Below are 144,179 nucleotides of genomic sequence, written 5' to 3'. Positions count from 1 at the left end.
AAAATCAGAAAGAAGCATCAGTACATCCTCTATCTTACAAACAAGCAATGCTTTCAAAAATATGGGCTGCATTCAGTTCTTCATTGCTGCCTGTCCCTTCTTAGGTAATAAAGCTCTACACGTTTAGCGAGGATTTACTGTGACATATCTATATTTTTTGTTGTTATAGAGACTTCTGTAAAATACTCCCCCAAAATTATTTTTAGCTTGCTATCAGCATGTTCATTACAAGCAAATTGGAACATGGCCACATACTTCATAAACAAATCAAAACAAAAAAAGGGGGGGTGGAAAACAAACCCTGAGTCATACCCTTGTCCTCCTGACAACATTGAATCGAATGTTGCACACTACTACCTTAGTAAGGGGTAAAAGTAGTTGATCTGTCTTTGGACTAGGTAGCATGACATTGAATTGCTGGACAGTTTATTCACATCCCGGCAGAGAATCAGTTGCAGATAAAAGTAATAGACCCCTCACCTCCCTAATAAACTCAAATGTCTGCTCTCTATTCCAGATAATTCATCTTTGTCTGCTGTAAAGTACACGTCACCTGTACCCCACTCAGGAACAGTAAACACTTAGTCATTGAGATGAAGAGGATTGCCTCTGGCAGATTAATTGCTCTGACTTTCCTCCTCCATAAGTAAAACACAGTTTCTCATTTTTTTCTGGATATGTTATTTCAGTACTTCACAAAGACTTGGCAGAGGGGCAAGTGCCCTAGACACTCCTTGAAACTCCAAGACCAAGCTCCTCTTTTTATTTAGTATTTTTGTAGGCTTTGGTTAAATAGAGTTCTCTACAGTGCTATGGTTTCAAGGAATCTTCTCTGTGGGTTTTTTTTTTTTTAATTATTTTGCTTAATTTCCTCTTCTTTTTTTTTTTTTTTTTGTTTTGTTAAACCAGTTAAGTAACACAAACCCTTCACGCAGATATTCCTGGTTTTGGCTGCTGTATTTCTGCAAAGTCCTCCCAGCGGAGGCAACTTGAGTTACTTATGTTCATATCACTGACCTTGAGTGAGCCTGGCACCCGTGACAGCAGAAACACTGCGTGGTCCGTACCAACCCTGCGCTTACTTTTGTGCGATACCAGGACTAGCACGAGTCGCAGCCATGTAATAGGCTGAAATGCACAATAAGGGCTTTTCACAGCACTGTGGGAGAACTTGCTTATCCTTTCTGGACACTTGGCAGGGAATTCTGGGGAGGCCATGGAGGACCATGGGTGGTCTACGGCAGTAGCCTGCAGCCACTCTGAAGCAGTGTGGTATGCCCACTTGACCATCTAAGCCAACTGATCCAAGCTACAGAAGGGGTTTGTGTGCAGATGGCAGCTAAAGTAGGGCAACACCTGTGCTCTAGCTCAAGTTAACATTGCAAAGAGACACGCTTTTGAAGTAATAGCTAAAGGAAGTTTAAGAAGCCATATGGTCAAATGATGAGAAAGGAACTGGGTGGTGGCATTGGGATTATCTATCATCAGCCCCAAATGGGATGAGCTTCAGTGAGTTACAGGTGAGCATCCGTGTAGCTTGCTTTAGTGATCTGCGGAATGGTGCTATCACGTTTGCTTGTCTTGCAGAGGAATTAGTGAAGGCTAATTCAGCAATACAGGATTTGCAAACCTTTTTGAAACCTTCGGGTGGAAGGTGCACTGTTTTATGTGCAACATTTGTTTGCTGTTCTCAATATTGCCAGCACATATGCATGGGCAGCCTCAATTGATGGTGCTTCCTGCTTTCTCTGCAGTGACAAACATCAGTTCTGCTTCATCAGTGCAGGATGCTGGCATTGCCTGTAATACAAATCCTCTTCCTAGCCCAAAGAGCTCAGCGTGGCATGGCAGGATCCAACATGAGAGGCAAAAGAACCCTTTGCCTCTGGTCCCTCACACCAGCACAGCCATGGAGTTGATTGCCTAAGCGGTGGGAGTCTGAAAGATGGAACTGCGCCCCAGGACACCATTCTTCCATGGGACGTGAGATCAGAACGAGAAGCTGAGGTCTTTCCTGGTTGTACAGACAACCTCAGGAGCTGGGGTGATGCTTATCTCTACCCTACTCTCTTATGCAACAGAATAATACTAATTTTGCTACAAGGTTCTTTGCTACTTGCCTTTTTATTTTCATGATGTAGCCTCTGAACTCCATGTAATTCAGCAGAGCAGTTCTATGTTCCTTCTCAGGACAGCAGAAATGGTCACTGGTCCAGCAAGCCGGACCCCTTTCTGGCAGAAGGCACCAGCCTGCCATATACGGTGCAGAAAGCTGGGTCTGCCCAGGGAGCATGTCTTGTTGTAGGGAAGGATGCCTCATACATCTCTCTAGAAGGCACCTCCTGCATAGTCCAACAGCAGTATACTTTTTGCTGGTGATGTGAAACATCACTATACAGTGACCAAAGGAATTGGTAAGGATGATTCCTGTGTCTTAAAGGGTGCAAGGAAATCAGCACGTGCTATAGGAAAATGTTAAACAAAGAGACTGTTGGCTGTGTAGGATGACAGGATTCAACTGGCCTGGTTGCTCTGTACGTAGCCCTGTACCGCCCGTCAGTGCGGACATTCCTCTCCTCCTGACAAAGAAACAGGCATGGCTGCCAAAACAGTTGAGGAAAAAGAAAAATGGGTTTTTTTAAATATTAATTTCAGGTCTGAGGACCACAGGATCATTTTGAGAAGATTCTGTCCAAAGAGTGGTTGGTCTCTGTGGGGTTTCCTGCCAGTTGTCCCCAGGACCACTCATAGCGCAGACAGTGCAGCCCACTGCACTAATGATGCTGCTGTCTGGGTGACTCAACTTCAAAATCTTAGCAGCAGCACAATGGCTGGCAGCATTAGCTCACAAATGCTGAATCCAACACCAGTTGGAGCTTCTATGCCATGGACAATGACACCTTCTGGAAGCAGGCAAGCTTCCTATGAACTTCTGAATGTTAAAATCCTCTTATAAAAACAAATAGGCTTCGGAGAAAGCCCAAGGGCATATTTTAGAGCACTTTGGATTTTAGCCGGTTTCAGCTTCTACTGCCAGCTATCCATCTGTTCTGCTAATGTACTTCATTATGCAGCTAGGTAATGAGCCTATAGCTCCTTTACTGGTGGGATTATAATTGTGAGGGGACAAGGAGACAAACTTGTTATGTGGGACTCTGGGGGGGAAGGACCATAGGGGGATTTTCTCATTTTTCATTCAAACACAATTAGAGTACACATCCTTCCAGTGAAGTTATCCCCATTAGTAAGAAATACGTCCCTTTCCTTGCCATAGGGAAGCTGAACTCTGGTTCAAAGGACTCGCCACAGGGGCTCTCAAAAGTGATGTTTCACTGACATGAAGTGGTGTCTCTGGAGCTGGGTATGTTCCCTCAACAGAGCATGGGAATGGGCAGACCGATCCAGGTAAGAGGAAAATGCTTTTTCTATTACACTTTCCCTGCACATTAAAAAGCAGACATTTTAGATACAGAGCTCAGAAATGCTCCAACTCCAGCAGTCACAGCTTGCATTTTGTTCATACCTGGAAACTACTCAGCTGGCACAGGTGGCTTCTTAAGGTCCAGCCAGCACGGATGGCATACAGCAGGTTCAAGCTCTGGCCAAGCGCCTGCTCCTCCACAGCTCCCCTCGCCTTCCAGTGCTCACCTTGCTGCCTGAAGGGAACCCTGCGGGTCCCTTTTTTACAAGGGTCAGCCTCTTTTGAGCTGCTTTGAGAATTGCCCCTTTTGCAAAGGAATGATAGCAGAAGGCACATACACCCATTGTCACCCTTTACAATCCTCTACAATGGGTAGAAACTGATCTTTGTAGTGGTTTATTGTTTTAAAAGCTATTGTGCTTTCAGTTAATTTCTTGATTTTAGCTGCCTGAGTCACCGATGACTTAACTGTTTTGATTTTAGTGGCTTTTACTGTGTCTTCCTTGGAAGGACATTGCCCAGTGTGGGCAGTTTACCATCTAAATGGGCTAAATATAAAAGAGTCATTATATCCTGCAGTCATGGTGGGGAAAGAGGATTTGTTTTATTTTGATGAGTAGTCTAAATATTTTCATATCAGATTTTGTCATTTCGAATGCAGAAAGGGATGCCTTTGAACTCCATTTAGCAACTGAGAAATAGCACTTCTGCTTTATGTCACTGAGGCGTCATCTTCTATAGATTTCTAATAAGGTTTGGATCCGACCTACTGTGAAATCGCAATGTCAGAGTAAGTTGACTGTTTTCAAGTACATTTCTCATGTAAATGGTTGGCTTAGTTTAAAAATAAGAGCTAGGCTGATATTTTAGTAATTTTACATTTATCTTTGATTATGAGCTTCTCATGATTATAAAAGTCAACTGTAACATAGTCATGGGAGCACAATTCTACAAAGCTAGTGTAGCCAAATATTAAAAAAAGGATTATACGCATGCTATATTTCTGGAAGCAGACAAGAATAATAGAAGCTGAAAATTGTCAGCGACTTCAACAATAGAAATCAGAGCCTTCAGGAGAGGCACGCAAATACTAAGACTTCCAAAATGAGAGTTTACTCGGAAAAGAGCTTGATCCCAGTGCTTTTCTCCAGCGCACATGCAGGCTGACCCCACCAGCAGCTCAGGTCTCCTGACAGCCAGCAGCGCTCCAGTTTCAAGGTAAGAATCTCTTTCTTTTACACTGTGGTGCTTCAAATGGAATTGAGTTTCCTCTGAGCTTTATGCTTGATGGAGCGAAATAATGTCCTAATTGTTAAAAGATTGGCTATTGGCCATAGTAACTTTAAAAAAAAAATAAAGAGTCTGAATTATAAAATAGACAAAAAAAGCTTATACTCAGGCTGGCTTTAATGCCACCAGACTTAGTGTTAGCTGTGGCTCTGCCTTTAAATATCAGGCTGTACCCAGCTCCATCAAAGAAATACCCCCCTCTGAGAGCCCAATTCTCCAGCAGGACCACTCTGCTGGGGGGAAAGTTGAAGAACAATGCTTGGGCAGAAATAAAAGGCCAAACTGCTGCGGCTGTTTCGCTTGAAAAAGGGAAGCCTACGCTGAAAGAACAAGGGAGCCTTGGACTGTTTGGACAGCCAATACCATACTGATAGCAGGAGGCAAAGGCAAGGTGTAATTCTGCCATCGGCTACCAGATTACAGTGGTGATCACGTTACAGAAGACCCTTTTACACTGTATTCTGTTTTTCCATCAGGATAAATACCTATTTTTGTCAAAAATGAACTAAATTAATCACATTTATTGGTTAATTGGGTTAATAAATAGTTGTTGCACACCATGTGTATGCATACTGAATGTTTTATCTCATGAACTCATCATAAGCCCTTTGAACCTAGTTATCTCCTCCTCCTTCGTACACAGTAAGTCTTACGTCTAATGACCATCACTCTTCAGACAGATGTTAAATATGAAATGCCTAGGCCATAATGACAGGAACACAGGCACCCACGTACCCTGCATTTATACCCAGAAAGTTCCACCACTCATTCACCCCGGCTTGTCAAGGCTCAGAAACCAGAGGCAGGTTGTTGACACCCCTGGGAGGTACCTCACATATGGCAGCAATTCTGCTTTGCCAGGCTGGCCTAGTATGATGGAGGGCTTGGGATGCCCTACCCAGCAGGGCAGCAGCTCACGGGCACACTCGCTCAACCCCTTTTGCAATTGCTGTGCCAATTTTTTTCTCCCCTCACCAGGGCTTTGTGTATGTTTTTTACAAACGTCTCACAGCTTTGGTAGTCTTTGCACATTAAGGGAGAACTATCTTCACCTGGAAAGATGAAGCCTGGGACTCCAGGCTTTTGCATTTTCTTTTACATTTTCAGGCTCATATTTCATAGAAAGACTGAATGACCCCCACACTCATTTTCCCCTTGTTTTTCCCTCAGCTCAGGTTGTCCTTTGTCCTGTCTAGGCTAGAAACAGAATCAGCAAACATGCCGGAGCAAGTTCCACCACCACTTCCTTAATCCAACCCAGCAGAGTTTAGTCCTACTGAGAATTACTCTAGCCAAACCGCTTTAGACCTGTGCCAAAGGCACCAGTTGCTCTCAAAGCGGGAAGCTCCTCAGTGCCAGTGCTGCTGAAGTCCAATCTACCACAGATTTGCATCCTATATCCTTTAGCCTACCCTGCAAGTTCCCCCGTGCCCCATCCCTGACCCTTCCTGGTCTTTTCCAGGCCCTCCCCCTCACAGCTGCGAGGGCAAACCCCAGCAAGGGCAGGCTGGAGAGGACAAATCCCATGCCAGCAGGCTGGCTGGGAGCTGCCCTTGGCAAGGACCGAGGCTGAGCTATTGCTGCCTACCTCGCGAGTGGGGGTGTGTGTCTCATCTACCCACGTGCCGGTGTCATGAGTTACCCTTCACAGCTCGGAGACCTCTGCTCCCTCTCAAATTTGTTTAAAATTAGCATATAGATGTAAATGCTATAACTGCTTGCATGTGAGGGGCACAGAGGGTAGGGCTGCAGAGACATAGTTGTGTAAGCATAATTCACTTAGGAAAATAGGCTAAAAATAATAAAGCTACATCATCACATTCTTTCACAATGCTTCAGAAGAACTGGAGCGGTGCTTACAGCTGCAATGAATCCCTCTTAAAGCCAAAGGGAAGTAGGTGAGAAAAGCAACCTCTGTGTCCTGCTCACTCTACCAGGCAACACTGGACCAGGGTGCCAGAGCTCCTCACTCCATCCCACTCCACACATCCCCATTTACGCGCAGGCTGCAGCACGGGTGCTGAGCAAAGTCCTTGCCATGCTGCTCTGCTCCAGGTTAGCATGCAGAGACCCCATCAAAACCTCCTCTGAGCTGAAGGGCCCCCCTGCTTCCTAAAGAGGTTTTTGAAGACAGCTCATCAGCAGGGATGAATGAAGCCAGGTGTTAATCTGTGTTCCCCCCAAGCACACTGACTAATTAACTAAGTTCACAGGCTGGCTCTCTGGGAGCTCTGCTTGCATTTGTACGAAGGAGGAATATGACCGTTCGGGAAAGGAAAGACTGTAGGAATAGTAGGACTGTTCAGACCAAAGCTTTGCTAAAGTTTAGGGTAGCTGAATACAAAATTGTGTGCATATTCACCCCTAGTTCTGGCTTTTTAAAACATTGCTGCCCTAAGATGACTATTCCCGTTATTGCTAACTTTTAGTATTTTGTGGTTCGGGAGCCTTTGCCGATGGAGGTGGTTGGCATGTAGAAGGAAGGCTCCTGCTGCAAACAGCTGACACACTGAGGATAAGACAGGAAGAAAAGAAAGATACAGATAAGAAAAAGACCACAATGAACTGCTGAGACTGTATCTGTCAGTACGGCAGGCGGTGGTCTCAGCACACCAGGAGGTGAATCACTGCAAACCACTGTGTAGTAGGGTGTAGGTATGGGCTAAGCAGCATCTTCTTCAGCAGAGCCTGCAGAAAGAGAAGAGAGAGGCTTTGGCCACGGGTACCTGGCACAGCTTTATAGGAGAAAGTGCTTGGCTGAAAATAAACCTAGAGGGCAATGGCCAATGGCACTGTGGGCAGTTCAGAGGTGGGAATTGAGCTCTCAATGAGTGACGAGCAGGAAAGAAAGGCCACTTGTTTCTCTGCTGCCGTTTTCTGCCCCCTTCCCGCGTGTGGAACTGCACTGGCAGTGCCGAAGGGGATGGGAGCGGGGCCGTGGCTGAGCTGCTCCAGCGCCCGCTGTGGCATTTGTGCTTTGGCACTTTGTTTTCCCTGTTGAACATCTGCTGAATCTAAGATGGCTAGGCAATTTTAGGACCGGTTAATTCCTTTTCTGAAGCTATGGAGACACTCAGTTGGTCCTGTCCCCTAAGCAGTAAGGGGGGATACTGCTGCAGCGGAGGCACTCACGTCCCTCATTCATATCCATCTCCTGGGGGTGTCTTTACGGCAGGTTGGTTGGTGTGAAGGCATTGAACACCACGCTGGGTGTCTGTGCTACACGGGACCTCAAGGAAAACGGGACAGATGCTTTCTGGTAAAGAGAGGACGAAAAGGCTGACAATTCATGTGGTGCAATGCTGTGAGGGCTGCAATAAAAAAAGGGAATCAACATTTCTTTTTGACAGAGCCACGTTCCAATGGCTAAACAGGCTTTATAGTCAAGAAAAAGCCACATTTACACTGCAGTAGCAAATAGTGAGCGTACACTTTTATTATCTCATTAACACCCTCTCCCACCATCCCCAGGATCATTTAGCTCCAAGTCTGGCAACGCGGTACAATAACGTTCCCAGCAGAAACAGCTGGTACGGAGACGGGATATTGTTTGAAATGGCCTGAGAGACATCGTCACCGGGTGGCATTTATCAGCTGTATGCAAACCCCGCGCTTGAGTAAGGCGGTCTAAGAAATAAAATAAAAGAGAAGAACAACTTAGCAAAGAGAGGATTTGTAGCTGAAACCTCCTTTTCAGTATAGATGGAAGGGGAGGGAGTAATAAACAGTCCTGTTAAGCTAGTCTGTTGGCTTTAAACCAAGGTAATGAGGCATGCGGGTGCTTTGACAAGGAGCCAGAAACTGCATTTTGCCACCGATTTGACTTCTACCTTTTTTGTCTCTCTTACGCTGACAGTAAATTCCTCACAGTCCACTGAGCATATCGAAATGCGGCTCAGGCTAGGTCTGATGCACTGTTAATTGGGGATCTAACCTTTTAAAGTACTACTAGGAAAATAATTCACTTAATTAAATATTTCCAGTTGTAGAAACCACCCTCTAGGCAAATCACACCACCTCTTCCCCCTTTGCACACACAAAACGTAGAATAAAAATTCCTGCACACAGCGTTTCCCACACCCGTTCCTTCTCAGCGGTCCTTGCTAGGGCTACCTCCGCAGCAGGGAACATCACTCTCACTTTTGGGTCAGAGAAGTGGGAGGGTGAGCTCCTGGCTCTGCTGCCCGCTTGTTTTGCAGCCCCGGACAAATTTCTTTATCTCTCTTCGCAACAGTTTCTGCATCTATTCGGCCTGGAGATAAGCAGCGTCCTTCCACCTCATCACTCTGCTCATTGGTTGAGTGTCCACAGAGCAGCTTAGACCTCCTTTGGTAGGAGGTGTTAGACAGAAGAGGGTTAGGGGTTTGTTCAGCCGGAGCACTGCTGGTCTGTTCCTTGGGTAGGATACTGTTCAGCTCCAGGCACAACAGGCAAACCCTGCCTTTGGGGAACTGCAAGCAGCGTGACCCCCACTACCTGATCCAGGGTGCATGACCATACCAGGGAGCCACTGGTGGCCTGCATTGGCAGAGTCCATGTAGGAGGACAGAAGTACACAGGAAAATAGGTCCAGTTATTTTGTACAAATCTGCCTGACACTTTAGAGGATCTCATCATGAAAGAAAACTTGGGTTTTATACAGAGAGAAGCCTCCTGAAAGGAGAGCATCAAATCTTAAACCCTCTTGCAGGAGTACTTTTTTTTCTCCAGATGCAGTACCATCACAGCCAGAATGAAAATGTCACCACTGGGCTTCTGGATCCCTTTCATGAGATGAACACCAAGTTTCTACTAGAGAACAAAGCGTGTTAGTGATCTTTTAACAACCACCTCGAACTAACGTGCAGTACTTGCCCTGCAGTAGATAGGCTCCTTATATCTAAAAGGTGCCCTGCAGTGAAAAGATGGAATCAAAACATACCTGCGTCTTTGTGCGCAGTGGCTGTGCAGTGTACAACCCGTGCCAGGCCCCCAAGCGGTTCCTACCGCCTGTATTTTGTCCAAGGGCACATCTAGGCTACCACTGGTATCTGCTACTGTTTCTTCTTCGCAGCTGAAAAAATTTCCCCATCCCTGTGCATTTTGCCTGCCTCCTGCTAGGTACCACCACAAATATTTACAAATGTTGGCTTGTAAGCGAGGAAGGCACAGCAAGTCGCACGTTAAATTTGCTTGTACCCCTCACAGGGTTGTTAACTCGCTCTCTCCTGCAAACCCTTCAAAGGCTGGGAGACGCTTTCGCCAGCGTCCCCCATCGCAGCAGCGCAGGAGGCAGGTGATGGGAGCCCAGCTTGGGCTCGGCACACCAAGTGCACAGCGCGGCTCCGGGGGCTGCTGCGCACGCCAGGTTTGAAGGCAGCGCCAACAGCACTTTGGGGCATCCCGAGCTGTCAAAGGGTGGTGTTCCTCGGCTGGCAGGAGACGCTCGCCTTAGAGGTTGCTGACTCCTTGCAACGAGAGAGCTGGCCAGCTGCAACACAGAAACCGCGTTTCAAACTGCTTCCGCAAAACCGAGGAAGAAAGGGATTCTTTTTTTTTTTGGCCTGTAATGAAAACAAAGGGGAAGTGGGGAAGCCACATTTATGATCTGGGTAGAAATTTTACTATCCACTCCAACAGGAAGGGTGTTTTCTGACAGGCTCTTCAGGACACCTGGTTTTTGCTGCAGCGCACCTCCCAGCCGTGCCGGCTCTATCGCTCGCTGGTGTGTTTTGACAAGGAGCTGCATTCCTTCCGACGTTATAAACTCAGAAGAGGACAGAGTAATCTCCTCGCCTGACCTCCTGCCTCATGCAGGTCACGGAAGAGCCCGAGTTCATTAATATCTGAATTTATTCTATGTGAAAATTAGTCTGGAATAACCACTGCAAAATCTATCTCTAACAGCCCTCAGAAATAATAAGCCCTCAGGAAGACAACGTTCTTCTGCCTGAGTGTAGCAGTAAATATTTGATTATACGGGACATTTCAGACCCTTTTGTATGCGGCTGTTACGAGTTGTCCTACCTGTGCCTGTTTCTGAGTGGGTTTTAAGAACAGAAATTGATGCCACACGCTGCCTGCAGGAGGAAAGCGTGAGTCGTTTGGCAGATCACATGCAGCCAGCCCGTGGGTCTCAGCCCAGGTGGCCGTGGAGAGATGTCAACATCACAGGGTGCTCCCAAGCGTCCGTCCTGCAGCCTAAATGGCTGGGCACACCCCCCCCCCCGCCCCCGCTTTGAAGACAACCCTCGTTACAGAGGTTTAAGTAACATCTGGATAGATGGCCCCAGTCTCTGGCCTTGTCAGCATGATACCTTTCACTGGCAATGAGCTGGAGCTATTTTTAGGATTCAATGGGGAAACAAACCTTCCAGTGGTCTCATTGCTTAATTGCTCTCCATTGCTTTAAGTACAATGGCTAACAGCTAAAATGGACTTTGGGGTGTTGTCTACAGAGCTCTGTAATGGTTTCCTGCCTTTTCTTTCTATTTGCAAGCTATTTTAATTTGCTCTACCTTTCCTGGACTGCCCAAGAGGAGCTGTGTTGTGCACTTTCATCAGCTGATTCTGGGAAATGTCAGTTATGCTGTTCTTCTCTTAGTAATACGTTTCTTGAACGATTTAAAAATAGCACAGTATGAAACATTTCCATCTTGTCTCTTCTGGAGGAGAACTGAGAGGGAGTTAACTCTTTTCTGCTTCGCCGGAGCAAGAAGTTGTACAGCGTTCAGGTGCTCAGGGGCTGGAACCAGCTGCGGGTGCCAGCAGAGGCAACGCAACGAGGGCACCTGCTTGGAGCCTGAGCTGAACAGGGCCCTGCCGTTGTCGGAGCCGCCGGCAGCCCCGGCACGCGTGGCAGCTGTGTCAGCACAGGGCACGGCAGGACCGGGCATCCCAATGCTGACCTGCCTCTCTGCTGCTTTTACAGCTTGCTCAGAGGGCTTCCCAGCCAGCGCCCACCCGGCCAGCTGATGCTGATCCCGTTAAAGCCCCTCTCTGTGAACTGCTCCGACAGACGCTAACGGCTAAACCTAAGCTGGGAACTACATCTCCCAGGCATCCACATCGGTCCTATAGTACCATCCCATTTTTAACCCTTTTTGGAAGAGCTTATCACTGGATGCTTGGTCTGTGCCTTGTTTTCATTGGTGTCTTCTTCCTCAGCTGTTTAGTTTCTTATTAACCTCTCCTCCCATTTTGTTTTGAACTTCCAGCATCTTTTTCCTTTCTTTTTTGCTCCTCCCACCCAGCTTGTGCCTTTTCACTTCTCCATCTCTGATGTTTCCTCCAGGGGCACCTTCTCCTACACTTCCCATCTGAAGGCAGCTTGAAAGACAGTCGTGTACGGTGCCGTACCAGGGAGCTGCTTGGCAGGAGCCTGCTGTGATAAACCTGTATCTACGTATGTTAGAGGCAGCCATAACGCAGAGGGAGAAAAAAGATCAGCAGAAGCACGTTCTCATCAGACACATCTTCCCCTATCTGCCTGCACTTGCCATGCACTTTTCCTCTGGTCTGTGGCCCCTTTGGGACTACTCTGGTAACCACAAGGTTGGGAAATACTGTTTCAACCACAAAATGCAGCTTCCTCTTTCAGATGACAATTAACTTTTCCCCAGTGCCTGTGGACAGCCTAGAAACATTTAAACAACAACTAGTCTTGGGCTGCTCGTGTAAGCACCTCCAACATGCTCACGCAGTCGCTCAGATTTTTTCCCTGGTGACTTTCTCTGGGCACTTGCCTCCTCCAAACCTCCCCTGATGAGTGCAGCCCCTTCCAGCTTTGCCTCCCCCTCGGTGTGACCCAGGTTTTCTAGGTGCAAGCAGTCAGTGCAACCACACAAACACAGATTGCCCACGTCACCTGGAGTTGGAGGAACAGTAGAGGCCACTAAGAATTTACTGGCATATGGTGGTGGTGGTGGGGTGAAGAGGAGAGACAGCGATGCAGTTAACTACAGATGACTTGTCCCGGTTCTGGCTGAGGTTCTGTGCCGACTTCGCTCTGTGCCGTAGGAAGGGCTACACAGGAGAGCGTTTGCTTTGAAGCCCACCCTGTTGAAATGAATACAGATATCATAGAATCATAGAATCATTAAGGTTGGAAAAGACCTCTGAGATCATCAAGTCCAACCATCAACCCAACACCACCATGTCCCAAAGTGCCACATCTACACGCCTCATGAGTCTGGGGCTATGGGGCATCTCTTTTCAGACAAGTATCTAGAGGCACATCAGGCCTTCAGACTGCTTCCCGAATGGTGCTATCTCATTTTGTTTTCTTTCTTTTCTCACAGGCAGGTATTACTTGTGGTAGGTCACCCTTGCTTTCTCTGCCTGCCCATAACTGCTTTAGAGCACTGATTAGATGGTTATAAATCACAAGGGATCTATGGTATTTTGAATCACTCTGAACTTTGGCATTATAACTGAGGTCTTGAATGCACTCTCCAGCAAATCCACTCGATATTGGTTTCTGTTTATTCAGCAGTGATGTCGTATCAAACCTTCTGGAGCACATTGACGGAGACTTAAGTTTATTAAAAGAAGTCTGCATAGCAGAGCCAAGTTTAGCTGCAGCCAAGTTATGCAGTAAGACAGCAAGTTGGGTAGCAAAGCAGAAGGATAACTCTCGCCTCTATGCTGATGTCTGGCTTGAGAGCCTGCATCTGCTCCGTCTGCAAATGCTGCCATGTGCAGGGGTCCATCCTGAACGGGAATTATCTGCATCCACAGCAACCCGGGGTTTCAACCTCAGCTCATGTGAAGAAGTCACCTGCGTGCTTTATTTGTCTGCACTTGAAAATAACACTGGCCAAGATGCATTTTCCAGCAAATAAAGGCCCTACAGGCATGAGGAGAAACAGCAGTAAATTTTGCAAGAAAATGTTTCCCAGTGGGAAAATCCTAAGTTGCTAATATCTCTCAGAAACAAATTATTTTCAATGAATTTTCAAACAACATGAAGGAAGGTTTCCAAAGTTGCTTGACAAGCAGCATTGCATCAGTACCACGCATGGATTTTCCTGCAAGTTTCGTTGCTCCTCAGGAACCCACCAATAGTTGCCACACTTCCCCCCGCCCTTCCCTGAAAGAGATGCAATAGCTGGGAATGCAGGGCTTTTACACTCCCTGATAAAGTGTTTCCTGGGAGATATGGACTCGGGGAACCCTTAACAACTGCTGACTAAAACTGGCATGGTCCTTGTCATCTCCACCACTCTTTATAGCTGAATATCTGCACTCAAGCCTCTCTGCTGTAACAGCAGAGATCGTGTCACTTTGAAGCAGCAGCTACCCCAGGTCTGTGAAGTGTGTTTCACCAAAGGAAAAAAAAAAAAAAAAGTAGCTACGTCTGCAGTATGAATTTCCTGTGATTTCTGTTTCCTTGGCAATTCTGAAAAAAGTATTTTCATTTAAGCATTGGAACAAAATCAAGAATGAGGGCTTCACACAAACAGTAAACCCCAGGTTTCGAACAACCCTTTGCACAGGCATGTTCCCTGCCATGCTTGATGCCCCCTGCACAGCCACGCTGGGGGGGGTCTTCTCAATCCAGCTGAAACACTGCCGCTTCTTGAGGGGTGTGGGAGGTAGACAGAAAGGGTAAAAATTGAATATTTTTAATGGCTTTTTGTGATGCACCTAAAACAAAGCTGCCAGGACTAGCCGCAGCCGTGGCTGTCCACGAGCACAGCTTTGCTTCCCCAGTAGCAGCGAGTTGTGCTGCTTTAGCGGGTTGAAGTATGTTGTAACGTGCTCCATACCTGTTGAAAATCCCCTGGGAATGCCGTGCGCTGGGGGCCTGTCTGAGCAGCCAGGAGAGGACCGGTGGCTGCTGCAGGGCCAGGGCACAGCCCCGGTGCTGGGGGCCCTTCTGCCGGAGGGTTGCTGCCCAGCCTTACCCAAAGCACTTTGATGCTGCCCTGCCAGGCTCTCGGGCAGTGTATTAGCAATAGCACAAGCTGCCTCGCACAGGGAAGTTGGGTGAAATTCAATGTTTGTAAAGTACAAGCAGAACGTCCCAGGGCAGCATAAAATATTATCTTTTTTTCCTTTATTGGCACTCACAGGAACAGTTAATGCTTGGTTTGGATAGAGCTGCCGACTCTGCTGTTGTTCATCATTTATCATCTCTAGATTACTGTGGTTGCAAATCATTTGGCTGATTTCTCTTTTTTTGCTGTTTGGCAGATGGCAGTGTCCGTGAAGCATGACACCCTTGCAGGCATCCGACTTACTGCAAGGCAGGAGGTTCGAGCACCTTTGGGGATAAAACAGCCCTCGATATTAATTGACCTCTGATGTTCACAGACTGATGTGCTGTGATTTTCATGGTCCTCCCCGATGGCAACTCTCTCTGCCTGGGTCTCTGCTTGAAGACTGTGCTGCTTCCAAGAGGAGCCTGTGCCACCGATGGGCTAGCAACACATAAGAGTGTAATTTTATCGCTGTGCTACCTAATGTTCATGCTTCAGCTCCAGTTCAACCTCTTCCAGGATGAGGCTCTAATGCACTTAAGCTGTAGGTAGACTAAGGCAGCATGGAGTCAGCCCACTACTGTAATTTTATGTGAAAGGAAATGTGCAGAAGCTGCAGTTCTCCAGCTGCTGTCCTGTTTTTTCCGGGGTGGATGGCTAACAGAGCTGAGCAGCTCCTGCAGCTGCAAACGGAGGGTGTTTCCAGTCCCAAGACACACTGAATCAGTCAATGTGCTGTTCTCCTCCGCTGCCTTATTAGCAGTTAAAAACTAAGAAAACACAATGTCTTCCCCAAACATCTGCCTCATTTGCCTTCCTCTCAGCATAGCAACAGCCCCCCGCCGCAGAGGAGCCCTCATTACGGCAGCTTGGGGGGAAGCGTAGGTCAAATTCTTCTCACATAACGAGCTGCAACCCTGTGATCTTTAATAGGATTATACTGGGGGAAAAGGACAGGACTCGGCCTTGTGATTGCAGAGCAGCGTATGATTCATGGACATCAGTGTACTGTCTGGGGACATCCTGGACACTGCCGCCGCCTCCTCCTCCTCCCCCCGTTAAGATCTCTTTGTGCCGAGACACGGGGTTTGTTCAGCTGTTCCCGACCTCGGTCCCTGACCCTGCGCAGCCAGCACCGTCCAGCTGCCGGGGGCTCGGCCGAGTCCAGAGCAGGATGGAGCAGCCCGGTGAGCAACAGAAATGACCAGGCGTGCTCTCTTGGGGTTTGTGCCTCTGGCTTTTGAACTGAATCATAGTACAGTTCGGTCTTATCTCCTCCCATCCCCATAAAATACGCCTGCTTTTTGCCTTACAGCTCTGCCCTGGAAGAGTACTTCGGTGAGAACGTGCAGGCTGGCATGTGCTGTGGCACTGGGGACTCTGGAAGGCAAACCTGGGAAGGATGCCTCCTCTCTCCTGCACGCAACACTTTTCTGGCAAAACTTACAGGACCCTTGCTATTTTTGAGGCTCCCTTAGTCAAATTTGGTTGAAATTGGCTAACAGGCTCGAACATAAAGGACAACATGGGTAGCCCGTGAGATCACATGAAACTTCCTTCCATAGGAAACAGGTCTAAACCACACCTAAAACTAGGTGAAGGACTGTGATGTGTTAGGAAGAGGGGCAGATTTACAGGACAGAGCCCTCTGCCAGGAGCATCCTTCTGGACCTCCCTCACAGCCAAATAGCCCATTCCCACCCTCAGTTAAAAGATCTTTTCTCCATGCATGATGGGCCTGTACTGAAGGGTAAAGACCTAGGCAGCGCTGAATCACGCATTTGCCACCTCCCACCGTCGCTAATGCACCGTACGCCACTTAAGAATGAAGGTTTGGGGTTTCTAGAAATAGAGTGAAATAAAATATCATGTCATCTGCCTGAAGATTCAGGCGCCCACGTGTTTTCCCACACACGCCGCTGTGAAGGCACCCCGCCGGTGCTCTGGGCAGTCCTCTGGCTGGTCCTTCGGTGGCAGATTAGTTTCAGGCTCTGGCTCCTGACCGGGAGCGGGCTTCAGAGACAAGTGCTCACATCAGCAGCCTTTACCGGGGGCAGTGGTCCTCTCTGCGCCAGGGTGAAGCCTGCGTGAGTTCAGGACAAAGGAGCGCTACCAGCCATGCTGTCGGTACGGCCTTCGCTTTTCTTTGGCAGGAATGGGATGATCTTACTGTAACCAAGCCTGAATACGAGTCCCTGTCTTCTCAATTTAGCCCACCCCTTCACTGCAAAATACAAAAGCTGGTAAATGAAATTACTAACACATCCTAGTAGGGAGAAGAGTTTCTCTGGAAAATGTCTATTTATATAACCTCTGCAGCACTCGGATACCATGGAAATCAGTAAAGAATATTATCTTGGTGAGCCTGTTGCATTGCAGCTTTACGTATTATTCACTGTTACCAAGCTTAAACCTCTTTCAGGGTTTCTGCCCCCTGGCTTGCCCCGGTGAGTAGCTATATTTTGGGATCACGTTGCATTTTCCACAACTTTCACCATATCATTTCCAGCCATTTTTCCTTTCACTGAGCCCACAGCTCCTCCCTGTCCAGGACTCTCCAGGAACAGCAGCCAGGTAATGCTTATTCCTCCACCTGGCTCCTGCACGGGGGTATCTCTGGCTATAGATTGCAGACTAGTTAACGTTGCGTATCTCAGCACCACCCCACGATTCTCTTGTGCTCTCCACCGATACCTTGCCGCCAGCTGTCCTTTATTAGCAGCACTTTGGGCAGTTCTTAAAATTGCCAAGTCTTTGTCAGAGCCAAGGCAATTTGAATTATTTTTGAGGAACTCTTTTTAAATGTTTTACCAAGACCCAAATATATTCCACCTTATCACATGCCCCCTGAATCTACTAAGCTTGCAATTCTAGCTGGTAGATTCATTTAAAATTCATTTTGCTGGGACATATGTAGATTTGTTAGACTGCTTATCCCATATTCTGAGGAAACCGCCTTTTAGGCAAGCATTTATTGCTGGGAAGTCTAAAGACCAAAGTCCAAAAGGGTTTAGTTCCCATACAGCCCCTGCAGCGGTTCACTCATTAAAAGAGTTTTCATCTGGCTGCAAACTTCATGCTGCCTTCTGATGGGTCACAAGCTTGTTAGAGCCTCCTGTCTTCTGCTCATTTTATGCCATCGATTGTGATTGCAAGCTCCAAACCCCGATCCTCCCCTTGCCAGGGTCCTGCAGGAATATCTGATTTCTCCCTGGCCCCGGTGATTGCTGCGGAGCTCACGGCAGCTCAGGACAGGCAGATGGGCAGCGTCCAGAGGACCTGCCTTGGGGAATAAAGACTAGGCTACAGCTTTACATGGGTGGTTTACTAACATATTTAGCTGATGCCAGAGAGGTCACGCATCCTTTTCTTTAAGCACTTGGGACATTAGGAAAAAGCTTTGGACTGTCTGTAAATATGTACAAGATATGAATTATTCAGCATTGCTGAAGATAGCTCTGTTATTCAGGGAGCAGCCCAATTAAAAAACCTCTCCAGGTGTAAAGAACTATGAAAGAAATACCAGAGTAGAGAGGAATAATGTGTGGCTTTGGCTATAAAGAGCCACGTTACTGAAACACGTGACAGGTCCTAGCCCTGGGCTTGCTGGCCCGCTGGCCGTGGGCACCCGCGTGTTGAAGTGGCAGCTGCACACCCTGTGAGGAGAGAGGGATGTGTTTGCCTCGCGCTTCCCAAGTGACACCATTGCATTTGGTCCCTGATCCTTGGAACTTAATCCATGTGCCAGTATCCACATTTACGGATTTTCGTGAAGCCACTATCTTTGTACCCAGCAAGCTCATGGTTTGTCAGGCATGCAGATATCCTAGTCAGGAAGTGATGGAAAGATGCAGAGGATTGCAGAAGGGAAGACATTTTGTTGGTAGAGAAGAGCAGATCACAAAATACTCAGACCCTGAACACAGTAAGGGCGAGCAATTAGCGACAAAAGGAATCCACCACCGTGCAGACAGCGATTTGGACGTACCGCAATCAGTCGTGGAAGATTACCTTTTAAATCCTCCCAAGTCCTCTGTCTGCTCTTCCTCTTCAGCAGTGCGGGGGCTTCTGTTTGAATAAGCTACTTTGTAGGTAGAGACCAAGTCTCTCAGCCAGCTGCTTCGCTGCGTGGTTAATAGGACGGCTCTGGTCTCCGCACCCCGGTGCACTTCGTACCTGCCCCAAGAAACAGGCCACGTTCACCGCGGCAGGGAAGTGTCCTTCAACACGTGCCAAGTGCATCTCCTCGCAGTATTTACAGTGATCTATTGTGGCTCCTCAAACAATAAAAATGCAAAAGAACGCTTTTGTGCTTAGGCAAATGTGAATGCTAGATCATTTGGGCTATTAACCCTCTTACTTGTGGATACTGCAAACATTTAAAGATCTGCCTGGCTAAGCACCCTTTCATTAGCTCGTGCAGCTGGAAGTTAGTGGAGAGATATGAACAAACTAAACAGAATGCAATGAATGACTGCAAAGGAGATCTAAGTATAGTACTAAAAGCAAAGTAGTTTTATTTTTCAATTAAAACCAACATTTTGATTAGAAATTTATGTACGTGTTAAATATGTTATTCCTCAAAAGGAAGCAAATTGCTCTATTCATGCTGACATTATTTTTCTCCTTCTTTTTTTTTTTTTCTTTTACCAGACAGTGAGTCAAAGAGTAATTTCCGCCACTCTGCACATGAGGCAGGTTTGAAGATTTGCAGTGTTGCCTCCTAAGTCAATGGCAAAACTTCAATTGCCTGCAAGCAGAAAAAGACCAAGGCTCAAAGAGTTAATGCTTGTAGTACAGTCAAGTGATGACAGGGAAGACCTGAGAGGGTTTAAGTACTATGAAGAGCAAGGAGCCAATTAGCAGAACGGACCAGGACAGAATTAGCATTCAAGGGTAAAGACAGGAAAGGGAAATGTGGAGTATCAGAAGGGACTTCATGGCAGTGAGATATGGGGAATTATCTCCCAAGAGTAAAGTGGCAGAAGCTCCACTGCTTGGTACATTTAAAATTAAGTTGGACAAAGCGATAGTGAGTGAATGCAAGATAACAATTCTGCTTCAACAGGAAGATGAGCTCAAGTTATTATCATCTTCAGCTCCTCAGAGCTGGCTGTTAGCACGATCGTTTCTGAGCAGGAAACTAAAAGTGTTCACCCAATAGCAGGTAACAGAGAGCTATGCCTGTACCTACTACTAGCTCTGCAATTTTAAGACATTTCGCCAGACAGATCTATGAAGAACAGGTAAAACCATGAGGGTTGAGACTGCTTTTCAACTCTGCTAAATCAAAAAAAAATCCGACACAAACCAAAATTCTAAAATAAATAGTGTGTGAGAGAAAAATTTCGAAGTAGATGGAAAACAGTAGGATATATATACCCACACATATATAGTGATCTAATCAGTTTACTACATAATAGACAGTCGTTATAGCATCCTAACTAGAATTTACACCTCTGGACTACTGATGCTCCCTTAGTATGCCATGTAAAAGAAATGTGTCATCGATATTCTCTGCTCCCAGTCTAAATAGGCATTCTGTACAGGAGATGTACCGATTAGGCATTTTGTACGTTTTGTGGCAACGGGGGCATCAGGGCTGGGCTGGGTTCTACCACTGATTTCCTGCACGACCTGAAATCTGAAATCGCTTCCTCCACCTTCCCCAGGGGTAACCCTGACAACATGGCAGTGGATGGGACTGTTTGCCAAGTGTGCTTCATCTTATGTCTCATGCTCAAATCCTTCTGAAGACAAAACTCTCCCAGCTGTAACTAAATATTAGAGTCATGCACATAAACAGGGACTTCAGTGAAGTGCGGTTAGTGAAAATCATAGCCTACCACGGTGAGAATTTAATACGAGTATTTAAACTCACAAAGGTTAAAACAGGTCCCTTGCAAAGCAGCTGAGCCAGGTGCTGAGTTGCAGGCAGCCTTAACATGGTGCTGAGCCAAGAAGTTGGGTGGGACGCAGGGGTCGAGGGCAGCTCTCTGCAGCATCCGATTTAAGGCACAGCGTAATACACCGCAGATCTGGCTCTGCACCTGTTTGCAGGTTTGGTGGAGAGGCTCTAGGACTTCTGATCCAGCATTGCAAGAGAGAGAGAGAGACAACACTTCGGAAAAAAGGAAATCATTGTGGAAAAAGCCTGCTATAACTCATGAAGGCAGCAGGCAGCTTTGACCTGGCACAGATCCTACATAATAAAAACGACCTTCTCATTTAATGCATTTCCTTCAACAATAGCTGGGAACTATAAGGCCCAGCTGTGCAGCGCAACACATCGTTGTACAGCCAAGTGGATACCTATAGATCTGACTTTAGCAAATTAAGCAATCCGTTTACTGCCTATTTCTGCTACTACTGAGATTTGCACACGGGTAGTATATGAGGGGAGAGCAAAGACACAGCGAGTTAGACTTGTGCTGCTGCCAATGTCTGTTAGCACAGCAGAGAGGAGCGTTGTTTAGGTACTAGTCTGGGTCTTAAGCTCTTGGCCAGAGTCACCTCGAAGCTGCAGGATAACTTCAATCAGCAGCAGCTCTCAGGGACCAGCTAGGCTGATAGCATTGCCGGCTGCACAGGGGAAGGACCGGCCAGATGGAAATCAGGCCCGATATATTCTATGCTTGGCAAACGTCACGTTAATAGCGATTGTGACCGCTTTTTCCTCAATCTGCGCTTTCAAGTCTCAGGCTCACGCTGCAATCTGGTTAACGCTCAGAAAGGAGAACCAGTCACGCACGCACACCCCTGTGTATTTTTCTGGGAAAAGTCACAAGGTTATAACAAGAAAAATGGGACAAAACTGAAACACTTCTTGGCTACAAGCCCTGGCCAAGCAGAGAGAACTGTTAAACTGTGGGACAGTTTTCAGGCAGGGAGGACGCAGCTCATACTTCATTCAAAACTAGGCTACCAAGAGCATTGGAGAGTCTGCTGTAGGCAACAATCTTGTGAGGAGTCCAGAGGGCAAGCAAATAGAAACTCAAAAATTACCCCTAAACGCACCCCACCCCCCAATTTCAATTTCCTAAAACCATGCACAAGGAAAGCTGTGTTTCCTGGTAGAGGCGATTTTGTCTCTCCCATATCTGTGCCTGTTGTCCTGGAAGACCATTTGGAAGCAGCTGAAACTATGTTCTCCATTGGGCTTTCACGGCTGAAAGATTAGAAATACTTATTTGTCACATATATTGACATTCTTATTACCTCTGCCATTAATCTCATTACTTCTCCTGGCTAAGCTATTGCTTTCTTAAGCAGCTGACTGTGCCCAATTAAGGAGTAAGCTGTATATATCAAATCACACAGGTCGGACTTTCCTTCCTTCTCTCAGGAAAGGTGATTTTAAACAAAAGTTTCTATTAAGTGAGGTTGGAAAGAAATTCATCCTGGCTTTTATCTTAATGGTCTTTTGAATGTCACCTTTCCATTTAGATCCTCTTGTGATAATCAGGGGCTTCCCACTGACACACACAGGCTTTGGCAGCTCTTTTCATAATACCTGTCCCTTCAGGCAGCGCTCTAATTCAGGGAGCTCGAGTGTCTATAGAAAGAAAAGCAGTGCTTATTAAAAAGAGCACACAAACTTCATCCACTCGGAGCCTCGTACATTATTCCCCGGTGAAAAGGATTTCCAGTTCTTCTTTATGGAAGTGGAGCCTCATGAATACAGAAAACCCAGTGGATCAGTCTGTTAGTCATGCCATGTCCCCTAGCCTTCCTCTAGGATAATAACAAACCTCAATTAGGTGTAAAAAGAATTAGTAAAATATCAGCACAGATGATCAGACATCAGATATCTATGTGAGACTTGATAATGAGGCACAAAGAATTTGTTTTTCTCTAGAGGGGGTGTATCTGTTATGGTTACATGGCATTATCGGTCCTGTCTGAAATACCCTCTCTGGACTTTTACAAACTCTGCATTTAAGCAATTTTCTTCCTGTTTCTTCTGCAATGAGAAAACTGCAGGTACTGGGGTTTTGGTTTGGGTTTATATAGATACATATATATAGATGTATTTTAATATACCTGCTACAAGACCCATTAAAACCCACACCCTCACTGACAGTAACAGACGTCTCTTCATCTATCTTAACACTCCTCTTCATCATCGTCTCCTGCTATGACTGCTGAAAAATACAAGCAGGCAAGGAAAGGCAGACAATAAGTCTCACACCTCTTACCCAACTTTCTGCCATTACGACCATAAGTCTCCAGGGATGAGTGCTTACGCCAAAGAGTTCAGAGAGGCACAGGGAGAGGCGCACACACACGTTATTCCTGCAAGCAATGGTGTGATCATCACGGCTTCCCCCTGTGTCTCATCACAGCCTCACCTGAGAGTGATTGCTTTCATCATTGCTAGTGCTGTGGGCAATTAATCTATCGGTGTCTGCTTTTTGCAGTGTTTTGGAGATCGCTGCATTTGCAGGGCCCTTCACCAGGCATAAACTGATGTAGTTCAGTTGCAATGTGACGTTCTGGCCTAATGCAAATAAAAAAGTAAGCGTAGCTGCATGTTGAATGGAAGGATCAAGCTGAATTGCAATGAAATCCTCATCTAATACTGACACGGAGGCATGGTCACTGCCTAACAGGGTACAGAAAACCAAGAGCACAGAGTTGCTGATTAAACAAATAAAACAGCTCTGATGAGCAGAGAAATGCCGAATGCTTCCATCAGCAGTTCTTTTAGCAAGCTCTCAGCGCACGAGTAAACAGATGCCGGATGCCCCCCAGAGCGGTGCAATGATATCAAGAAAAATTCAAGTGATGGATGGATATCTAAAGCTCTAAAGCATTAAAAAAAAAAAAAAATCCATTTCCTTGCACCAGTTTAGAGCAATAAAGGAAGTATATTTGACACAAAAACTGGCCAGCAACACTGGGACTACTGCACCTCTGCCAGCTTTCTGCCCATTTCAGTTCATCAGCAAGATTTTCATGAAGGTCGACACATTTTAATAATGTCATCCTGGCCAGAGAATGGACAGTTTCCAAATTTGAGCAATTTGGAAAAACTCAGGCTAGCACCCCCACCCATTCACAAATTTGTCATTCTGTGGGAGAACCTGAAATTGGGTGGGAGGCTAGATGATAAGCTTATGATAAAAATTCATTAGACCCTACCCTCAACAAGAAAAGCATTGCCTTTTGCAAGGAGAACAGAGCATTTTCTGCCATTCCTGTACAAAATAATGCCTGGGGCGAAGCTAGCCCTGCGGCAGGGCAGCCGTACGCTGCTGCTCTCACCTGGTACCCCGCAGCCCTTGGGGTGCCTCATCTCAGGCTGTGCTAGTGCAGCTCCAGCTCATCTCTGCAGCTCCAGCATGTGGGCCCGTTGGCCATGTGGGCAATGAATATATAGGTTGTAGTCTTGCGCTTCAAACCGCACTTTGTGGCATAAATTATGCCAGTGTGTTACCACCCCTCCCTATCTAGCCGTGCCATGTCCTTTCCAGAAAGATTTATTGCCCAAGGCTTTCCTTTTCTCTTAACATGCTATAAACACCCATTTCTCAGAAAGTGGCGATGGCATTCGAGCCAACCTCATGCTTGCCATTACCATCCTGCCCTTCATGGCAGGGCCTCTTTAAAAGACCTGGACTGAATATTCAGCCTGACAAGTTATTTATTTGGGGATTTGAAAGAATTTGTATGATTCTAGATATAAACCCCACAGGTAGCTGTGGTTTCAACGTTATCTATCTCACCCACAACTGGCATAACAAGTTCAACAAGGCCAAGTGCAAGGTCCTGCACGTGGGTTGGGGCAATCCCAATCCCAAGCACAGGCTGGGCAGAAAATGGATTGAGAGCAGCCCTGAGGAGAAGGGCTTGGGGCTGTTGGTGGACGAGAAGCTCAACATGAGCCGGCAGTGTGCGCTTGCAGCCCAGAAAGCCAACCGTGTCTTGGGCTGCATCAAAAGAAGTGTGACCAGCAGGCTGAGGGAGGTGATCCTGCCCCTCTACTCTGTTCTTGTGAGACCCCACCTGGAGTACTGTGTCCAGCTCTGGGGGCCCCAGAACAAGAAAGATGTGGAGCTGTTGGAGTGAGTCCAGAGGAGGGCCACAAAGATGATCAGGGGGCTGGAGCACCTCTCCTGTGAAGACAGAGAGTTGGGGTTGTTCAGCCTGGAGATGAGAAGGCTCCAGGGAGGCCTTATAGCAGCCTTCCAGTACCTGAAGGGGCCTACAAGAAAGCTGGAGAGGGACTGGTTACAAGGGCATGGAGTGATAGGAGGGTAGATTTAGACGAGATATTAGGAAGAAATTCTTCTCTATGGGGGTGGTGAGGCACTGGAGCAGGTTGCCCAGAGTGGATGGGCACTGTGGATGCCCGCTCCCTTGAACTTCGTTCAAGGCCAGGTTGGATGGGACTTCGAGCAACCTGGTCTAGTGGAGGGTGTCCTTGCCCAGGGCAGGGGAGTGGGAACCAGATGATCTTTGAGGTCCCATCAACCTAAACCATTCAAGATTCTACGATTCCATGATAACTACTTCAGGTATCGGTGAGAAAAAGCAATCTCAGGTAGCAAACCCAGGAATTTCACAGGTGGTAATAAATCATCCCTTTCTGACCTCAGCTCTCAAGAGAGAACAGCTGTGAAATGCCACCTTCAGCATTTATCCACATGGAAGACACTAGCCCAGCTTTCCAAACTAGCCGTCACCTTGGAGCAAGGGAAAGCAAACACTCTTACACTCAGACTAACAGACATACAGACTTACTCATTAAAGATATTGATGCCTGATATGGAAAAATGGCCTCTGTTTTTCTTACCCATTGATATTTGGTTTTATTACAAAGTACGAGAACAAGGATTAAAGACCTTTTTCCCCCTCTCGTACCTGGACCAAAGCCATCGGAATAGGCTTAAATCCTTCCAACAGGTGAAACAAATGCATGCTCACATGAGTCCTAGTTTGAGGGAACAGGAGTCCTTGTTCTTTTGTTGTACAGCTTGCATTATGCTTACATCGTGTTTGAGTTAGCCTTATAAAGCCTAATGACTTCAAGGATAAGGTATTCGAGAAAGTATTTAGTTTAAATTGTTGACAAAATGCACATGTCCAAACTCATGTAAAATTACTTTCTCCATTAGCAGAATGATATGAGTATTCTCAAACACAAGAACGTTTTTTTCCAATCTTTGCCTTGCCATATAAGCACCTTATGCAATATGTACACACATGCACCATGTTGTAGCATAGCTGATACAAGTTAGTTTACAGAGGGTGCATGCATCTGAAAATTGCGCAGGGACTAATCGACAGTCTTCTGCGTTGCCATAATTCTTTCTTCTAGTGTGTGTCCTGTGAACTCTTAATGAAGCAGAGAGAAAAAAAAAAAAAAGTCTGTAACTGTGACATTAACAAAGTGACGTCTCGATGCACACACATGTCGAATCCAGTCCTATCAGCTATTCAGCCTGGACTAACATCATGTGCCTTGTAAGACCAGCTGTGTTACCCAACAGCCAAAAGCAGTTCTCTCCGAGAGAAGGAGCTGTTGGAGGATGGTTGTGGGAACCATCCTCATCCCTGCCTGCTGATGGCTGTCGGGATGCAGGTGGGTCCCTCGAATTGGCTCGCAGGAGACTGCTGAGCAGGGCTCTGACCGATGAAGTTGCTCATCTTGAAACACTTTCTGTTCAGCATTGAGCTCATGGTGGGTTGGGGTTTGAGCTATCGGTGCTCTTCTGGTCCAGTGAGAGGAGAAAGCTTTAACAATTGCATTAGGAAGCCCCCAGTTTTTCCCTGCCAACATGTGCAGCATTTGCTTTAGGGAGGATGTTTCCCTACCTTCAGGAAGCACATCTGGTTATTGGTTTTGTAGGAGAACATAATTTCTCTGCATTATGCAAAGAAAAGCAGGGAAATAGGAAGCTTAGTCTACAAAAGCAGAATTGTGTGGGGCAGGTGAGGGCTTGTTCATCCTTCCACAGCACAGCTGGGAGCTTCTCAAAGAGAAAAATCACAAGAAAGGTTTGTACTGAAAGTGAAGGCTCCCTAAGCATAGAGGCTGCTGTGAGACTGAGCACCTATCCTTTTATATTCAGCTTTGTAAAAGCTTATTTGCAAGCCATCAAATAAAGAGGTGAAAGTATGTTACAGCACCATGCTAAGGAAATATTTGGCTTATTCCAGAAGTGCAAAAAGGTCGTGGCAGCGAAGTACATGGGGTTCAGCAGGTGCAGATCCATCTAACCTGCATCCGTGGAAGGTAAGCGGAGTGATACCTGAGGGATGGGATGCCATCCAGAGGGACCTGGACAAGCTCGAGAAGTGGGCCCATGTGAACTTCATGAGGTTCAACAAAGCCAAGTGCAAGGTCCTGCACCTGGGTCTGGGCAACCCCTGGTATCAATACAGGCTGGGGGTGAAGGGATTGAGGGCAGCCCTGCAGAGAAGGACTTAGGGGTGCTGGTGGATGAAAAGCTGGACATGATGGACAATAGTGTGGCCAGCAGGACTAGGGAAGTGATTGTCCCCCTGTATTTGGCACTGGTCAGGCCACACTGCGAATACTGTGCTCAGTTCTGGGCCCCTCACTACAAGAAAGACATTGAGGTGCTGGAGCTTGTCCAAAGAGCAAGGAAGCTAGTGAAGGGTTTGGTGAACAAGTGTTATGAGGAGCAGCTGAGGCAACTGGGGTTGCTTAGCCTGGAGAAAAGGACGTTCTCTACAAGTACCTGAAAGGAGGTTGTAGCCAGGTGCGTGTTGGTCTCTTTTCCCAAGTCACAAGTGATAGGACGAGAGGAAATGGCCTCAAGATGCTCTAGGGGAGGTTTAGATTGGATATTAGGAAAAAAATTCTTCACTGAGAGAGTTATCAAGCACTGGAACAGGCTGCCCAGGGAAGTGGTTGAGTCACCATCCCTGGAGGTATTTAAAAGACATGTAGATATGGCATTTAGGGACATTAGTGGGACTTGGCAGTGTTAGGTTTATGATTGGACTCAATGATCTTAAAGGTCTTTTCCAACCTAAATGATTCTATGATTCTATGAGCTGGCAATGTGTTCTCACAGCCCAGAAAGCCAACCATGTCCTGGGCTTCATCAAAAGAAGACTGGCCAGCAGGGCAAGGGAGGGGATTCTGCTCCTCTGCTCTGCCCTTGTGAGACTGCATCCAGCTCTGGGAACCCCCAACATAAGAAGGACATGGAGCTGTTGGAGCGGGTTCAGAGGAGGGCCACAAAAATGACCAGAGGGCTGGAGCACCTCTCCTATGAGGACAGGTTGAGGGAGTTGGGGTTGTTCAGCCTGGAGACGAGAAGGCTCCAGGGAGACCTTATTGTGGCCTTTCAATACTTAAAGGGGACTTATAGTATGGGAACAAACCTTTTATCAGGGCCTGTTGCGATAGGACAAGGGGTAATGGTTTTAAACTAAAAAGGGGTAGATTTAGACTAGATATAAGGAAGATTTTTTTTTTATGATGAGGGTGGTGAAACACCGGAACAGGTTGCCCAGAGAGGTGGTAGATGCCCCCTCCCTGGAAACATTCAAGGTCAGACTGGACGGGGCTCTGACCAACCTGATCTAGTTGGAGACATCCCTGCTCATTGTAGGAGGGGTTGGATTAGGTGGCCTTTAAAGGTCCCTTCTGACCCAAACTATTCTATGATTCCATGATTCTATGACTCTGCTCTGCTTATCTCCCTCTGTCTGTCTGTAGAGGGATCCTGCAGGACCATGATCACCGCAATCTGCTTACTGCAGCTCACTCAGCTCACACGGAGCTTTGAGCCTCGCCAGGTAACCGGATAACCAGCCACTGCTAAGATTTGTGGTGTGCAGGGGGGGCATGGGACCACGCGTCCCTCTCGTGCGACTGGGGGAAAAAGGCAGAGCCTGCACTGTTCAACGCAGTCGCAGGCTTCCCTCCAAAGGTTTGGGTTTTGAAAGCCATCTGTAGCTGTCCCTTCCTTGGGGAGGGAGAGGGTGTCCAGTGAGCAACAACCCCCCCGGTGAGCAGGTTCGCTGCTCTTCATCAGCGTCTGGTGTGTGCTTATCCTGCTGCACCGGCGCTGCGCACAGAAACCCTGCGGGCAAACAGTTCTCTCACCCAGGACAGGATGTGGTAAGCAGGGGAGTTCATTTTGCAGGGACTTTATTTTGTACAGAAGCGAGTTTGTGCGTCAAAGCTTGGGCGGTTAAGAACTGAGAGCAGTTTTCCTGGGGCAATGTGCTTGTTGGATAAAGACCTTCCTTAGAGAGGGTGGTTGGTATTACTTATGGCATGAAGTGATCCAACAGCTTGCTGCCAAGCAAAGGAAAAGTCCAAGTCCCGCTTCTCTCTCCCTGCACTGACACCAGCCCTGGCAGCCCTCTGAGTTTGCTCCCGGAGCTGGCAGAGGCACCGTCCCCAAGTCCCGGGGGAGCAGAAACGGTGAGCGGGAGGTCCCCTTTCCCGGGAGCCGTGGCAGAGGGAAGGGAGCAGAGAGCTGTCAGATCACATCGGCTGCAAGGTGCAAATTCCCCTTTGGTGCTAAACAGGGGTGAGACGGAATCTGCTTGAAACACATTGATCTGGCTTCTTGGCTTACACAAATAACAGTAGAAGCTGATTATCGCATTATTTTCCTGCAGGACACCTGCCTCATTCACTAGGCAGGGTGGGCTGTCCAATACTCCGTTTCATTCACAGCATCCAGCACGTTAGGCAAGAATGCCAAAGAGACGTATAATTAAGTAATGAAGCAGCATTGTAACAAATAGGCACTGAATGACAACGATAAGGGGGAAAGCACAACTTTATTTCTGTAAATGCCTTAATTCGAAATGCTTCCACTGGGTAATGTGTCCTTTTACATGTAGCTCTTAGCATCTCTTTTTTTTTTGTTTGCTTTGATAAAGAAACTGTACCAAACCGAAGTAATGCCCAGCTCTGCACGAGCTTATTTGAGAGCGCATCGCCGTGGCCCTCTCTGTCGTAAGAAACAGTCGGGTCTTTTAGCTAATTGATCTCGTGCTGCTTGGACCATTTTCGGGGGAAGGAATGCTGCTGGCATCTCCTGTAGCTCTGATTAATGGGCCTGAACTCGGTCACATTCGTCATCTCAGCATCTTGGCCTAGGTCTTGAGGATCGAAACTTTGGACTGACACACCTGTAGTGACCAGTAGCATTTTCTGTCTAAATACCTTTGTGGACCAGATTTCAGCTCCTATAAGTGCTGAATTAACCTATTTCCATGCCCTAGAAAAAGATACTTTTTCTGCATACACAGCATTGCTGAGTCTCAAGGCTTATTGTGTCTCTCTGAATATTTGGTATATTTCTTAAATCTCTTGCCTGTGAAGAACGTGAACGTCTTAAATTCCATCAAAAGTTTTGATTATTCTGGTTGCAAAGAGAAACTCACAGCCCAGGTGCAGTCTGCAGGTGCAGCAGCAGAAGGCAAACCTCGCCAGGGCTGCTCAGCTGCAGGCGGCATTCCCAGCGCCCGCTCTCCCTCTTCAGCCGCTTCTTGCCTCCGTACAAAATAACAAGAAGTGGTTTTAACACCTCTGCACGCAATTCAGGAATTTACAGGCAGGAACTCGGACGATGCCGTGAAGTACAGATTGGCGCAGGCGCATTGTGGCGTGACAGTGTCGGGCAGAAGGTGGGTGTTCGGGGGGGATGGTCAGCCGGCGAGTGGTCCGGTGACACGAATGGACGCAGCAAGGCACCAGTCCCACACCCGAGCCCTGAGGACCGGCCTTCTGAAAGGCCCCCACAGCCCCACCAGCCAGTGCCGGGTGCGGAGGAGCTGGGCACCAAACAGCTGCTATGGGCAGTCGCTGGCCACAGGTTTTGCCCCGGATCGATGCTCCATGCAGCTGTGGCGGGTCTGTAACTGGGGTACAGCGGGGGGGCGTCTGGGGCGAACTAATGCACCGGCACACGCCTTCGCCAGGGATGCTGCTGCAGCGGCTGCGAGCGGCGTTTCGGCTTCATCCCATCCCCACGTACTGCACTGCTGCTAGAAAGCTACTTTAAGCGAGACACTACATAAAAATCTCATGGACATCATCTGTAATTTGATGCAGTTTGGTTTTAGAAAAACTGGATAACTGAGGAATCGTGGTTTTCCTTGCGATCCTGATTTCTTGGTGCAGCGATGCTGCGACTTGAGTCTGGGGGCAGCAGTCAGAGACCCTCCGAGAGCGCTCTGCCTGTGCTGCCTGCGCTGCCTGCGCTGCCTGCTCCCCAAAGTTTCTGTCTACCTCCTCGGCTGTGCTGGCTTCCAACCAGCAATGACAATACATGTCACTGGTTTTTAACACAGATGGAGTATTTATAGTTCAGGGCTTTTGTACTCTCTTCCATAGCTTAATTAGCAATATAATTTCCTGTAGATCTCCCTGTACTTGTGGGAACGGAGGAGAATGGCAATTACCAGGGAAAGCCAGGGGCAGCGGGGGAGAGGGAGAAAGGCACAGCCATGCACACAGAGCCATTCCTCCGCAAGTGGCATAAGGAGGAGATGGCACGGAGCTAATGCCGGCGGAGGGGACTGTCTGTGGTGGGTTTCTAAGGGGGTAATGACTCATTTCGTGTTCAGCTTCGGGAAGGCCCCTGTATTGCATAGGAAGAAATCTCATACATATTGAAATAAACTGGCTTTAGTCTGCGTTGCCAGCACAGCCTACATTACCGATGATACTTTCACATTTGAAGAAAAAGGATCTGAACAATATTATAACCATGCCCAGGAAATCCGAACAGCTGCCAATGCCCTAAAATAATTGTGTTATGATAGGCGCTCAAAGGCCATGTTGTCTAAGGAGCTGTACAGACATGAAAGACCAGCTCTGTGCGCTGAATCTAGCTTGTGGCAAGGCACAGCAAGGGAGGTGAAGGGAAAAATGAGCAGCAGTGACACAGGGAGGGAGGCCCAGAGCAAAGAGTTCCTCAGACGCACGACTCCCATGGTGAAACCAGCCCAAGCAGATCCCCCTCCCCTGGGCAGGTATTTCTCACAGAAACCCCTTTTCTAGCCTTCAGCCCTGTCACAGGCAACTGGACTTACGCCGGTGCACGGCGTGTGTATGTCACTGTGAAGGCTTTTCTCCTGACCCTCCCCCAAAGTGCACTGGCTGCAGAGACACCCCCCACCACCACCAAGGGCTGAGGCTCCGGCTGTTGCAGGGGAAGGGGCTACGACTGCAAAAGTCAAGGCTATGCGTTCGGATTTCCAACAGCCCTGAGCCCGGCAGCGCACGTGGAGCTAGGCTGCTTTCTCGGCTGGCTTCTAGCTCTGTGCCGTGCCAGTTGATTCAGAAACCTTGTCTCCCCCCTAAAATTGAGAAAATCCGAAGCTCGCATCTACATCAGTATTATGAAAACCTTTATAGCATGACATATATATATAGCAATTGCTTCCCACAACACTTCTCTCCCATGAGGTGGATAAAACTGTTTTCACCTATGAGAAAGATATGAAAAGGGAGGTGAAAAGAATTAAAATGATCCAAAAGTCACCATAGCAGCAGAGTTGTGACTGCAATCCAGGCTCCCCCCCTCCCCACCGTGCCTTGCTGCTCAGCTTTAACCTCTGCACAGACACCTTCTCCCACGGCATCCTTGGCCCCTGCTGCAGCAGCTGCCAGCTGAGTCAGAATTCATATTTTAAGCAGTTCTCGCTCAAGCAATTATGTATTTTACATGACTCTTTTGTAATTATGTGCACAACGGAGGCATCGTTCCCTTCGCTGCCACCCTTCGCATCCTCCCAGGCATCATTTAAAACCGGGCGAGGAAAACGTTTAGGGAAGAGTTAGGAAAGGTGAGCATCTGCATGTTTATGAATGAAAGAGAGAGCCGGTAAAGCCATGCTTGTCCCCAGGCGTTGTTTATATAAACCATTTGCAGGATGAAAATGAAAACGCAATTGCAGCTGCAGATGCGAGTGCCCCGTAGCAAATCCCTGAGCTGGGCACAGGCAACAGCTACAGCTACAATTTTCTCTGAGCTTCCAGCTCACGCGACCCATGTGCTTTCTGCCTCGATCCTCGGCGCCGTGCCTGCTTTGCTGCAGACATCCCGGGACACGGCTCTGTAAGGCAGCCTTCATTTCAGAAGTTAGTCCCCCCCACCCCTGTCCGCAAAAGCCACCTCGGGCAGTGACACGCCAGACCTGGAAGCGGCTTCCCCGAGCGCAGATGGGGACCGATGCACCTCGGGCATTTGGGCGCACATGGGGCACGTAGCTGGCATTTGGGCATCTTTGAGGAACAGCGCTCGGGCCAACGGTGCCGATGGGGGGGCAGCCGGGCCGTGAGCATCCCGCACACCTGGGGGAGGGCAGGGGGTGCTGGGGGGGGGCGAGGGCGGGGCCGTGGGCAGCGTTTTCACCTTCCTTCAAGGCGCTCTTTATATAGCTGGTTACATAAAGCTGTGCAATTTGGCTCCTGTTGGGAGAGAAATGCGGGCGTAGGAGTACTGGTACACCAAACCCGACTGTAAAAGTCATCTGTGCAGTTTGGGGTTTTTTCCTATCATTCACCACTAATCTCTAGAACAGTCACTGCTAAATATTTAATAAAACAGAGAATAACTTAGCAGTAAGTCATGGCATGCCTCTAACCCGCGACCTGGCAGCCGGAGGATGGCCCCCGTACAGTTTTCCAGCCGTGCCCATGCCAAGGCCTCCCGGGGGCAGCGCCGTGGGGTTCGTCCCCTCCCTGCAGCAGGGGACCAGGGCTGGCGAGGGGTGACGGGGAGTTCGGGGGGGCCCCACCTGCTCCCTCCCCAGAGGAGCTGCGGTGGGAAGGACTGAGAGAGGCGAGGGGTTGCTCCCTTCCCTCCACACCCCCCCCTCCCCCGGTGCTGACAGCTCCTTGGCCATGGGGAAGGGCGAGGACACGTTTTTGGTCTTGGCACAGGAGTGGGAAAAGCACCGCTTCCCCCGACTTGCTGTGACATTTATTCGCGTTTATGTGGTGCATTTCGTGCCTGTCACGAAGCCCAGCTCCGCCGCGCCGCCGCGCAGCACCGCCAGCACTGCTGCCGTTCTCCTTCAGGGAATGCGTTTTCCATAATGGAAACCAATTGTGTCGAAAATAGTTAGAGAGCCGTGCAGCATAACATCACGTACAGCTGAACTTGTAATCCCGGCCAGCGCCGCGCTTCGAGCCAATTATTCATTACACAGGTCACTTCCATTCATTATTATCCACGAGGGGGATTTGCAGCAGAAGGCGAGGGAGGGGAGTGGCCGGTCGCTCGCAGCGATCCCCCGGCACGCATGCAGGGCTCCGGCGGCCTCCAACCTCTGCTGCAACAGCGAAGCCGCGGCAACGGCGGGGCCCCGGCAGAAACGTGTAGGGCTTTCATCTGGTCGCTGCTTGGGTTGGTCCCGCTTGGTTGTTTAACATCAATCTTAGTTGTTTATTAGCTTTGCAGTGGGTAACGCTGTTTCTGGTGCCTGGAGGTCCCAACTGCTCACACCCAGCAGGTACCTTGCCTTCCAGTATGTAAAGGGGGCTTACAAGAAAGATGGAGAGAGACTTTTTTACCAGGGCCTGTAGGGACAGGATGAGGGGTGATGGCTTTAAACTGAAGGAGGGTAGATTTAGATTAGGTATTAGGAAGAAATTCTTTACTATGAGAGTGGTGGGGCACTGGAGCAGGTTGCCCAGAGAGGTTGTGGATGCCCCATCCCTGCAAGTGTTCAAGGCCAGGCTGGATGGGGCTTTGGGCAACCTGGTCCAGTGAAAAATGTCCCTGCCCATGGCAGGGGGTTGGACTATATGATCTTTGAGGTCCCTTCTAACCCAAACCATGCTGTGATGCTACCCCACACAGATACCCATCCAGCACGCATGTTATCCAGACACAGGCTCCCAGGTGGCAGCTAATCCTTATCCAGGCTGCAGGAGCTGCACAGCAGATGAGGGACCTCCCCATACGCATGTTGCCCGCTTGACTTGGAGATTCCAAGCAGTGGCACGTCCATATGCTGTCAGGGCTGTCTCATCTCACGGGCACTGGCTTCCTCGGTCCTTACACACTCTGCATGATGCTGAATGGGGAAAAAGAGGTGGGGAAAGCAAATTGGCTCTCAGACTTCACCCAGGTCACAGCCAGGAGTCATTTTCAGGGATCTTTCTGACAGATTCAGTGACAAAAGACAAGACTGCTGCAGGAAGCTACAGCCCAGAGGTTTCCAAGCCTCGTGAAAAGGTGAGTGAAGAGCATTAAACCCAGGGTGCAGCAAGCAGGTCACCTTGCTATTCATAGAAAAGATCCTGAGAAGGCAAGAAATACAAGCTGCTGGGCTCTGAGCCTGGCAGGGGCTGGGCAAGCGGCTGTCGCCAGCCCCACTGGGCTCGCTTCTTTGCAGCTCCAGGGGAGGAAACAGCCCCAGTCTCATCAATGTACATAATGTACATCGATGGAACAAACCGCTCAATTAATAGCAAACAACAAGAATAATGAGAAGAAGGGAAGCTGCAGTTTGTAATTGCTCCTAATATATCAGAGCACTGCTTCTTCCAGAGAAAGCCGCCGTCTTGTCACATGCAGAGGGATGAGCTGCTGCCAGTTTTGCTCTCCACGGACCTTAAAGGCGGTGCTTGCGATTGCACCAGCAAGGAGGGACATGGCGAACGGCGTTGGCTTCCTCTCTCAGCGGCTGTCAAGGAACACCAAGAGCTGATTGCTCAAAGTGCTGGTAAATATGAAGCACGTAAGAGAGGAAAAGTTCATGTACCGTGGCAGTTACCTTGCAGGGGAGGGAGAGATGGTTTCCTCCAACCTTTGATGTTCCCACAGTGAAAAAGGAGGAGGGCTGGAACGGTTCCTGTTGCTGGGGAACGTCGCTATGGGCTCTCCATCCCCGGCAGCCACTGCCGGGACATGTAAAACATGCTCTACTGACAAAGGAGGAAATTTTTTTCTACAAAGACAGCGTTGACTTACCAGTGACAATCTCCAGCCTGCATTTTCTGGCACCTGCATCAGATGGAGCCAGCAGGCTTGCAAGAGAGATTCACAAGGGCACTGCAGGCATGGAAGTTATTGAACTCTGAGCAGGTTCATGGTACACCTCTCTGAGCCATCCTGTGAAACCTGCCACCCCAGTGGAAGGGATGCAGGGTCTGAACAGGCAGCAGGAGCTGCTGAGTTCCTCATCAGCCAATATTTTGAGCAAGCGCAGTACAGATACGTGTTTGGGTTGCAGGAGTTAGCCATGCATTCACAAGAATGGCATGTGGAAACAGCAACCATTTCATTCCCAGCGTCACAGAGGAGCAGGGACACCGTGCTCTTAAACCAAGGTTTAATCTGCAATTTTACATAGGAATGATAATACACCATAATATATACAAAACATTGCAGTGAAGAAAATGGTCTATTACAACCTTTTTAGTAGTTTTCAGGACTGGTGTTTGCTAAATCAGAATTGTATTCAAAATTAATTTGCACTTTTGAAGAATTAACCTCTGGTTCACTTAAACACAGGGGAATTACTGGGAAGAGGCTGAGAAATGATATTGGAGCTGCTCACTTCATGTGTTCCAGCTTCCAGAAAGACGAAGGTGGTCTTTCTCTTTGCTCACATGTCCTTTCACCAATATCTTTGTCTTCCCTTTTCTTGCTGTTTACTCCTCTCTTCTTTTTACTTCCCTGGCCACGGGATCATCAACAGTCAAAGAAAATTACCAGTTGGTTGCGTGTCTGTCTTTCTTTATGACATCTGAAAGGACATTATAAAACAATGCCAAAAAAAAAAAAAAACCCAGATCAAACTCATTCACCCCTGCCCCGGTCCGTGGACGAAAGGACACAGACCGGAGCAAAGCCAGCCGGCAGCAGAGCTGATGGGGGCGAAGGGCTCCTAGAAAACCTCCCCGACCTCACGCCAGGGCTGCGGCAGTGGTCGGGCACACGCTGCCGTTGCTCTCGGTGTGCCTGACCGGCGCAGGTCTGGAGCCAGCCCCAGCCACCTCGGTACCTCAGTGTCTCAGAGGTGCAGGCCGGAGGGCAGCGATGCATCGTTCCAGAACCAGCGGGCAACGCTGCCTGTGCTGCCGTGGGGACGTGGGCTACTCTGCTCCCATGCCACGTGAAGAATTTCTCAGTGGTTTTCACTGATGGGTGTGAGAGGCTCATCAATATTAATATGTGGTGGCCCAGCAAGGTCCGTGGGATCCCTAAATGAAGTGCTGAGCCTCTGCAGTGGCTGGAGGGATTGGAGCCCTGCCCCTCGGCACGTTCCCATTGCCGGGCTGCTGGGGTTAGGGTTGGGGTTCCCATCTGGAGGGGGCAGCCCCAGCACAAGGGCACCAACTAGCAGGGGCTTTCTGCCACAGGCGCTCCAGCCGGAGCCCCCCGCAGCCCCGCAGGGAAGGGCTGCAGCCTCCTCTCCACGCAGGATTAACGGGGCAGCCCAGCGCTAACCCATCGCGTGTGAACGCTGCCGTCGGCTTTGTCGCTTAGCTTAGCAGAAACATCTGGTTGCTTTGGTGGGGGGTAGAGATTAAAATGGCATCACTGAAAAAAACCAACCCCAAAGGCTCGCTGGAACAGATGAGCAAGCAGAAAGCCAGGTGGGGATTTAAAAACCAGCTCTCTGCAATCACAGGCATTGTCTTTCGCCGCGTCCTCTCCGGCAGAGGCTTGCAAGCGCTGGGGCTGGCGAACATCAAAAAGGCCGCCCCGAGCCCCCCCGCTTGTCCGCTTCCTCGCTCGAAGACCACCCTTCCCCACCGACTCTAAGCCCGGGGCCCAGGCGCGGAGCGGGGCTCTGCCCCGGCCCCAGCGCAGCCCCGACCCCCCCGGCGGCCCCGGGCGTTCCGCGGGCACTGCCGCCCCCTGCCGGCCGCGGGGCGCCCCCCCCCTCCCGCGGCACCGGGGGAGGGCAGCGGGGCCGGGCCGGGCCGCCCCGGAACGGCACCCGTGCGCCGGGCTCCGAGCAGCAGCAGCAGCGGCGGCAGCAGGGGCAGCGGCAGCAGCAGCAGGGGCGGCAGCAGCAGCAGGGGCAGCAGCAGCAGCAGGGGCAGCAGCAGCAGCGGCAGCAGCAGGGGCAGCAGCAGCGGGGCCCGGGCGCCCTGGGCATCGCCCGCCTTCCCCGCTCGTTGCGTCCGGTCCGCACAGCTTATGCTGCGGTTCAGGAAGGCTGCGGCCACCGCGGAGACGGGCCCACCGCCGGGGCTGGGACCCCTTCCCTTCTGTAACACTCCAGGAATCAAAGCTTGCAGGTCTTTTTCTCCTAAGCATCATCTCAGTTTCACAGTCCTGCAGCATGGGACGTGCTTATTTGCTCCATAAACCTAAAAGTCAGCACTGAGCTGCAGCTCAGAAAGAGTGGAGTTGCAAAGACTTGTTTCCGACACAGCTAATCTCCTCACACATTTTTGATAGACTGAAGAAGGCCCAAAGTAACTTTTCAGTTACAAAAGTATAAAGGCAGAAAAGGGAGCTGAAAAGGAACCAAAATGCTCAGCCCAAACCCCACCCTTTCTCCTGTTTACAGGAACAGCACAACCTGCTGCTCTTTCTGTTCACATAGCAAAGCCCCGCAGCTGAACCACCAGGAAAAAGGTAAAACAGAGCTCTTGCGTAAGCAGTTTAACTGCGTGAGCCATTTCTTGAGTTTGCACCAAAAGCACTTCCGCACCCCTGCATCATCAGCGCTATACGCTGTTAGCGCTGCGATATGATGAGCTCTTCCGCACCACTATCTCAGGAAAAAACCCAAACCACTTCCTGATGAGTCAGAGCAAAATCCATTCAAGCTGATCCGACCAAGAGGGAAAACTCTCCTCAGAGATGCTCAGAGGTAAGCGTGGCCCTGTTCTGCTGGAACCCAAGGATGACCTGCTTCGTCACTGGCTGCTCCTTTCCACACAATTATTTTTCAGAAGGCGGCCGCTTAAAAACATGGTAGAGGATCATCTTTGGCATTACAGGGAAGCCATGTGATAGCCATTACGCTCTGGCCAGGTGTATGTTTTGAAACAAGCATGCTCCTGTTCCCAGACATTGGCTCAGGTGGATATACAGGCTTGGAGCATGGGAATTACATTTCTCTCAGGCAAAAACTCAACCGGTAAATAGACGCCAACCACTAACCAGGGGTCCAGCCCACCAATTTTCACCAGTTCCAGGCCTTTGGCTGACACTGACAGCAACAAACAGTAGACTACAGCATGAATCCTTTGCCTTAAATATTTTCCTTTGCCACCCCTAAGCACTTCAGTTACAGACTTTTTGCACTCTTCAATGAAATGCTCTTTTATTAAAAAGGACTTTTTTTCTCCTGAAGACCACTTGTTATATTTGTACTCTCCTTTTTCATTCATAAATTAAGGCCTGAAGAAGTTCTTGGTCAAGGCACCTTGTCTAGTGCAGGCAAACAGAACCAAGTTCCAGGAGGTGGAAGATGATGGTTTGGTCTGATTTAAAAAAAAAAAAAATATCCAATCTTTATTTTGAAATACCTAGAGCTGTCCAATGAACGTCACCATTTGCATGTTCGAAAAACTCACTTCTAACGCAGAGGGATGACAGTGTAATTCTCTGTACTACCATGAAGAAATATGAGACAGTGGACAGACAGCAGCTGAGTATTTTTACATTGGTATCACTGTATCAACAAGTGCTTCACGCAAGCGTAGCGTTCCTCAGGACTTCACACAATGCAGCACTTGGATCTCAGATCAAGGACAACAGTAAGTTAGAAATCACTGATTAAACCACACTAGGTAAAATATTTCCCTGGCCAGTATGAAGAATGGAAAATTACTGAGCATAAAGACCGTACAATAGTGTTCCGGGCTTTATCATAGATTTCCTTTCTCTCTGAATCTTTTTCAAATACAAAAACTGCTTCAACAAAGGCAAGAGAAAAACATTTTAACTGTAGAAGAGGAGGGCACAGGGCACTATGTAGAAGCATAAAGAGAGAGATGATGCTGGCAGTAAAACAGGAACAGTGAGGATCTCCTTTCTACTACTACAGCTACATAATAATTGTAAATTAAGAGAATCCTTCATTAAAGGGTAATTTGAGTAAACTTAAAATAGCAGTTACAGGGAACTTGTAAGAATGACACGTGAAGAGAATGTAATAGTGCAATAAATGACAACAAGTGAAAAAAGGTTTTTTATTTCTCAGTGTTTCTCCACTGTCAATACTGTCCTTTTGCTGCAACATGTTGCAAAAAACTTCTCTGCCTTTTCCATTTTAAACAGCTACAATATTTACAGGCTGTTTCCAGTAACGCACGCAGACACATACACACTCACAGACACGCAGGTACATATATCCCTATCCCTGGCAAGGTAGCCGTTTGCTGGTAGAGGCAACATGTATTCTCATTGTCCATTGAAAACCGAAGCCAGCCTCCCATTGCTGCTCTACTCCCCTCTCCCTTCACTTCCTGGCCAGCAGCTTTTGGGGATGTCTGTGTAACAAGTTATCGTATCCAGCTTTTGATCGCCATCTTTGAGTTGTGGACTCGGTGGACTGCAATTATCTATTCAAACCATACAGACCCGAAGTCATAAAAATTGCTCTATTCAGCCGTTTGTGACCGAGCGATGTAGGTATACTCCTGAAATCTTTTGGAGCAGCCATCTTAATCACCGTTTTGGAAATATGTGTATCATGCTGGGGTGAAACAAGCCACATGCTTTACTTTCCACCAAGGTGTTATGCACCCACTTTTTTACTAAGGCACCAGTAATTACCAGTATAATTTCTGAGAGTCCAGCATCACTGACTGTACTGCATTAGCAAGCCAGACAAGAAACAAGTAGTTGCCTATATAATAGGTATAAAAATCCTTAATAAAATCAAGTACATAAAACCTGTGGTGGTATAACCTCAAATCCAATATAAGTTGAATAATATTTGAATAATATTGTTAATGGTAAGAAGCGCAATCTATCCTGCTCCATTTTGTGAATGGAGAGGTCTGTAATTGAGAAAGATCTTCAAAGCGGTGTCTTTGTATCTACACTCCTAGGTCGTATGGTGGTGTGTGCGTGATCAGAGAAACAATCTGAAGTTGAATCCCACTGTAAGGCATCTCTTCTCCCCCCTTGCCCAAGTCCAGACAAAGCTTCGCAGCTGCTTGCCAAACAGCCAAAGGCACAGACCTGTGCCACAAGTCTTCGTCTTTCACCTCACCAGTCATCCAGGCTTCTCAAAGAGTCCTCCAGTTCCCAAAGGGAGAGTGAACATGGGGGTAAGGAATGCCTGGTGATGAACTAATGACACATCTGACTGGAAAATTGAGATCATCACTCAGGAACGTGCCAAATGTCCCAAGCAAAGTGGCTGTAGGACCATTCAATCTACATGGAATTACCTTAAAAAATAATCACCACCACCATCTTCCCCCTTGCTCTCCCCTCAACTCCAAAATCATTTCAGAAATGCTGAATCATGAGAGAGATCCTCAGAATTCATCACAAGTATCACACAGTGCAAGTGGCACAGAAGTCTAGGTGTCATCAGTGGTGTCACATGCACATCAGTGGTGCCACATAGGGTTTTGTTTAATCAGAACATTTTAAGAGATTTCACAGGGAGGTAAAATGGGAAGAGGTTTTAAGAAATTAAGTAGCAGCCATTTTTACCAATGAACATCATCTGATTAGTGAGGTTTTCAAGCATTTTGCTGTAATTATTTAAGGAGCAGTAAGTCCTTACGTATGTACACATAGATACCACCTTTAAAAAAATCTGAGAGAAACAAGATTGGGATCTACCTGGAAGCTAAAACAACAGGACTTAACTGGAATGTTCTTATGGCAAGAGAATATCACACAATGCAAGTGGACAGAGCTCAAGAACTCATTTATATGGGGTTTTCATGAAAGCTTAGAAAGAGAAAAAAAATCTGCTCTATGCAGAGTTCAATGTGGACTGACAGGACTAATTTGAAAATACTCATCTTTTCCATACTCACAACAGGAAAAAAAAATATTACACATGAAGACAAGGGCAAAAGAAAACAAGAAATGAAGTTATCTCCATCTAGAACAGAGGTTTCCATGGACAGATCGATCCTGAGGGGAGTCAGAAGAAAACCAAACACGGTTTTGTCACTTGCACAGTGGAAACCAAGACACAAACTTTGCACAAAGCAACATACAATCAGATAGGAATATTAAGAGTTCAGAATGCAGGAAAACTTTTTCCAAAGCCTTATGGAAGAGTAAAATTTCAACTAGGTGGCATTGAACAGATCTGGAATAGGTATGAGCGCTGTATGTGAATGGCTTCAAACAGGTGTTTGCTGAGTATCTGAAAGAAGGTATTAACCTGTTGTTAACCGGCCACGTTAAAATCCATCTCCTGAAGGATGATCACCAAAGTCTTAAGATTAAAAAAATAAATAGATCCACCAACTCTCTTTGCCCCTTAAAAAAAGCCTTTCTTTCTCCCCATCTGCTGTTTGCTGATCTCTTTCCAGGCAGTTACATATTCTCTAGAATTTTTATGCTAACAAGCCATTAATTCCTATCATGTCTATTACCAGCAACAGACATTGTCATTATCTTGCCCTGAAGAGAGTAAGAAAGATTATTGAGAGCCAGGGTTAACATACTAAAAGTTGCTTCAGTCAAGTTTAAGAACAAACGAACAAAAAAACCAACCAAAAAACCCTATGTATTTTGGTTTTCAGTCATTTGTTTACCTCAAGGCTTCAGTACAACAAAAAACCTAGTGCAACTAATATCAAAAGTGGGCCTATTTTCAAACAGATTCTTCTTTCTAAAATGAAGTGATATTCCTAGTTATACAGGAAACTCTGTAATCACCTGAAGGACACAGAATAAAACCATAACTAAAACACTTTCAATTCAAAACTTACACATTTTCTTCGTTCCTCACAGCAACATTACCAGACCGCTGAAGAAGGTTCATCTACTGTACTACATTTTCAGATATGCAGGAGATGAATTCAACTACACTATAATGTGCACATATTATAAACTGTGTGGAACAGCAAAATTATTTCAATGGTGGCAGATCTGGAACTGTGCCTTTATACCAAGATTAAATGGGACTGCATACGTGTAAACCAAACAGTAATATGCAACTGTAAGATGCACAGTACTTCGAGTACAAGTTTGCATAGTATATGTTGTAAGCAAGCTCCCAGTATAATTCACTGGGAACAGTATCGAGAATTGACTAGCTACCAGGCACACAGACTTACCCTTTCATGGCTGGATGGCATACAGTGACTTGAGTCGGAATACCAATATTACTTAGGTAGCTGTTTCTTCCTTTGTTTTTTCTCATCCCATATAATTTCACTCTTACATTAGGTACATAATGGACAAGGTTTCTCTGATGTCAGAGAAATAATTACAATAACCTCTGCGGTATATGAGAAGTCTCTTCTGGTTACGTTACATATAAAGAAGCGGAGGTGACTGGGAAGAAGATGGCTGCTCCCAAAAGCTAGGACCGTGTGCAGTTTCCCCCACAGAATCCTACATAATTACAGGTCAGAAACAGGAAACAAATCACAACAGGTACATTTTTTTTCTTACGGATTAAGAGAAGCGAGTCATAGGAACTGCAAGTCAAGAACAAACCAGTTTCCCTCTCACACTCCCATGATAGTTCTGAGTTACTTGTTTCCCTGAATACACACTTTTAAAAAAAATACAATAAAACCTAGGATATGTAACACATGAATAATTCAACTTCACAGTTATAAATACTCAAATTACACTTACATAGAATATATAATCACAGAAAATAAAATTCAAGTCATAGAAAAGAATGAAGACTAAAGGGAAAGAAAAGGCAAGGTGGTAAAAGTGATACAAGTTTAGGGCTGTGCCTTCTATAAAAGCTCTTTAAAAGCTGAAGTCAAGTTTTTGTTGGGGTTTTTTGTTTTGGTTTGGTTTTGGGGGTGTTTTGTTGTTGCTGTTTTTTCTTATTAAACTGGATGGAATAAAAAAAAAAAAACCAAAAACCAACCTTCAAGCACCCATCAAGTAATCATGGAGCTGCACCTCCCCCTTGAAAACTTGCTGTGTCTGCCAGAGAAGAGCCAACGAAACAACATAGCCAGCTCTGGGTGTAAAGCAGCAAAGTAGCCATGGCTAGCTGAGGGAGGACACACGAAAGGTAGTATATTGGGGTCCACTTTAAAGCTAGACGTGTTGTACAGATTTGGGATACCACTGCCACCACAATAGAGTCTGATGTAGTACAGGGATACTCAGGTGCTCTTCTATATATTTGTTATTTTACCATTTATTGTGAAGAGGATGCAGCAAATGCACTTGTACGAAATACAGAACATCGAACCAAACCCATGGCACAGCCCTTACCATCAACATGTATATGGAGAGGGAGGGGATTAATCCCAAAGGCAATTTAAATAATGGTATTTTATATACTTATATTTATATATATAAATAAATGTTCTCAGCAATCTCAGGGTTGTTTTTAGTGCATTGCTGTAAAAAAATTAGTGCAGTTCTCATTAATGTTTAGCTCATAAGGAATAAGAATCTATACATCTGTTCAGTCTCTTCTTGCCACACCTGAAACCTTTACACTGTTTCACCAAACTGAAGGTTTGTAGTCAATTTCTTTAAAATAAGGTGGATGAATTCCACGCACTCTGTGACAAGACATGGCAATTTTTGGCAAAACAATTAGAAAAATATGAGGTGCTCTGATCTTAGAACTGAAAAGTTTGTTGATTTAAAGCATTACGCAATGCATAAACAAAATTTATAAACAAAAAGATATGTCTCAACAAATCTATCCTTCATGCAAATGTTTCTTCAGCAGCTAACAACTTAAAAAAATTTCTTACACTTGTTTATTTGGGGAAAGGAACTTAGACAAATCTGTGTTTCAAGTCCTTTCCTACAACTGGACCGAAGTTTCACGTCCTGGGAGCTGCTGCTTCTGGAGCCTTCTCTCTTCTGAATCGTTGGAGAAGGGGAAGTTTCAGTCTCAAAGAGATTTACACTTCAGCCCCAAGTTCAAGGACTCCAGTTTCAACAACAGCAACGTATTTATCTTCGATTTGAACCAGCAGGATGGTTTTATCTATATGCGACCGACTGCTTGGATCTCTGCTGCAAGGCACCCAGCGGTGAATCACCTGGGGGGGGGGAAAAAAGAACAATAAAACGTAAGTTCCATAGGGAGAACTGCCATATCAAAGTTGTGGCTGATAATCCTAGACCCTTACAGGGCAAAAGGAGCAATAGAAGTGCTATACTGACTTTGCTGCTCATTTTTCAGTGACAGCATACCCACAGATAAGGTACTCATCGAAGTCTTGCTGGAAATCTGCAGCTTACCCAACAACAGCCAGCCTTTGATTGAATTTCAGCAGGAACAAACAACCCAAATCAGAACCAAAGAGTCATGCAAAGTGAGTGACAATTGAAAAAAGTGTAAACATACAGATTTGGAATATTTTGATGCTCTAGCTGTAATAGTCTTAAAATACCTCAGTGTTGTGCAGCACATAATAGCACAGAACCGCAGTTTACCAGGGGTTAGGTGCAAACTACTATCTCTAAGTTAAATCCCTTGCCCTAATTTTCTTCCCTACTCGCTGTGAATTTAAGGTTGATCTTTTAAATTAAATTATTCAAAGATCATTTAAAGTGAAAAAATATTACAATGAGGAAGGTTTTCAGAAACAGTGCCACAAACTACTGTCCCATACTCTCTTGGTTCTATAGAATTCAGATACTTTGATCTTCTGCTTCCAAGGATCCTGCCTGATATTGACCACCAGAAGGTCCCTTTTCAATACAGGTCATTGTATGGCCAACACTCCGCTCAGCTGCCTCCGTAAAAATACACCTTTAACTTCTGAGTGCCCCCAAGGAACCACAACAATGCTCCAGTAACAGAGTTTTAAGTATTGCCAGATCTACAGAAATAGAATTATCTCCAATTTGCCATTTGTGGGAAAACAACCCTAAATTCAAGACAAGGTAGATACAAAGCAAACAGAACTAATTTTTACAAAATCCAGGACAGTACAGGTTTCAAAAGTTCTAAAGATACAATTGGGGGGAAAAGGACAGAACACAAGTAATCTACATCTTCCAAGATCAAATTCAAGAGACCCCCTTAATCCTCACTATACCCAGCTGACAGATACCAATTTCTCTAACACTGAGTGAAGGAGATTCATGAGACCTACACTGCATCCACAGGGAGAGCATTTCAGCCAGGGAAGCATGGTGTCTTTAGTTCCCCTTTGTTTGATGCAACCAGCATGATACTTAAGAAGTCCGTTCAAGTCTGACTTCAAGGTCTGTCCAAATAAACTTTTTATTCTGGCTGTATGGAGTGAGGCCAGAAATATTCTATCCCCAGACACATAAAACATTTCCCAATAAAGTCCATGTACTACATCCTTGTTCAATTTAAAACTGGTGCCTTTGAGATAGCTAAGGGCTGACTCCAAAGGCATCAGTATTGTGGCTAAAAAAAACTGTGTATATGCGCAAGTTGTACACAGATTATAACTCACCGCAGCCATCCCCCCACACTCAGTTTTACCATCTCTTCTATCATGACTGGCATTTATGTGATGCCCATAAACAACTGATAACATGTAAAACGACATCACTAGATAGTCAAGAGGTGGTAAGAATCTCCTGGGTGAAAAAGGGTTCTTCTGCATGCCAGTGTCAGGTATCACAGAAAGATAATGCAGAATATACCTCAATCTCAAAGCCCTGGAAAAAAAAGTAGCTACAACAGAAAGAGGATTGCTAAATTTCATTTCCTTGAAGAAACCCTATGTCTTTGTGTATTATATATACTGTATGCTCAGCAAAATAAAATGCAAAGTTAGGCAAAATGCTTTTTTCCTATGTGGTAGAAGTTTTTAACAACTGAGATGTAGTTCTCAGAAATTCACCCTTAGACGTCACCTGCAGTATCACCCTTAGATGAGCATTAACTAAGGGTCATATCATCATCATTGGGTCTAACACAACCTACTCTTCACTCATCACAACAGTAAAATACATTTTGATACTTCATACAATTCAAGAAACCAGATATAGAACACACACACCCCCTAGTGCAATGACTCCCAAACTTTTGTCATAATTCAAATCCTGAATCTCTATATCCCCACGCACAAAACCCAGAAACAACGTGGTTGTCTCTTTTCATCTCTTTTCTCTTTTTGTCTTTCACCATTCTCTTCCAATCTTTCCTTTGCTTCCTTCTGCTTTTGACTAGTGATTCTTTCCCCTTGATATGCCACAGGAAAATCTATATGCCACTCAGAATACGGCCATAATTATTGATACATAGGTAGTACCAGGACACGCGTTTTTCTGAAGCGGGTAAGAATCATTTCTGCCTGTTTGCAGAAAGGACCACAGTCACGGGATCACAAAGGGACGACTGTCCTAAGAGCTAATGGCTTTACTGATACTAGTATGTTTAACCACAGGCAGCTGAAGCAGACAGTGGAAACTATGTCATCAAGTTAAATCCTCTCCTCCTGATCACATGTAGGATAATCTGATGCTTTTCCCCTTTCTTCTTCGGTTAAAAGATGCTCTTCTAAAAAAACCTGCCAGTATGCTGCACCAAAAATAGATGAGAAGCATCCAGAATAGTAGCTTACTCTGACCTTCAAATCCGCTTGTTTTAATCTTTCTGTAACATCAATCACTGTACATGTCAGCATACTGCAATTTGCAAAACACGCTCATGAACTCCCCCAAAAAATTGTCCAATGATACCAGGCAACAGGACATATTTTGATATAACCCTTTACATTCACCATCGTTACAACATTCTTGATCTGCAATAGCTAACAAGAAAATTTCAGAAGTGTAACATCTAAACCCAACATAGCTATGAACATTTACAACAGCATTCTACTCCAAGGTGTTACCAGAAGGTAACCCTACTATCTTAAGAGCAGACCATCAACTATGATAAAATTATTTGCGGAAGAAATTTAATTCCAGGGCCCTTCCTTCACATACATATAACTTCAAGGTAGAGTTGGCATACGCTGTGTTATCAACATATTGCCACTTCTTAACTGAAGTTTGCATATACATCCACAGTGATGTAGACTTTCAGGCAGCAAAATCCAGCCTCTGAATCCAATTTATAAATAATGTCTCCAATTGAGATAAATAGTCAAAGCAAATTCTTATAAACTGTCAGAACCGACATACTCCAAATGAAAATACAGTTGGATCAATGAAACAATGCAGACACAGTGTCAGTGACTCTTCCCTTTTACTATTTCTCAGTGAAAGAATACTCACTGGAGCATCTTTACTACAAGAGTGGTGAGGCACTGGAATAGGTTGCCCAGAGAAGCTGTGGAGGACCCCTCCCTGGAAGTGTTCAAGGCCAGGTTGGATGGGGCTTTGGGCAATGTGGTCTAGTGGAGGGTGTCCCTGCCCGCAGCAGGGGGATTGGAACTAGATGATCTTTGAGGTCCCTTCCAACCCAAACCATTCTATGATTCTATAATCTTTATAGACACAAAGGTCTAAAAAATGTATACCTCAGTAAAAACCAAAAAGCTGGGGTTTTTTCCTTCTAAAGAGAGCCTAAATTGGGAGATACATTTTCTAACTAATGCAGTGATTTTTTTATAAAATGCAAATATAACACCCCTAGGGAAAAGGGAGGTGGACTTTCAAATCATAGGCTTTCACAAGTTTTAGTTACAGCAGGTTTCCTTTTAAAGGAAACACCTATCGCATACCTATTATATAACAAAAGGGACATCTAAAAGACAATCTTACTTGGCTCTATTTTCAGAGTAATTTAAAAACAAATATTGTTAACCATTCAATTAAGGACTTGTTGGTAAATTGACCTTCCATATTTGCTCAAGGATTGACAGTTTAAGGAAAGGAAAATGGAGGTTGGATGAGTGAGCACAATGCCTGAGAGTTCATAACAAGAGCTGGAAGAAGGCAAGGAAGGAGACGTGGTTGACAACATTCGAATCGTCATCCTGCATCTTTTGGATACAGTTGCAGAAATATCCCTCTGCTTCAAATTAGGATTCTAGACCTGCTCTTCCAGCAACAGTAACTTGGAGGACAGCTGCTGATGCAACTTACACTTATCTTTGGCCTTGACCTCTAGGCAGACTGCCATAGAATCAAGACACTGCCTTTTTTAAAATTAGCTTGTCAACTTCTAAGCAAAACTTACATGGCCTTCCATGCCTTCCTGAGGACTCCAGTCTTTCCAGCTGTTTCTTCCAGCTTTTAGCCGTATCACCTCATCTGGCCACTGCAGCTCTTTCCTTTTTGACACGTTGATCCCTTCCAGTACTTGACTGGGATCCATTAACTATAAGTAGGAATTGAGTTTTGACTGTTAGTTCAGCCAAAATTTAAAAGAAACAGATAAACTGTAACCTTTTGCATACTTCTAAGAGAACTGACTTAAACCCACAGAAATCGATTTCTGACCAATTCCAATGGTGGAAACTCAAGCCCAGGCTAGGAAAAAGCCTGAGCAGCACAATTTGGAAATCAGGCTGTGGTTTCAGACACAGCTGACAATATACCAGTTCACTGCTGTCTGAAGCAGCACCTCTGGTTCCCTTTCCCACTCCTCCTTTTCAGTTCTTACACTGGCTGATGGCAGGGTCTGAGGAGCTGGCATAACACAGGCATTGGCAGCATGTGTTCCAGTAGCAGGGAAGAGTTAAGCGATGATGAGCGTTAAAACTGGCTCATCACTTCTTACAGAATATCTTAATAAACATGGTCTTAGAGAATTTACTGTTAGGCTGAAGAACTACTTATCTACTAGCATGGTTAGTTGAGACCCACCCCATGTTTTGAAGTAAACTGGCCTTTCCACAGGGGCAGCAGGAAAAAACTCCTGAAAACTTCTTCCTATTTAAGGACAGAGAGAACCATATAATGTCCACTATCCAAGGGCACATGCCAACTTTGCCTGTATCCTCCTGACACAGAGGAAGTAAGCAGTTTCATAAAAGGGCCCTTGCCTGCAAACAAAAGCTACTAAGCAGAGACCTACAAAATTAATTTTATTTTGCGCACTATGATGCAGTTTACTAAGAATTACTCTAAAATGAGATGATACCAGCAATGAAATCACATTTGTTATGATCTATCCTATTAAATACACTTCTTGATGTTTCCCACTAATATCCTGCCAAAGACATGTATGTGGGGCTAATAAAAGCTAGAAGAGCAAGAACGCAAATTTCTGTATTTTCACGAAATGAGTAAGGCCGCCATGATTAATGGCGATCAATGGTGTGCTGTTTGCTGCTTAGTAAGCCCAGACTTGTGGCAATAACTGAAGAATAAATACATATGAAAATGCATAAATATATATGAAAGTGAGTATTGTTACACTTACTTTTGTGGAAAAACATACTTGGTTTAAAAGAAAAAAGCTAGTTGCTTTCTGCCCTGCAAATGAAGCAGTTTAGCTTTACATGTTGTAATGAATAAACGCAAACTAAGTATGAAGTGGAACCAAGTTCAGCTGACAGTCTGAAAGTCGCACTACAGCAAAACATGTAAGTAACACAAACAGGGATGCCTAAGCAAGCATGCAGGAAGGCTGGTTGTCCAGAAAACCTTTTCCTCGTATGAGTTCTCCAAATATAACTGCACAATAGTTGTATACTGACACATTCCAGACTCTGTGCATATTTAAAAGTAGTGATTTCAACAACATACAAGGTAACACTAACAAAATCACATGGAAGCATAGGTTAACTTGTTCTTCTGGACTATTCACCTGGATTCTGTAAATAACGTCATCCTTTTTAGCTTGCATTTGATTTGCAGGGCTTGCATTACCACCTGACTGAGTTTCAGTTGCATTACTCCCTCCTTCTGTCCCTAGAAAGCCCACAAGGGCATGCTGTTTACAGGCTGGGATGCTTTGGCTGGAGCTGCTAGAAGAGGGCAGTCCATGCTGCGCGCTGACCCCAGTCTGGCCAGTAGGTTCCATTTGGTTCACCATAGATAGGCGGGACTGGATGGATGATGGGAGGTTACGAAGGGATATCTGACTGGTGGAAGAGCGCCGACAAGGCACAAAGCCTGTTGTGGATGTGCGAAGAGATGAATGACGACTGCCGTAGCAATAAGATGAATGGCTAGCTACTGAGGCACGGGCAGGGGAATGTCTGACAAGGCTTGACTGCACAGAGTGAGAGCTGTGACTGGTGCCTAAAAGTAAAAGATACATAATCAGGAGAGTTTGATAAAGCCTCCCACACACATTAGATTTCTGACATACAAACGTTTTAGCGCTTAGATACAAAACTGATGGGTCTAATCAACAACTTTTGAAACAGCTGTATTACAGAAGATCTCTATTGCATTTCATATAGCAGAGCGTATCAATACATTCCATTCATCTTATCTTAGAATTTCATATTCCGTTCAATTCACAATCCTGCAAGACAAGCAGCTTGAAAAGCGCTTCAGCCTTGCTCTTACCACATTAACAATTTGTTTCTTAATATTGACACTTAAGTTTCCCATACATAAGGCATTAAAGCAGGTAGAGATGTCCATGTTTCAAAATACTAAATATTCTTTCTTAATATACTTGGCAGGATGTTCAAAAATTGAGTCAGAAAATTTGTTAGAGCAAGAGCTGTTTTTAAACAAATTCAGAAAAAATTAATGCACTTAATCTGCAATTCCCGTTTTTCACTTTATGAGCATTGGTGTCATTGTTACTAAGTATTACTAAGTACTTGCAGATACCCCTCCACAGCTGACAGACCTACTTAAATTGTGTAAAAGAGTTCAGTCAACTACATACACACTTTTAATTTCTTTGTAAGTAAAGGCAGTGTCTGGAAAGCTTTTTCCCAGCTTTACTGTTTATCACCTCCCTAACTACAGATCACTACAAACTCTTGGATAGGATTCAGCTAAAATAATATCAACACAGAGAATCCATCCACTGTATAAATAAGAACTATAAAGACATTCGCAAAAAATGACAAGTTTAGCATTTGCAGACAATACAACAAAACAGATCCAATCTGTAGAGATGTGTTATATAAAGTTATTTAACCTGTTTTGCCAGCACAAGTATAGCCCTATTGCTCAAATCTCTGTTTGGGAGCCTTGTATTGCATAAAACAGCACTGTAGTTTGAGATGAATCCAGCAGGTGTTAACACTACATAATCAAGTTACTTTTGTTTGCTTTTTCTTTTAACATAGGCCTGCTCCAAAGAGCTGAAAGGCCAGTTCTGGCTATAGGATTGTACTTGTATAAAATTGTTGCTTTATTTTAACTTTACCCAGAGTGGAGGGATGAGTTGGTGGATGAGCTGCAGGAAGAGCTGTGGGATGAGCTGCAACAGGAGGGTGCTGTACTGCTCCAGGTCCCTGCCCTGTAGTTGCACTCCCTCCGCCTTGTGACATGCTGCTCTGCGACTCATTGATAGTTGCATTGTTACTTGTGCAAGAAGCTCCACCTCCAGCATCTGAATCTTCAATATTTCCACCGCTATTGCAGCCAGCTCCACAACCTTTCCTTAGTCTGAAAGCATAATGCAATTGACACATGAAGTCAGGCCTTCTAGTCGTCAGGATTCTAAGAAATGCCTTATAATGACAAGCAAAAGGCTTTACTCTGCACAATCCACAGCATTCCTCAAGATCAGATGAAACTTGCCTGTCTCAGAATATGCTTTGCAAGTATAAATACTGCTTTCTAAGAGACTGCAGTTTTCTTTATGACACCTATTCAAGTAACGTTTATTTATGAGAAGCCAAATGCTCGTATAAATAGCTTTTGAGAAAATCAAGCCACCTCTGAAGTACAATAAAGTGATAAAATTCTAAATATAAAATGCTGGTAGAACATTGTGGTTATTTTGTAACAGTTTAGTAAATTTTATGCTCCTTAACACACCAGTTGTGTATCCTTATACTGCAAAATCTTTGTCTATTCAGATGAGCAGGAAAAGAATGTTTGTAGGTTGTTTTTTTTCTTTTTAATGTATTCAGCTTCTTGTTACCTTCAGTAATGTACTCACAGTTGTTTGAAGCGCATATTGGAATCAAATCACAAAGTTCTCATGTGAATTTTGAGCATTCAGACACTAGGCTAGCCCAATGTTTTCCAGTGCATATACAAGATTTACACCATATTGTTTGCATTAATGAACTTCAGATGAACACAAAAAACACAGCACATTCTTCCTCGCTTCAATTCCTATTTTTATTATTCTTTTCTTTCTGTCACGCTCAAATACACCAAGCACTCCTCTCCAATTTTATTTGCCCCTGGGATCTAGAATCCCAAAGAGTACACAGCTTGGATCCAAATACTGTTCTGTGCCATACTTTCACCTGTTATTCTATTATGTGTCAGACAAGCAGATGGCAACAGAAGACAAGCATCATTGACTGTAGTAAGCGTGGCATATTCTGGGGTGAAGCAGCACGTTCTGCGTTGATGTGCTGTAGATGTCTGATGGTCACATTTACACTTAGAACAGCTACAGGACTGTTCCAACTATGGCACCAGCTCTTGGAAATGCTAAGAGCTGGGACACACATTTCTGAATGCCACACACAGCTGCCACTGTTACTTTTGGAGGCACAGACATAAGGGGCCAGAAGCATAGTAAAAGTTTTCATGGCCTATAAAACATAGCACAGCAAGAGTTTGTACTGGGTTACTGAGGGGTCATGTGGAAGGAGGATTATATTATCACTCCAGTTGTTCTGGCTCTGACATACAGCGTATTTATAAGCACTTAGGAACTCAAGCTTTAGCTGTTGTTCAGAATTCCCTATATATGAGCACACACTAACAACATACATGCTAAACGTTTGCCAGACAGAAACCATATCAAATAGCCCTGATTCTGTAAGGATGGTATTATAGACTGCAAAAGTGATGGTACTGAAAAAAATACAAAAGTTGCATTGTCTATCATCATCAAAACTGAAGTTGTAGTTCTAGACTTTTTTGTCTTGTTTTTTCTAAGCTGTCATTTATGTAGTTTGTGGCTTATTACTTACATGCCTTGAAGATAAATCCTGTACCAAAGCAGTTGTCATATGGTACAGACGTGCCTGAAATAAAAGCCAAGGCTTATTTATTTTTGTGTGACTGAATATTATTAACTATGCCATGTTGGGCATGTATGATACTAGTTAATGGAATATGAGAGCATGAACACATATTAATGAGAACTCATTTCCTCAGCTCACCTGTGCCATGTAGACACTATGAAGTTTCTGATGTTTCCTAAGCTGATAGCTCCCCCGAGGATCTCCTTAAGCTGTTCGTGACTATCTGAATAGGAAGTAGTCAAAGGCGAGACGTAGATGGGGTATCCAATTGGCTGGTCACAAGAGGAGTTGATCATGTTCCTCAGAGCTTGTTTTGCATTTTGGATACTTCCCCTTTCTGGATTACGATTACGCAGGAAGACAAGCTCCTGTTGTTGTCCTGCCCACAGGCCACGCACACACTCCTTATTCACCTGCAGAACATGACAGGCAGAAGCCAAGCAGAAAGGCAGTGTCAGAAAGTCAAACAATGAGAGTGTGTGAAGACCGCTTTGCTATGCCTAGGCCTTCACAAGTGTATGTAATACTGCACTGCAGAACTACAAGTGTTCATATTCACTTTAAAAGGCTGAACTGACAGACACTGGCTGCAACAGTGAGAATAAAGCAAATCTAAGAATAGGATCAGAAATAAAATATTTTAAGTCAGTATCTGATTTTCTAATTAAATACTTCCACTGTATGAGAAGAAGTAGCCCTAGCAATGACAGATCAGTAACAAAAAAGTAATGATTTGAGTTGAAATAGCAGTTTCGTATAGTTATATTAAAATATACCACAACATACTGTCACCTTGTGGAATGTGCAAAGCTTACCTTAATGACCCTGAAACTGAGATAGCGCTTATTCAGCATAATGATTTTATATTCATTGGTGCCATCATCCATCACGTGACGCAGAGCAAGGAGGGAGGGAGAATTGGAAAGAACTGCACTTCGCCAAGCAGGGTCCCCTTCATGTGCTATAACTAGATTTTCTTCATGGGTTGTTATGGCTTCATAAAGGACAGAAGGATCATCATACTCATCTGGAGAAGTGAAGTGATCCTATTTCCAAGAACACACATTCAGTAAGATATGATTAACATTTCAGACGTAACTATGTATAAAAATCAAACATATCACACCTCAAACTCTTGAAAGGCTCAGTGCATTGCACAAAGCTAGACATAAAAATATCAGATATCTGCTAAAGAACATTGTTAAAGATGACCTCTTTTCCAACAGATTATTTACTGTTGACTTGTGTTTGCTTCCTTTTAACTTAAAACCAAAGTGATTGGAAGGACCTGCCTGTTATTGATTCAAGTAAATTTCTAGTTGAATGTTACAATAGATTTATATCTATTTATATTGCCTGCAGAAGCATTTTAGTTTTAGCGTCTATTAATAAAGTTCACATTAAAACATGATGACAGACTATTTCAGCATCAGTTACTAACACACAACTTACATTAGTGCCAGTCAAATAAAAAACAAAATTTGCAAGTTCAATTCGGTATTAGGTCACATTACTTTCTGTTTAAAAAGGGTAGTGGTTAATAGCTGAATTCCCAGCACTGGCTGAAGCCTCAATATGCTGTTGCACTGCAAGTGAATAAAATCACCCTTTATAGATTAATACAGTAACGTTCAGGAAAAAACCTTCTTCTATTATTATAGACATTTGTATTTTTCTCACTTTTCAGTCTCTGTCTTGTTTCAAGCCCATTCTGCACAGTAACCCAAACACACTGAGAACACTTCAGAAACGTTGAAGTGGTACTTCTGGTTTCAACAATGATTTTCTAATTATTCTACTTTGTTATGTGTACTCTGAACACCATACATATTCTGCTAAATGCAGGGAGTTTGTGTTATATTAGGGAGTGGATTCAATCACTGGGAGCTTTGGGGGACTTCTAGACTCTGCAATAAAGACAAAAATGCAACTTCATTATTTAAAAAGCACAACTAAGATTTGCCTACTTACTACGATTTTCAAGCAATCTGCTCTTCAACAGTACCAACACTTTCTCCACCCCTCAGAGAGTACTTACGACTCAGTATGTGCTTTCTTGTACCTGCTGAGCTTAGTTAAGAGATGGCACTGGATGGAATTTGAGATTGTTCATCTTCACCCTCACCATAAATATCGAGCCCAATTTCAGCTTACTGAAAAGCAACCTTCTCATTCTCACCTGAAACCTTAGTGATGGGATCAATGACTAACACTTCAAAAAAGAAAGAACAGAGAACAAGAAAACTCCCATTGGACAGCTGGAGAGGGCCGTGCAGCTTTGAATGGCATGATAACCTTTTAAGCCCACTACGTATATGTGGGGAGGGGAGGAGGGAGGGAAAATCAGAGACGCTGTTCATAAGGGAATTATTTCTAGATGGATATGAAACAGGGCTTGAAGTGTTCTCTGATCTACATTTGATGTCATTTTCAAGCTCTGAGCATAAATTGCATTCCCTTTTCCTATCACCTTCCAGATGAACTATAATAAAATGAAGGACAAGACATGATACTCCCTCATTTTCAGTTGTCTATCTCTATTACATGCCCTTTAATTCTCTTCCTCTTTGTTCTCTCTCCCAGCCACTTATTGTTAAAAGAGCAAACACACAGAAATAAAAAGAACTGGACACATCTTCCTGTGTAATCTCTCACCTGATGCAGCTTAAGTGACATCCGTATTCCAGGAACTACTACTTTCCTCAGCAATTCCATGTCAGCAAAGATCCATTCATCTCTAATTGAAGATATACGGAAGTCACCTTTAAATAGGGCATGCAGGCCATACAAGAAGGATTCCAGATTACTGTTGAGGGAGAAAAAAAGGAAGAAAACAGCCCAAATATTAACAGAAATACAATATCCACAATTATCATCACTGGCAGGGGCAGAAAATACTGAGCTGTACAGAAAGGCACACAATTCTTCTCTATAAAGATAACTTACAGGATAAGACAGGGAGAAGAGAACATGAGTAAGGATGTGTAAGCAAAGCTTGGACACTAAATGTCTATGTACACTGAACAGGTAATGAATAAACCATACGTGTAACAGACTATTTACACAGACTAAAGTAAATAGAAACACTGTGAGGAATGCTTGACTTTATTCTGAAGATTTTTAAAGAGAAGATTTTTCAAGGAATGTAACACCACAATGAACCAGTTAAGGAGGACATGTTGCTTCAGTTGTGAATGTATGTACAGAATAAAAACCTTGACATCTTTCTTATGCTTACAAGTATCACTTCCTAAGCTAACTTAAGAGTGAAAAATCAAATATACTCTGACCACTCTTATGACTACATATCTGCAAGACCTTCGGGGGCGGGGGGGGGGGGGGGGGGGGGGGGTACCAACTGATTGGTCCTTAGAAGAATTAGTCAACAATTTCCATGAAAGTGAAGTACAACATTTGGCACCTAGCTGACCAATAGCTTCCATGTCTGATTATGCCTCTCTACTTTCTTTTTAAACCTTGTGATTTCCCAAAACATGCAACTGTATTGTACACTGGCTTTCTACAGTAAGTTGAGGCTGTCAGTCTGCAAGAAAGAGGTTGCCATATGATGACAGAGTTGAGCCAAAGGAGATTTGTACAAAACAACTGCTTGCCAGAGAGCCAGCTAAACTGTGAAACTTATCACTATGGTCTGACCTAAATTTCATCCTCTTCATTTTAAGAACCTGTCCTCTTCTTCCCCGTATTTCCATATAAGGCACATACTTGGAGCAGAAAGTGGGGCTTACTTTTAGAACTCAAGCAGTTCTTGTTTTTGTCATGTTATCACTGGTGCTTACCTACACTAGAATTCTCACCTTGCATTAGTTCAATAAAACAAAATGCTAAAATTCAAGTTCTCCCTCATTTGCTGTTCTTTGGTTACGTTTCAGTGGCTGTTGAAATAAAGACAGGTTACGTATCATATTTGTCCAGTTAAAGGAAAGATGACATTAAATATCTGATCCTTTTATGAAGAGGTACTCATCTAATACCTAATGTAAGAACCCTGAGGGATTTTGAGGAAGGGAAGCTTATAACAACAATATTTTATTACCTAGACATATGATGTGAAGCTGTTCCCAATGCTCTCCGCCCTAGAACACACAGTCCATAACACAGTGTCACCAGAGGCGAGTCTTTACTTGAATCCAGTGGCTTGTAGTAACAAAAGAAAAAAGGAATAGTCAGGTGAATGGAGTAAAGAAACTGTCACAGAAAAACATTCTGCCAGAAGGAGTAAAGAGACCCAAACACATACAAAGGTATACACAAACTCAAGTGTGCATATGTACCTACCACACCAGTTGCTTCTGCTCAGACTTTCAACAGAAATTCTTTTTTGAAAGTTTTGCAAGTATGTAGAGTACTTGTAAAGGCAGACACACGCATACTATATTTGAAATAAGACAAACTAGGCTGAACAGATGCATGCAACATTCCTCATGGATACTGTTTATCTTGTGTGCAAACTGTTGATTAGAAAAATTATGGGGTTATGACAAAAATATTTTTAGTGAATAAAGTGGATTCTCATTTACTGGTGAGGAGTATATAACTCCTAAGTTAACTGAAAACTTCCCTGGACTACAACTTTATTCAGGGAAAACTCAGTCTAAGCTCCAAGCCAGTAGTAGCTATAAAGGGTATATAATGCCCTAGATAATAGTATCATTCATTCAAGTGATTAAACCTGATTTTCAATATCTACACAAAATATTTCACCAGATCATGACTTGGAGAGAAACAATTCTCTTTGGCTGTTGCTTGTCATTTGACTGCAGAATGCTTTAAATCTTACACTTGTTAAAATGGGCTTCTAATTAATCTTCTACTTCTAAAGTAAAGCTGAACTCTGAAGTCTCAGATCCTTCATTAAACACAAATTCCAATTATATTCCTTGTCCCTTTAATCTCAATCAATTTCTGCTTATTCTCAAAGGCAACACTACTTTGACTAGACAACACACAGGTTGTTCTAAACAGTAAGAATTCAAGGCATTCCTCTACAAACAAACTAACGTTTCTATTTAAAAGGCAGAAGGACGCAGAGAGAGAAAGAGGCTTGAATATGAGACGAGTATTTTCACAAGCCACCAATTCCAGTGGTCCAAAGAAGCAGTACAGTATAACCACTAAGGAAGATGCAGTCAGTCTTGTAGGCTGGCAACAGGTATTTGGTTTTTTGGGGGTTTTGGTTTGGGGTTTTTTTGTTTAAGTTAGGGTTGATTTGAAAACACTGACATTTAAGCACAAAACATCAGTTCTATAAACACACCCTTTTGTATGTAGAAAAATGCCTGACATATTCAACTGATTTATTTGAGCTGGTAAATGAAAATTCATTAATGAGCAGGTTAAATCATACACTACTTAGAGAATTTAAATTCACATCTCAAGAGTGGAAGATCAAAACCAGTAAACTATAAATTAATATTTCAATTACAAATCTTTATTTTAAAAATCAATATTAAACCAGCCCGTAGGTCAAACCAACAAGGGAAAAAATTGAGGCCATCCTAGTATAGTGAATGGCTTTCCTCACATGTTCGTATTTACCTTTTCTCTTCGAGAGCAGCAATATTCTATCCAGTTCAAATATATCATACAGAAACTCTCTCTTGAGATTCCCGCTAGACGGTGGTCATAATCCTCATCAATATTGGGGTTAAATGTTGGATCTACATCAACGTAATTGCGGTCTGTGCACAACCGCAGTCCTTCCTGCATTGTCTCATTAGCTAACCATTCCTCTAGCTTGGGGGATGTTGTGACATAATAGATGATTCCCTGAAACAGCAGTAGTTAAACATATGAGTCAGTATTGCAATAAAACAAAGTCAGCAATCTCAATTGTTCCAACTCATTTGCATTAATTTCCTGGTAATGAACAAAACTGATACACAGTAGCATTTATTTAGCTCACAGATGCAACAAACTTGCACAGAAAATACAATAGTGTTTTGTATGCAGGTATATTTTTCAGAGACTGTCAAGATTTCTGAAGCTTGCACTGAAGGAATAAGGAAAGGTAAAAAGGACAGGACTCTAATTTTGCAGGAAGACAAATACATAGTAATCTTTATCTAGTTAACATGGAGTGTTAGATACTCAAATTCTAAAGAATTCAAATGCTAAATAAAAGACAAGACAGTTTAACACCCTTATGGGTTTTTTTGGACGGGGAACCCAACAATATCTGTGTGTGTATAAGTATCTTGGAAATATTTCAACCTGAAATTTTTCAGCTCTCTGAAAGAGGGTAGCTTATGAAAGATGTTGATTAGTAAACTGATGATGTGAGGGATCTGAGGCCTTGAGTCCTCTTACAACTGCAGGGCTTTTTTGGTGGGTTTTTTTTTGTTTGTGGGGATTTTTGTTTGTTTGTTGTTGGGGTTTTTGGGGGGGTTTTTTGTTTTTTTTTTTAAAAGACAGGTTTGGACAGCTTTTAAACACCGAAGCAGCTTGGCTTTCTCCAAGAGAAACACATTTAACTTTTCATTTACAACACAGCCGTTACATTTGGATAACAGGTTTCAAGTTTCTACTCCAGCTTCAGCTAGAAAGCATCTTCTCTCTGTTCTAGACTGCAGGACCATTGTCCTGCTCATGCACTAGAGCATCAAGTAATCATCAGTACAGCAAACTCTGTCCTCCTTTGATGAAAGTGTCCATTCGTCTATAATTTGTACCACATTCTATGATCCTCATATGAAAGACATTAGACATTGAAGACATTAAGCAGTTCCCAGATGTAATCCAGCTCACCTCCCCCTTGGGGGTTGTACCGATCTGAATCATACCTTCACATAGTAAGTAGTGAGAATTTTCCGGAGATCAAAGACTTGAAGCATGGAAGCTGCACTGTTGTCAGTGATGCTATAACCCTCCAGAACATACTTTGTCACAAGCACTTCCCAAGCCAGCCAACGCTGCCCAAAGGCAGCATTAAAGGAAAGCATGTGAGGAAGGTGGCCTGGTTCACAACAACAAAACCCTTCATCTTCCTCTACACCTTCAGTGATGGCCTCTACTTCTCGTTGCTGGCAGTAAGTTCCTTAAGAGAAAAAAAGGGAAAAGAAGAAAGAGTTGAACACTTTTATATGATTGTTTTAATACTGACTTGTGTTTAAAAGTGTTTAGAATCCAACCAATCTCCAATTACATTTCTGTAACACCAAGTGAACAGTGCCAAAGAACGAACACAAAAGGTTTGGATAGCTTAATTTATCATTCTAGGATCACATTTTAGTTAGGTGTCTCTAAGAATCAATTATGGTAGCCATGTTGCACTACAACGGAAAGAGAGATTTAGCATCAACTCTGCTAGAGCAAGTTAGTTTTCCTCACAGGTGACAGGGCCATAAAGAGGCCCTGCAGCCCACTTTCAAAGTCATTAATTTACAGGATAGAACTGAAAAAAAGAATTAAAAGTTTCCAAAGCAGAAATCCACTTTTTAGTACAGACAGTTAAGGAAGTGTAATATGCTCACCTCTGAATTCAAGCCCCCTCAGCTGGAAGGTGACCAAGCCATTTCCTATCTCTATAAGGTGTACTAGTGCATTGAGGTAGTCAGAGGCTAGGATGAAGCAGTCCCCGGTACTATAGTTTCCCCATCGACCCAACAACAAGTCTCCACATAGGCTGTGCTGAAGGGAACGGGTTAAATGTTCATAGAAGATTGAATTCAGGTTGTTATCATCTGAACCTGCAGGAAGATTGGATTTGGGTTATTACCTGAATCTGCAGAAAAACATCAAGCATGAATGTCAATTATCACTTCACATTGAATCCTACAGTTTTCTTAACAGCAACCTTGTTTCAAGGTTGTTCTCCACACCCCATTTCCCCTTTTTTTAAATGGGCAACTACTCCAAATGAATGCTAAGTGACATTTAGTATTTTTGGTCAAATTTTCTCCCTCCTTAGTCACTCCTCCATTTTCCAAATTATCCCTTCAGTGCCACTCATGCATCTACCATCAATCTATTCCAGATAATAAAGTGCAAAAGCAAATGAGCACAGAAGTATCCCAGTAATGACTGTTGTATTGGTCTCATCACCATAACATTGAGACACCCTCAAATAATGTTTGGCTTTTTTTAATTACATAAGAATAAAAGTCAGAACAGCTTAATGCATACTATGATTATAAAAAAGAAGTAAAGCAAATACACATAAAGGTGAGGGGGAAAAACAAGAAAAACTTTTAAGAGAGCCTAAAGAATAGAGCAAGAGAGATGATAGAGGACAAAATAACAGTAGACAGAACAACAGGAAAGTTGGGCAGGGCTGGAAAAGATCTGAGAGCAAACTTAGAGGATTTGTATAGGATTCATGATCAAAGTAATTTCCTTGAAAAATATACCCCTATTAAAAAAAAAACCCACACAAACGACCGCCACCCCAAAAAAATTCCAAAGCCACCAGCAAAAAACACCCCCAAAACCAAAACCCCATAAACCAAAAACCACCACACCAGAAGAAAAGAAATCAGACTAGGAAAAAGCTACCTGGATTTCGATCAAGCTGTGAAGCCAGTCTTGTATTTGAATGATCCACACGCTTTGTGCTGAAAAATAATAAAATAAAGCATGCTCAGCACAAAATTTATCACTGTAAGAAAATCTAAGGGAAGAAATTAACAGAATAAAAATTGTTTAAAAAGTATTCCCACTGAAATAGGTTTTAAAAGTTATTTTAAAAAAGTTTATAGGTAAATTTGTTGCTCTTCTCATATGTAAAAGTATTTTCTGCCTATAATAGCATTATGATCCAATACCTAATAAAGTTTGTCCACAGTAGGTAGCCGTAGAATAATCTTTAGCTTTAGATCTCAGTATATATATTCTTAGATAGATATCATAAAGCTTTAGATGTGACAAATACACTTAAAACCAATTAAATCAGCATACCTGACATTCCATCAGACTTTACTGAAAGGGCAGTCTTCATAAGGTTATTATTTTATTTGGCTGAAGTAACAACCTTAAAAACTTTTTAACATAAGATTTGGAATATTGTATTTAAACTGTTCTAGTGTTAGAAGGAAAAAAACACCAAAGAAGCAGTGAAACGAAAAATTAGTTCTCCATAAATACCAGAACTACCCGCTCATCTAGCCCTATGCTGTTTATCTAACATTTCACTGGTCTGATAATCCATGAACAACAGTGGACTTTGGAGAAATAAAACACATGGAGGTATAATCTGACATAAAGAATCTTTTACTACTGATCCCACATTATTTGTCAAATACAGTTATGAACTGCCCCCCAAAACTTTTTTGTACATAAATTCACTGTCTGGTTAAATTTGCTCTTCACAATACTGTAATTTTTATGTTTAAAAAATCTCCAGTAGAAATTACATAGGAATCTAAAGCAAATGTTATGAGTATAAAAAACAACTGCTACAGTATTACAGAAACAAGTTCATTGAAAACTTTCAGTGCTATAACCTAATTTTCTCTGGGAAAAAATAGCAGCACTTGGGAGGAAAAAAATTCAACACCACCACAACCAAAACATTTAGCCATAGTTACATCACTAAAACAAAAGGACACAAACTTTAAAGGTCTTATTTCACTTACTTGTAGTCTCTTTCCCAGAACTTGACAGGCCTGGCATATGAAGTGATGAATATTGCACTTCCCAGAAAAGGATTCAGTGGAGTAGAGAAGAAAGCTGACACAGCTGCTTGGACAAACAACATTGCAGAATCTGTAGGATAACAGAATTAAGGAAAGCGAAGCAACTACTTTTTTTTCAAGCTTCAGTGATAGTACTCAAAATAGACAACACCACCAATTAAGAAAACCAAACAAACAAGATCTCTAAAAATTCTTATGCAGCCAAGTACCTTTACAGTATCTCCAACAGGAAGGGGATTGTTTTTGTTTTTAAAAACAGAAACGGGTAAAAATTCAGCACTAGACATGGTGGTCACTCTCTCAAAATTCCAGAGAATACTAACTCCACACTACTCAAACCAGTCTACAGAAGCTTAAAATGCAAAACTCAAGAACTAAAACTGTAGTTAGTGACTCTTGAAAAAGGGAATGACTGTCAGAAGAAAAACTGTGTCCTTTTCAGAATGAAGTAACTCCCACTCCATGTTTCTTTCATGCCAGAATTCTATTCCTACTCTATCTGCTACTGTATAATTCACAGCATTGCGGCAAGGCAGAAAGTGTGCACGGTTTTTCATTAATACTCACTAGACAAGCCTGTTCGTTCAGTAGATTTAGCCCATAACACAGAGTCCATTATAATGAGCATTCAGAAGTTATAAATACATGACTTCAGGGAAAAGTCTATATTTTCAAAGGATACGTGGCACAGCAAAGGGCTGGGCAAAAGCGTGGAAGGCAGATCCCCATGTGATCTGCCAGGGAGCAATGTAGGTATATACAAATCTCAATTTATAAAAGAGTTCCCAAAGCTACAGAAAAGGAAAAAAAACAAAAAAAAAGAAAAAAGAGAAGAAAAATTTAGTGATGTGTCCAAGAATCAACATGCTTTGCAGTACACAAATATCCCGAGGAATTTCCTGGTCACACTAGAGTTCTCACTGGTCTACCAGAAGCCTTGAGACTTACAAAACGGATGTAATAATGAGGCAAGCAACATAATATGCACTTCATTCTTCTACAGAAACTCATGACATGTTTAGAAAGTTACATATGCTTTCTCAAGCAAACATAAGTGCTTTGGGAAGAAGTCTAATCCATGTGCTATACGACAGCTAACAATAGCAACAGGATTGATGATCTGGAAGATTATCTATCAGTTAGGACTATCTTTTTTCCCTTTTGGATGATCTGAAATACCTAGAAATAGAGAGTTGAAGTTACCTTGCTGAAGAGTATGGACATGAAGAAGAGATCTAGCAGCATGGTCTCAGTAAAACTTTTGTAATCAAAAGTAAAGAAGAGCACTGTGAAAATTACAGTGACATACTGGCACGTTGGGCTACTGAATGATGAACGCAGTAACTTCAAGCCAGCTATTGTGATCATTAAAGCACCCAACCTGTGTAAGAAATTCACAAAAAACAGTTACTTATCTGGTGTCCAAAAGGGGTTTAAAGACCACCTAAATTGTTGCTCTCATGCAATGCCAACCTCTTCAAACTCAAGGTTTAGATTTGGGTTTGCTTTTGGAGGTATTTTGTGGGGGAGTGGTTTGGTTTATTGGGTTTTTTTTTTTTAAAGACAACTTCAGTTGTATTTTTTTTTTTTTTTAAGGTTACTATCCAAGTCTTTCTATGGGTATTCTCAAGCCAATCACTATTCAAGGATTAGCATTATTTGTAAGAGTCTCACTAAATAAAAATAAAGAAAAAAAAATTTATTTTCAGAGGTGAAATAATCCTTGTGCTCTGAACTGAAACCTGGTCTTTAATTTAGGTTATGAATATTGAGATGCAAAAATGCTAGTGCTCTACTAGCAAGATGATGTTAAAGAACACTGGATTATCATTATATCCTGCACGACTGTACTGCGCTCTATATAGTTTATATTGGGGGAACTGCAACTTAATGATAAGCTTAATGATATTCTTTTTTCAGAGATAGTAAATCACAGATTATAGAGTTATAAAAATAACATTCAAGTAACATAATGGCAATGTGTCTCCCAAAAAACTTGTAGTGACAAGAGTAATGAACCCAAAGCAAGAACTTACTGGACCCAGGGATTAAAAAAACACCAAACAAATAAAAACCCCCACAAATAAACAACTCCAAACAAACCACACAATGCAAACCCCCCTCAAACACAACAAAAAAACCCCACATCCAAAAAATCAGCATTCCCCCCCCAATACATGTTCCTTCTCCTCCTTCCTCCCCCCCCCCCCCCCATTTATTCTCTCTACAACGCTTTTGTTCTAAATCAATAGAACTTCAAATCCAAAAAAGCCACCTGGTCACTGTTCTCAGAGACAAAAAAATGCAAAGCCTACTATTGACCTACTATTGAACTTTCATTTGCTGAGACACTCGAAAATAATCCCTTGAGCAGTGTAACTAAGGCTCAATTTAAGAGGTAGTGTGCAGTTCCATCTGGATACAGATGATACTTAAGGGCTGGAAGCCCTGGGGAATTCCTTGATGAAATCAGAAAGCTGTAGAGGGGCTGCAAGCTGGCTTTCCAACTCAGGGAACACTACACAAGTCTCAAGTTTACACCTGACAAAATACCGGAATGTATTGTCACTATCTTGAAGTCTGGATAATCGTATTATAGACTCTGAATATCAACAAGGAAATTCTGATATCACACTACTAGATAAGTCTGCAGCCTGCAATCTTTATAATATATGTTATGAATTGAATGATTTAGCTTTGTGTGGGTTCCTGGTTTAACAGTGTAATACTCCATTCAGTTTAATTCAGCAAGGTGACTTGGTTCTGTAAGAGCTTTCAAATAAAGAAAAACTTTATTCCTTGCCTTAATTTTAAGGCAATTATTTAAGGCAACTGTCTTCCCATTAAGTCCAGAACTCACTATTTAATTCCCACCACAGTAGACATACTCAGATTACTTGATAGCCTTTTCTACTTACTCAGTATCCAGTTTCTTTGGACTAGCAATATTCTTAGCGCTGCTACTAAGCTCATTGAGGACTATCAGTGGATAGATAACATTCTTCTCTACGAAAAGGAGCCAAATGTGAAGTTTCTCAAACCACATAACATGTGCAGCATCTATCAAGATATATTAAAAAGAAGTCAGATAGTACTGTTAAATCAAACTCAGCTAACAGAATAAAGATTCTTGATCCAAGTAATTTGTGGAGCCAAACACTAGCTGTATTCTCATATTGGACTTTCATAGTTTTATCTAACCAAAATAAAGAGAAGCTCCTTCTAAGCTACTGTCAAGTAGCCCCAGTAGAGTTTGTGCACTGTTACACATCTATACAAAATGTATTCCAATATAACAGCTTGCAAGCAACTTGCTTATTGCACATGGCAAGAAACAAACTGGGTTGCCACCTCCTCAATAATTTCAGCATCAATACTGATGAAGCTGTTTGACATTACATGTTTTTATCTCATGCAAAAGGATGTTTTCCAACACAATCAAACCGCAGGATTTCTGGTTTACGACCCTACAATGTAGAAGGGCATACGTAACCTGCTACACAAATGTTTGAGACTTAAAAACTTCTTTTAAACTTGTACGATAATTGCAAAACATACAACAGGATTATTTCAAATTAATGCAAATGAAGATAATGAGAAAATTTATTTTACAAGGCAGTGCAAATATAGGCTGGAAGAGCCTATGTCAAAAGTTAATATTAAACACTGCTGCATACATAAAGGGTTAAAGGTATACTTGAAAGATGCTAGAAAAAGGCTGACCCCTCTTCACTGCTGTGAATAATTGCACACGCCTAGATGAGCCCCAGCAAAAACTGAAGTTCCTTTTCTACAGCAGAAGCCACAAGGACAACTAGTTAGTGACACGGCATAACTTTGCTTTAAGTCATAGGGACCAAACTGGAAGATGCTACAAACTTGTATTTAACATTACTGGATATTTCATCTTTCCCAAAAACACTACTACACATGGAAATACTGAAGTCAGGTATCAGCAAAAAGGCACAAACTGTAGTTTCTTTAGTTTCATAGATTAAAAGTCTAAGGCATAAAATTGCACTTTTCACTTCCTCCTCCTAATAGAGTTTGGCATCATATTACTATTCATATTTATCCATCTTTATACCCAATTACTGAAAAAAGCCCACAATTTAGACAGCAGTGAAAAGATCACACTGCGTAGCTACTGCAAAGGTAGGAAGTTTGCAAATCAATACTGGCAATTCTCTGCTCCTGAAAGCAGCAGAATGTTCTCTTTCTTTTCATTATGGTCTTACTTTGAAAACTAACTGAAGAGAAAAAAACAAAATAGCTTCGGTTGTTTCTGAAAAAATTCTATCAAAAATGGCTTAAGTCTGCTGTTAACAATAAAACTGTTCCAATAGTGGAGACCCCACAATCTATGACTACATTTATCCATACTGGAAATCTGATCCGCAGGATAACTAACTACGTATTTTCTGCAGCCTCCAGGGAAAGATTTCACGGAAATGTAGACTTTAACACAAGGTGCAAGCGGTGTGTGTCTATGCAGATCAACTAGCAAGGCTGGTCCCTTAGCATGTTTTTCCATTAGTAGGGCCACTTGCACTACTTTCTGTTGTTAAACAGGTCAACAATACCATTAAGAATCAAATCCATGCCAAGATGAAATCTCCAACATTCACCTAGTCCTCTAAAACACTGGAAAATTTACTATCTTACAGAAATACCTAGTGAAACACACTCAACCTTTATAAAAAAATTAAGGCAATCATTAGCACAAACTTCGCAACTTAAGATTTTGAAGACTGCGCTTCAAAGAAACTGCTCTGAGATAATGTTAGCACATGTAATATATCATCATCATCAGTTAAGAAATATATAACATGTCAGTTTCTCATGCTTTGATTCCATGAGAAACTAAGACATTTCTAGCTTAGATGTCATTAAATACTCCAGTGGTAAGAAAAATAAAGAAAAGAGACTAAGTGTATCAATAGGTAACACAAGTTAGTCAGCAACTACAGCAAGTTCGAAAGTGTCATGAATGATACTTACTTCGGACTTCAAACTGATAGTATTCCTTGGTTTTCAGCAGCGGGTGAGAAAAGCAATGCCAAGGAAGTTGCTTTCGGAGTTGAGGCAGAACATAATGGGTCACAAAGCCTACCGTACCCACCAATGCATACAGAACATAACTTAAAATAGGCTAAAAAGAAGAATTGAAGAAGTTAAGGTTTGTATTTTATGAACAAAATAATACACTAACAATGTAACACCTTTTCTGTCATCTAGGCAGGTGCTCCTGTAATAAGTTGGAACATATTTCTTCATGAAAAGCTGTACTACCAGCTTTAAGATCAAACAAGAAATGCCTGCGAGTCTACTTCTAACAAGTTTTCACTAAGTTGAGAAGTATTTTAAAGTAAAAATAGTACACCAATTTTCCTTCATAGTACACTGCTTCTGACCCATCTGCATTTCATTTTATAAATGATAAAGCTCTATCTATATCCTCTAAAGGCTGAACCCAATTTACATTTTCATCTGCTGGATAAAATAAGGTATAAGCATAAGGAATAACAAATCATTAATCTTATATTCTCTTGAGAAGACGGTGAATAAGAAGCCTCCTATCAAGACCAAACTCTAGACAAAATACTACTATATTAAGATGGTATGAAGACTGGATTTCACAGTAAGACTTTCTATAAAGTTTTCTCTAAATTTTTAGATATGTCACATAGGATGTGTCACAAGGATTGCATTACCTTGTTATAAAGTAACGATTCAGAAATTCTGTGAAGCCTAAGCCGACTGAACTATGCAACTGGTAAAGAGCATACAGCCAAGTTTCTCAAATGTGGGAGAAAGCAACAGTCAAGAGGAGTGCTCAAGTCCAGCCATAAAATAGAAGAGATATTTCCCTTAAGCAGATGTACTACTTTTATGTAAGTAGGACACTTCACCTGAAAATCTGAAGCTACCTAAAAACATAGGCTTTTTAAAATTAATTTCTTTTTTTAACTGTAGGTAGCAACAGAAGGGTAAAAATCTTTCTAAAATATGTGCAAGAAACTTTCATTTGCCTGACGTAAGGCTGTTGATAAGCTAACCAATGGTTCCATTACAGGAATGCCAAAATAAGAAATACAGTAACTGCAACTCTTAAGGCAAATGCCTTTACTCAAACAAATTCAAGCACAGGATCTGGTCTTGTGTCATCATCATCAAGTAGGAGTCATATATACACATTAGAAGTATCCAAAGCAATAATATTAGCTAGACTGACAAGTAAAAAACTTGAAACTCAAAGGCTCTTTGAAGTCCTGTAAATAACTATTCCAGTAAAGGGGTACTTCCCTATACTATAAGTCTACAGCCACACTAGTATGCAATTGTTGAGTCAAGGTTCAGCCCCTCCATCCTTAAGAATCAAACCTTTTAATTTTTTTTTCATTTTTCCTTACTCTAAAACGATGCTGGCACTATGTAACTGAGACAGATGAAGCGAAAGAGGGCATTTTGTGTCAGAGACTAAAATAAAAATCCAGAATGTAAGAAGAAACTAGGAAAGAGAAAGGGAAGAAGAGGTCTTGAGCACATAAAACTGGAACATGAAGATCTTCAGTCATGTACTTGTCACACTATATATTTGAAGACCATCTAAAACTAGTCAGGAAAATAAGCACTACCAGAATAAGCATTATATCACATTATAGTATTTGTATATAAAGACAAATGGCAGACATGATGGAACACCTTACCTGTAAAACTGTAAATACTGTACTGACGTGAATTGCAAAATAGAGTACACCAATGACTATACACACAATCAGGTCAGACTGCAACCGTTCACTCTGGGGAGTCAAAACAAAATAATTTTAGAAAATGCTAGCTTTGGTTCTCCTCATCAGCAGTAACACTGAAACTGATTAAAAATTTTCAAGTTATGCCAGTGTTAATTACTTCCATTGAAGTTATCAGAAATTTCACAAGATAAATCTTATGACTAAAAGCATTAGTTCAAAAGAGTTACGTGGACAGATGCATACCCAAAGTGGGGCAGGAGAAATTAATATACCCAATATATTCTCTCTCTGATTCTGGACTGTGAGGGGGTATAAGGACCCCCCTAGAGCACTGATGAAAGAGCTGGAAGGGCTAACCAAATTTCCTATTTATGATCTAAGAATTGCTTAGACTCCGGGGCAATTAAGCTTTTGAAGACAGCTGCTTAGGCAGGGCTAACAAACAGGTAGAACAACCAGGCTCTTTAACCCTTTTTCCCTTTCCTTTGCAGAAGGGTAAAGGATAGCTTTGGAACGACCCCGAAGAATGAGTTTGAACTTTCCATTACCCCTAAAAAAGGCAAGCTGTTGATAAAAGGGCAAAAAATAACAAAACTAGGAATGCCAGACTCCGTCACAAGGGGGCAATACATACTCAGGGACACTACAAGTCTGCATCTCCAAGTTTAGACCCGTTCCCACTCTGTAAATACAGTATTAATATTTTCAGCCCAGAAAATCATTAAAGGATTAACTACTCCTAAATCGACCAAATAATTACACACAGCACTTATTGCTGCAAGGTCTTAACTTCTTGGGATACAACTCTTTTTTTAAAAAGAATCAGTAAGTCCTGATTTAAAAAACACTGAAAGAAAGAATGTATCATAATCCTCAGCTTCCCTGCCCCCTTGTCGACTAGCACCAGTTTGACAGCTAAAGAGGAGCTTGAGGCTCCTATGGTCATCCTCTCCTGTTAAGTGTTAAAAGAACTGCAGTTTCTCTGCTCAAAGTATTTCCTTGAGTTTCCACACGCTACACCTTGTCACACTTGTGCCTGCTGTACTAGGAGAAACCCATCTGTACTGTTATTCCCCTACAGCCAAGCCCTACACAAGGTTAAATGAACGTTCAGCCTTCTTTTGTACAAGTTAAACATACTAAGCTTCTTAAGTCTTTTACATTCTAAATGTTTTTCAAAGTAGTAATATTTAAACATTCTTTTTCACACAGTGGAGCAGAATGAATTTGTACTAAGAATTCATAGTATGTGCTAAAGTAAATGGAACAGGTTACATCTGCTTTTTAAAAACAAAACCAAAACACCCCTCCCCCCCCACCCAAAACCACTTTCCACCGATTTTATTTTCTGCTTCTGGAACAGTGCACACAAAGCTCTTGTTCACAATTACTAGAAATACTGAGTTAGTATAGTTTTACCACCACTAACTCCTGCTTTTGTGCAGGCATTAGTGGGAAGGTATCATTTATTATTATCAATATGAGCTAGAAGAAAATCCTTAACAATACTGCACTGAATTCACACTAGGGAATTCAGATTCTCTCACGTGCCTCCTTTTAAATAACTTAATTACAATATAAGCATTATACTCGTAGTATAGTACATTGGTTCATCTGCAGATTTAAAGGAAACGCTCTAATATCCATTCTAATTAACACAATAGTAATTAACAAGTATTGTGAGCTAAGAGCCAGACTGAGGCTATATACAAACCAACATAAAGTAAGTGCTTAGATTGAATTAAAAAAAATAATTTAAAAGCCTACTTACCACAGAATTTCTAAGCTTTTCAGGTAAAGGATCTTTTACTTCAGACAGAGGATCCTCAGGGTTTTTATCTTCAGAATTAGGAAAAAATTTTGATTGCACTAAAGAGCTTAAAGAAAGACACAAAAAAAAAGAACCCACTGAAAAGCATGTATTGTTCTAGGTGGTTTTAGAACAAAGTCAAAAGTTCTATTACAAGTAGATTACAAGAAGAAATAATCCTGGCATATTAGTGCTTTCACATGGCTGAGCAAATTTACAAAGATGAGATCTCAACTTTATGAAGTTTATTCTCTGGTTGCACACAATGACCACCATTAAAGATGAGTAGCCAGATGTTGTTCAAACAACAGTTTCTCCAGTACCAACAGGAGTAACTGAACAAATACTGAATTTTACGTGGAATTCTTAGTACTCATGAAACAAAAAAAATTAGTTCATAAGTAACTGAGCAGAAACGTAACGGTGCAAAGTTCAGAAGTGGTCTATTTGTCAATACCAATTAGAAAACCAAGAATTCCTTTGTTTAATTCAAAATTCAACAGTAACAAAAAAACCCCTATGCTACCCTGATTAATTCATGAATTAGCCATGCTGACTAAACTACTAAATTCTTAGCAAACTTTGCTGGTAACTAAAACCCAAAAAACTTACATCTAAGGTTTCAGAAGGCCATACGCAGCACTGCTAGCCATATGTGTCTCACAACCCCTCAATATGACTTTTCTTACAATACCTCATGTATACAGAAATACATATTACTTCGTTTTATGGACAGGAAGCTCACAACAGAATGAGTCCTGGATCTTCAAAGGCAATTACATATCGCAATGCTTAAGTGTGCCAAATCTGGCTAAAGAGATGAACCTGCAGGTCAAACATAAGCATCCAGGCTAAAGCTCTTCGAAAGACCAAAAGAACAGGTATCCAGGGACAAGGACCTCATACCAACTGAGTAAAGTCACCTGAACTAAGAGTAACAGGACAAGGTTTAGTTGTCAATCCATAAATAAGAATTTTCCTTCTGTGTGAACACTCACAAATCATTAATCTCCCTGTCCACAGAAGAGGCCCCTCACTATCTACCCCAGACTACTGTTTATCACATTCATCCAACATTATGGCTAAATTTAAATCCAAGTTCAAGCTCTGCCTAACCCAGGTGTGTGACTGAGCCTCTATTGGCTGTTCTGTGGGAGGGATTTCTCCTACTGGAACTATTTTGTTTTACACACATAATTATTAACTGAATCAGAAATACTCTCATCATCAGATCAATACTCCAACTCAGAATAGCAACACAAATACATGTTTGCCCCTGCTAGACAGGAACACTCATCACCAAAAGAAATCCTTATTGTTTTGCATCTGACATGAAATTATCTGAACAATTTGAGCATACATTCAAGATTAAAAACACAGTAACAAAATTAAGTGAGAGAAACAGTTTAAAAAAATCCACATGTGGGCTTCAGCTTAAACTACTGCGTTGAGCACCTCTTTAAATATAGAACAGGTACAGGCTGTTTAGCACAAACGCATCAGCAGAAAGATGGCACCTGACTGGCATTTTGAAGAACATCAGCAGGCAGTTAAATCAGATTTTAGCATGTAAGTGATTTGCCAGAAGTCACAAAGAAACATTGTCGTTAGAGGAGGAACTAGGTGCAAAATCTGAGAATTTCTCTCTATTTAGCCAATATCATACTATTTTTTATAATGCTGGTGACTACCAGTTCAAACAGTACTAATATTAATATTATTTATAATGTTCCTTTGTGACTTGCTTCTTCCTTGGGGAACGGACACAAACTGAGTCACTTACAAAAGTACAGAGGGGTCACTACTTTGTCTGCTGAGATGATACGATATTGCCACTAACAAACCACAAAATATGGAGAAGAGAACTGGAATATGCTGCCCATCCCAAGAATCCTGGGAACAGAAAGGAAATGTTAATAAAGAGGAGACAAAGCATATAACACTTATCTGACATACAAGAATTATGTATATCATACTAAGAGAATGGAAAAATTAACTACAATTTCAGAAAAATGAAACAGGAATTTTAGTACAAAAAATATTGTTCAATATTTACCTGTGTCTAACAACAGATCAGAAACTCTAAGATAGTGTAGGCCTAAGGGATACACGCTGTCTTAATCATTAAACAGTCATCAGTTATCGTAACCCTCATGACAAGACTTTCCTGCAATCCTTGAGACCACAGGTTCTTAGAGTTGCATTTAGTTACTTCTTAATTTTGAAAGTTACATATGTTTTAATCAGATTTTTTTTTCTATTGTTAATACAGATTAAACCAGTGTTTTTATTTTTATTTTCATCATCTGTACTGGATCTGCAAAGATGAGACAGTGATTCTTTGCTAAAGCTTGTTTATCTTGAACAGATTTGTTTACAAAAGGCTAATGAGACAAATGTACAAATTCACAGAAAGCTAATGATGTTCTGCGGGCAATAGCATCATGGGAATATTTCCTCTAGCAACTTTTTACTCTGTGACAGAGTGGAAAAAAGCCAGTCAACTCTGAGTTGGAAGGCACACATGCTACAATTAATTATGAACCAAGAGCATTTGATTATTGACACACACCTGAAACCAACACCACACGGTTTTCAAACAGAACAACATTTCAAACAAGGAAAAGCTGTTGGTGTGGGTTTATTGTTCTCCCCCTTTGCCAGCTACCTCTACCTTTTTAACAGGCACATCTTCACTTTGACACTCCAAACTATTTACTTTTCAAGTAAAAATTAATTTGAAAAGGCTATTTCTGGTTTGCGGCATTGGAAAAAAATATTCACATGAGCCATTTTGAGAGGTTAACAAACCAATACATGAAGACTCTGCCAGAAACAAGCCACTTACGTGATTCTCCCTGCCCCCACCCCTCTCCAAGAACCAATGTAGAATGGACCTGAAGGCAAGTGTCACGCGGTTTTGGCCAAAAAAATAGTTTGTTAGTACAGGCACATATCATACATCTTCTAAAAGGGGGGGGAAAAAAAAAAAAATCTGCTTTGTTCCTGCACTGCATGTCCTTTATTGACATCACAGCTGAGCAAGTATAAAACCCTACCAAATCTGATTAATGTTTCTAATTCACTTTCTGCATATTTAAGTATTTAAGATACAAGGAAGCAGAGAACAAACCCCAGAACACTGATGTATGTGTCTAAAATTTTGCTCACCTTCAGGGCACCATAGCACAGTCCATACAACAATGCTACTGCCACAATACTACAGATAAAACTGTAAAGTGCTGCAAGCAGGCTTGTGGTAGCTGAGTATCATAGAAAAGAAAGAAAAGTTGAACAGTGTTATGTAATTAGAATACAAAATACTTCAGCTCATTTAAGAAAGATATCAGCCTCCTAGATGCGACACCCCTCTGATAAAAAAAAATCCAACCCTCAGCACCTACTTGTACTTTCCACTACAAGTGATTTTTTGTTTTAAAGAGCCAATTGTTTTAAAGCCAATTTAGTGGCTTTATTTACCTCCTCATTTATTCAACAGCACTACCATGGGAATGATTAACAGCTGCAACAAACTAGTCAAGGAAGAAAGTATACTTTTTGACAGACTTACTAGGACAGTAATTCTATTTCTCAGTACTCAATCAGAAGACCTTTAGCCTTTTTTAAAAATACAGTTAGTATCTATGTTTAGAGAGTAGGAATACAAATTGTGTAATCACTAAATTTTTTTACTAGCCTACTAATCTGATGCTGCTTCCAATCTAATGCTTTTGCCACTGACATAAAAACCACTCACCATTGCCACCAAAGACATGAATATCCAGCTGTTCACAGAGATACATCACAAATGTATTCACCTGAGGCAGGAGACCAATGAAGAATACTATAGGGAAACATAGTGTAAACACTGTGGAGGAAAAAAATAGTTCAAAAAGTGGTGAGTATGAAAAACAGCACAGTAATGTACTCTTCAGTTTAAGTTCTAGGGTATCACACACAGCATTTCACTCAACATCACTGAATTATTTATACTATTATTTCTAAGGAAAACATCTATTACGTAAATCTCTACTTCAATGACTCAGAACTGACTGAATATAGAGGTTACATCAACCAATAGTCAGAAGATTTCTTGTACTTCTGTTTTAACCACTGTAGAAATGGGCACAGGCCAATTCAAGCTTTCCATTTTTATTTAGCAAAGATCAACCAGGAGTGTTTACAGATTAGAAGATTTGTAAGTTTTCACTCACTGCAAACTAGGCTTACCCAAACGAAACTGCCTGTCTGGAGTTACAGGAGCAAACTAACACCAGCCACACCGACATTAGAGAGGCCAAGCTTTTCACCTCTGGGTTTTCTGCCACTAATAATGCCTGACAATTTTACTCATTTTCCGATATCACTTCTGGACAGTTCTGATTCTGAATTACTTTTTTTTTTTTTTTTTAAATGAAAACAGGTAACTGTATGAACCATTAAAACCTCTACAAATTACAGGACTTCAGAATGCAAAGATAAATGAATGCCACATAATTTTAACACAAGGAATGGTATGTCCCAACCTGTACATATCATTTACTTTCCATCTTAAGGAATAAAAGATGCAGAAATAACAATCTTTTGTACAACTGTAAAGTAGTTCAGATATAATTCACAAGCAGCAGCATAAGTTCTAGGTTCTGAGGGACAGACGGATCAAACCATGAAAATAACCCTAGCAGACAATATCTGACAATTTAGGGAGGATTTTCTATAACCTTATTGACTTATAGCTTCAGTGACAAAAAGATGAAACCAATTTTAAGAATCACAAGTCTCAATTTTAAGTTTCTAAATTTATATACATAGAATGGTTGGATACTAAAGGACATCACATTAGAAATATCTACAGTGAGACAGGTACTGCGAATCTGTTTTTGTTTTTTTTCCTACTCCTTGTTAAAGCTAAATAACTAAATGTTTAAAAACATGTAGGTACAGGGCTTGGGAAGAACACTGAGTTCTGCATCTTTTCACTGACACAAATTAGGAAATACAAGACTAAGGACCTGCTACTCAGGACCCAAAGAAAATATTTTTCAGAATTCTCAAGTCAAACCTTTATCTCAAATCATTACTCAAGGAAGCCTACTGAAGAGGCAAACAAAGTGTTCTCTCACTGACAGTTTAAAAAGTTGTTTCGCGAAGGCCTGCAAGTTGAATTATCTTGGGTCCGTTGAAAACAAAATTACAAAATACATGTGGGAATACACAATTTATAGAGTAGTCCAGCAAAAAGCCAACATTTTGATGGCTTTTCAAGTCCATAACAGAATTACTCTCTATTGAGGACCACCTAGGTGAAAAACATAAAATAATTGTTATAAATGTGGATCAGATTCAGACCAATTGATCAAGTCCAATATGTGGACACAAAGTAAATAAATAAAAAGATTATACCAGTTCTCAGGTATATGTTATCTAAACACCAAGTTTGCCTTGCCCCTGCATCTGTGGTGTTCTAGTAGCTATGCCTGGGAATGGGAAAAAAGGCAGCTGAGATTTTTATTTTGTGCTAACAAAGTATGTTTGCTAGCAGCCAGCTTGCTTTGCAATACACACAAAGCTTTCTTAAACAGTGCTTCAGCAACACTGAGAGTTACTCCAAAGGCAAGGATGTGCATGGGAGGGAAGAGGTTAGGTTTTTATTTTAGATTGGGTATGGGTTTTTTTGGTTTGTTTTGGTTTTGTTCGTTTGGGGGTTTTTGCTTTGGGGGGTTATTTTTGTTTGTTAAGAAATAAGAGTTGTTCTGTCAATCTGCTTTTTTATTGGTAGAACTACTAAGAAATACAAACCACATAAGCTGGTGCAAGAGACCTGAGAGGAACAGTAAAACATAAGGATCAAAACGCATTCAGAACTCTTGAACTAAGAAGTTTTAAAAGCTGATCCCAAAATGGATGTGGCCTGGTGAAGAGGCCAGCATATCTTTTAATTTAAAACTGGAGAAGACTCTTAAGTACTTTTAAAAAGTAGGCCACAATAAAACACATCACTTACATATATGTTTATGTATTACCTTATGGGTATATGGGTATACATTACGGCAATGGCTCAAGGTGACAGGAAAGGGAAGAAAAAACTAAAATTGACAGAGCATAAACAAGGGGAAATTAAGTTAGTTTTATATCTTGAATGAGTCAAAAAGTATCTGCTGTCTTAATTTCTTTTTCCATCACCAATACAGAATGACGTATGCCTGTGCATTAATAGATCCATAGAATCTGTAGAAAAGCACCTTTGGAAATGCCTGGACATTCTGTTCATAAATAAGAGGATTAAAACTTTTCACTCTGGACATTTAAATTTAAATACAGATTTACTAGCAGAAAGTCAAAGGGGGAAACAGCATGAGGTATGCAATTCAGGATGTTCCTAAAAATCAAGTAATAAAACTAATTTCCAAAATGCCCGAGTCAATAATTCTAACTAATCAATTAAAAGTCAAAAATAAAATTAAAAAAGAGAATCAAAACCAAGACCAAGTTTTAATTTTTCTTGGACAGAAGACTGTCCAAGAACTGGAGGTATGCAGTCATAACATTCAACTGCTGTAGTACCAAAATATCTGTGCAAGAAAGACAACAGAAGAGCAAGCATGTTCAGTTTAGATGAATTCTTACAAGTTTTCTTTCCCCTCCAAAGACATGATCCAGAGAGGATCACTCACGTAACTTTGCTCCATTAAAGAATATGCACAAAGTTGCCATGATAAGATGGTCTTCAAATGTTTACATTCTCTCTCTCATTTCTATGGGCTCTGCCTGAGATTACATAGCTATTACTACTTTTAATAAATTTTGATAGATTTTGTAAGTAAACAGAGGAAAGGTTTGTTGTTTTGAGTTTTGTTGTTGGGGTTTTTTTTTGGGGGGGGAGAGAAGATGCGGGTAGTGTGAAATGCCAGCAGTATTATGAATGCACTGTGCTACTCAGAATACAATGGAAGTACCTCATACAGCGCTAAATTATAATTTTGGTATTGCTGACAGGCCAGTGCTGAGACACATTAAATAAGATTAATCTGTCTATAATGTTTTTAAAAAATTGTGTCCTTACTGTTCTATCTGATTGCTAAACACAAATAACCTTATTTAAGAGAACTCCTACTCATTTGCCACAAGCCCCTGTAGAGAGCATGAAAGAATCCAAATCTAAACATTTATTTAACCACTTAGCAGCTAGATCCAAACACAGGGGAGCATATCCAGGTCCAAGTTAAGAAAGAACAGAAGGTTCAGGGATGAGCACTAAGATACTAGATAATTAAAAAGCCTTTTTTTTATTTTCCTGTAACACCATATTAGTTGACTTTTCTGCACTTTGTCACAGCAGAGCTACAGAAGGGTGGAATTTTCACATACACTTAAGCAAAGCTAAAACTACTCCTTCCAAAGGAAACTAAGTGAACTGCATTTAGACCATGATAATGCAACTGTGTCATTTACAAGATACAGAGTGGAAAACAAAAAAAAAAACCAAAACAAACAATTTCAACTGTGGTGAATCAAGCAATTCAAATCCATGAAAGGACCACTCACCTATAACTAAGTCTCTGGCTGACAGCAGCAGCAATGGGTTAGTGAAAGCCATTCCATACAACCTGAATCTTGTTGTAGATATGTTTCTGCTGCCATAATCCAACAGCCAAATAAGACCACAACATAAACAGAAATATACAGGCCTACTATAGGCTATGATACGATTATGACCCTGTTTAAAAGAAAAAGAACATTTGTTTCATTATTAGCAGAAAAAGTAATTGTTACTCTTCTGGTACAGGTAATTTCAGAACCAAAGTTAATCATTGTTCATCAATTAATGTGCTGTCACCTCAACACATAGAATCATAGAATGGTTTGAGTTGGAAGGCACTTTAAAGATCATCTAGTTCCAACTTCCCTGCCAAGGGCAAGGACACCCTCCACTAGACTAGGATGCCCAAAGCCCCATCCAACCTGGCCTGAACACTTCCAGGGAGTGGGCACCCACAGCTTTCTCTGGACAACCTGCCCCAGAGACTCACCACCCCCATAGAGAAGAATTTCTTCTTAACATCTAATCTAAACCTACCCCTTGTCCTGTCACTACATGCCCCTGCAAACAGTCCCTCTCCAGCTTCCCTGTAGGCCTTCTTTAGGTACTGGAAGACTGCTGTAAGGTCTCCCCAGAGCCTTCTCTTCTCCAGGCTGAATAACCCCAACTCTCTCAGCTTGTCTTCAGAGGAGAGGCGCTCCAGCCCTATGATCATCTTCATGACCCTCTGCTGGACTATGTCCTTCTTATGTTGGGGGCCCCAGAGCTGGATGCAGTACTCCAGGTGAGGTCTCACAAGAGTGGAGTAGAGGGGCAGGATCACCTCCCTCGACCTGCTGGTCACACCTCTTTTGATGCGGCCCAGCATATGGTTGGCTTTCTGGGCTGCACGCGTGCATTGCTGGCTGATGTTGAGCTTTTCACCAATCAACATCTCCAAGCCCTTCTCCTCAGGGCTGCTCTCAATCCATTCTCCGCCCAGCCTATAGTTGGGCTTGGGATTGCCCCAACCCATGTGCAAGACCTTGCACTTGACCTTGTTGAACTTTATGCAGTTTGCACAGGCCCACCTCTCAAGGTCCCCCTGGATGGCATCCCTCCTCTCCACTGTACTGACCACACTACACTGCTTAGTCATCAGCAAACTTGCTGAGGGTGCACTCGATCCCACTGTCCGTATCACTGACAAAGATGTTAAACAGTGCTGGTCCCAATACCGACTTGTATGTGTTGGCTTGCAGTGATGTCTTTTTTTTTGTCGCTTTGATATAACAAAGCCACAACAGTTAGATTAAGTTAGACTAAGCTATGTTTACCCTTATTCTCCACTAAGTTTTAAAGTATGTTTCTTGCAATACTAAATGCCAGAGAAACTCTGACTAGGCTTCATAAGTGAGAGATAATATAGTAATTTTGAAGAAAAAGCAATTAAAGTTTATTACTCAGATACTGTTCCTGCTGGAAAAAAAGTAATCTGTATTTGTGTGTTCATTAAAACATACAACTTATTACCTAAAGTATTATGAATTACTTGCTGCAGAGGAATAATGCTTTTTCATATCTTATTTAGGACAAAAATATTTTGTCTCAGCAATCTAGCAGATGCACAATAAACATATTGCACAACACTAGCACATTAATATTTGCATGCCTAAATGTTAATGCTCACTAGAGCATTGCATACTCAGCTTAATAGACTGAAAAAATGAGGCTGCATACACACCAGGACAACTGAATGATCTACAAGACCAGAATAGAATATCAAAGCTTTGCCAGTTCATACCAGCATAGCAAGTTACAACATTAAGAATACTTCTCAGTATAATTGCTTGAGTACTAAAGATTCATCAAAAATCCTATTATGATATGGCTTTATAGTAAAAACTACGGTTAAAACAGGAAGGATTTAGTAAATACAAGCAAAGTGTTTGGGGCGGGGAAAAAACAGCATGAGTTTCCTTCAGGCATACTAAGACAACATAAGCTTCTTACAGCTTATGAGAAGGCACATAAGAGAAATGCCAAAAGATCAATTCTCTGTGGCAGTTCTACATCTGCAGGGTTAGTAGAGTACACATGCCCATGACTTACATGTCGAGGGGAAGAAGAATCTGGCTGAACGCTCTGAAACCAAAATGAAAAGAAAGTTACCCAATCTACGGATAAGTGCACTTCCCCCCCCCATGCACGCTTTGTTGATTAAAGTTATTAAAATAATATCTACAATTAATTTTACAATTGTCAAGCCACTCTACAGCCTTTAAATAGCACAATGTATTAAACCATAAAATCTGCTCAAACAGTATGTCTATAGCCAAAGCTTAAAAAAAAACAAACCTCTTTTTTAGAACTTTTACTTTTTAAAACACAAAACACGTTCAAATTAAAGATATGCTTACATATAATTGCTTAATATTAATGCATTGAGGTGTATCCACTAAAAAAACAAACAAAAAACCCAATAAAGCTTCAAGTTCAGTTTGTAGGCTGTTTTCAGCCAGTAAGAATGAGCTCCTCTTTGGGAACACAAAAAGTGCATGAGAACAACAAATAAAGCATTGTTTAACAAACACACGCAGAACCATTGGAGTGAAGTGACCTTGTATGACCATCTATCAAACTTTCCATGAAGCTGACGTTTACTCATTTGTTTTTAAGTGATAAACATGCAGTATTTTTCCTTAAAGCTCTAACTAACTTGCAACACCTAACCAAAGTTATTTCTATTGTTTATAGAAAGTGAAGATAGAAATTAAAATACCTTCAACAGTGAGTACTGACAACTGGCTATTACCAGGCAGAACTGGAAGACCCAAATATCCTTGAAAAAGCCCTCTATAAGAAGTACAGAGCCCAAAAATGCAACTAGAATAGCTAGGATGACAGCTAACACGTTTTCAAGGATCTCACGATTCCTGTATTGGAGGGAGAAAAAAAAAAAAAGAAATAAAATTAAAAGCTAACTATGTCTAGAAAAAGCTGCACGGGAAGTTAGGGTCAGAAGTTAACAAGAGTTATGCTGCTGGTAGCAAAGTAGTTAAGAATAGATTTGAACTTGCATACGCTATACTAGCACACTGTCTTTTAGCAAAGCTAGGAGCTAACGGGATTTCAATGAGATCTGAAAGCAATTAGTATCTTATGGAATTGACCTTCAAACAGCAGAAGATAACTTCAGTAGACAACTTCAGAAATAATTCAAATGCTCAACCAGAAGCACAGTCTGTAACACAAATCTATATTCAAGGCCCACACGGGATGATTACAAGCCTGTGAAAAATATATGCACGATGGCTTAACTATATATAATCTGTCACTCGTAATTGTGTAATGAAGAAACCAAAAATACTCTCATTTGGCTAAGATATGCCAAGTGGAGTAAAGAGAATTCCATATGATATAGGTGGTGATTACAAACAGCATTAATAGTTTTTCTCCCTGGACAAAATCACTACTATATTGTTTATCGCAAGAAGTTCATTACCAAAATGTAAATACTCTATATATGCCAAAAGCTGTTGGGGGGGGGGGGGATGGTGTGGGGGGTGTGTGTCACCATTTTATTCCATTAAGTAAATGCAGCAGGGACAAGAGGTTACAGTATTAGATGACCCTTTGGAAAAAATGCTTTGAAACAGCAGGTAAATTCTCTCTATTCACTGAAACAATCTAAGCATATACCAAGCTCTAGACTCTTTCAATTTTTTTCTTTTTTTGAGAAAGTTACTTTCTAGCTTTAAAATTAGCAACAAATCTATCTTTTTTGACCATATCGCCCCACTCATACAAAATGAGGGATTTTTTTTTTTGCATTGCCAGAAAAAAGGGAGAGTAGCCTTCGTTATCTGAGAAAAACTGCATTTTGTATTATTCTTTCATCTTTCAGAGTACAGTAGATAAGTACAATTGTCTAAGGATAGCTTTATCTGTATTACTCACAGTTTAGTTACCATCTTTTAATGTTTACTTTCTGAAGTCTAGTAACATATGAGGATCTCACCTATCAAATAAAGCCAGAAGAGTTAATCTATCAAAATTGATGCTAATCCAAAGCTTAGGCAGGATCCAAAAGCGATAGTACTGCTTGACTTTCTGAGCTGCTTCCTCTTGAGGTTGCATGTGGTCCTGAAGGTCAGGGCTCAGGTCAATATCTTGCTGCTCCAGTAGATCTGTGTCCATGGTTAGCAGCCTGTTCAACCTGATCTGAGGAAGAGAAAGCTAAAAGACAGACAGTATTAACAAAAGCTCATTTTTATTATATCACTATAGTCTACTGAAAACTGCTTCAGAAAAAAATACTAGAATTATTTAGTTTCACTTTTAAGAAGTTATATGTTAAATACTCTGTTCTGAGGCTTCTACTTACTTTTCCTGTCCTTATCACAGCAAATGAATAGCACCAGCAACAATAATACTTTGCATACAGCACAACTGTTTGGCGTTTTAGCATATGCCTTATTTCAAATGAAGCGTGAACACATCTTCCAAACACATTATCCCGTTTACCATGAAAACTTCAAATTTGAAGACAAGTAAACTGATATGTGAACAGGAATAAAGTATCCTACAAGAACAATCCAATTCTGAATTTAAATAAAGTACAACACATTTCTTGTAGTCAGCTAATCTGCGCGCGTACCCGTGCCGAATGGTTGTTTTTGCATGACAAAGCAACATACGCATGCATCAGTGGTCAAATTCATATACTCAGAGACAGACTAGAAAAAGCTCTGCCCTAACTACTCTACTACCATTTATGACTGGCATTATTTCTCACTTGCTTTGTAGCTTGTCACTCTAGAGTTCTCTTGAAATCACAGTAATACTAACAACCATAAAAGACATTTAGGGAGAGTACTCAGAAAGTTAAAAACTAAAGTTACTACAGTATGGATGTGTCATCCAACCCACTTTAAATTTCATTAACAGGCCAAGAAGCATCTTAATGTACTGCCCTTTATTCTTAAAGAATATCATCATTAAAATGACACTTAATGAAAAATCTTCATAATCTTTTAAAGCAAAGAGTACAATTTAAATACTCATGTCACCTTTACATGTCAAAATTTTAGTTTGGGGTGGATTTTTTGCTGGGTTTGGGGTTGATTCGTTTTGGGGGGGTTTTTTGTTTTTTACAATTATCTTTAACATTTGATTTCTCATTTTTGAATTTTTTTTCCATGACTTCTTAAAGCATCAGCATACTGTAACTGTGCTCAGCCAGCTTTGTCTTCCTAGAAAAATACTAATGAACAAGTAGGAACACTCCCTTTCTAAAGGCATTTCAAAAGTACAAAACATACTTTCTAAGATAGGCTGTGTCAGAAAACAGGTGCTTTTTTGACAACTTCTTTAAAACTTGGTTTCTTAACAGCCTTCTTTGAAGGCTACATTTTCAAGGTGAACGGTGGAAGGCAAAAGAAAGTTCCTCTAGTAGACACCAGGTTTGAAGAGCACATTCTTGATCAAAAGCATGGTCAGGTAAATGGAAGTCTCTTGCTCCCTCTGCCAAATGCTGAATCTGTATTTCATTTTCCTTCTTAAGCCATTAGGTACTTCAATATCCTTTACTTTGGTTTCCAAGCTTAAGAATCATGACCTTAAGACTCACGACCACTTGCACTGTTTTTGTGACACAGCAATATCAGACTTCAGAGTACAGATAAGTCTGGACTTGACAACAATATAAAAGGTTTGAGACCACAAAACTAAAGATATCTAAAGCTATCTGCAGCACAAAACTGCATAAGCCTCTGCCTTTTTCTGCCCAGTCACTCCTTGCATGTCAATTAAAATTTTGTGCAGCAAATTCCAATGAAAAATTTTTAAATTCCTTTCAAGGAAATTACTGAAGTTTCTCTTCATCAGAACGTGAAGTTCATTCTTTCTGCTGCCTCCTAATTTTAGTAACACACAGAAGGAAAACTCTGTTCAAGTTGTCCGGTCATCTCCGGAAACCTTTACAAGATATTGCAGAACATCCAATTTTCACGTGATTTAGAAAAAAATCACTATGCTTTAGATCAGAGGAGACCATTTATCTTTAAATTTTAAAATGCTAAGCATAAAGATGAATTTGTATGTATATATGAAGACAACAATAAATAAATATTTTATCTTCATTTAAACCCAGGCAAAAATCCTGCTTAAGAACAAAGAATTATCATATAGGATGACTAATCAGTGCTACAAAATTGGAAAGTCTTCTGATTTTTTGCATGCTTTAAAAATAAATAAGAAAAACTTACTAGATCATGTGGATAAAAGCGAACTGAGGTAGAACTCGATACGTGAGAGTCCGTGTCACTATAAGAACAGGGGAAAGACTTCAGATTATAAAACTACATTTTATGTCAACAGGCCATTCTAATTTTCTAGTGTCCCAAATTAATTTTGACTCCTTGCAAATTTTAGCTAAAGATCTTTAAGTTTTTCCTTCAATTGCGTATTTTAAATACAAGTATCTACTTTGTCTTGTGGTAAATTCTGTAGCTATAATAAACCAGGAGACTCTTTACCCTTACCCATAGCATAATTTTATCAACATTTAGCTCCTAAATTTTCTAAAAAGGATTATCATGATAATAATTATTCCACTCGAACAAAGATGTTTTATAATCTGCTAGCTACTGATATGTAAACACGCATCATCTCTCTAAAGGAGTGCAGAGTCCGCTATGCATTCACATACAGAGTTTTTGTTAATTATATATTGTTTTTACCAAGGTCCCAAAACTGCCAAAAATAGTACATACTTAACACGAGTACACTGAGCTACTTAATCTTAAATTGCTTTTGAAAAACTTAACTGTAAATAAACTTAAACCTCTGGTAAGAAGAGCAAAATTACTTTGCAATTTCCATTCATTAGAGATGAGGAGAAGTTTCTCTTACTGTATGAGAGTCCATATCCAACCATTGCTTTTTTCCCCAATTTTGGATAGCTTTTGGATGTTTGTTTTCCATGTAAATCACATGGCTGTAAGACTCGTATCAAATTTATGCAACTTCCCTTCAGTTCCTTGCCTTAGGATAAAAACATTCTTTGTTATCAATTTTACTTCACTGACACTCAAGTATTTTCTCTAAAGCTGAGATCTGATTATTTGGACATGGCCAGTTTGTTCCTTCCATTAACACATACAACTTCATAACAGCAGCCATCAGCAAAGCCATTGCATCTGGAACATGCAAGCAGTAAAGGCAGGCATTGGCAGCTTGTGCAAGGAATACAGAACTTTTTGTCAAAGTTCAACTCTACAAAAGGCACTTGCACAGTTTCACAAGAAAGATTTGAAGAAGGGAGCCTTTATATTCATTACTCCACAATTCCAATAGCTATTCCACCCTATGCGTGGTGGGAATCTGTAGCATTTAGCATGACGCAGTAGCTTCAGAGCAGTTCTATGTAGTGAAGTGGATTGGTGGGCAGGGGAGGTTTTGGGTTTTCTTTCTTCTGCCTCCTGTCCCTTCAGAGAAAGAAAGGGCATCTTTCCAACAGCAGATGAACTTTCCAGTATGTAGCTGGCTATTTCAACTGTAAGTCAAATTTTAACCTCAGGCATGTTAACACTTCCATGTATTGTTTCATGCCATCTAGGAACAAATTTATCAGTTTACATTTGCTTCACAATTGGAAGTTCATTTGTAAATAAGTTAATAGCCATTATGGTCAACAGCCACCTACTTTCCCAAAACGTGGGTTAAATCCTTTAAGAAATACTTTCTGTAAGCCAATCAAAAATGCATTTGTCAAGTTCTCAGTTTGGACGTTTATTGCTTAAGCTAATAGTAATCTTTATTTTCCAAGCTTTATTTAAGTGGAGATGATTATTTATGCAGTTAGTGTCACTTAGGGTTCAAAAGTAAAAGTATATGGATAATATTTTATATTGGTTATTTTGTAGTCCATACTAAGTAACCTTTCAAAATTAAAATCAAAGATTTTGTTGCAGTAAGACAAGAGAATCATCACTCTTGACTGGCCTTCACACACACCAGATGTTAGATGCTCTTCTTGCAGCTGGCTCAAAGTTCACAAGTGACATGTCGCAGCCCCCTGTCTCGTAGAGCGTAGAACTGAACTTACCTGTTAAAGAAAAGGTCAAAAGCAGGTCAAAAGCAGGTCAAAATTTCATAATGTTTCATCCCACTGGTACTAGTTCTACTTATTAACTTACTACCGAGATCAATTTAGACATTTAAATTTACATCAGTGTCAGAACAGAAAATGTCATTACATATTAAGGTGTCACCAGTGCAGACAAGACATTAGCTACTCAGTCCTCTTTCATACCATTTTACATGACATATACAGTAAACTGCAATTCTGATTTAAATTTTGAGAGTTGGTATTTACACAACAGAAGCACGATGAAAGCTTTTTTTTCCTTGCTTAGAGAACAACCAGGTGAACAACTTGCAATGACCAGCTTCTGCAGTTGTTCCCCCACTCCCACTCCTCCCACTCCCAGCAGAATAATCAGTAAATAATTCACTATCAGCATTTAAGAACCATGGCATTTAGCTAAGGCAGAGATTCCTCAAGTGTGCTGAATAAAATTCTTGAGAGGCACGTGTCTATTTGAAAAGAAACACAAAGAGTGAAAGAAGTGACCAGAGATGCTTCATTAAGTTCTACCTCTAGAAAAACAAAAAAACCCGAAACAAACAAACAAAAAATGGCAGGCAGAGATTTATTCTACAAGCCAGAAGCAAACGCTTCAGTGTAAGAACAGAAGACTGCAAACTAACTTCGCAGCTAAACCATTTGGAGTTACTAGAACTCCATTAACCATAATTTCCTACAGTTTTTATTAAAAACTTTTTGAATGATCAATATCAAGCTATTCCTAAGTATATAATTAACAAAAAAGTAGCCAGAGATTGTAACTCATATGATAAATTACCTCACTCACAGTACGATGTTTTGATAGTGCCCTTCTCCCACAATAGTCTGATCAGAGAGATAAGCACTGTAATTTCCCCTGAAAGTCAGGTTCAATGTATTTCAGCTCTGAATGCAGGAAACTGATTTTGAAATTGTGACCTCATATGAAGTGTTCTGCCAACTTCTCCATCTCTTCCTAGCTCAAAACCCTTCTTAAGCCATGATGCAAAGCATGCATTATTTTAAGATCTGCTTATACAAAACAAAAAAAGATCCCACTTTGGAGCATATGAAGCAAAAACTGTGTACGCCTCTCAGCTGCGTGTCTTGCAGCTCTTTCTTCTTGTGTTGATACAGGATAACAAGCAGTCCCAGGAGAAATACTTAACAAGATCAGAGCTTCCAATCTTTTCCCCTTTCTGTGAGAACATAACCTGCTTCTGATACAGGTTTTTTGGGGTTTTTTGTTTTTGTTGTTGTGTTTTTTTTTTTTTTTAAAAAAAAAACACTATGATCCTGCTCCAACTTCTCTTCAGATCTACAGACAATTAAGTTCGATTTAGAAGTGTTTAAAAGTGAGGAGGTTAAAAACCCTCGAACTGCATGATTTAAACCAGTAAAACTAAGGAAAAATACTGGTATATTGAAAATATCTTCACAAAGCTTTCTACCCTCAGAGGGGGCACTTCAGACCAACTAGACACATACTGCAGCCATGCTAAGACCAACCATTCTGACAACAGTCAGCTACATAGTTCAGGAGTCACATACAGCGTGCGTCAGAGCTCAGTAACGCAACAGCTCTCTCAATATTTAGTTACATCTGCTATAAGCATTTTGTAAGGAAAAACAAACAGAAGTTCACTTGTTAGGGTGGGGCTTTTTTCCCCTCAACAGTTAAGATTTTGATGAAACGCTTTAGTTAAATATCCTTTGTTTTTTAATGCATAGTGTAGTAAAAGGTTGTTATTGAAGTTGAAAATTTAAACCAGTGCAAGACATTAGGAATCTTCCTCCCCAGAACTAATAAATGACCTCAGTTACACAGGACTATTTCTCAACTGCATCAGTTAAAAAAAAAAAAATATTCAATAGGAAACATTAAGGTACTAGATAATACACTTGAGGTTCTAGCCAGGACAAAATAATGTATAACTTATTACAGAAAAATCTTCCAAGCAACCAGTCCTCAGAAGAGACAAAGTGAGTTTGAGTTAAATTCCTCATGTTTTTGAACTACTTATTTGAGAGCCTGGAAATTAAACTTTCTGATTTTTAAGTTAATGAAATTCTAGTCTCAGAAATTAGAATATACTCCTTGCAAAATATAACTTCCTATTCTCTTAGGCTGAGATAATACATCAGATATATTTGTTTCAAAGTAGTCTACTGAACTGTTACACATGTCAAATGCCTCAAACTATGAAAAAAATTTAGCATAAACCACTTCACATTAGAATATATCTACAGTTCCCTCACATCCAACTCATCTTTGAATCTGTCAAAATTTACATTTGTGTTGTTGCTATAAATACTGCATGGCTGTGGTGGGATAAAACAAGCCTGGTTAATAGAGACAGAGCAAACAGACAAAACACTTAATTCCAACTGTTTACACACAAACTACAAAACAGACTCAGGTTTTGCCATAATTGCAATTCATCCCTTCTACTTATGCAGGCTTCCTATTGAAAGCTAGCTCTCCGACATGAAAACTATGGCCTCTCAATAAAAGTTGCCAGCTTCCCCTCATTTTTTTCTTAAAAAAAAAAGTCAAATCAAAAGGTTCTCCAGAAAAGCCTCAATTCACCCAAAGCAGAAAAGATGACAGGACTATTCAGTGCTGTTGAGGATACAAACCTACAAACCCTAAGGTGTGACTGGAGATTCTATTGCTGAGCTCCAAAGTCCGATCAATTAAACACTTTTTAACCTGTGTGAGATAACAGCAGCTTCCTCTGAGCACTCTCACATTCTAATGAGGGATCCCCATACTCACAAGATTCAATACATATGGATATACCTAGCATTTTTAGCTACCCTAGTAATTTTCTCTCCCTCCCATTCCTAGCTCTCCCACAGCATTCTCCGAAATATTTTTAACAGCATCACACTGAAGAAGCTTAAGAAAGTTTTTTTTCTTTCTAAGGACTGTAGTTTTATCAAGTTGTGAACAAATGGCAGACTCAAAAGTTTATTTTTTCAAATCCAGATATACAGCCAATAGCATACATGTCTACTGAACAGAAATGCTTGTAACTTCTCCCCCACTACCACCGCTCAAAGGGAGAGCTGTGAATTCTTTGCAAATAAAACTTGCCCAAACAAGATTCTAGTTGGAATAGGTTACAAAAATAACAAAACCAAAGTCATTGATACTCAGGCACAGAGATCCAAGATACATCTTTGTTCTGACATGAAGAGAAGAAAAGATGAATGTACTTCCTTTGAAACAAGTTTCCTTGTTTCAAAAGACAAAAATATCTCATCACCAAGTCCAGAGACAACCACGAAACAATTCACACTGTACAAAACTGCGTTCCCATGTTAGAGGAATCAATGAAAGCAACAGGCTGATGAGCTTACACATATGAAATCTAGGAGACTTAAGTGGCTCAGAATCCAACTAAAATGATGCTCTGATGGTTTCCTCAGCAAAGTTATTTTCAGCACACTTCCTACTTTTCCATCTAATAAATATTGCTTTGTTTTAAACCCCTCATAAACTAGTTCTGAAAATTGCTAACACTTTTTGACATGTTGAAGCCTATGTCCTCATCAGATCATTAAGATAAATATATCTACTACTTATAACATTTTTTAAATCCTAGTCAGCAAAACCAACAAAGCCATGAGAATTTGAATACTGTGTAGCATGCAAGGAGCTATCATTGCCAAAGATCAAAGTTTTACCCTCAGGTACAGTATGAAGGCTCGTAAGTTTTCAGTTAGAACAATTCAGAGTGGTTCATTTTTTAGTTCTATAAGAAGTTTGTCGAAAGAGCAACTTACCTATTATGCAGAAGTCCAAATTACAACAGGGATATTTTCAATAGGAACAATGGGAAGCGAGTATTTATTTTCTACCTGTACCTCTGAAAATACTTGCCCCATCCATAACCAAATAAATTAAGTCTACTTAATTATAAAAAGGTATTGAGGAACTGATTCTAAACTGGTTTTGAACAAATAAGCAATCAGTGAATTATATTAAAAGTTCTGATCTTCAAAACCATCTAATTGCCTTCATAAATTAAAATACTTCAATAAATCTGAAAGATTATCACTTCCATACACATAATACAACCAGAAGTCCAACTGTATTGTAAAGCTCCAGATAAACAGTTTTCTTTAATCACAAAAGCAGTATTCCTCAAAAAAAAAAAAAAAAGAAAAAAAAGAAAAAAAAAAGAGAGGCATCTAGCTCAGGACAAGAGGCTGCTATTTCACCCCAGTTTCAGAAACTGGGCATCTGTTCTAGTAGCTCAGTACTTGATTTCCTAACTACTTCACAAATTGTAACACCTACAGCCTTCACTCCAAGAACTGAAAAATCCCACCCATCACCTACATACCTCAAGAATCAGATATTAGTGAGAATAAAAGGCATTAGTACTGCCACACTGTGCTCTGAAGACCTAAGTCCTGGTATTCACCTAAGTCATGGTATGTGTTTTGCTGCTTTGTGCATTCACATTATACTAACCCTGCCTATAATCATGGCATTTGATCTGCCACTGTCCTGCATTCCTCTTACGATTGCTCCACATTAAGCTCCTTTTCCATCCTTTTGAGTTCCTTCCCCCTCACAAACAACAACATAATTCAGAAAAATCTACTTTGAACCTGGAAGACTAAAGATAATGAAAGCCTCAAAGCATCTGTTGCCTTACTCTCAGGACAATGCCCTGTTAAAGATGACTGTGTAGTCACCAGACTGGATGTAGGCCAGGTATAATACAGTAAGGTTCATCCTTTGTAAAATAAACCACCAGAATCAAGTTAATAGACAGGAATCTTTAAAGCAAACAAAAAAAAAAAAATGTGTGTCTTGTTAAGAGCTGCAGCTTGGCATCAACACATAAATGGCAAGAATGTAGAAGCGGATAGGGCATTGGTGTACAAAAAGGAGTCCTAAATGTGGGGGCTTTTAACATAAATTAACACATGCCTTGTTTGTCTTCCAGAAGAGGTAGAATATGCTAATAGAATTTCAGTAGGAAAAAAAAATATATATCTCTGTACAACGCATATAAATCTCATCTATTACATTAGTCACTTGTATTTCCAAGTACTGTAAATCAGGTTTTGTTTCCATCTCTTTTCCCCAGCCTCCATTTTCAATTATTTTTTCCACAGTGACAAAGATTTGGTCATACAATATGCATTGCATTGATCAGCATCAGAATAAAAGTTAAAAGAAAAAACAAATTACTCCCCTCTCCTACCCCCAACCATACACAATCTAAAGTAAAGTAACAGGGTCGTCTTTCACTGTAAGGTATCTTGGGACAACAAAGCAAAACCAACAGTCTCTTAGACTTAAGGGAAACAGAGCAGTAGTGTTACTTCATCCCTGACTGAGGATAAAACAAACAAAAAACCCAAACCAAACAAACCATGTACCAGTTATAAGGAAAGATACTTTCCCTTCTTGTCAGGCCTGATAAATGAACCGTGCATGTGAAAGCTTGCACCACTTTGCCACCTATTTTACTCTAACAAAAGATAGTACTTGTCACACAAAGTAGAAAATTTTATTTTCCTAAAAAGAATGAAAATGGATCTTGCCTATAATAGTTGCTTTCATGCATGGAAGGTTTTTAAACAGATGCTCAGAGCTTCAAATCAGGAATAAATTCCTTTTACACATCAGATTTTTAACTGAGCAGATCCTGGAGGTTTTGTGCCTCACAAAGACAATGTGCTGCTCCACACAAAATTTCAGAAGAATTTAGCTACGTAAATTTCAAAAGACTCCAATACATGCCAAGTGCAATGAATATGCCTTTTCAGAAAGCATGAATGCAATGTTGAATTTCTTAAATGATCCACTTTGATTTCTACTACAATGTAGTAATTTAAGTTTTTTAAGAACTAGATTGTGTATTAAGTCCTGAATTCTAGAAAATTTTATTGTATTATTTTGGGCAAGATGAATAAAATCCTTCAAATACAATAATGGTGGCTTTAAGAATAAATCTCAACATTAACCTTGGAGAGATTTAACCAGTATTGCTGAATTTCAGAGTTATATTTCAGTATTTTTTCAAACAAGAAATAAGAGTCCAAATTAAAGAAATCTTTAGTTTCACACGATAAGCTTTCATAGTTCAGAGATACATACAAGCATTGAGATAAAAGTCTTGACTTTTTCTAATCTGGAAACTAGTAGCAGAGCCACAGACTCTAAAACAAAAGTTATCAGATTAGGAGACTCTGTGCATTTAGGACAACTGTAGTTAAATTTTACAAGACACCTCAGAGAACATGAGGGTTGTTTTCGGTTTTGCTTATATTCTTTTTTTTCCCTTATATTGCAGCTAGATAGTGCCAAAGAATGGCAATTTGTTAGCCAAACTCATATTTAAAGGAGTACCACAGCCTGGTAACTCCTGAAGTCTTCCCTACTAAACAAATAAGATGACAATTCACTTGTCTTTTAGTACTGGGTTAGCATAAGATCTGAAACAAGTGTTTTGTCAGTGTTCTAAGCTAACCTGTACTTTTAAGTTATTACAGCTGACAGCTGCTCAAAATACTGTCAGTTCTAAAGATGCCTATTTTAATAATTTGAGGAAGAATTCCATATTAATGCTGAAGTCATAAGTAATTCAGGCCATGTATAGATAGCTGCAAATATCCCTGCCAGGAATTTTTCCACATCTGCCCCTGCACTACTGTGCCACAAGAGATCAGTCACTTCTTATGACCATCTTAACTTCCTTCTCCCTAGCAATTTTATTAACTGTGTAGAAGTTAATAAAAGTTAATAACAGTTCAGAATACTACATAAAATTGACCATAAAGAACTAAGGGACACTGTAAGGCTCCATGAAATGATAGCATTTGATACATAAAAGAGTCCAGATTTTCTTTCAATCTCAAGCTCATAAATTAAAGCGTACAGGAAAAGTAAAGCACTCTAATTTACATGAGGATTTCTTTTTTAAACAACAGCTAAGCAAGACTCATCTAGAAAAGTACGATCAAGAATTCCTAGGGACCATAACAAGGTCAGGAATTTATCAGGAATCAGAAGTTCCTCAAAGTTGGTATCAATCTCTGCCCAACTTCCTATGACAGTGTAAGAAAACTTATGCGTTACACGTTACATTGTTCAAGTCATGAAAGCTCTCACACCATCACTACTTGTATCTATGCATCCTTAGAATGTTTCCCATCATGCATTTGTTAGACAAAATGCCTGGAAAGGCAACTGTGAAAGGCAAGGAATTTATGAGCAACATGGCCTTCTAAGAAATGCACCTACAAGATTCAGAAACAAAGCTAAGGTTAGTTAGCTGATTTTCACCGCATTATTACCGATACATCTGCCGTATTAAAACTTCCATGTCACCAAGGTTACATAAGGCCTGCATACCAAGTTCATCGTGCAAACTGCTACCGCCTACAGCAGATGCAGTGGCATGTGATGCTTCTAAGTGGACACTCCCATTTCTCACCAGCAAGGAGGCGCTAGCGCCGGGCAGAGCTGCCTGGGAAGGGGGGCGGGCCTGCGCTCTGACCTGGGAGGAGGGCTGCTGGCCTTGCTGACCATCTTGAAGGCTACGAGAAAACATGGATTGGGGACATATTACCAGGAAGAAGAGAAAGAGATAGAACTGAAGCAAAACAAGACTTTTTAGTTTAAAGAGGAAAACTTAAGAGCAGAGCATTAAGAAGCCACTTATTAGGGTTAAGATAACCTGGGAGTTTGGTGCACCAGCGTATTTGGACACTACTTACATCAGTAATCTAGAGATACAGTTACTGTCCTCCTGCTTACTAGTACTGTGTTCTAATATCTCCCAAGCCACCCTCAAATATATTCTTGTAAGTCTTAATTTGTGGGTGCAAAAAGCAAATTACTGGTGGCTAGTCTAACCGTAGACTCACCAGAGGTATCACCTACACACAGTACTGACTATTCCAGTCTTCTCACGAGAGTTAGGGTTCTTTCTGCTCATTGTGGTATGGCTTGATCAACTGTTTAGATGGCTGTTTGGGGTTTTTTTGGTGACAATAACATCACCTGTCTTGCTATTTAATCAGCACTCTAACTAGAAAGTGTCTTTAAGCTTTGTTGTAGCCATACACTACGACAGACCTTGTAGATAATAGTAGTTAAATGCTTGGATTTGGATTTTTTTTGTTAACATATTAAGACTATTTAAAATGATAAATCAGCAAAAGTTTTAAATCTATTTTTATGTTATTTTGACAGTACAGCAAAATCTTTATTACTCAGTATTACTACCGCAAAGAATTAGTACTATACCCAGACACGTACCTGCACCAAAAAAAAGGTTTTAAGTCAGCTTGGGCTTCAGAGAGATTTGTAAGTTTACAGCCATGTGAGCAGACAATGCTTGAATATGTTAGTTCACCTCTTCACAGCCTTCTCATTGCAAAACTATTTTATAAAGCTATTTAACAAAGTTAGATTTTTTTTTTAAGCAGCTCATTTAACATTAAACATGGCAAAGTGTCAGAATACATGACATTTATACTTATACATCAAATCTACTTTGCAAGATTAGTGGGTTTGTTATCCTTCATTTTGTGCATTTAAAGAAGCTGCATGTCATAGTCTGCTGTGGGATGTGATGAAATTAAGAAGTTATTTTTTTACACTGATAGATGCATTTATATTTTAAAGACTACAGAAAATATCTTAAATGCTCTCTTTTGAAAAAACAATCTTTATCACCTGTTGCTTTTAACATTTCACTGTTTACAGTGTGATGCTACAGTTGGCAAGTGAGGCAACTAAAAAAGCAAGATCTTACTAAGAGCTGAGGGGTTATATCTGAAGTACTTGCTTTTAACAATGTTTTCTAGAACATCTACTTTTCAGCTCTTTTGTTAGAGCACCACTGGAAAACAAAATATGGATATAAGTATAATAATAGGTGTTAAGAAAAGCTCATGCAAAATAAAGCAGACATGCACACAGCTCATGAGGTAGAAAACTGCAACTCATTATTTATCATATTCTAACATATTTTAATCTGAACTTTAAATTCAGTGTTTTGCTGCTGTACACAAGGCTTTCAGTGAGCTACATGGCAACAAAAGCCCTACGGAAGCTCACAGATGTGCCAGCCTTCATTGTCTCCCTTTATTATCAGCAACACCAAAACAATGCTAAACAATACTGCTTTCCCTACATATCAAAAGGTAAATACATACAAAGTTGACCTTTCAGTGATTATCCATATTTGACATATTAAAAAAAACCAAAACATTGACATTTACAGATTGCAGATATGCAAAAAATACATTTATTCTCTACCTAATTAATAATTATAAAAAATAAAAATTCTGCTTCAGTCAGTCACGTTCTCTTATCAGACATGCATGCATACAACATTGACTACATAGGATGCCAATGCATACTTATGTTTAAAGTGCCTAAAATAGTGTTGACATTTAGGCAGGACAAAAGCAGGGGTGGTTGGTTGGTTTGTAGTGGGTTTGGGGGTTTCGTTTTTCGTTTTGAAGTTACCAGGCAAAGTACTCTCATGTCTAATTTAGCATCAAACCAGCAGAATATACTAGACCAGGTTTTACTTAAGTGGCTACCATTGCCAAACACATACATACATAATGCCATTGTCTCTTTTACTAAACATTCCACAGAGGAAGTGAAGAGTAATTGCAATAATGGATAGGAAATTTAAAAAAAAAAAAAAAATCAGGCTGAACTCAACAGGTTCTAAGGGAACATCCTCATGACATCCAATTTTATGCCAGATTTAGAAGATTAGGAGATTAAAGTTTTGCTGGCAAGAATAAAAAAGAAGTAACATCAGGGCAACTAAAGATTAGTACATCTAATACTGTTAGAAGTTTAACATCTGAAGTCATATGGATTAGCAATATCAGGAACTAGACTGAGGCAGTTCACCACTAGCATATACAAGTAATGCCAGTACAATTGCAGTGACTTTTTTTTTTTTAATCTTTCTTAACAGTTTCTTCTTCCAGCAACATATAAAATTTACACTAAAATTAAGCTACCCATATAAAGGAAAGTTTTTTCAGATTATTCATCTAGAAATCAGAACAGTAATTAATACAACTTTTCAGATACATTCCACAGTTGGTAGTTCAAATGGAATTTATGTCAAACAAATCTGAAAGCATTGTGGTGTTTGGTTGGACTAAGGCAATTTAACACCACTCCAAGGGACAGTCATTTAGCATCACAAACAATGCTTTGGGCAAAATAACCTCACTGAGTATTCAGTTCTGGACATATGTTTATAATACAAGTATTTCTGATAAAGTGCATTGTACAGAGTTCCAGGTTTTGGGTTGTTGGGGTTTTTTTGTTTTGTTTTTAAATTTAGACAGGAATAAATTTAGGTAACTGGAAGATGCATAGAAGAAATATAAGGCTAGAATATTTGATCTGCTTTTTCACCCTTGAACATCTTGTCTGATTAAAACATTACTTCCACCAACTTCAGTTTTCTCATGATCTGTCAATGAAGTCCAGCTTAAGCCATGCGAACCTTAATGACTGCACTAGCATGTGAAAACAAGGCAGTTGTCAGCCTGAGTTTAAAACAGAGTCCTTTATTTGCCCTACTTTCTACTCCTTTAAGAAAACTCACTCTTTTCTCACTAATGTACAGTTAAGGAGCTCTGTTTAGTCCGCACAGCTTCTTATGAGCCAATACACAAAACTGTACTGCCCTCCTGCTAAAAAAAGAAAACCACCACATAAAAGTTATCAGAAGCAAGTGAATGCAACAGAGATTATTTCAGAGAATGCAAAGTTTCAGCATCCCTCACTACGAAGTAAATCACTAACAAAGTTGAACAAGCTACGTTCAGCAAGACCAGACGCTTAACAAAAAATTAGCTGAAATTATGTGATTACTGCTACATACTACGCTACCCAGTAAAAACACATCTAACCAGTTTCAGTCCTTGATGTGGCTTAAGTCAATCCTTCGATTGTTTGACTTCAGGTACCATTCTGGCAATCCTCCTGCCTGAGGAATATTTAGAGACTTAATTCTTGCTTATTTCAGTGGTGCCACAAAGATAGCACGATTCCTCCCTCATCCTCTATTGTAAAGCATTTTCTTTTTATTTGCTCGGTTTCTATATTTTTTCCAGTTAAAAAAATTACACAAGTATTCCTGAAACACAAAAGCAGGCTGCTCCTATTATTAAAAGATAGCTTAGTATGTGAAGGAAGACCATTAAGAATACTCAACAAATACAATTATTCCTGCACATTTATCATTTAACTGGAGAAAAAATTACTTTGAGATGTATGGGGGAGTATTCCTTCCTCTACAGGCAATGTTCTGCTCACCAGATCGTCCAACACCATAGGCAATCACAGGATTGAAAGATTCAAAAGGCAAGTTTACAAACTTATTGTGGTTGCTGCTTCTATTGTCAAGCTGGACAGACCAGAGCTGCTGTAGCTAACCTATCACTAGGCTCAGTACTGTTAACAAGTGGGCCAGTGAAGGTTGGGGACTCCTGTGATATGCGTATATAGTACACTTCAAACATCGCCAAGGCATGCAGATTGCCATACAATTAGGTTTAATACCGAACAATACTGTGCATTCTGTAACAAAGACATTGCTATTACTTTTTGTTTCTCTTTTGCTGTAAAAAGCTGCAGTGGTTTACCTGTATTACGGATTTGGAACCTTTGCACATACAATTTAGCTCTTTATAGTGTACTGCCATTTTGTTTCTACGCTTATCTCTCACTATCCATAGACGTGAAAAATGATTACAGCACTCGTCCCTAATGCTTTCTTAAAGGAAAGAAAATCAAAATGAGGAGTGGTGAATAATATTTCCTTGGTTTTTTCTCCTTCCTCAAAAGTTTCTGAAGTTTTTGATTAAAAACCACTGAGTCTAAGTTTGTTAGCATTAGTTCATTTTGTTATCAATCTGAAATCAGCTGTAACATGTTAGAGACTGGCTATCCTGATCATTTTGAAAAATAGTGCCACATACACATGCATAATTCAACAAGCCCACAGTGACATGCAGTGACAGCTCAAGGAGGTTATGGTGGGGAAGGAAGTAAAAAGTGCTTTTCTGGCAACACTGGTGGGTGTGGGGACAAGTGGTCTGCTGCATGCATGCTAAATATGGTGGAACATTTAGATACCCTACCTGAGGGGTGATCCGATGAGCAATGTAGGAGGGGTAGGGTTACTCCCTGCATTGTGCCGGCGTCGTACTGCCTGACGCCTAAATGTGCTGCGTTCACGACGAAATGTGACAGTCTCCTCGCTGGCTTGTGCTGCTGCATCAAGACAGACTTTAGGTCAAATAAGAACCCATCCTAGTTATGTACACAGTAACTTAAGCCTCCTTTCTTCCCCCTGACCCTCCCCAAGTTAATGAACTTGACTTGCGACAACAACAGTAACTTACGCACTGACTGTTCAAATAACCTGCCTCAAGACAGGATCACAACACACAATTATTAGCAAAAATTTGGGTGGTTGGGGGTGTGTGTGTGTGTTCTTGAATGTATGGCTTTTTTTTTTTTTGACCTCCAGATCCAAATAGCCAGGTTGCAAAAAAAGTTGAATATCCCAAATCTCTTCCATTTACACAGGGCAGGAAGAGAAGACTGATCTCATCCTTGATCTCATTTAATAGATAATTAAGGGAGAAACCTAAAGGACAGCCTAGAAAGGTTGTCTGCCACTCCTCATCATGACAGTCTCCTCTCAATGTTATGATTTGTGCCAAACAGGTAGGGTTGAGGTTAACCTCATCACACCTCCTCAGGGGGCAAAACAGAGTTGTTTTCTTCTTTTTCCACATAAGTACCAAGGGATACCCGTTGCTCATTTTAGACTAGTTACACTATGATTTGGAGGAGCAGGGGGTTGAGATTAAGTGAGACAATAACTTCTTTGTGAGGATTGGTGGTTTTGTTATTTCAACTCCCCAAACAAAAAACAAACAAACGAGGTTTAGCCCACTTACAAAACAACACCGTAAAAAACAGTTTGTATGTACTCAAGGGAGTCTAAGATTTTTCCACAGATTATCCCCCCAAAATCCACCTGTGCTCCCTAAACTTCACAATCTGAACAACTTTGGACTTGGACTGCTTCATGGTGTGTCTACAATCTCAAAATCTTCCTCCTGAACCAAGGAAGCTACTAACCAACGTGAATGCAGAGCACTGGACAGCTCAAATGAATGGGTCAGAGAAAATAGGTTTTGGCAGGCAAGTGAAGTAGGAGGAAAAAAAAACTTGACATGAAGTCAGTGCAAGAGGAGATTCACAATTTTGAATGAGAAGTCACAAACTTGGTAGCCGAGAAGCCTGTTACTAGAGTGAGAAAACCAATGATTGTGTCAAGCCAAAATAAAAAAAAAAGAAATAACACTAAGGGAGTAATGCTTTTTTTATGGCAGAGAGGTCACAGGCAGAGTAGTCCATATTCAGTTAAGCACATTTCAAGTTACAACATTCCTGTCATTAAGCTTTCAAAACTTACCAGCAAAGACTCTAATGCTGGTCTACAGGGAATAGCAACCTACTATTGCTGCGTATTACTGCCATAGCTCAAGCAATAAAGACTACATGGAACAAGAGCCTGAACCACAGGTTATCAGGTAAATATATGAAACTTCAATCTGTAGTTTGCTTTAAAAGCTAAGAAGCTACATGGAGAGATATACTTTAAGGCTAACATTAATGTTACAAGCATTTCATTACCAAAACATCAAAAGTTAAGGATATTCTTAATTCAGTCCTTTCCTGTATTTTCAAGAAAACCTGTGAGACAGCTCACTTCCTCCTCACTCCTCCACGACTTTTTTTGTTATTCTAAGCATGAATAGATAACACTTCAGCATATTTCAGCAAGAATTCAATATATTTGCCTTGTGCTTTAATATATAGCTTTATGCTTTACTTTAATACACAGCCTAATGTCTTCAAGGATTTCTTTATAGCTCTTATACTTGAGGTACTGGGAAAGCAAAACACAGTGAACAGATAGTATGAATCCTGAATTTTTTCTGGTGGATTAAGTTACCACACAAGAGGTCAAAACTGCCCACTAATTTTGAGTGCCAATTTGTAAAGCTCAATTCTTCCAGTGTTATACATCAACAGATAAAAACTCCTATTGACAACGCAGCTTCCACTGACTTCAGATGCAAAAGCAATTCCACACAGTGGAATTGCTGCTAATCAGGCCACAGTTAAGAACCACAAAATGAAGAACAGTGACTAGTCTTAACTGAAATGTAAACATCTTAATTACCATTAAGATGGTAAACATCAGCATTACATCTTAATTACCATTTGCAACTACTTAGCAAAAGCAGCATTCAAGTGCAATTCTTCAAGGCAGCATACTTAACACTGACAACATCTGCTTTTCTTTTCATATCCTTTATTCAGTAAACATCACCTTCTGCAGTAACTGAAGCCCAGATTATGGAAACACTAGAGGTCCTTCCTACACAGCTCCAATTTACCACTAAAGCAAGTCTACCTCAGGCACTGACTGAGGCAGTGTCCTGTGAGGAAAAGAGAGAGATATAAACATGTTTTAAGATAAAATTTTAAAAAAAATCAAAATTCATAAGTACTTGGGGATTAAATTCAAAGCTGCACATGCAAATAGTTCTGGCGTTTGCTAACCTTTATATTATTTCACTTTAATCTTCAAAAATCAAAGTAGATTTTGGTCTGGCCTTCTATCTAATCTTTCAAGATAAATCAAAAATCTCTTGCTACTTTTGTTCAATACACATCTTCTATATACACTCTTCCTGAACATAGGTGGTGACATTCATAAGCAAGTCTCTAAAGTTCTTTAGAAAAGACTGCAGAGCTTTTCAGCACAAGCTCTGAGGCTGCTAACATTAAGCAACACTTCAAGACACTACATGTTAAAATCATGACCAAGTAAAAAAAAGACAAAAAACCCCAAACCAAACAACCAATAACCAACTGGTTAAACAGAAAGGATTACAGCTTTTTTAAAGTGTGGAAAGCCAAACTGAGTAAAGTTTGGTTTTGGTTGTGTGTTGTTGTTGTTGTGTGGTTTGGTTTTTCTTTGGGGTTTTTTTTGTTGTTTTTTGTGTTTGTTTTTTTTTAAAAACCCCTCATTTACAGAACACACAGGATTAAAAAAAAATATACCAGTATGGAAAACTATTTATGTTAATACATATTATTTGTGTTTCTACTTGTCTTTAATGAGAAGGCACAGTACAGCTGCTCATGAGTTCACCAGTAGGATGTAAGATAAAGCTCCTAAATTATCTTCTATCATGCCCTGAGAGCAGTTTAATCATGAGGGAAATAGCTTTGTTTAACAGAAATAAGCTTCCTTTAATAATTACAAAGTAACATACTGTTTTGATGTTTAAAACCAAAACTAAACAAGTAGAAGTATCACTGTAGGACAGCTTTTTTTTTCTTCCTTTTAAAAATATATCTTTAGACCACACTCACACTTCTCCAATGCTGCTACTTAGAACCACTTATTGTGGACTCCAGAAAGGCAAGATCCAACATCTACACTCATGTACAAAATCTGCATCTAACAGGGAGAGATAACATAGGTTATATTTTTACAGTTCCTGCTTACTTTAAGTAAATCAGTAGAGCAAGACAAGCCTTTCAGCTTACAGAGTGTTTGTTGAAGTCTGTTCTATTTTTGTTTTATTCTAAACTTATATGTTGAACCACTACACTTCATTAGTATCAAGAAATTTAAATATGAATTTCTCCTGCATGTTGTCACATGAATTTGAGCCCCCAACATTATCTGTTCTCAAGAAGAGATAAATCAGGTTTGAAGTTCAAAGTGCACAAGTTAGAAATACAAACCTACATCCCAGAGATCAATGAAATAAGAGGTGGACCCCTAATGACAACTTTGTAGCAATCTTAACCCTCCCACACCTATTTCCAACCATAATACATTTAATTTCAAAGAGGAAATATTTTGACTGTTGTATTTGTTAATGCAACTCTGCATGTGAACACATTTATTAAAATTCATCTTTTTTTTTTTCTTTCATTATACTTCTGATTGGAAAAAAGCCAAATTACCAGTTACACACTTAGAAAGTCATGACATATTTGGAATGATACTTTCCCAATAAAATAAAAATTATTGCAGAGAAAATTCTAGAACAGCAAATAATTCACATCCCTTTGCCAAACAGCTAGGAATATCTGAACATAGGTTGAACTATCCTGCCTGCAGGTTATGCCTTTCCAAAATTTCTCTTTCTGTACTACACAAGTGGTTGTGATGTAAACCTCTGTAGTTCCTCAAAGTTTTACACTACAGCTATGCAATTGTTGTACAACTAGGTTTAAGAAGCAAAATGCAAATATTTTCGTTCGAACAGGAACAATTACATATACAAGCCAAAACATTTACAACATCACCTTGCATGTACGTACCACTGCTTCTAACTCAAACTTAGAAGATGGAAACTGAAGGAGCATGAGATGAAAAAGCAGAATTTCCAAATTTTATTGCATCAACAAGTGTCATTTCATTTTTGCTAGGCAAAAACCACTAAACCCAGTGCCTCAGATAAATTCTTCCCAAGTAAGAAGATTCTTGAAAAGATATGGTATGGAGGTAATACAGAGGTAAACCATCCACGGGGAAAACCACAGAGTTCTCAGGATAAAACTTGCAAACTTCAGTCTGAGTGGAAAGAAAACAAAAAGCCCACACACAACAGAAACACAGTGCCCCTCACTCTTGTAAGGAAAGAAAAAGAAACAACCCAACAACCATCACGAAGTCTAGATGGTTTTGAATATTAGTCAGGCTAAGCATGGTTAAATGTGTGCACGGAACCTGACTGGTGTCTGGACATGCCGTTTCTCTCCCTATCAAATGGGAAATTGTCATCTAACTATAATGACAAACCCTACAGTGAGAGCTGAAATGAATAGGTTACAGCTCATGCATTCACATCAGCAATGAAATCTGTCTTTTAACATTGAACATACTTTGCCAAATCAAATAGCTAAAATTTAGCTTTTCTGTATGGAGTATCTATATCTCGTTTGTGTTCAAAACCTGAGAAAAGCCATACTTCTCACATGCATTCATGGATTAACACCACCACGTTCCTCGCAGCTGAGGCATTTGTAGTTTGTTCTCTTGTGCCCTAAGACTATTTTAAAAACCATACTTGTAAGATACCCAAGTAGAAAGGAGTCCGTTCAGTCCATATCTTCAGTATACAGTTATTAACCACCATGGATTATGCACCATTAAAAGACCTACAATTGTAAGGATTTCTTGTACTTCTCTGATGAAAAAGCAAAATATTGGCTCATAGTATTATAACTTACAGTGGGTATTCAATGAAAAATATCACTAATGCCAATTTCTGAAGAATGGAGATGTGGACAGCAAGTGAGAAACAATGAAGAAGAGGGAAATCTCTAAGATACAAACTTTTGCTAGAAAATAGGGCAGAGGAAGACACCCACACAATTTAGGAAGGAAAGCTTGTTACAAAAAAAAAAAAAAAAAAAAAAAAGAGAAACAAGGGAAGTAAAGCCCAAGACTTCAGTGTTGTGGTTGAATGTATGAAAAAAAAAAAAAAAAAAAAACAACAAAAAACCCCCAACCACACACAAGTTTGAGATTAGGCCAGAGGAGTATCTGCAATTACGTCAAACCAGTCACTACAACAATGTGAAAAGCAAAACACTGTTAAGCAGGGTATAATCAGGACAATGAAACCATCTGTTTTGAATTCTGAACCAAACATTTTCACAGACCAGCTTGATAGACAAATTTCTATACTAATACCAAAGATAAAACTAGGAGTCTCAGTTATTCTACTTCACTGTACTTCTCACTTGAATTATTCCACTTTAAAAAACATTACATGTTACACAGACTTCTTGAATATTATGTTCATCAGCTTGGAGTCAAAGAGCTAAAAGTATGATCTAATCTGATCCCTTGCCCAATATAGTGTCTCTATCCAGGAATTTGGGTATCAATAGCTAGTAGCGTGTTCATGCAGCAAACAAATGTTCATAACCTACATTAATGTTTACGAAACTTAATTTTGACTTTGGATTTATTCACTTTAAGGAAAAGATGCTTTAAATCTTTAGAACACACAGCCTTTCCAGCATAAGTGGTATTGTATATTAGTATATCACACACACAGAAATAATGTTTGTTTTGAGTGGGCTTCTGTAAACTATAACACCAAGTGTTAATTAGCAGCCAACTTTGATATATCCTGGAATTACATCTCAGCTACATTTGACAGCAATGTGAGCACTTCCATTACAGTTCAGAAAGCTCTCAGAACTTTCCTGGCTGTATGCATAATGATAAATCCAGGTGCCTCTACAAAGGAGCATGAAAAAACTGGCTTATAAACTTAAGTTAGTAGACACAGCTTCGTTTATACCAAAAATTCTTATTCAGTTCCTGTTTGAGATTAATACTTGGCAAATTTATGAACACATGCTACTACCAACAAAATCGAACCATTCTTTCCAAATCAATTAAAAATTATTGCAAGAAGCAGTTGCACAAATACTACCAATCTAAGACATTTAAGTAACTGACTCCCACAGCAATGCAAAGTATTTTAAAAGAACTAGTACTTCTGGTTTCTTTGGGAGGCTTGAATGAATTTAGCAAGGGTCAAATTTTATAAATAATATTCCCAGGGAAACAGTTACATGTGGTGTATTTTGCTTCATTTTTAACTTTTGGTATATGCTGTAATACTGTGGCATGCATTTCTCATCAAGTATCCTGAAGTTCCCTTACGCAGCCCTGCAGAACTTCAGGTAGAATATCTACTACTCTGTAGATGACATGCTAAAGGAGTGTGTTTCTACCAACAGGAGGTCTCTTACCCATAGTACTCAGGGTGTTTGCCAAGCAATTACAGACATTCCTGGCTCTCAGCAGCCACTGCTGTGAGTTGGACAAAGCCTGAAGTTTTTGTTTGTTTGTTCCCCATCACCACCTTTATGGAACCACAAAGTATTAGAAAGATGGTAGTTATTTTGGTCATAAGTCATCTAATGACAGTCCCTGCGTTATCCATAAATATCAGAAAGGGGGCAAAACAGGCAGGACGGAGTCCCTACACAACATACTAAAACCGCGTTTTGCTTTAGTAGATAGTGATTAACAATTAGTAGATGTAAGATTCATTCCACGTGTTATTTCATTGTTAAGTTCCAAACCTGCAGAATTCCATTTCAGCCTCACACATTACTCCTAATGCTGTTTACATCTTTATGTGTTTAACCGCAACATCTCACCTCTACCGAGACGACAAGGTATCCAAAAATCAGAGGTAATTCTATAAAACTCAACCTTTACACACAAAAGCTGTGACAGAACAACGTTACACTTGCAAAGTCAGACACTGGGAAGGGCTAACAGTAAAATTTCTATGTTATGCTTGAACCAAATGCTGTGTACATTATGACACTGCTAGCTGACATTTAAAAATCAAGTAGTGGAATACAGTCTTCTGGTTCCAATAAAGAAACTCCTACGGAAGAGAGCCCTTTCTACTGGCTGATTTGCTTAATCTGATCCAGTTACAGGAAGGGTCCTGCCGAACACATGCATAGAGACAGCTAACATACACACAACCAGACTACAGTAACATTACATGTTTTTCAGTTTCTACCATTTTCTTAACTCCTTCAGAGTTTGATTTCTCATGCAAAACTGTGTGGTTTAGCAGTTTGAATATGAACTGCCAGACTCCCAGAAAACAGACCAGAAGCCCCATCTTCTGTAACTGTATTGATTCCACCTGCAGAAAACACATACTAAAGCCATCAGAAGCATGGAACAGCTCTACAACACAAGCAAAATATGTAATGACTGTAGACCATATGCAACATATGCACAGTAGGAAAAAAAGTGATATATTGGTAACAGCTGACATGACCATTGGCTGCATAGCAGAGAACCAAATTGTACTTTTAACTTTCAAGAGAATACTGTCTAATGATTACAGGCAGATAGGCTAAGCATATATGTACAAATACATGCAGACTGAAAAGATGAACGGGTTTCCATGTGCCATATGCACTTCAAGATTCTAATCCAAGCTCACAAAATCCTATTTTGCCTGCCTGTAGCGATGTACTGCAGACCACAAAACGCAAAAGAACACACTATGAGCTGTTACTTCAATATCGCTATGCAACACAAAGAAGGAAAAATGCATTGCATTGCATGCAGTTTTATTTACAAAAGGGTATGCAACTCAGGAAATTAAAGTAAATCTTAAATTACAGCAAGCTGTGAAAGAGTAGCGACTTTAAGTGTGCATCTTTTACAGTTAATATAGAACTGGGGGAGAACACGTCAGCTCAAGTTTTACAAAACATCACTGTGTCATACATAGCATTATGTTGGTTCTTGAAATCTTTGCAAACAGCAATCCAGAAGTAGCACATATGTGACAGAAACCAGGCATAGGAGAGTAACAAAGGTGGTATTTCCAAAATATCACTAGACATCTAGGCAAACTTTTACAGATCTAAACAACTACATCTAACCAAAACCCATCAATTCACTAGCTACTTTTAGAGGCTGAGTAGTTAAACAAGGATAACAACTATTGTAAGACATCTTCCACTTTTTTGTTGTACATCCACCACATGTATTTAATTACAGAATTTTCAAATGTTGTTTGTCTGCATTTTAATGAACTGCAATTTCTATTCAAATGCACAAGTTATCTTGTAAGAAATGAGTCATTCACCACTTCCTGGCATAAGAAGATAGAAATGAAACTGCTAAGTTGTAGTTGCTGAAGTAAAATATGTACAAGTTTGTATAGCATCCTGCTTAGTAAAAGATTACTAAAGGCCATATCCATTATGAAACACTTTTTAGCAGTTACACAAACAAGTAAGAATGTACTTTTTTAGTTCCCTCCCTAAAGATAAAGATTTAAGACATATTTGAAAAATATGAAAGCTGCTCACTGAAAAAGAAGATGTGGCATTAATACCAGTCTTTTGGTTATCCAGCATGCATCTGTTAATTATTTGTTTCTGAAGAGTTATCATAAACAATCACAGAAATTTAAAAATATTTATATAAAATTATAAAATAATCCTTTCAGCAGGAGGTTCAACCAGACAACTTCTAAAAGTCTGGATGAAATCCCATCCAACCAATGGATGAATCTTATGAAAATGTGTACCAAGTTCATTCTTTAATTCATCTGCTACATATAAAAAAACCAACTTCTTAATTTTGTCAAATAATTTCTATACAAATACACACATATGATGCATATTTATATTACACATGTATGACTGTAAAAACACTCCCAAAAGCTGAAGACAACTCAATAGTGGGAAATACTGAATATACAGCAACTTAGAATCTAAAAAATCAAAACATTTTCTCTGATTACTATTAGTCACAGGTAAGAAATAAGAAAGCAATGATTAAAAGATACAGCTGTTACAAAAGTCATAATATAAGCTATAAATTTGGGAAGAAAAACCCAACCAAAAAAAACCACACAAGAGAAAAACCAGTAGAAACAAAGGACATGAAGGAATTACTCAGATTGGTCATGAACAGGTAAATTCAAAATAATTACTGACTTGATGCTAGACATAACTGTATAAATATTTAAGTAATGCTAAAGAAAAGGTACATTTTTGTTCTACTATGACAATCATTTCTTAGAATCATAATGGGAATATTTCCTATTCTATTGGTAATAGGAACCATAAACTACAGCAAGCATTTATTAATCATATGATGAACCTGAATCCAAATAGCTTTTGAAGTCAGCCTGAAACCCATGGGTAAGTAATACTTGGGTGCTCACCATTCATTAAGAATACTAACTTCAAAATTACCATTATCTAAACAAAACTGAAAGTGGAAACTAAATAGTTTGGCAAGAATGACAGCAAGACTTCCCTGCTTTAGCTGCTATGGATTTGGATCTTTAAGATTGCTTTTAAATGTGTTAGGGTTGGTCTTCCCCACCATTTCACTCTTTAAAAGAGCAATAAAGATATTTGGCAATATACAGTCATCACACATCGATTCTTTCCCACTACTGATGACTGGTGAGTACATGTATAGTCTGACATGTTCTCTAAGGTAAGGTATATTAATTCTCCTTTGCATGTAAGGAGAGAACAGTTTTAAGCTGTAATAACACAAACCAAAATGAAGTTAAATCTTGTGCTAAGGAGAGCATAGAGTCCAAATGGTAAATACATAAAGCAGATATTTTATTAGTAAAATTACCCTCAGACATAAAGAGGAGCTGTCACTTTAACAAGGCATACTAAGAATGTGTGTCAAGTGCTCAGCTTGCAGGGTTAGTACTAAAAGAGCAACCTCTTCCATCGAAGCTACTGCATAGCTCTGTGTATACTGGTACTTTCGGTCTTTCTGTTATTCCTAGTAACAAATATATATGCATCTAAATAGGTCTGAACTAATTGTGAACCAAACTTGATCAGTAATCAGTAACACTTTCCCTACCTCCCAAAATTAATTGTACTGATTTTTAGAGTTTGCTCTTATGTCGGTGTCAGGAGGGATGGGGAACTATTGGTCATATCTCCTCTCATTTTGAGTTGCAAGTCTCTCCTTTTAAGATGGAGGAGTCACTATACTTTGCTTTGGCAGATTAAATAACAAGAACAGTTAATTTGCTACAATTTCTTAAAAATATGTGTTTATCTGAAGTACAATTTTATGAAGCATTTGTGTGCTTAGCTAACAAGATCTAGATTATCTGGTTAGGTATTCCCCTCAAACAATCCCAAAGGTCAGCCTGAGGTAGTTAGCAATCCCATACTGCTCTGAAAATGTACTTTAAACCCACTTATCTTCCATGACACAAAAAGCTTTCTAGTTAAGGCAGTCAATATGGGTAACCAAGAAAAAAAAAAAAACTAAAACATCATTATAAGTGATAAAAAACTATTAAGAGCTCCAATTATATTTTTTAAATGCCCCTCTTAATCTATATTAATACCAGCAACTACAGGTAAGCTTAGTACTCACATTACACCAAGCAAAGTAGTAGTTATAGAAAGTAAGAGCAAACTACATTCCTCTCTCCAGCACAGGAAAGTTAATTGTGTTCTCATTATGAGGACAGAAAAAAATCCCACAATCCCCAAAGTAAACAACACCGTCTAGCCAACAATAGCAAGGCTAAGCAAAAATCAAATCCCTAGGAGAATTCAGCTTAATAACTAGACCATCTAAGAATGACCAATTCAAGGCAACATGGTAAGGGTTTGGGGTTGTTTGGTTTTTTTGATATCACCTCAAGCCATGCCAGAGAGTTCACCTAAAAGGCAGCAGTAACTTCAAACAATCACTTCCATTTTCCAAGTTTTCTAAACTGAGCAATCTTTCAAACAAAATAGTCTTTCTTATATTGTTAACTTTTTAAATAGTACACATAATTTGAAGTTTGAGTAATACAATGAAGCAGGTCTGATTTGATCATGATTAATATTTTTAAGATACAGCTCTGCTTAACAAAGACTGCCAGTTACAAACCCGTAACACCTCTACCTATAGATTTCATAATGTTTGTTTGAATTCAACTCCCATTTCTGTAGATCTTCCAAGATGTTATGAAGGAAATGCTTTGTCAGTTTTACTAGGCAAGAATGAAGAAACAGGAAGACGCTTAGGGATAGCTGTAACTTCAGTCATAGATACCAGACTCACTAACACAATACAGCAAGGTACTTCTGGCAGGTCATTTACTTACCTCCACTTGCTGATTCTTGCTCTTCCCCTTCAGGAAACGTAGCCTGGCTTGGTAAGCTATTCCTAGAACGAGTGACTGACTCTAAGTGTGAAGCCCTTCCCAACAGAGATAGCTCATCTAGCACCTCTCCTTCTTTGGCTTCCAAATCAGATTTTGAAGTGGTTAACTGTTTTATGTTACCTGGTGCCATTAAACTATTTGGGTCATTTAAACAAGCTACAGTACCACTGTCCAGGCTTAATACTCTGGCACGATTCTTGGCACTGTTTGTGCTAGAAGTCCGACGTGTAGACCGTTTTTTGCTAATTCCTTCAGAGCTTACGTGGGTTTTGTGAGCATTTTCAGGGTCTGTGCCCCCACGTTCTTTAGAAACATATTTGGTCTTTAGAGCACTGTACTTTCCCTCAGGAGACTGGCATGAATGGGAGGTGGTGCTGGAAGAGCTATCACTGCTGAACTGGTGAGCTGACTGCATACTTGATGTCCTGCTCAAGTCACTTTGATCACTGGAGTCCTCATCGTGACAAAACACAGCACTGTGAGGTTTAGTACCAGATACAGCTCGGAAGGAAACATATTCCCTGTGCCGACTTGAATCAAAACTACTAGCCCGCTTTTTTCCTGTCCTTCTACGGCTGGACTTGTGGGTAGAGGCTGTTCGATGTATTAAACTAGAAGATTTTGGTCGAACATCTCCTTCTTTTTGTTTTCCACTTGTTTCTTTAGAAGCTCTTGAATCTACTAGCACAGCTAGTTTCTCACTCGGCTCATCTCTTTGTTCAGCAGCCTTCCCAGGTGGCCTGTCAGCTTGCGTAGTCAATTCATTGGCATGCGGGTTCTTATTGGCCTCTTCTGAAGCAGAGGCCCCAAGACCTTTCTGACTGTGCATCTCTTCAGATGCGTTAGAACCCTTTACCTCTTGACCACCACTGTTAGTGCTCACTTCCACAGCAGTCCTTTCACTACTAGTCCTTTTGTCAGTAGTAGAACTACTGTCATCCTCTGAGTCAACACCGCAGTCCCTTTTCTTACCATCCTTTTTCTCTTCTCTAGGAGACTCCTCCTCGTGTTCTGACAACACACTTTCTATATGCGTTGAGCTAGTATGTTCACTTTTATAGCTACTGATGGTACTGTTAGTGTCACGATCAGTCCCACTGCAGTAGCTTTCTGTTGAACCACTGCTTCTTGTACTCAGGCTTCTCAGACTGTCCACACTTTTGTCTGCTTTCAAGGATTTGCTCTTCCCACTCTTAGCCAATGGTTGAGGGCTGCTACTTTTCAGAATGTCATCTAATTGAAAAACTCCTGAAATGCAAGAGTTCTCAGCCAAGGACTCTCTGGATCCAGAAGGGGGTTTGGAAGCTTCTAACTCACTGACAGGATCTAGTCCTCGTCTTTGCTGATAGAGAGGGAAGTCATTTAGTGAAGCATCTGGAAAAGCGACAGCAGAGCTAGAAGTCCTTGGTACACCTCGTGGTCTATGATCCTTCCTATAGGAGTGAGAATGCAGAGTTACAAGCGAAGCTACTTCTGTGTCACACGCACTGGTTTTAGACTGGTCCACAAGCTGGTTGTTCGAGAGGCACACTTTGTCACTGTTGTCTCTTGGCAAATCCTGTCCAGAGGATAATGAAGGTTGGATGGAGACAAACGAGTCATTCGACACCAGACGAAAAAGCTTCCGATCAGTTGCCAAATCTGTTTAAGTACACATTTAAAGATATTCATGTAGAATGTTCATGTAAGTTATACAATCTGCTTTACAACTGCTTGTTTATATCAGATAAAGTAAACTGACAAATCCATTTGCAACTACTATGCATCACATTACCATTTAAAAGATTTCCTACCATCTGGGCAAACCTGACAGAGGTTTTATAAAAAAGAAACATCAACACCTGCTTAATCTTAGCAGGTAGTAAAAGACAACACAATTCTGACAAGTCCCCCACCTCCTCCACTGCTCATGTGTCTCAGACTTAACATTTTTATGTACCCCAAGATTTCTTAATTATAAAAGGGTATCCTGCCTTTTATTTCCTACATGCAGCAAACTGTTTCACAGCCTTTAAAATTATTAAAGAAAATAGAGTAAACTCCATTAACTTTGAAGTCACAACCTACCCACCCCCACCCCCCAAAAAAAAAAAAGAAATTAAAAAAATCACCTTTTGTACCAGATACCAAGCCAGCTCACAGTTAGCAAGGATGCAGGCACCGGCAGATGTCTATTGGTACTACAATGAAACTCCCTACAAAGTTACCAAGTTTTACTACCTCAAACTAGTACTGCTAAAGCAAATCATGAGGATTTGCTGTTAGGTCTTGGTCAGAAAAATTGCTTCTGTTACCCATCACAAGCAGTCCCCTGTAAAAACGTCCACCTGCAGGTGGTATTGAAAGTCAGGCTACTTTCCCTTTTGGCATTGCCACTAAAAATAGAAGATCTGGAGGCCAAGTTACTACAATTGCTAAATTTTTGTAGAGTGTATTTGCATATGCGTAACTTCAAGACACTTCACACACAGTTCAGTTACTCAGCTGAAAGTAGTAGAACCCTGCTGCCTATTACAACAGCATGGCCACCTGTAATCCTCTATTTTAAACATACTTTCTGCACTAAATCACAACATAGTAACTGAAAGGAACCCATCAGTCAGATTAGATGGGCGAAAATGAACTGTAGTATTCCCAGGGTTAGCTTCCTGCTAATCATCAGGTACTTAAAAATCAGCAAACAAAAGACTTCCCTACAGTTTTATGCTCTGTTTTAGTCTGAGCAGATTTTTTCCTGGCAACGAAGCTAAATGAAAAATGAGATCCAAAACAAAATTGGACAGCTGAAGAGTACAAACTAGCAGTTTCCTTACATAGTAGGAAAAAAACAATTACAAAACTGATAGCTTACATATTAGAAGCAGTCTATATCTCCAGAAACGCAGGATTATTTACTTTACAGAAAAGCATGCCTGATTTTTAAAAAAAAAAAATTATTTGGCTGTACTGGAAAGTAAAGCAAATTAGTCTACATTGAATTCCATGAATCCCAGGCCACTTTCAGTATGGGAGATCATCCAGATATGTGCAAGCTAGCTATCTTTCAGCAGTAAGGAGACAGTAAATATTTATTACCTGCTGGAAGATGCCAGAGCAAGAAACACACAGCCAAAGAATAAAGTTAAAAAGTATTCAACCTATGTATCCCAGGAACTTAGCGTAATTAAGAAAAGAAACAGAGAGCTTCAAGATACCCTTTCTTAGAGTCTATCAACAAATTGCATTAATTTATTCAGCATGTTAAGCAAAGGGTCTTTGGTAACAAAATACCATGTTCAATATGCAGAAGAAGAAATTTTACCTTGTTCTTCACTCCCTTCTTTACATAGGCTAGAACTCTGGCCAAGACTTAAACTGATATCATCAGAGGTCTTGGCAGTGTCACTATCTCCTGTGAATTTTAAGAAAGAAGAGTACTAGTGCTCAAAGTATTAACACATACTTCTACATACACTGCAGATTTCTCACCTGTCATGAAAGACTGTTGCTTTTATTTTCTCATTTGAAGGTAAATAATAATAATAACAACAAGTAACACAAGATTTCTCTTATCTACTCTATTTCTTTATTTTGTATATAAGAAAGTTTATTCAACTACACAGATCTTCCATGACAAACTGGAAAAGTATCTTACACAGAACCCAATGGAAATAAATATTTTTTTCTTAAAGATATATCTACTTGAATAATCCTTTTTGCATGGCTGCCAATAAAAATGAGGGGTAGATTGTAACAAAATACTTGTAAAGATAAAAAAGGCAAGGAGAGATCAGGAAGGTGACAAATATTCACATCTCATTTTCTTTTGTCTTATTTTTGGCTTAATAAATTTACAAGATAGCAACTTTGCATATTACAAATAATGTATCTTTTCATCTCCGGAGTTCACAAGGGCTCTCCTGGACAATACTTTTGCTAGATGCCAAGCAACTAAAAGTAATCAAGTCATTGAAATTCAATAGCAGAAGGTTGATCGGTTGCATGGAACTCAAAATAGTAAGGAAAGCCCACTCAAACCAACCCCTTGGCTCTGCATTTATAAGCAAAAAACCCTTGTTGGTACATGGAAAACAGAGCATGGATTCCAGGATATTCTCTCCTACTGTTTTAGGCACATAATTTGCAACTCCAAGGAAGATTTCTTCCAATTAGTAAATGCTGTACCTACCTAGCTCACAAAAAAGTTTTGAAGATGAGTAAGGTAGACAGTATTTAGAAACAACATAGTAAACACTAGTGATTTAAAGTGCTACTGCAAGGTAATTTTAAGTAGTAGTCAAAAATCTCACCTTTGATGGTTGCTGCTGTTCCCAGACGAGATAACCCAGATCCAACCTAGAAACAGGAGGGGAGGGGGGGAAGCGCTGTAAACTTTCAGAAATTATCCAACTGTTGTTTCCTATTACTGCAATACATATATTCGCCTATACATGTAAAGGAGATTTTGAAAAGCACAAAAGCATTCAATAGCACAGTGCTCTAAAATCCTTTCTGACTCAGAGTGTTTCTACTGCAAACATAGATGACAAGGCATCTAATTATGCATCCAACTTTATCACTGCATTATTCGGTTTTATAACCAATGTACGTGGAGATTTTACTGTGCTGATTTTAAAGTTTCTAATCTAGGAATTTTCCTTGAAAATACTTAATGTGGAAACAAATTACTAGTGTGGTAGTACACTAATAACTGCTGTTGTAAAGCTGAATGTTTAATAGAGGGATCACAGGTGCCTAAAATGCTTAAAGAAAACACCATGTTAATATAAAACTTATCCATTCAACATAGCAAACACCAAACTGCTCTCATCAGAAAAGATACATATTTTTACCAGGGTTAGTTTTCAGGTCTGTCAGAGTTGATCCAATGACCAGGTAACTACAAGAACCTAAGCACTAGTACATGGAAAGTGGCAGCAGCATGAACAGGGGATGTGGCAGCTGCCCACTGGTAGCTGAATAAATTTAAATCAATTTAACCTAATCATTTTATTGTATCTTATTCCTCCCTTTCATTCCTGCAAATGCAATTTTTCTTTTGAAGACAGTTTCCTAGTACACAGATTACAGTTACCTCAAAGCAAGTAAACTGGTTAGTGGAAGACTGTGCAGTATTCCTTGATCTATTCTTGGATATTAGTTACAATCATATTTCAAGTTTACAGTATCTGCTTTTCAGTCACGTTCAACGGCCAATCAGCAGTCATGTACCTCCTCCTATGAAAACTAGCTAGCTGTTTAGGTTTGCAGCCTGCTTTTACTACATACATCCTGTAATCTGTAGCAGATTATTTTGCAGAGGTGCTAAGGAGAATTTACTCTTTCCTTCAAGAATATTGTCAATATCACCTCTCTCAAAGAACTCCAAACAGCACAGAAAAATGCATGTGTCAAATAATTAAACCATTCAGAAATAAGATAGGAGAAAAGCACTAAAAGGGAAAATCTGAACACAAGATACACATAAATGATGGCAATTTGACTTCGCTATATACTTATTATGATGCTGTTTTTCAAAAATCCCTAGTTCAAATGACTCTGGGGAAGAGCATAATTCTACTAGTTTTTCTCTGTAAGCACAGCAAATTTAAGGTAATCTGAATATGTGCGCAGATTTTATTCAGCCATACTACAGAAGAACAAAGGTTTTGCTACGTGTAATGCAAAAAAGCAGCTGGAGCTTGTTTAATGCATTTTCTTTACTATGCTGTCACTCACACTTTTAGTTAGTCATTTTGCCATGTTTCAACTTCAGTAGCATGCCTTGCTGAATACAAATACATCAGCATGGGAAAGCTATTTCACACAAAAAAAATGAACAGAACTCAGATGCTTACTGCTCACATACCCTTTTCATGCTGCAAATTCAATCACAGGGGACTACTGAGCACTAATTTTATCAGTATAGACACATTTTAAACACTATACTTCCTTTCACAGTAGCTTTAACTGTGTTATATTGTCAGCATTAAAGCACACAGGAAAGAACACAGAGCTTCTTCACATGCTTTAATATTAAAACTGTTATGTTTGGAATAGCTTTTTTTTCCCCCCCAAAGACCAGTCAAAGAAACATGATCCCCAGCCTAGTTCTATCTTCCTACATGGACCATCACTACCTATTCCTTTGAATACTACCAAATACCTTCTGTCTCCAAAGGAAAAAAATCTCTTAGAGTACCTACGCTGTATAACAGAGCATTATTCAGATAAAACACCAATATTAGCATAACATTGCACTACAATATATACTACTTGCTCAGAAAGCTAATTAGAAGGACTTGATACTATAATACCACACCAAGGATTTCCACATCATTCAAAAATATCTTCTGTATCTTTAATATGATGCTGCATTGCTAACTGTCAACATAACCTTCCAGTCTGGCTAGTCAAGCTACTTGTTCCCATGAAGAGTTGTTAAAAGAAAGATGCCACGACTGGCTAAACATCACAAGCCAAATAGAAGGAACAGCACAAGCAGCGCTATGGAAGTTGAGTTCGTAAATCTAGCAGACATAAGGAAACAGAACAACTTCCCTAGTGAAATTACAAGGCAACTAGAGCATAATGAAGTTGCATTAAAATCTAATAAAGCCAAGTTCTTCAGCACTTCCATCTGGTGCATGGCAGCCCCCATTTATTGCTTTCTTCCCACTCCTGTTGCAGTATCAAAATAGCAAAGATTTTGCAGCAGTCATCCAAAAATAAACAGTTTTAATCTTTCCATTTCTACCAGCTTATCTTGGTTTGTACTTTAGCAAATTAGCATTTTTTACTGCAGAATCTTAACTATCAGGAATAATAAATAACTTTCAGAAAGCTACTTAGCATTGCAAGAGAATCAACAGTGGGCACGTTCTAAGAAGACTTAACAGAAGCCTCCTCAAACTCAGCACAACTGCCAATTAAGCAACTAAACAACAGATCAAACAAAATTAAGGGAGAAAAACAAATATAGAACATACGGGTGAAGTTACACCTTAAGTTATCTAACAGCTCACTGATACAAAATGGAAGAGAAAAACCCGCCACAGTGGGTCTTGGTACTTATCTGACCATGCTCTGAGCCATTTTGATTTACTAAATCAGAAGACAGCTAACTGAGCAAAAGGGATAACTTTCTGATGGGACAGTAGGTTGCCTTATAAAATCCAGCCATTCCTAAAACAAACACAAGATGGGATGGGCAAGAGCCAAGCAGCTGGGAGAGTGCAATGCCACCCTAATAAAGCAGTAAGAAATACAGAAAGGTAAGTTGTTTATCCTAATACAATAGAAAAACCCATAAAATAATAAAATCAGCAAAGATTACTCTACAGATTGCAAAACCATCAGTACTAAAGCAACAACTGGAGTAGCTTTAATTCTTACCTGGTTGTTTGGATCTATCCCAGCATAAGAATTGCGTGAACTACAGCCAACAGGGGGAGTTGCTTCTCGTATGAACTCTGACATCTCAATCCCTCCACCAGGGTCACTGAGAGAAACAGAAAACAGAAGGGGGGAAAAAAAAAAAAAAAAAGAACGATAATGTCCCAGTTAAACAGAAGTTGGTCTGTCTATGCTGAGTGCGGATTCAAAACAATTTTTCCCTTTTCAAATATCAGGGACTCAAATATATCCCAGTATCTCAGATGAATACTGCCCATTTGACACAGGAAGCTCAGTCAGAGCTGGAGCACTCTATACACTGTCAGAGAAGCTGCTGCCTTGGTAAAGTCCACTGTCACCAGCCAACACACACCGTTAAGACTTAGGAGCTACGAGACACTTTGAAATGCTGACATTTGAAATTCTCTCTGTCTATACATACACACATGTAACTGTTGGATCATCTGTCCAACTATAATACCCAGAAGTCAATCGATAGAAAAAGTACTAAATAGAACTCTTTCAGAGAGCAGAGAAAGGACTCCAGATCTTTTCCTTACACTGGATCTGGAAGCAAAAGCAAGGATGGGTTAACCAAGAAAGCTACACGCTGTCAGTAAAAGTTATAGGAAAGGCAGAAACATACAGGGACACGGTATCTCTCTCAGGGATGCAAGCCACTTTTTTCTACCAGAAAATAACTTCCCTTCAGATAATTTACAGGCCCTACCAAAAAATATTTTGAGGTACAATATACATATATTAAGTCCTCATGATTTCACCCTCTCAGGATTAGTAAGTATTGGTTTGAAAGTATTTTGTAGATCAACATCACCAAATTGTAATTCAACACAATTCAGCTTGTCCAAAGGAGGTATTTATGAAACAAAAGTAAGTTGGACCTGTTCATTGGGACAACAGAGCGTGAAATGAGTTGGGGACTACAACTCAGGGATCCAACCTAGCACTGTGTGTTAATTGCAAAGAGGGAAAAATTGAGGCATCTTTTTTCTTCTCCCAATACAGTTCTCTTCAACCATCTTGATCCAGGAGACTTCTGAACAGAAGTAACTGCAGTGCAATTTGACACTGACACTCTCTGCTCCTTCCCAAAGATAAACAGCTGCTTACCAACAATGATTCAGAGCTGTGACAAGTCCACTCCAACATTTTGCTGGAGAAAGAACATAGACACAATCCTTCTCCAGCTGGACTAAAGAAACTAAAGATGAAGCCCTCCCAGAGAAGGGGACAGAAATGGACAGAAGCACTGCAGGACTTACTTGATAGACAGCTAGTCTCATAGAAAAGTCTCATGCAGTAAGACCAACACCTAATAATTTTTGTAATATATGGACATCAACCTAGGATGCTACAAACTGTGGACTAAAGGACCTGAAACATCCTTCATTCTGCAGCATGACATTTCAAGCTGTTGTCATCTCAGAGTGGTATAAAGGTACAACCTTCAGAAACGTTCTAGATCATATAAGAGGCCCCTGAACTTTCCTACATCCACAAGATGACCAAAAGAAAAAAACCCTCGTTTAAAGTTCAGAATATATTGTTTCAGTAAAAATAAGCTGAACTAAGAGACAACCAGCCATAAGTTAGCAGAACAAATATGGTCCAACTCCAGACATAAGCATGCTTTTATTGATGGGCATTTAGAGAGTCCCTTCTGACCCGATATTATTGGTTATGTTAAGGCAGAACCAGATAAAGAAGAAGGAAAAAAAAAATATACAGAATTCAGCTTCAATAATGTCAACCAGCTTTAGCCAAAGTATTCCTTATGTAAGCATTTTAAGAACACATAAGGACATAACATGACGTTAAAGACTAAACTGAAAAATTACCACTTAATGTTTAAGTTCAGCATACATTATGATGACAACTGAAGATGTAACATAGAACACCTTTCACAAAAAGATGAAGTTCCTTTCCTGTTTGAATAGTTCATTCAGAAACACTGCATATGATTAAATTATGTCCTATGAAGTAGAAAAATAAGTCAATGTGAATAAGCTGTCATGCATACAACTGGGTAGTTTGCCAGAGTGGGAGAAGGAGGCGATTTTATCTAAAAGTGAACTAACAGATACCAGCATAAGCAACAATACAATCCAACACCACCACTCTGCTCACAGCTGCTATATTCTGTGACAGCCCACACAAACTAGTGGATTAACAAAAGCTAGTAACAAACAAAGTCTGCAGGAACAAGCAGGAAGTACAGATTTTTAGGATTAATCATTGTATGTATAAGGATTTGGACTACAACAGCACGTAGAATCCTTTAGGAGCAATTTTCTGCTAGTGGTGTGGCCATTCCTTTTGTGGCCATTCCTTTCTGCTATTAAGTTCTACAATCCCTTTCTTACAGTTTGTGGACTTCATACCTTAGAGCAAACTCTATGCTTTTCAGTTTGCAAACAAAAAGTTACTACACAAATTGAGAAGACTGAATAAATTATGTCCAGGTACCTGCAACAGAGACTGCCATGGAAGAGGCATTCAGAGACTGCACAAAACAAATTAAAACTAGTATTTCTAATTATTAGTAACTGTCCTATCTAAAATTACTATCCGCAGCTATATTACATCAGCATGTTGGAGACTAACCAAAAGTCTGGAGAAACTCTAAGTCTACATAAATTCAGAAGTTTCAAACCTGACTTAGGCTGATTGACTAAAGAAACCTGATATGTGGACTAGAACTTCCACACAGAATTTGGAACGAGCGATTTTGATTTCAGGACAAAGCAGAGGAAGAATTCTATTCTTTTTGTTTGAACACCTCCTTCTGTACTTAATTTCCAACTAAAATAGCATGATAACTAGTCAGAAGGCTGCTCCCAAAACACAGAAGGACCATAGCATGTGCTGCAAATGCCAGACCACACCAGTTTCAAGTAATAAGAGAAGCTTTCTTTAAAGCTTGAATCACTAATTGTAGAGTCAAAAAGGCAAAAGAACTCCAAGCCCAAGAACAGGCCTACCAGCCACAAAAAAAAACCTGCAAGGAGAAGAAATTGCAAAGGTAGAGCAAGAGTTATAGTGATTACACTTTTTTTTTCTTTCTCTTGCTCACACTTGTTTAAGTAGACTGTACGTAACTCAAATATGCAATATTGTCAGTTTTATTTTGCAGGAGAAGTATACATGAAACTCATGTAGCATCATGATTACAGCTCACCCATGCTGATGGAGACTGGGGACAAGAGCATCACCAGGTTAATGCTTTACGATACTTTGAACCATAATAGTCAGTGACACAAGAAACAAGCTGTATTCATATCCCCAAAAGCACAACTGACTTCAGTGTTTTAATGTATCTATGTGGGTTCACTGATACCCAAAGATTACACTTCCACTGTTCCTTCTACCTTTTATGTGAGATTAAGAGCCTGTATCCCCATTACTTGTTTTCATGAAACCTCACAGGACCATTACTAACATCACCTCCTTAAGTATGAAAGCAGCAACTGCTTTAGAAACTACAGAAGACCATTCCGATTCCTATCTCTAAATTAAGACTAGCTTCTTTCAAAAATACTAACTAGAGAATTTGAGCTTTATAAAGAGGATGAGGAAATACAAACACAGCATTTCCGAGGAAACAGTAAGTTGTTCTTTGCTTAAGCATGCCAAAGTTCTATGAAAACATTAAAACCTATCAGAGTTTGATGCCATTCACAAACCAATGTGAACCGAAGATAAGCGAGCTGTTCACGTAAACCTACAAACAGCACAGAATTTTTGTCAGGTATCTGAAAGTACCACTTTGCAAGTGAACATCTTCAGAAAGAAAGAACAGTAGTTCTTAGAAGCTAAACAGAATTCTGAACATAACTTTCGAACAGAAACCAAACTATTGCTTAATCCTTCCAAAATACTAATGTTCATATCTAAAATGGTCCTGGGGGGAGAGAGAGTAAAAACTCAAGGACAGCTTTGCACACTATACTGTATATCTATTTATTTGGTATCACATGCTGTAGCCTAAGCTATCAAAACTAATATTCTGACTATGCAAATATTTAAGGTAGTATATCTGCTTAGATCTTCCCTACATCCACCTTATGCTAGGGGAGCAGAGTTTTAAAAAAAAAAAAAAAACCAAACAAAAACCCCTCTGCATACACAGTTTCTTCAGAGACAGGTTTTTTATTAGTTTTCTGATTTAACTTACTAAAGAGGTGACAGCTTAATATTAAACACTCACTCTACATCCCCTCTACTGGTTTGAATGTTATCCCAGAGTTCTTGTAAGCTTCCAGGCAAAGATTAGTATATACTGTACATCCCACTTACCAAAAAGTAACTCCGTAATTTCTGCATTGACCTTGTTCCCAGTTCTAGTTAAGAGACCTGAAAGTGGGAACAAGGATCATATAAAAGTTAATGAAACTTTAGTTGGCAAGCAGGACACACAGCATCAAACTAACCTCTACTTCTGAGCTCACAAATGCTTATAACGTAGTAACTTGTCCCACGTCAAGTGCTCCTTAGACAAAACACAACTTCTGAAACATCCAGAAGTAATTCACAACACTAATAGAAGTCGCTTGCCAAGTCGGCTACTGTTTTGGAAGCAAAAGCTACATGGCTTAAAAAAAAAAAAAAAAAAAAAATGAAGCTAAGGATCACAGCTAAGATGTGTTAGCAAGGCTGCATTGAAACAGAACAGACCACTATTTACTTCCATGAATTTTATTAAGCAGAATAAGCATTAATATACATTTAGGCAAGCACTCTGCCAAAATAGCTCAATACAGTTTCAGTAAGGTATATGGTGATCTAAATGGAGTCACAATTAAAATCAGCAGGTTCAGTTACCAAAGACAACATGGAAAAAGGGTCAGGTTAGTAAAAGATTGATACAAGAAGTTACTGTATATCAACTTTAAAGGAATCCAAGACATTGTTTTTGCTAACAATAAACTCCCTGAGCTGACAGCAGACACAGAAGAATTTAAGACCCATCTCATGAGAAGCTACCCCATATGTGCAATAAAGTCCTTTTACTTCTAGACTGAGCATTTTGAAGAGCATGGCTTTAACACTTCCTTTCTTTAAGCATCCTAATAAACAGACTTAAGAGGCTTCTTTCAACTGCATTTCCTTATAGCATGTGTCTCCATTTAAAAGTTTCAGGGGCATTGTTTGGTTTTGTGTTTTTTTTTTTCTTTTCAATAAAACACATACAACCTTTTAGGAGTCAGTGTGGGCATACTAATTGCCTCACTTTGAAAACTATTCATGGCTACTAGTACCAGAAACTCATAGACAAGATAAAGGTCTTATTTAAAAGTTAACAACTCAAGGTTGATTTATTTAGTGCAGTCTAATTCTTTAGATGGCCCCAATTATCTGGAGCCAGGCAGAGGCTTTGATAATAGAACTCCACAGTCTGATCAGACTGGTTAGGCTGGCCTTGTTGATGAGTCATCTTTTGCTCTTCTTTCTCCAAATAGTCTAGTCAGAGGATGAAAACCTCTTGTGGTTTTTTTTTTTATGTTGGTGACAGCAAAGAAAAAGATCCACGGAAAGGAATCACCTCCTATTGACAGTACTTCAGTATCATCACCTTCATTACTGAGCTGAGCAATTCCAGACTTTCCAAGTTCACAGGACCGTGTTCTCCTGAAGTAAGACACTGACTGGAGTCAAGCATTATAGCTGACTCCTGCTTTTGCAAAACTAAGCAAAACAAAACCCAATCAGACATTTAGTGATAAAAGACTTTGCATGTAGTATGTGGTCTTTGACAGCAAGATTTTTAGAACTAAGTCTACTGCTGAAATAAGATTACTTGTACTGGTTGTATTCATTAAGTATTTAGTGGCCTAATCAGCACACATTTTCCATGCTATTGTTTCAGTGCTTCCAGCATTTTCAATATTGTTCTGGAACTCCTTTGGGGGAGAAACCAGGAAATTAACTTGAATCCATCATTTCAAACCTAATACATAAATAAGTCTGCTTTTAAAGACCAAACTTAAACAGTCTTTCAGAACTACAGAGGTCTGCATCCATATTCCTCGGTGTTTATTTCAACCACTATTCCAGTTACACATCTGATGAAGACAGGACTGTTTATCATTTGAAGCAGTATACAAACATCAGCAGACACCTTACCTGGGCCCATTGCTGTCTTTCCTTTTGGCTGAAACACCGCTTTGTTCTGGTTTTGCACCTCTGTCCATATGCTCACTGGCATTCCTCTCCACAATTTCTCCCTCATCCAGTGCCCTGTGCAAACGGTAATTCACCATCTTCAAAACGATAAAGAGAGCTGCTATCACCGGGCAGTACACAGCTACTATCATCATGGAAGAAGGAAGGGCCTTTCAAAAGAGAGCAAGAAAGAGTTAATGAACACAATGTCAAACATTCATAGGAATACGTAAACTTATCTAAACTTTAACAGTTTCTTTCATACAGAAAATATCGATCATACCAAATAGCCGATGAAGGTCTAAATGCACACCCCTATAGTCAAACTGTGTACGCATATTGTTAGAAATCTAACAAGACAGATAAAAGTCCGATTACAACATATCAAAGCACTTTACAGCACGCTAAGTAGACCTATCACTGGAGTTTGAGAACGAAATTAAACTCTTGTTCTCTTTTTCCAGGCTACTGGAATGCAAGACCTAGACTAGGAAACCTAGAGCTAGCCTGATTTTTTTATGTCACACCCAATATTTTTGATTAGTTATCAATAAAGATGGGAACATTGTAACCAACTTGAAAATTAAACTAAGCACAGGCTATGACCTTACTTCAGGGCTAGTACACAGCATCAAGTCCATTTTGAAAAAACTGATGTGAGTTTCACAGCATGGTGGATGGGAGAAAACCCGCTCAACTACCCAACATAGATGTTTTGACGTCACTTGTCAGCTTCCAACAGCTGCTCTTGCACGACAAGATACTTATCAGTTACAAAAGCCCACTTTCTCCCTACCTGCATACAAAAAAAGGCTGTTTGCATTTGCAGCTCATACATTTGAGCCGTAGTCCACAAAAACCTGCAAGACCACATGCTGCAAAGATTATTTGTGCTGGACCATTACATGCCCATGGCAAGGCAGCCAATGCAGATGTTCTGAAGAGAATTTTTCAGCTGTGTCAAAGGTGGCCAGAAGCCACATGAAAAACCTCAGTCCTGAATTCAACTTTTGAAATTCCACCGAGTTAAGACTTCCCATGCAATTTTTGCTGAGGCCCATAAAGCTTTTACAGATCAATCACTTCAACCACAGATACTGATTAAGTGTGGCCTAATTTAAAAGAAGTGTTCAGAGTACTAGTTAAACTTCATATTTCGCTTCAAGGCTTTCACCCTTCTAATTCACCTTTTATTCATATTTATAATTTTGCCATTTCCCTAGGCAGTCACTAAATTAAATATTAACTCTTAGTCTTCATCCACAAACAGACCACTTTCCTTACAAAATGAACAAGAGTCTGTGTTCTCAAATATTTTGCTGCATCACTATCCTTTACCCCACTGATGGTTTAGTTCAATATAAAATTTGAACAGCCATAAATATATACACACACACACACATATACACATGACAGTCAGAATTAAACAGCATTTGTTACCCAGCACGAACATTAATTTAGTAGATGAGAAGAACAAGTGAACTGTCTTTTTAGATCTCCTAGCCTAAGGAGAATTCTAGTTTGTTTCGTACACCTAGTCTTCCTCCCTATGCAGGCCATTGTAAGAGAAGAGTCTTTATGGAGATCAAAGCCCCATGCACGTCTTGCAGAATCAAAAAGGGAACGTGACTGGAGAATAAGATAGAGAGCCCTCTATCTACACATAAAGCTAGCTTTAGTCATTTAAAAGAGATTTGATTACAACATTAATATTTCCACATATTAGTCGCAGAAGAACTAGCAGTGCTTGTCACACAATTTAAGCCATGACTGTAGCAAAAACACTGTTTAAAGAGATCTCCAAATACAAAATATTGTATTAATAAAGAGGATAAAAGAATAAACATGTCTAAATATTGTATTGTCTGTTGACTTCAGAACAAAACCAATCCTTAATCTGGCTGCTCACTTTCTGGCAGTAAGCTGAAACAAATAATCAATGCAACATTTCTAAAGCAAAACAAGTATAAATAATTGAGGCAGGTTACTTATTAGGATTCTTTTCTTAAAGAGATCAAGTTTAACCTACCTTTTCCTCCAAATCACATCAACACCTAAGCTGAGATATCCTAACTTATATTTTGCATGCTGAGCTGGACCCTAATGGACAGGAAGATTCAATTACCAAGCAAAACCTCAGGAGGAGAAAAAGGAAACAAAGCTATTTAAAAACAGCATCAGTAAGCAACCAGGAGCCACAATGCTACTAGTAGCATCCATACAATCCCTGAAGCAATGTTACAAGGGTTTCCTCAAAAAAATTTGGTGCTTCTGCTTACAAAAACTTCAGAGGCAGATAGGTTCCTGTAGGCAAGGGCAAGCCCGCTAACTGGCAAAACCTACGAGCTTCCTCCACCTACTAAGTAGTCTGCTACTCAATCACAAACACAACTTCAACTGTCCTCTCATTTACAAGTACCTGGTGTTCAGAAGCCATTACCAGGTGACAAAAGCTAGAGTAAGTCAATAGAAGGCATGCTTTTCTATTCAGTTTCTCCCCTCCACTCCATCAGCAGTGAGGCCACACAGCCTATCCAGTTTATCTCATGGAATGCAAAATCTACACATCCTGTTCTGCAAAGGAAAGCTTTAAGAACAAGTGGGGAAAGAACTAAAACACCTCACATAGCTTGCAGCAAACCCAATAAAGAATGAAAGGGTGCTTTTTCCTCACATCTTGTTTCCACTGGATTGCAGAAAGCTAAAAATAAGAGAAATTAACTCACTACTGTTCACTCTTTGCATTCATTAGTGGTTATTCCTCTCTGGATAGGGCATATAGCCTGGGAATATAAGAAATTTTAGCATGTCTGGCATCCTCTGCTGTCTGATTATACTTTACATTAAGTCTCATGCTGCGGTACAGCAGTGCTACCCATGGTACCAGCAACTCACCTGGATTCCAGCCTCAAGAGGAACAGTGACTGCAACCCAATCTAAACTGCTGGGGCCTTCTCTATTTTTCTTTGCCCCACTCAGAAGCCTTCAACTTCCATTTGGGGTCTTCTCTCCACAAGCCAAGGCAAGTTAAAGTGAGATTAGTATTTTAAACTATGCTTGACATTTTAACACATTTGAGGAAAGACAAGTCTCTCACCAGCATAATTGAGCATTCTATACAATACCATCTTCAAGATTGGAATACAAATCTAAGTCCTACAAATTTGCAGCTAGATCTCCTTTCAGTTCTTTTTGCAAGTACTAAAGCATTTTTATTGGGCACAACAGACTAAAAACCTCAGGTTAGAGCTTGTTAGGAGACACCAGCTGGCTACAAGTCTGTAGCTAGAATAGCATTTCAGAGAACATCCCATTTTACTGCACATCTCTAGTCACTTCCATTACCACCAAAAGAAAACATACACTGAACAGCAGTAGTCACAACTGAAGCTCTTGTAGGAGAGAAGAAAGAGCTAGACATGACCATACAAAAACTGCCTGCTTTAATTACATTCTGTTGAAAACTTCAGTCATCTAATGGCTGAACAAACCCAATGATTAGATAAACTCCTAGCTGAAAGTATTTCCCTAAATCTTAAAGGGAAGTTAAGATGGAGGGGGAGGGGAAAGGCACTGATTTTCTACCACCTTTCCCTCAGGAGTTACTTTTCAAATTTAAACCTTTCAGGACAACTTATGAAATCCATACTATACATGTAGACAAAGGTGAAGTGCAGAAACACACAGCTGAGAAGTGGGACTGTCTCTTCTGGAAGGTGCTGGCTGTAGGTCAGCTCAGTTGTATCACAGCACACCTTTTGTGAAAAAGTGGGTAGAAAAAGCTTTAAGCACTCCTAGATTCCAGTGGTCAACCTACAACAGAAAAGAAGCCTCAGACCATTAGTTAAGGACTAAATTATTCCCATTTGAACTACAAAGGTCACTGTATCTTGATTCAACTTTTCAAATACATAAGTGGCAGGAACCAGAGGGAATTTCATTGATCACAGGCTGTGCTGCACACTTATGAAGAAACAAAGACCATATGGATCTTACCTAATCACATCTAGCTTTAGCTACACACTACAGATGCAATGACGCTTCCAGATTCTTTTCAAAAAGAGATGTGTAGGTGTTACCTGTTGAGAACATTCATAGGAAAGTCTCCCAACCCAAACTGGATTGCAAGTCCTTACGTAAAAGTGATATCAATCAAACATTCATTAAGCAGTAATAGTTGTCTTGTAAAACGCTTTCAAGTTCAAGCATTTTGAGGCCAGCATTTTATAGAAACATTCAAACTGGAGAAGAGGAAAGATCAAGAAACAGCAGATGTAATTTTGTCACCACTTTTTGTTTATGAACAGCCAGAGCCCTTAAGAACCGCTGTTATCGGGAAGCACATTCAGTTACAAGTTACCTAGTTTTTGACTGAAACCTCAAGGTGTGCAAAGGAAACTTGGGTAGCCAGGAAACTAGAGGTGGCTTACAGCAACGCGGGATACCAGGGATTCTCATCACACATCCAACTTCGAGTACTTAAACTCCTAGTTCAAGAAACAGCACCAATTTCAGAAACTTCATTGGAAAAAGACTTTCACATGAAACTACTCTTCTATGACCTACTTCTTTAACTACGTATACAAGTCAGAAAATCAAGTGCCTATTAAGTGAACTGTTGTCTAAATGAGCTTGACTTTGACAGACAAGTTCTGTAGGTACATGCGAGCCCATCACCCCAAGCAAGGTATAGCCCTGGCTTCTCTTCAGTCACTGGCAAAGTTCCCTGAGCACTGGAGCCAAGATTTCACCCCCTCCTGTGCAGGTGGTGGGGCTGAAACAGCATTCCGACTAGGGGAAGTGCTTTGGCAGCCTCCCCTCTTCCCCTCCCCCTTGAAACACTGATGCCTAACATTGGCCTCTGCATTTAGGGTATTTTTTTCCAGCTCTACCACTATATTGTGCAACCTAGTTGTACAGTTTTCCATATTGTAGCATATTTTCTTCTCTCAACTTGAGGTTTGGAATAGAGGAAAAACAAGGATCAGCTCTTATGACAGATGTGCAGATCAACAAACACAGTTGGGTCTGTTACTGAATACAAATATCCAAACAGGATAGATTTAACTAGTCTAGAAAGCAGTATTTTTGTATGCATACTGCCAAGCCACAGATCCACTCGAGCAGACATTTCTCTTCCTCTGTACCCTAATTCCTTCATTATCTGCACTTTTATTTTTGCCACGTTTCTGACAAGGACAGGTTAAGCGTATAAATACACATAAGAAAAAGAAAAGTAACTGGATCTGTAATACAGGTGCATTTATGTATATGCCTGTCTCTTCTCCTTCACACAGGGTACAGGCCTCGCTTTCCTGTACTTAAGCTCAGAAAGCAGACGAGGGACCAAGGAAGAAAGGCTAGCTGAATTCTACCGCTGATTTCTTCAGTTGGTTTGCACCAGGCATTAAATTCATCGACCCTAACAGCACTGGCAAGCACATGCAAAGAAACACACAGATTTATGGTATTACTTGCTGACCACAACCATCACCAGATTCCATTCTGAAAATACAGGATCAATAGAAGGAACGCACAGACTAAAGATTAGAAACCTTGGGTACAATAAACCAAGTCTTTAAGCAGTAAGTGTATCTAAATTACCATATCCAAAAGAGATTAAGTGTTCCATTCCTGTTGGGTGTTAAACAACATCTGAAAAAAGTTATTAGCTTACTGTAAAATGCATTCAGCCTTGAGAGCCTGCTACAGGCAAAGTTCTTAGGGGATCCTTTTGCCTTTGTTGCTACAAAACAACTGAGGAATAACTACAGTTATTGCTGCCTCAGTGCATCAAAGCAACACTACGATCTTGGAATTCCTTATGTGAGGAAGTTTTTAAGTAATATAAAACCTGCCAGCATTCTAGGTCTTTCTATATACCTTGTTTTTTAAACACACAGGGTTGTCTGCCAGCAACAAGTCATTTGAAGCTAGCTTAGAAACTCCCTCCTACACATCAGTGAGCCATGTTCAGAATTCAGATTACAATTACCTAAGACTTTTTAAGCAAGTTCTGCTTATTTACGTATGTCCAACAGCAATGCAACATTTACTGCTTTATATTCTGAAAAAGAGCTCAAGAGATGCTAAGATGACCATCGTGATTCTGCCTGTTTAGTTTATGTCTAGACAACACTTAAACTGCAGAGGGTGGAAAGAGGGAAAACAGCCAAATATGATTCAATCTGTTTTAACTTGTGACTAATCTCCCTACTTATTCTCAGGGAAGTTGGCACTTGTTGTTGCATCTCTAACTTGTCCAGAGCTATGAAGCAAGAGAATTTCTCTGACCTCAACAAAACCCGAAGCAGCTTGCTTTTGCCTGTCTTTTCCCTTTGCACAGGAAAAGAAAAAAAAAAGTTCAACCAACACTGAAGTTTACCCCGTAGCATGGGCAATTGAAGCTTAAACTGCTGCCTTAAGAGCAGTAGGAGACTCAAATGCTGGTCCAGATTCACCATTTGTCAAAAGACCTATGTACAATACAGATCAGCCCCCCTGCGCATGCAGGATATAGCTCACCACACCTTTATGAACAGCTTTCTCAGCAAGGCAGTACTAATTGAATAGACTATTCTGTCAAAGCACAAGAGCAGTACTTCTTTAAAAAACCAAAAAAAACTAGGTTTGAGACCAAAAAAGAATCTCCTCTTCCCATATTCAATGAGACTCTGAATAGATACAGCTTCACAGTTGTTACAGAGAGGATCTGCTTAGTTGAAAGTTTATCTAGCTGTTGTCACATTAACTTTCTTTTTAAAAGCAGTCTGTCTCAGCCTGCAGTTTCCTTGCCAGCAGTCTAAAGTTTTCAAACAAAAAGCCTTGGAGCTATCTTTTCCAAGACACAGTAATACAAATTAAAAACCTAACTATTCAGGGCTGTAATCTCTTTCACATTAGCTATTTCTTAGTATGAAGTGCCTCATACTGCAATCCTACAAATTGCTTTTTAACAAAGTAAATGCCTGACCCCAGAGCACTCAGTCTCTGCAACTGCATTCACATAGGGTTTTTTTTTCCTCCAAGGTGTCATTCACTAACTCATACTTTTTCACAATGCAGTTTCTACTTTAAGTTGTCACAGCATCTGGACAGGGCAGACTGGAAAATTACATTCTACCTCATAAGCTCAAAACTAGTCACAACACACCCAGTATGATCACACCTTTCTACTGAGAAATCTGAAGTGAAATATCAGTATTTCATAATTAACACACAACTTGGAAAGAAAAGCACTGGTCAACAGGAAACTGCCTCCCCTCTCTCATAAGGGATCACACCTCTCCTATATTTGTTTCCAAGTCCAAATGTCAAGGAAGTTTCCAGGTTTAAAGGTTAGTATTTTCACAGCTCCGACTGAAGCGTCAGATACAGAGATACACTCAACAGGAATTCTCCCAAACCAAGTATACTACAGCCTGAACACAAACAAAAACGCCAAAGTAACTTTTTGTCAATAACACACACAGTCTAGATACACTACCAGCCAGCACACACCACGCTACAGCCAAATAACCTTCTAGGTTTATTTGAAGCACATCCCTCCCTCAGTCTCAAAAGTCAAAAGAGAAAGTGATAGAACTGCCAGCCAGAAATCCTGGCTAGATCTGACCGCTTCTACAGAAACCGTGTTTTTTCCTCGACTACCAGCAGATCTGCAGCAGAAACTAGTAGAGTCATGCCCAATTTTTAAGGAAGCTAAACTGAAAAAGGCAGGCAAAGTGCCAGCGACTGAAGCCCTGCCGCGCCCCGCTCGCACCCACCCGCATCTTTCCCATAACAGCTCCGTGCTTCCGAAACGCCGCAGCCTCAGCCGTATGCCGGGCCGCCTGCATCGCGGCTGCCGGGCCTCCCGTGGGCCACCGCTCCCAGCGGTTCTCGACCGGAGAAAGCCGCGGGCAGGCGGGCCTCGGGGCGCCCCTACCCGGGGCAGCCCAGCAGCGCGCAGGCAGCGCCGCGGGCAGGGGGCGCCCGTGCGACGGCCCCGGCCCCGCGGCCCTTCCCGCCCCCCCCCCCCCCCCCCCCGGGCCTCCCCGCCGCCGCCGCCGCTGCTGAGGCGGGCGGCCCCCCGCAAGGCCCGCCCGCCCTGAGGCCCACGCCGACACCGTTCCGCCGGGCGCCGGCCTGCGCTCACCATGTAGAGGGTGAAGGGGAAGCCGAGCAAGAAGAGCCACAGGTAGAGGTGCAGCGCATTGACCCCAGCGCCCTGGTGCGGGTCCTGGTACCAGCCGCCGCTCAGCGCCGCCCACACGCCCTGGCGCAGGATCTGCAGCACCTGGGAGCCCATGGCGGCCCCGCTCCGCCGAGCCGGCCCCGCTCTATCCGCCCTGCGAGCCCGGGCAGAGCCGCGCGCCACCCGCGCTCCGCGACAGCCCGCACGGCCGCAGCCGCCGCCGCCGCCTCCCCAGCAACGCCGCCGCCATCTTATGTCCGGGCCCTGGGCCGGCCGCCCGCCCCCGCGCCGCCGATAGACCGGCAGCCCTTGCGGCAGGGGACGCCCGCCCCGCACTCTGTCGCCGGGGAGGGACAGCGCTGCGGGGGCGCCTGCTACTGCGCCTGCGCGCGGCCTCCCCGCTGTCCCCGCCTCTCCCGAGGCGGGCAGAGGCGCCGTCAGCGCCCCCTGGCGGCGCGGTGCTGGGCGGGAGAGCTGCGGCCGCGGGCCCTAATCCCCATCGGGGCTCAAAGCCCACCCACCGGGTGGCGGCAGGCCGAGGGCTGCCCGGAGTACCGAGGCTAAACGTGTGTCCCGGTCACCGAGGCGGGTTCATACCTACGGCCTGGCCAGGATGGCTTTCGGGGCTTATGCCGTGTCAGGATACTCCTAGAAAATGGAGGGAGGCACAACCACCGCAAAGGGCTTTTCCTTCCCCTTCCTCAGGGCCTTACTCCTGGCGAGGTGCGGCCTCTTCCCCTTGAGGCAGGGCAGGAGGACATTCTTCCATCCTGTACTTTAATTATTTCAAATTAAAGCAAGATAGCAACCTCGCTGGTTTTGGAGTCCTTCCATGTAGTGTCAGTACATGATTTTACAAACCCCTTTGTGTCTTGTCCCCACCGCAGGGTTTGGTTTGTTGCTTTCAGCACATACAAAGCCAGAATCACCTGGATTTATTAGGAGAACACAACAGAGCAGGCCATGGGTATACCATGAGTCTCACAGATTTAGGTCTCAGCTTCCACATTCACCTATTTTTACAGAAAGTCACCAGTTCTCATCACATCCCAGCTGTCCAAGCTTTTCCCTTAGACAAGCACATCCCAAAAGTCAGGTGTCAGACGGGAAAGGACAGAGCAGAGAAGCTTTGAGGGTGCTGTCAAGCAGGGGAAAGGGGAGGGAAGTGTCTTCCTCCAAACGCTATGAGTAACGCTGAGGACCCCTCATTACATTACCTGACTTTCCAGTCCCATTAGGGGAACAGTAGCTTTGAGGGCGCACTACGATACCATCGCTGCGGTGACAAGGATCCCACGTATGTTCTGTCCTGAAACCAAGTTACTGTCCCACTCCAGCAGAAAGGAGACGGGGGAACAGCAGCACCGCCTGGGTCTCTGCTGCGGAGGAATTGCAGGAATGAAATAACCCAAGCACTCAGTCATGACTCACGATGAGCATGCATTTGGGCTGGTGTTTTCAAGAGGCTGCGTTAATGCCACAGTCTCCACAGTGTTTTTCTCCCCAACAGTTAGCGAACCAATGGCAGCATTTGGCTATTCTTGGAAAACCAGAAGACAGAAGTGACTGACTCAAAGCAGATGTACATGATCTATTTTTTGTTTCCCCAGTGGGAAAGTAGGGAGAAGGGATGGACACAAAACCCCAACCATGATGGCTCTCTCCCCCCAGTATAAACAAACCATTTTTAACTTTATTGTTTCAGATAGCTCCTTTGCAAAATACTGTTAGCAGGGTTATGTTTGAAAATGCACTTTTTTTTGTCACTCTGTCAAACAGGATTGAGATATGAAAGGAAAAAAAAGGGCACAAGGGGGGGGGGGGAGGGGGAAGAGAGATAGAAAAAAAAAAAACCCAGAGAAAACCCTACAGAGGATTAGCATGAATGGGGAGGGGGAATTGCCTTTATCCTTTTGGGATAAAGCCAAGCATGAAAGCATGACAAGCCTCACCAGTTACAGTAGGCTCAGAAAAAATAAATTTATGAAGCCTGTTTCAACTACATAATTTGCCAAAATACCATTAAAAACTAAAACTAATACAGCTGTTAAAAGATAAAGTTTTTAGAATGTGATATCCATAAATATACTATGATACTGTAATGATCAGGATTATGAAGTGTTAGTTCTTCCAGCAGCTGTTTTATGAATGTTACATAAAAGCTATTCACCTTCTCCACAAAAAGGAGGCAATAAGGATAACATTCATTAATAACATGTCTGAAGGCTGCAGTAAATGCTTTAAAAACCTTTATGCTTCTGTTTAGTAGCCATTTATTAAATCTAGACACATTAACCTTGGTCTCATAGTAATGATTCACGTTAAACAGTGCCCCTGTGTGAGAGGCTGGGTGCTGTGGAAGCTCATGGCTGCTTCCCCAGCCCTGCTCTTAGGACTCATTAGACCAGCAGTGATGAAATGATAGAGGCTGGGGCTGGGGGGTGTGTGTGGGAGTTTAAAGGAAGAAAAAAAAAAAAAAGAAAAAAAAAAAAGACCCACACCAAACAGAGGAAACAAAGCATGAATATTGCAGGCTCAACCCTGATCCAAAACAGCATAACCTAGTTCAGCCCTGTTCAAGAGCACTTCATCATGGGATGATCTTGTCTGCGTCCAGTAAAATAAGCGAGAGAACATCACGTGCTTGAGAGGACAATTACATTTCATTGTTTAGCTATTTAAATGCAGACAGGCTGAAAATATTAGGACACAAGACGGGGAAATATTATTGGAATCCATCCAAGGCCAAAGGTAAAATTAATAACAAGCCCAGCCATAGGCATCATTAACAAAGCAAGAGACACACAAAAAAATCATTATTAGCTTTTAAGGGAATCAAACAAATAATCCACATCTGGATAAAAAGTAACATCAGTAGACTCAATCTATGCATTCAACCTCTGCAATCCAACAAATAACTAGCTCATCTTCTGCACTCTACTTTAGCCTTACATTAGGATGGGTATTACTCTCGGTACAGGAAAGTGTGCTCTAGGAAAAATAGAGCACAGCATCACTAAAGCTTGAACAATTTATTAGATAAAATATTTGAGAGAGGGCATCCATTCAAATGATTTAATATCAACCTATTTTTCTCCAGCATTTCTCTCATAATTTAGTATGCCAAGACTAAGGCAAAGAAGTCATTTGCCACATAAGCCAGCGTTACACAGGAGGAGACCAACTCAAAACCATAACTGTTATTTTGGCCAAACAATACTTCAATTCCATTTTTCCTCACATTCTTTATACACGTACCCAGTCAAGTGCCTTCGTTACAACTCCAGGCTCTTGGGGAAACTTCTGTAGCAAATTAATATTACTGGCTCTCTTAGGTATGCCATCATATTTAAAGATATGGCTGTTTTGACTTGGACTTGGCCAAGGAAGAATGATCTTGTAGTCATATACAGCAAGATTTTTCTTTACTTCATGCCACGCTCCAGTAGGCTGGAAGGGCATTTGCAAAACGAGGGCAACGCTGTATGTGGTACACGGTATATAACCTATAACATAGGTTATACCAAATACTCAGATGGATAAACTAATCATAGTTTCTTGACCAGCCTTAAGAGCACACTTTTTCTAATGCATGATATTACAAGAACAGGAAGCTAATCAAAACACTGAAGCTTACCACAAAAATGCTTCAACATGTTGCCATTTCTAAGAATAGTATCGCAGCATGCTTCGCACCATTACTGGTACTTCGGTCTCTCTTATCTTCTCATTCAAGAGAGTGAAGTTCTACACTTTCCCTCCAGACATCTTTTGTGGGATACCCAAAGTTATCATTTTTAAATTAGTTATCAAGAGAATTCCTAAGTTTTACGAGAACATAACCTAGATAATTAGGACAAGAGGTGAAACAGAAAGTTAAAAAGAATATTTTGCCTAAATTGGGTGAAATTTATAATGTCCAGGAACAAGCTTATGACTGGCAATTCCTTGTCTTTTTTTTGTAACAGTAATCATCACAGTATGATACCAAGCTGCTAAGTAACTACTAAAATAATCAGCAGAAATAAGAAAAACACTGATTTACTCACTTTACAATTATGAGGGTTAGCACTTCTCTCTCCATGCCAGATACAGTGTTTGTTTTCAGATCAAGATTGACAAGCGAGGCCTTGGTGGCTCACTACCGACTTTTATTTACTTCTTCCTATTGATTCCTTGTCTCGGGATCTATAGTTAGACAGCAGCATTTCAACCCAGCTTTTTGGATCCTGCTGACACATACTACTTACTCTGGATTGGATACAGTATCCAAAGCAGCAACTTTGGTTCCAAAAATAAAGAAAGAAAAAGGCAGAAGTAAATTTTCCCTCTTAGGCTGATCAATTATATAGAAGCACACCTACCTCTTGATTTCCTGAAGAAGCAATAGTTAAAATATATACTTGCTACTTGGACGTTAAGAGTCTTTGCATAATTTTAAGTCTTGACTCCCCTCCCCTATCACCCCCCTGTAATTCCAACCTGGTTAAAGGAGGATTTGGCTGAATTCAGAACATTGTCATAAATGGTGACAGCGAGAGAATAAAACACATTTATCTCATATGAGAATTAAATAGGCTTATTTACAAGGATAACAGAAAGCAGGAAGTCACTCTACAATATTATTTGTTAGCCTGGTTTCACTGTAAGATAGCTAACTTTCTTATAAAACCTGTCAGGAGGCTGTTCTAGATGTGCTTTTAACTACACTAGAGTAATTTTGGACAACTGCAGGACTCTTCTGAACATGTTGCCGCCATGTTGGCATCTGACAGCAGCTTACCTGCTACTTGCACAGTTTTAAAACAAACTTGTAAACAAGAGCCAGATCCTTTCACAGACCACACTCCCTTTCTAGCAGGGAAGTCACACCAGATTCAGCCTTGCACACTAATAAATTGCTATGAAATTACTCTGTGAAATTCAGTCCTGCATATTAACCCTACTCCTAACTGGAATATAGCCTTTAGAAACAACAAGAAAAGTAAGCCTATTCTCTGGCATTTCAGTACAGACCAGGCACAGATTTACCAGCAGAAAGGTTACATGGCAGGAGACCTCCTCTCCCTGCTGTGCTGCAGGTTCAGCACCCCCAGCACAGGATGCAGCCCCAGCTGTGTGCCAGGCTACAGCCCCCACCCGCCTTTATCACAGCCAGGGCACCAAACGCCCAGATCCACCCGCCCTTTCGGGATACACCCTCCTGCCCAGCAGCTTGTGGGGCAGGCCAAACCATTCCCTCTCTCTCTCCACGTGGGAGAACATCGTTTTTGCCCTCACAAAGAAAGGGGAAAAAAGGTTTGGTTTGTTGGTTTTGGGTTTTTTTTTTTCTTTTTTTCAACTACCCCTGTGATGAATATGGCTCTCCATAGTACTTCACAGTGCTACTTAGGGAGAGATCAATTTGCTGGGTGGAGGATGCTAATTACTGATCTGCAAGCAGCTGAACCATGAAGCTCACAGTCCCATTAATCCTGCCCTTGCAGTTTGTCTCAGCTGCCTGCTGCACCTTTTGAGTATATAAGCTCTTTTTATATGTTCTCTGAGCCCTGTGGTTTTCTCAAGACAAAATAAGCAGACCAAAGCAAGAGTCTCCCCAAAGAAGAGCACTTACATAAATTTCTTATTATCAGGGAGTGCTGAAAGGGGAAAACTGTTTAAAATAGATCCATGCAGACAAAGAAGTCCCATGACAGCTAGGAAAAAAGAATTCTTACCAACTTGTTGATAGCAACATTCTGTAAGTTGCCATTAGAGCATCTTCAGCTCCACTCCTTTTCTTTGTTGTCTAGAAATTGTCTCTATACAGCTTTCTGCTGTATGGTTTTAGCAGCTACGTGGGCCCCAGTCTCACTATCCTAACCTTTCGCAGCATGGCTGAAAAATCAATTGGAATGGCTTGACAGTCCCATTGCTAGAGACAGACTGCAGTTTTAAGATGAATTTTCCTCCTAAAGGTAGTTCTGTTCCTTACAAGAAAATTGTGATGGCATCATCCACTTTCACATTACAGGACCTAATTGTGTGACCGTGTCCATACAGAAATCACACAGAGAAGCGTCATCAGTGTCCCAGTGACCACAAGGTCTCTCTGAAATACAGGAATTTGCTAGCGTTGCTGGTACAAGAATTGTCTAAAAACACCATGGAGATGAAACATAATAACAAAGGCTAAAATTAGAATATCCAAACACCCAGCTGACAGTATTTTAGCAGCATTTATACCACATTCTTTAAAGTACAGCACAATGGTGCCTCACTGTAAAAAATTTCTACCAAACTGATTCATGATGCCACTGGGATAAATTCCTATTTAAGATCTTTGTTCACAGCTAAAACTCTCGGTTTGAAGTACAAAGCTCCCATAGCATGCGAATGAGTCCCCAAGTCCATCTTCTCAATTTTAAATGATTTCCCCTCTCTTATGGCTCTTTTTAGCCATTCTTCTGAGAAAGTTAAACCTTTTGAATTGGTCAGTCCCTGCCTAGGAGAGGTTTTCAGTTTAAAGTACATTGTCGGAGTCAGAATTTTAAAAAATATTAAATGCCTACCAATTTCAGGGTAATGAAAAGAGGCCAAAATTAGGAACCCCAAGGAGGAAACGTGGGCAGAATTTGGAGAGTAGTCTTAAGATGGCTGGCTTATCAACAGGGAACTGTGGAAACCCGTGGCATAACTAGTGGCCTTGCAAGGCAACAAAGTTGTAGGGGATATACGTCACAATTTCATGTGATTGGATTTTGTGCAAATACAAGGGTCTGCTTGGGCAGATTAGCTGAGAGGCCCTGGAGGCCTTGGCAGTTTCCCTCGATCTTTCTTGGATTTCAGCTTCATTCTGAATAAACAGAAAACGAACTTTATATTTCTGTCTGATTTCAACTCCTTTGCTAACTGTGTGCAAGACTCCTCACTGAATACAGCCTTGTCTGAAGTGGAATATGGCAGTGACTGTGTGCTTTAGTAGGAGGTGTGAAGAATAATTTTGACATTCAAGACTATTGGAAACAGTATGTAATTCATTGCCTTGAGATGGAATGTGGCCATAGTTAACAACCTGAATTTGAGAAAAGAACTGCAGAATCTCAGTTTAAATCCCTTTTGGAAGGTAGCATCTCTAGTCACACGCTGCTTCAGCACCAATATAGGTCGGTCGCAGCAGAAGCAGTGCTATTTTTTAAACAACCAAGGCTTAAATTCCCAGAGATGTCGTATGATTTATACTGGCAAGAAATCTCAGCTGCCTCACAAGAGCTACCACTTCCTGGATTCCTCCTTCTGTTCTCTGGAGGTCTCCCAGCTAAATATTGAGCAGGTCAGACCTGCTTAGTGTAGAAGATCTGATGAAATCATGCCCTGAGGTGTTGTGACTACTATTTTTGTGTTTGCTTGAATTGGCAGTGCCTGAAGGTACAGTTGACAGATTTCAGAATGTGAAAATGATTAATCTGGGGGGAGTGCCCTGAAACACTGCCACTTTATGTCAGATCTAAAGTAACTTGGATTCCAGCAACCCTTTAAAGAGTTATTTTAAAAGAAAACCCGTATGAGCTACCCAGTGAGTAACATTCCAGGAATCACAGAGACACAGACCCAGGCTGTCCCAGACAATCTTTCCTTTTTCTCTAGGCTATGTTTTCTCTAAGCACTAGCTTAAGGAAGCCATCATCCTACAGCCGTACCACTGCATGAACCAAATGAAACTAGGCATAAGTACAGCAGAATGAGGGAAGCCTGAAGGAGGTGTGATGAGAGCTTTATTAAAGAGGACATATGGCTTTCAAAGAAAGGGTCTTTGGCAGCCAGCTGGAGGTGGCATAATTATTCATCAGGAAAACAACAGCAGCTACAAAGATCTCCCTCCTCTGCTGGCTGAATAGATTTGTTGCAGCCATTCAATGGGCAACTGGTTTTAACCTGCCCTCCATAAACAGCATTTCATGTTAAGCTGATTTAGGAGGAAGCTCTTACTGTAAAGGAAATCCATAGCTATACAGAAACACATACGCACATTCAACTCGGCCTCTTCTTGCAGCCTCTACTTTCAGCAAGCTCTTTGCTGTAACGCAGTAAGACAGTCACTGTGAACACAGAGCACGCATACGCATGTATAGAGACCCATTTGTTCATGCACATATATAGATACACCACAGGTTCTGAAACAGCATAACATTTCATGCAAATATTCTTTCAGCTGCATTAGCTGATAGTCTTCAGCCTGTTCTTACATCAGACTGCGTTTTGCTTTTCACATCATCAGAATTCTTTGCCCTCATCTGTGCAGGTAAGGCCTGGTGATCCTCATCAACAGCAGGAGCATGGTGGCACCGTATTGAGTAGGGAACTATGTACAGCCATGAAAAGTGGACTTAAAAATGGATTCACTTTTTGCAACTCTGTGTTATCTGTTAAGTGGCACTGATACTAATACATGTGTGGGATGGAGGTTTTTTATCTGTGGACGAAAGCAACTTGCAAAGGAGGTAGCTTTAATTCCTTTGTACAGGTGTTAAAACTGTTGCAAATTGAGTGATTTACTCCGGTTCACGACACAAACCATTGACAAAGCCAGCACCCAGATCTCCTAGGTCCTGATCCATTAGACGGAGTCATGCTGAACATAAAGAGCACCTGTACAAACTGTCACAGCTTCTGCAGAGTCAGTACTAGGCAGGTGAGCATTTTCTTGGTTCAGAGACAAGGCAGCGGTGTGAAACTAAGGCTATTAATTCCTCCTCTGGATTTATCACATAAGTTTGGTCCCCGCTTCATATCAAGAACAGATACTGAACGGCACAGTAGTGATGGAGTTCACAGATCAGAGGATTGCAGGCAGATTCATTCCAACTGTCAGCCAGCCAAAGGGTTTTTCTATAAGCACTGCTTGTCGGTCTATCCCTTCAATGGAAAAACCCACAGGAGACGCTCTGAGAGGGTGGATCTGTGAGCAACCTTTGCAGAGTTCCTTCCTGATCTTTTCCTTAGGAATGAGGGATTTGCCCATCATGGAGCAGCTTTATGCATCTTCCCTCAGGGCAGATTCTTAGAGATCTTCAAGCATCCAGAGGCATCTGTGTTTCCCAACTTGCACAGATGCCTTGCGCAGCTGCTGGGCTCTGGGCTCCAGGTTTGGCTCCAGAGCACTCTTCGTATTAATAGCATTAGTCTATTTATTTCATTGGTGCATTCTTTATCAGTCCGCAGCGTGGAAAGAAATATTCAGCCCCTGGGGAAATCTTTGATGGATTAAGCAATGAACAGGGAGAAAACTGTTAGAGAGCAAAGGAATTAGATATAGGCGTATGATGCTAAAGACAGTCATATATTTCTGACCTCATCTGTCGGAGAAATGTATAACCTTCACCTTTTCACAGGCCTTCCCAGAACCGTGATGACTGCAAAATGGCCTGGAAACACTTTTCTGGAGATAAACAATGGAAATGATCTAACATTAAAAATAACCCTAAAGACAAAAAATCAGAAACGACTTCGAAACAAAGGAAGGGTGGAGTAAGCAACCCTTTTGGAGAGATTTATACTCTGCTTCATGTTGCTTATAGAACCCAGAAATGCCAGTGAATGTTGCATGAGAAATCTGTAAGCTATATGCCTATAGCTGTTATATACAGTGTTCTAAATAGTATAGAAATTAGTAGACCTATTAAAAAATTTGCAGCAGTTAAAATTAGATTTGGAGTGATTTATCTTTTTGCCATTGTTTCAGCATGTGACATGACATGAAAAGAGGAGGTTTTGTTGCAAGCAGTATTTTAACCACAAAAAGCTATTTCGCAGTAGAAAATGTACTTCCAAGATTTAATTCAATACTGAGTGTTACACAAATCATATGACAAACAGTCTCGCTGTGGTAAGAGCAGAATTAAGCGCAGGTGGCCAAAGTATTTTGACTCTTGGACTGAATTTTGAATTTCTGCTACACACTGCTGCTTCACAGTTATGTTGGTAGCAATGCAACTAAATGTTTCCTTGTAAATCTTTAAATGGCATATGATGGAAAACAAGCAAAACGTTTTAAATTTAAAAACAAAAATATATAAGTCAAACCTTCAGGCATAATTTTGCAAGCTATATATTGAAAAGTATCTTTATTCACAACTATTACTTCTATTGACATCAGGAAAACTGCATACAACTTGATTTTTTTTTTTTTAAATGCAGAAAGTCTGTAGGATCTGGGTCTTAGAAGTAAACAGTTCAGAGCTTATAATAATCCAACTTTTCACTAGCCTCCCTTCTGCCTTACTCCTTACAACAGATCTAAACAACACATACTTTCTCAAAAAGACTTCTGTGTGACTGGCCGGCTTGGTAGGAGCTTCTGTCGGATGTTATTCTCACTAGCTAATTGCATCTCCTGGTTCTATGAACCTTGTCATCTCACAAACTTTGAGGCAAGTGCTTAAATTGTCAGATTTGCTCATAAATACAACAGCGAAATTACGAGGGACTGAGTTTAATGGAGTGATGGAAGAACATCAGCTCCAGGCTTAAAATGTTTAATAGGAGTGGGACCGATGTCTCCAGAATATCCATCAAATTCAGTTAGCTAGAGTGACCTTCGAGGGAATTTAGTAGGAGGTGGTTGCACTGGCAGCGTGTTTGGCCTTGTGTAGTCTACAGGGAAAAGAGAGACTGCATGACTGAAAGCTTATCCTTTATAATAACACCTCGTCTTCTTCCCACTGATAAGATAGCAACAGCCATTGTCTTTGTGATCCGTCTTTCTTTCTAACACTCTCTATCCAAAATAAGGATAGAAGTGTGCTGAGAGTTAGTCAGCCTCTGTGGATACAAACCTGGAAACCGTCATGTTCTCTGAATCGGTCGGTAGCAGAGCTGAGGAAAAAGCCAGGAGTCCTAGGTGTGCATGCACAGCTACATTTGAATTAAGATTAATTTAAGTGAAAATTAATTAACCTGCCTCCTCCTACTGCACAGTTTTTTAA

The 144,179-nt window shown here is 41.0% G+C and overlaps 1 protein-coding gene across 14 annotated transcripts; it reads right to left on the bottom strand.

Annotated features, from left to right (window-relative positions):
- Positions 1-39,782: 39,782 nt before the first annotated feature.
- On the bottom strand, positions 39,783-134,579 carry PCNX1 (pecanex 1). Of its 14 annotated transcripts, none has more exons than XM_075754258.1 (37): positions 134,433-134,579; positions 125,001-125,209; positions 118,857-118,962; positions 115,772-115,817; positions 114,784-114,873; positions 111,423-113,123; positions 99,789-99,921; positions 95,008-95,192; positions 87,512-87,602; positions 85,762-85,819; positions 83,514-83,731; positions 82,275-82,428; positions 81,605-81,637; positions 79,519-79,690; positions 75,731-75,841; positions 75,145-75,236; positions 73,757-73,866; positions 71,935-72,040; positions 70,119-70,211; positions 68,410-68,560; positions 66,327-66,468; positions 64,612-64,789; positions 64,091-64,199; positions 63,349-63,478; positions 62,270-62,328; positions 61,249-61,464; positions 60,559-60,812; positions 59,315-59,545; positions 57,813-57,913; positions 56,411-56,561; positions 54,571-54,801; positions 53,894-54,168; positions 51,967-52,208; positions 50,437-50,873; positions 49,491-49,556; positions 48,862-49,002; positions 39,783-44,785 (listed from the first exon to the last, which is right to left on the bottom strand). In XM_075754258.1, exons 1-37 carry the CDS (start codon positions 134,448-134,450, stop codon positions 44,645-44,647), a joined length of 6,981 nt encoding a protein of 2,326 aa, XP_075610373.1. In that variant the 5' UTR covers positions 134,451-134,579; the 3' UTR covers positions 39,783-44,644. The 14 variants fall into 14 exon arrangements, with proteins under 14 accessions (XP_075610373.1, XP_075610367.1, XP_075610368.1 ...); XM_075754252.1 differs by lacking the exon at positions 134,433-134,579 and adding an exon at positions 133,177-133,551; XM_075754253.1 differs by lacking the exon at positions 134,433-134,579 and adding an exon at positions 133,177-133,551 and having other exon boundaries at positions 99,789-99,918.
- Between the last annotated feature and the right edge of the window lie 9,600 nt (positions 134,580-144,179).

This window comes from Balearica regulorum, chromosome 5, assembly GCF_011004875.1.
Source record: "Balearica regulorum gibbericeps isolate bBalReg1 chromosome 5, bBalReg1.pri, whole genome shotgun sequence".
NCBI lineage: Eukaryota > Metazoa > Chordata > Aves > Gruiformes > Gruidae > Balearica > Balearica regulorum.
This window is presented reverse-complemented; position numbering and strand designations above follow the sequence as displayed.

What these genes read in the sequence shown, in the direction of transcription:
- PCNX1 (XM_075754252.1), bottom strand. Translation starts at nt 133,329, where the DNA reads ATGGGCTCCCAGGTGCTGCAGATCCTGCGCCAGGGCGTGTGGGCGGCG. An exon ending in CTATCAGTTTGAAGTCCGAA is followed by an intron (nt 66,469 to 68,409) that starts GTAAGTATCATT and finishes ATATCTTGATAG; the next exon opens with ATGCTGCACATGTTATGTGG. An exon ending in TCACTACTTACTATGTGAAG is followed by an intron (nt 59,546 to 60,558) that starts GTATGATTCAGA and finishes CTGCTGTTTCAG; the next exon opens with GGAATCATCTATTATGTCAC.